General features: G+C 34.7%; 8 protein-coding genes, 1 long non-coding RNA gene and 1 pseudogene across 13 annotated transcripts; 5 read left to right on the top strand and 5 right to left on the bottom strand.

Moving 5' to 3' along the window:
- Positions 1 to 5,809: 5,809 nt before the first annotated feature.
- LOC109003803 (E3 ubiquitin-protein ligase RNF149-like) lies at positions 5,810 to 6,693 on the top strand. Its single transcript, XM_018982103.2, has one exon. The coding sequence runs from the start codon at positions 5,912 to 5,914 to the stop codon at positions 6,437 to 6,439; it is 528 nt and encodes a 175-aa protein (XP_018837648.2). The 5' UTR covers positions 5,810 to 5,911; the 3' UTR covers positions 6,440 to 6,693.
- Positions 6,694 to 12,024: 5,331 nt separating this feature from the next.
- On the top strand, positions 12,025 to 12,862 carry LOC108981879 (RING-H2 finger protein ATL30-like). The gene has a single exon (XM_018953125.2). It carries the CDS (start codon positions 12,218 to 12,220, stop codon positions 12,767 to 12,769), a length of 552 nt encoding a protein of 183 aa, XP_018808670.2. The 5' UTR covers positions 12,025 to 12,217; the 3' UTR covers positions 12,770 to 12,862.
- A 3,169-nt stretch (positions 12,863 to 16,031) lies between these two features.
- On the top strand, positions 16,032 to 17,308 carry LOC109003805. Its single transcript, XR_001998187.1, has 3 exons — positions 16,032 to 16,119; positions 16,570 to 16,654; positions 16,730 to 17,308. It is a non-coding gene; the product is annotated as an uncharacterized LOC109003805 (long non-coding RNA).
- A 20,836-nt stretch (positions 17,309 to 38,144) lies between these two features.
- LOC109003813 lies at positions 38,145 to 39,667 on the bottom strand. Its single transcript, XM_018982116.2, has 2 exons — positions 39,651 to 39,667; positions 38,145 to 39,509 (listed from the first exon to the last, which is right to left on the bottom strand). The coding sequence occupies exon 2, from the start codon at positions 39,493 to 39,495 to the stop codon at positions 38,338 to 38,340; it is 1,158 nt and encodes a 385-aa protein (XP_018837661.1). The 5' UTR covers positions 39,496 to 39,509; positions 39,651 to 39,667; the 3' UTR covers positions 38,145 to 38,337.
- Positions 39,668 to 46,831: 7,164 nt separating this feature from the next.
- On the bottom strand, positions 46,832 to 56,600 carry LOC109003812 (choline/ethanolaminephosphotransferase 1-like). 2 transcript variants are annotated; one of them, XM_018982113.2, is made up of 20 exons: positions 56,494 to 56,600; positions 56,082 to 56,286; positions 55,049 to 55,058; positions 54,890 to 54,940; positions 54,477 to 54,554; positions 53,563 to 53,638; positions 53,438 to 53,460; positions 53,259 to 53,359; positions 52,729 to 52,823; positions 52,510 to 52,578; positions 51,160 to 51,229; positions 50,569 to 50,632; positions 50,441 to 50,481; positions 50,267 to 50,351; positions 48,747 to 48,809; positions 48,009 to 48,067; positions 47,852 to 47,904; positions 47,502 to 47,574; positions 47,209 to 47,267; positions 46,832 to 47,088 (listed from the first exon to the last, which is right to left on the bottom strand). In XM_018982113.2, the coding sequence occupies exons 2-19, from the start codon at positions 56,216 to 56,218 to the stop codon at positions 47,246 to 47,248; spliced, it is 1,170 nt and encodes a 389-aa protein (XP_018837658.1). In that variant the 5' UTR covers positions 56,219 to 56,286; positions 56,494 to 56,600; the 3' UTR covers positions 46,832 to 47,088; positions 47,209 to 47,245. The 2 variants fall into 2 exon arrangements, with proteins under 2 accessions (XP_018837658.1, XP_018837659.1); XM_018982114.2 differs by having other exon boundaries at positions 56,444 to 56,574.
- Positions 56,601 to 62,287: 5,687 nt separating this feature from the next.
- On the bottom strand, positions 62,288 to 67,455 carry LOC109003811 (protein STRICTOSIDINE SYNTHASE-LIKE 10-like). Its single transcript, XM_018982112.2, has 3 exons — positions 66,981 to 67,455; positions 64,040 to 64,309; positions 62,288 to 62,961 (listed from the first exon to the last, which is right to left on the bottom strand). The coding sequence occupies exons 1-3, from the start codon at positions 67,298 to 67,300 to the stop codon at positions 62,448 to 62,450; spliced, it is 1,104 nt and encodes a 367-aa protein (XP_018837657.2). The 5' UTR covers positions 67,301 to 67,455; the 3' UTR covers positions 62,288 to 62,447.
- A 28,683-nt stretch (positions 67,456 to 96,138) lies between these two features.
- LOC109003809 lies at positions 96,139 to 98,511 on the top strand (annotated as a pseudogene).
- A 7,113-nt stretch (positions 98,512 to 105,624) lies between these two features.
- Positions 105,625 to 109,107, top strand: LOC109003807 (protein NSP-INTERACTING KINASE 2-like). Its single transcript, XM_018982108.2, has 11 exons — positions 105,625 to 106,003; positions 106,112 to 106,244; positions 106,386 to 106,457; positions 106,533 to 106,676; positions 106,768 to 106,839; positions 106,951 to 107,010; positions 107,108 to 107,205; positions 107,319 to 107,468; positions 107,559 to 107,900; positions 108,089 to 108,468; positions 108,575 to 109,107. Exons 1-11 carry the CDS (start codon positions 105,904 to 105,906, stop codon positions 108,893 to 108,895), a joined length of 1,872 nt encoding a protein of 623 aa, XP_018837653.1. The 5' UTR covers positions 105,625 to 105,903; the 3' UTR covers positions 108,896 to 109,107.
- A 1,606-nt stretch (positions 109,108 to 110,713) lies between these two features.
- On the bottom strand, positions 110,714 to 113,199 carry LOC109003808 (F-box/FBD/LRR-repeat protein At1g13570-like). 2 transcript variants are annotated; one of them, XM_035686694.1, is made up of 4 exons: positions 113,061 to 113,182; positions 112,114 to 112,284; positions 111,478 to 112,017; positions 110,714 to 111,389 (listed from the first exon to the last, which is right to left on the bottom strand). In XM_035686694.1, exons 2-4 carry the CDS (start codon positions 112,273 to 112,275, stop codon positions 110,919 to 110,921), a joined length of 1,173 nt encoding a protein of 390 aa, XP_035542587.1. In that variant the 5' UTR covers positions 112,276 to 112,284; positions 113,061 to 113,182; the 3' UTR covers positions 110,714 to 110,918. The 2 variants fall into 2 exon arrangements, with proteins under 2 accessions (XP_035542587.1, XP_018837654.1); XM_018982109.2 differs by having other exon boundaries at positions 111,478 to 112,284; positions 113,061 to 113,199.
- Positions 113,200 to 115,529: 2,330 nt separating this feature from the next.
- LOC109003806 (inorganic pyrophosphatase TTM2-like) lies at positions 115,530 to 132,890 on the bottom strand. Of its 3 annotated transcripts, none has more exons than XM_035686290.1 (12): positions 132,679 to 132,890; positions 130,738 to 131,094; positions 127,587 to 127,701; positions 126,799 to 126,994; positions 126,612 to 126,725; positions 125,789 to 125,962; positions 122,988 to 123,182; positions 122,480 to 122,617; positions 122,278 to 122,399; positions 117,824 to 117,947; positions 117,420 to 117,692; positions 115,530 to 115,962 (listed from the first exon to the last, which is right to left on the bottom strand). In XM_035686290.1, the coding sequence occupies exons 2-12, from the start codon at positions 131,072 to 131,074 to the stop codon at positions 115,744 to 115,746; spliced, it is 2,007 nt and encodes a 668-aa protein (XP_035542183.1). In that variant the 5' UTR covers positions 131,075 to 131,094; positions 132,679 to 132,890; the 3' UTR covers positions 115,530 to 115,743. The 3 variants fall into 3 exon arrangements, with proteins under 3 accessions (XP_035542183.1, XP_035542185.1, XP_035542184.1); XM_035686292.1 differs by having other exon boundaries at positions 122,480 to 122,602; XM_035686291.1 differs by having other exon boundaries at positions 115,561 to 115,962; positions 132,615 to 132,890.
- Between the last annotated feature and the right edge of the window lie 11,289 nt (positions 132,891 to 144,179).

Raw genomic sequence — 144,179 nt, 5'->3', positions numbered from 1 at the left:
GTTCACATGAAAGGGTAAGTTCTCTTACAATTACATATACTAGTTTAATGTCTGGATTTGAGATTTGCATTTGTCTAAAAACTGAACAAGTAATTCCATTTCACCAGTATTCTCCTCTTACAGGTTGGAGCAAGTATTTTGATTAGTTTTTTGATATCATGGAATGCAAAGCAGGATGTTGGTGGAGATGCAGAGCAGGTTCAGATAAACAAACATATTCACTGGGGCTGTATTTATTCTGTTGCATGTAAGAATTAATACTTGCAGCTGTTTTTTTCCAAGTCATGTATGCATAATTCCAGTTCTAACTATATATCACACACACCCCCAATTGGAGCTCAATAAGCTTCAGGTTTTAAATTCCAATTCTAGCATTTTGGTTAGTTTATATGGTAAGATAACCTCCTAACTAAGTAGCACAAATATGTTAAACTGGACTAAAATAGTTAGGATATATGGAAATCAGAAAACTCCTCATGGTGGCTGGTTTGGGACAATTGTGATTTTATTAATACTTATATACATAAACTTAGAGTTGGTTGCAAATAATGAACACAGTTTATTCTCTGACAACATCGTCCCATTGCTATGATAGATGGGATTAGACAAGTAGAGTATCAACAATTAATTTTCTCTGCACCATGTTTGGTTTCATGAATTCAGATGGGATCTTGGTTTTTAGGGATATATTAGTCCTCATTCTGCAAAATAGCATGGATGAGGCTATTGCAAACTCTATTATGAATAAATATGCAACTGTTGTACTTGAGATGGTATAAAATTAATTCATGTAGGTATTTCATTCTAATTCCACAGGGATATCACTCCCATTGATATAATGTCATTTTCGGAATTCATCTTTAGAGTTAGGATTTTTACTCAAACAATCCTAATATGGTATTATGGGCAAGAAGACATTAATAAAAATTAATGTACAAGGTATGGATGCACAATTCCTATAGCAGCTTACTCTATATATACTGTCATGTAATGCTCCAATTAAGTATCTTAGTTTGACACAGTGCTTGTTGAAAATTTCAGGAACCATGTTAGCACCGATTGTAATTTGTGGAGCAAGATTGGTAAATCTAAATGTCTGGAGAACAAGATGGGGGGGGGGGGGCATCTATGCCCTTAGTACTCTGTCTATATATCAAAAGCACTTCTCATAGATGCTGTTGGAGGAAGAATTTATAATTCCCTAGCTTATGTACTGCCATACACAGTTGCAACTCTTATGTTTGTAAATGGCCTTGAACTATTTGGTTTCAATGAATATTAGCATATTTGTCTATATGATGGTGTAACAACAATGTTGGCAGGTTTGTATATAGCTATGATGGTGATTATATATGTACATTGACAGGTTATTATTCAATTGCTATTTCGTTTGTTTGCTGCATGTTGAGTTGAGGTCTAATGGAAGTTCCTATTTGTTGGATTGTTTGGCTGACTGATGATGTAGTTTAAAAGCTTGAATTCCTGCTAGTTGTCATTGGTCATAAAGACACCTGTGAATCTGTGTCCAGATGGTTGAGGAAATAGATTTGGACATTAATTTATAAATTACTATCTAGTAATTTATCTAGTGGTTTCGTGGGAAAACAACAACTACCCATGTACTAAGGATTAGTGGGGAAATGCAGTTTTGGACGGAATGAGCTGCATGGACTCCAAAAAAACTATAGCCGATGGCAACTTGTAATGGGAAAAAATGTGTTCCCACAAAAGGTTGTCGTGGGTATATATTTTTTTGCTTGTGGGAGTTTTTTTTCTTTTTTCCCCCACGGACACCAATGATGTTAAATGCAATGGTTGCAATGATCTAAGTTCATTGAGAATAATAGTTTCCCACCAATAAACATCATGGGACTGACTAATTTCCACCACCATTTACATCAAAATAAAGTCTACTTGCATTTAGGCAATTACTTTTTTCACGAACATATGACATGGATAACAAATTTTTGCTAGTATCTCGTGGCACGGGAAATACATATACTCCAAAATATGTCGTCATGGGTAGTAAGTAGTCCTTTCCGGATGTGTACGTTAGTATTGTACAATTGTGTTCCAAAAGTGTCGTCCAAAAATCAACTATAGTGACAGACTAGTGGATGGGAAGAAACTTCATGCCACTACTCTTTCCACATAAACAATCATGGATAAAGAGTTTTTCCAAGCAGGGCTTCCATGGATAGGTGAATATTTGTCACCAAAGTAGTCTGGTGGGCAACCCAATTTCCCACGGGCAAAACATGGATTTGCCGCAATTTCTGGTCGTGGGAAAAAAATCACCTTTTGCCATGATTTCAGCTGTTGGTGGGTAATGTATTTTTCTCCATGAATTATATTCCACGAGCCAGCCACCAGAACTATTAGTGAGAAAAGTTTTTTCCTGGCTGATCCATAACTTATTCCCACCGCTGTCCTCCTTGGCAAAAACTGATGTTTGTTGTAGTGACATTTTCACTTAGTCTCTTTCTTCTCACGTCCTTTCTTCTCACTTCTTCAGGATGAGAATAATAAATCAGCTCTATTCTCCATCTTGCCCGGTGAGGGGGGGAGGGGGTATTGGAGCATGTTAATCAATCGCAGACTAAGGCCGCTGATTCTGCCTTGGTGCTCCTTGCTGACACAATCAATGGTGATGATGCTATGTGTGGAGGAAGCTCATGTGTTTGCAAAGGAGCCAAGCTGAAACGAGGGAAATGATGATGAATCAGCCTGTTATGGGCATTTTTGTATTTTTAGCTTTGTTGAGTTGTATAGGCAAGATTGGTTAATCCTCTGGCAATTGTATATTCTCTCTTTGATCTCCTCCCTTTCTGTTAGGTCGTTACACAGGTGAGTGCTATTTAGGTAGTGATCAGAATTCCCTTGTAGTGGTCGAATTGGTTGAATAAGCTACATTCTCCAAAACATTCTCTCGAATTTTGCAACCTCTTTTCTCTTCTCTGAATTTTGCTTTGTTACAAGTTATGTTCGACTCGTACAAACTTGAATAAACTCGAATAAGTTCATATTGATTTTTTTTAATAGTATTATCTAATCACTATGAGTATGATTTTAATATTATAAGATATGAGAGAAAATCGTATTTCTAATACTAAACATGTCACTTTGAATTCTTATAAATATTATTATTGGTTATGCATGTATATATAAATTTCATAAAAACATAGATAAAAAGTCAAATTTTTTTTTTGTCAAAATTCACAAATAAGGCTATAAATGTAATATAAACAATTTATTTTAATAAAATAAAATAATTTGTGAATAAATTTAAATACGAAAGTTCAGAAACTCATATTTGAATAAAGGTTTAACAAATATAGAAACAGTTTTATCTCATCTCATCTCACCATTATAATTTTTTTAAATTTCTATATAAAATTTTCTCATTTCATTTTATATCACTACTATTAAAATGGGACCTCACACTTGATCCATCTATATGCAGTAACACTGGCCACACACACACACACACACATATATATATATATATATATATATATATATTCTCGAGGATCGTGACCCCACGGCTAGCTAGAGATCAGCATGTTTCGAAAATCATGAACTGAATGATCAATAATACTCGAGTTAGGCGGCTGGTCTATTATTAGAAATGAATGTCATGTGGACGTGGGTTGTTAATTTAAGGTTCATATAATCTAGTAATTTCAACGATGTGAAATATGTGGATCTTGTTAATTTGTCGGTCATTCATAGCTAGCAGCCTAGCATGAAACATGCTGCATGCATCTTAGAATTAATAATATACCTATATAGTTCGCCCGTATGTGGTCCATGACTACCTAATTAACTCTTAACCATTTAAATTTGTGATATACTGCATGGCTTAATTAATTATTTAGCCACACACACGATCACAATTTATGTCTTAATTACGTATATAAATTTATAAATTGACATGATTAATTCATATGATACATTAGATTTATTTTATAATAAAAATAATATACTATACATATATATTGATTAATTATATTTAAAAAAAAATAAACTTGAAGGACATGTTAGAGGACATCTATTATATCCTGTTATTACAAGAAAACAGCTTATTTGTAATTAATTAATTCTAGCAAAATGACTATTTACAGTTAAACTGAATATGTTTTTGTCACAAATAGTCTTTTCATCGTAAACAAATAGTCACAAAAGTCTATTTTTCTTGTTGGAGAAATAATTTGAAGGTGCATAAAATTCTTGTTATAAATAAATGATATGAATCCTAGAATTAATTTCATGTAAGAATAATATATTAATTGTGATTTTGTATAAACACGAGAAAAGGAGCAAGGAGCCGTCTCACAATAGCTAGTACACCTGGAATTAATTTAAAAGTAGTACACAATAATAAATCAACTAGCTAAATTAGTGTTTAGGTAAGTAATTGTAATTATACCACAATTAATTAATAAAGCCGAAAAATATAATGAAAATCAGAAATTTGCTTACATACTGAAGAAGTTGTTAGGCACCAATCATCCGTTCAATGCAACTCCAATAATCCTGACGAACTTTATATATTAACAGGCAACAGTCAAGCAATCCGGTCACATAAGTGGTAAAAGAAGATTTTATAAAAATAAATTTTTAAATTTACGTGTGATTTGATATGATTAATTATATATTAAATTATAAAATTAATTTTATTATAAAGAAGATCTAACATATATATTATACAAGATTATATGAATTTATAAATTTATTGTTATAAAATCTTTCCTTTTAATATATATAGCTAATTTCTCTGCTAAAAAAATTATCACAAAGATGAGGTCTATGTACAAGGAGAAAAAACTGTACGGTTAGGATCAGGTAATCAACCATGACACAAGATCACTTTCTTTCTCAAAAATATCTCAAATAAAAATTAAAAGACTTTTAGAATTTTAGAATTTTTAATTTGAGAACAAAGAAATTTAAACTTCCTACATGGGTTAGCTTACTCAAAATGGCAATCTTTCGCTTGGCCTCCGGTTGGGGTTTTATGGCTGATTTGGATAATTAGATTACTATCTCACATTTTGTAAATAATAGTAAAATAGTCTATAAATAATAATAGAATAATTAGAGTTAAAATATTTTATTACATTTTGGAAAAAGAAAGAGAAAACTGAATAAAAATATTATAAAATTTAAAAATTATTTAGTGTAAATAAAAAATTAAAAAATTTGAAATTGAAAAGTGTTTCGTACTTGAGTGATGTTTGAGATCAAAGAAATTCATGGGATAAGTTTGGAGAATTTGTCATTCCATCCCACCTCTATTGCCAAACAAGCCCGTCCTTCATGTTTTATTACAATTAGTTACAATTTTTATTAAAATTTTGTTTTTATTATCTTTTAATTAGTTACAATTTAAGTGGACCTGCATGTTTTGACACTGATCATGATCAATATATATGTTAACATAATATGTTTTACATTAAAGACAATATATATATATATATATATATATAATCATGCATGCAATAGTATTATATATTCCTACGAATTTTGCTATAGCTTATAGGTCATGAGTGCGTGTACGTAAATATTTAAGATAAGTTAGAAACCTTAATTGAGAAAGTCATTTTCAAAAGGGACCATATCGATGGACATAGAGAGCCTACCTGAACAACCAACTACTTGAACACATGAATCACGTTATAAGTGTCAAATGCATGCCACAGAAAGATCAAATTAAACAAGAGAACTAAACGAAGTACATTTTCGTGGCTGGCCTCGATCTATATATAGAGGTGACAAATCTTGCTTCATTTCCAGCTTCCAGCCTTCCTCCAACGTCTCGAGTACCGTACGTGTCTTTATTTAAAGCAACTCCTCGATCGATCTTCTTCTCCCTTTCGATCTCACAAATTATTATTGTGTTAAATTAAACATGATGAGCTTTCTGCAGCTAGCTACTCTGATCTCAGTACTCTTTTGCCTTCTTGTTTCCAAGGTCAGTTCCTTGTCAGCCATGTCGATTAATTACATATATTCGATTGCTACCAATTTGAAATGGGCATTCAACTTCTTGCTTTACCATGCTTTCTCCAAGTCCTACGCCTTTGACCACGTGGTTCCAGAATTTGGTCATGATGATCATGAAGAACTTATCATAGAACGATACCAGCACAAGCCAGCTGGTAGTAGAACTGATCATGCAGAAGTGCAATGTGCTGTGTGTCTGTGTAAGATGGAAGATGGAGACGAGTTTAGAGCGCTGAGATGTGAGCATCTGTTTCATAGAGTTTGCTTAGACAGATGGATTGGACGACACAAGGTTAATAATAATCAAACCTGCCCCTTATGCCGAGGTTTCTTAGCTCCGGCGAGAATGATTACAGAGCTGGGAGTGGAAGTTCTGTCGTTTAAATTTTACACGTTCAGATCCGATGCCCGCGAGACATGGTGGCTTCGGTAAACATTATTCACGATGGGGCCGGCGAATTGATTAGCTGATGATGCTGCACAGTCTTGTACTAGTCCTTTATTTTGCATGCAGCCCTTTTCCCCAAAAAAATAAAAAATAAAAAAAAAATCAAGGAAATTGTTCTTCCGTTTTTCATAGTACTGTAGTTTGAGGTTTATTCTCTGCATTGTAGCTATTAGCAGGTAATTACGAGGAGGAATGTTATGTATTTTATTTTCATATTTTATGTTTATATAGGTTTTTTATAAAGTGTGTAAGTGTTTTTCATAAAATATGATGTATAGGATGATAATTGTATGAACATGATCACTTTGTGCTACTTACAGCCAATTGTATGTTCTTTCAAGAAATAACTATATATTAATACAAAAACCCACATAAATATATAATATTATATATTGTCACTAAGTTTAGAAAAGTCAACATGACAGACTGATTTGAATTTTCCCGTAGCCTGATTTGACTTTGAATGTTCATCTCAACATCATGTTTTGTTTTTTATATAATTGTAAAAAAAATTGTGTATATATTATTATTCCGACAAATAATAACATTAACACGGATTAAATTAACAAAATAAGCTATAAACAGATTTTATAAAAATAAATCTATAAAATTATTATGTGATTTGATGTGATAAATCGAATAATAAATTTATTTTTATTATAAAATAAATCTAATATATCACATAAACGTTAGTTTATTAAATTTTTTTTTATAAAATCTCTTCGTAAATTTCTGAATTTGCCAAGCTCAGTACTACGTGAGCGTGCTTTGTCATCATGTGGTCGGATTCCTTGGTCCCCGGCCTGTGGTTATGGCTTGTGGCGTCATGCAAAGTTTCTCATACATGCAACCGATGATCAGGGAATTCAAAATTACGGTGGGTTGAGTCCAAGGTGGTATGTGTTGGGCTGATATTCAAAAACAACCAGCGCTAGCCCAGTTTAATAATAACGGTGAATAATTAAGGAAATGAAGCCCACAATATCGATGTGTTAGATGTTAAAGATATAACAAAAGAGTAATTCTACATACAATCGTGAAGTGCGTAACCACCGCGTAATCGCTTTGAAAAAGAGTGAGGTTCACTATTAAAAAATTAATTTTTTTCATGTGGGTTTCATGTTTTATTCATTTTTTTCAAAGCAATTACGCGGCAGTTACGCAATTCACTGTTGTAAGTATATTTTCTCATAACAAAATTTGTCACTTTATATCGGTTTAAGCTTTTGATAAATCACCAGAATAATTTCTGAACTAACCTTAGCATTCAGAAACGATCTGCATCCATTTGAATTATTTCCGACAAGCTTTGGTGCTAATTGTCTGAAGAGTGTTACCAGACTCTTCTTTCTATTATCTAATTTTCTATTAGTACTAGGTATTCGGAAAAAACTCCCAACTAATTTGGTGATTCATATGATTCCCTCGTTAAGAGCTTCTTCAAGTTCACTTTTAGATAATTCAAGAAAATTACTCCAGTCATTAGACTCCGGTGAATGCAAAGTTTCAAATCCAAAACATCCAATTTGTGTACGTACGTTGTTCTCTGATCAACGAGAACAGATTACTTTCTATTAGCCGGAATAGCAATCGGGTAAGGCTATTTCTAGCTGTCACTACAACATATAAGGGTTTTTGGGATGATTAATTTTGTCCGAAAAAATTGGAATTTTGTCCCAAAATATTTACGGGAATGAAAAAAAAAGGTCCCCGGGTAGTTTCAATAACAATGTCCAAAAGGTATTTTGAGACGAAAATATCAATTTCGTCCCAAAAATATCTTTTGGGACGAAATTGAGCAGAACCGTTCAATCACGTTTGAGCGGAATATTTTTTTCAAGACGCTTGATTTTTGACATGTGAATCTGCTAGCTTGTGCTGTGCGTGTCTCTCGATCAGGAGTTGCTGAAAAACTGTAGATTTGTCTTTTTTGACTTTAAAAAAAGTAAAATAAAGCTAAGCAAAAGAAACCTTGATAGACAATGTGTGTAAATGGAGGAAGGAGGGAAGAAGAGGGAGGAGGAAGCCGATACCTTTGACCCTTCAAGTGAAAATCAAATCTAGAACTTTGATTTTTTACGAGAGAGAGAGAGTGGGAGAATGAGGTGCCTAGGTTTTTTCTTCCTTAAATTTTCCAATTTTCGAGTAACATATGTCAAACTTAAAGATATTCATGAATTATGTAATTTTATATTAATCATGATCAGTTAATTTATGTCTTGAACGAGCTAGAGGTTGTCGAACAATTTTATTTATTTACTAAGAAAGTGTATGAAATTTTGGGTGTTTTCTTTTTCTTGATCAAATAATATGAATGCCTTTTTTTGGGTTTCTCTCCTCAATGCATCTTCAAAAAATAAAAAATAAAAAATAAATAAACTTGAAACTTATAACTTCTTCTACAGTACTACTAGTTCTATACATGTTTTGTCATGTGGAGGGTTAGACAATTCTTATACCAAATCAAAAAGAAAAGCAAAACATTTTTACAATCACTTACCCTCCAAATTCACAACATATGACGTTAGTACGTTACTGACTTTGTTTCACTTTCAATGAACGTTACGTGCCCAACTTTATATTTACCCATTCTTCTTATACCCTCATACGTACATATATAGAACCAGCAAACAGCAACGCTAGCTTGGACATTTTCTTCCGGCGCCATCATGCATGTTTAATTTTTCTGATCTTTTCCATGATATATACTAACCATTTCAATCATGTTTTGGTTTTGAATTTAGATAATCAGGACCACCAATTTAATTGGGAATAGACTTACTTTGCATGTAATATTATATTCAATACGCGTGCATGGGGAGGAGAAAATTAAAAGAGAAGATTAGATACCATCATGTCTTTCTGATCGTTTACATACCAATCATTTCAATCATGTTTTGGTTTCGAATTTAGATAACCATGACCCCCAATTTAATTGGGAATAGACTTACTTTGCATGTAATATATTCAATACGTGCGGGCAGAAGAAAATTAAATGAGAAGATTAGATTATATAGAGAAATGATAGTTGTAGTCATGAATACCCAAGTGCCATGTAATCACTTTGAAAAAAATAAATAAATACGGGCTTCATGTGAAGAAAATTAATTTTTTAATAGTGAGTCCTAATTTTTTTCAAAGCGAGTGCATAACGTTTGTGCATTTCATGACTGTATGTAGTAATATTACTATTAGATATATTTATGGTGTTTATTTTTTATTATAATTTAGAATTTTCTAAACTAATATTCGATGGTCAAATAAAAAAAAAAGGAAACTTGCAAGAAATGAGTCTCGATGAGAAAGTTTCATATTTCTAATATATGATCATGTATGCACAAATATTCTTGGCAATATATATATATATATATACACACACACAGAAGTAATAGTCACAAAAATTACTGTTTGTTTGGACTAATGGTAAGAGCATGATATATTTTCAATTTTGTTTCTTTCAACGAAGTAAAAGGAACGATTCTTGTGGCTGATTTTTTTATTGACACGTCTATCTAGCATGCCTTTTTAGGCACGTTTTCTTTTCTTTTAATTTTAATTCGTGGAATTCATGATCTCATTGTTGCTATGAATTAATTGTATAAAAATATAAATTATTTAGGCACGTTAAGTGAGTTTTAAGATTATAGAAGATATTATTCTAAAACTTCTATACAATATACTGTTAATTACATAATCTAATTTGATTTAACAGATAAATTTTAAATTTTATAAATTAAATATTATCATTTAAATTTTAATCTGTAGAAGTTTTAGAATAAAATTACTCAAATTTATATATGGGCTGCTGTTTTATATAAATATCGGATAAAAATTTTAAATTATTTTCGGTTTTGAATACATGAAACAATACCCAAGAAACCATGTGCATATTAGGTAGTCGTCTATAACGGCCCAGGCATTCTCGCAAAAGAATCATTTTTCATATACAATGGGTCCAAAATATTTTTCAAGGTCAAGGTCCAAAATAATGAGTCAAAAACAGGGATTTTTGCTGAGGTTGAGCCTTGCTGTCGCTTATTCAGGTTTGATTGTGCAGCCCCTCTAGTTTTATTCAAAAATAGAAATAAAAGCAGCCTCTATTATTACCACAAAAAGTAATATTTAATTTATAATAATATTATAAGATATTTTTATTAATCAAATAATTATACGTGTACAACGTGTATCTTTCACATCAATAATTTATTGATAGAATTATTTATTGGACAATGCTATGACCACCGAAAATTATACTTTTTTTTTCGAATGTTTTTTTTAATTTCCTTTAAACATTTAAAAAAAAATCACAAACTCATTCAACAACGCTTCTTTAATTATTAAATAAAAAAATAAAAAATATAAAGAAACTTAACTATTTCGTATATATAGAAATACTAGTATACCACCTGAAGTTATTCTTTTATTTTTATTCGTTTATATATTTTATTTTATTTTTTTAATTTAATGATTAAGAAAGTAACTTTTAATATATTTATATTTTTTTTATTTTTTAAAAATATTTAAATATGTTAAAAAAATAAAATAAAAAAAGGATAAATTTATATTATGCAGAATTCATTATTTGACGGCAACCTAGTACAACTAATCTTGTCCTTAATTATAGGACTCGATTTTACATTTCTTTCTTTAAAAAAATGCTTTATGTTTTGTACCCAAAGTAGCTAGTCCTGTCGGCCACAGGAAATTCGTTGCTGTGATGTTGATCCCAATAACTCAAAATCCATGCATGAACAGCTTTATGAGAGAGCTGCTCTCGCTTTCCAGTTAGTAGTACTATAAGAGTGACTTTTCTTCATCTACTTCCTCGATCTCTTTTTATCTCCAAACTCACCTTAATTCCCCTCTCTCTCTCTCTCTCTCTCTCTCTCTTTTTTTCTTACACTAAATATTTTGTTGATGCTTTCAATTAATTATGATCAAAGTAACGTATTATATAAAATTATATTAATTTATAAATTTATTTTTATAAGATAATCTCTTTATGACTGTATTATTTCTCCTAAAAAAATCCGACTATATTTATTCAATACTTGTAGAATCTTTGTTAATTATATGTGTATTTGTCTCTATGTATTGAGATGTCTTTATAACAACATGACACTATTATTAATTCTGGCAATGAATAATATTAATCAAGCTGGATAGCTAGCCCGGCCGGCCACTTAATAAATAAATAAAAGAATTATCAAGCACGTCCCAGCCAGCATGTGCTATGGTAATTGCCTCGCCTATAGATTGCGGAATATTTCCACTCTCTATCTTTTTATTTTATATGCACTAAATTACGAATTAGGTAGTTCTTCCAAAAAGACTGCTACCAACTGTGGATTAATTTCCTTGATGATCTTGATGTAAGCATGACCCCTAAAGTCAAGTCTTGAACCCAAGCAGTGCACTTGTGCATGAACCAAAGACCATTATATATAACTAGCTCGACCCTCTTCTTCCCTCTCCACCGAATTCATCTTCATCTTCTCGATCGGCCTGCAATTCCATCCACTGCATGTTGCATGCATGCCATATTCGTGATTAACCCTAAAAAGAGTACAGAAAAAACCCATTTTCCTGGAAATCAACCCTAGCAGCTCGTTGCTAGATATCACTTATTCCTCAAAAATCACAGCCTTTGTGCGTTACGTAGTACTGATCGATCACTTTGTTTCAATTCCAGCTAACCCTATCGATCGGCCTCCTACCTCCTTTAATTCTTCCCTCATCGATTCAGCAGCTAGTCGATCATCCATGAACTCTTTGTCCATTTCGTCAATTTTCTCACTCCTTTTCCTTCTGGTTTCCATCATGTTTTGTTTCCGTAAGCAGTTTTACAAGCTAAATCGTTTGTCCATCGTTTGGAAAAATGTCGTCTTGGTTGCTTCACGTCTTACAAAGTTGCTCGATCTCTTGCTTTATCATTCCTTCTCCAAGGGGTGGTACGACCATGATCACCATCATGACATGCCACAATATAGCAGCTGCGACCAAGAACCTCGACCAACAAACGGTGTTTACGAGTGGAAGCCGGCCGCCGGGTCTGATGAAGAAGATCAAGTAGAATGTGCGGTGTGTCTGTCCAAGATTGAGGAAGGCGAAGAGATTAGAGAGTTGAGATGTGACCATATTTTTCATAGAATTTGCTTAGACAGATGGCTTGGATACAATCGCGTAACCTGTCCTCTTTGTCGTGATTCGCTGTTCATGCGTAGGAATGTCACCGAACTTGGAGTGGAATTGCTGCATTTCAAATATTGTTGTCTCAACTCCGGTGACCGGCGCCAAACATGGTGGCTGCGCTGAATCTATCTATCTATCTATATACATATATATCTATCTATCTATATACATATATATATATATATATATATGAGAACATATGTAGCAAAAAAACTAAGTCCCTGTAATGCTACTTTCATTTCCTGCTACCTACCTACATCTTCTAGTTTTTTTTGTTTGAAATAACACCTTATAGTTAGTTATATATTTACACTAATGTGTTCTTTGTTTGTTTGTTTTTTTTCTTTTTTGCTATTTTATGTATATTATTCGACGGGCTTGCATGTGTGGTTTAATTTGATACAGCACAAGCTCTATTTACACTAATTAATATGATTCGCAAATTATATCCACAGCAATTGGTTGGGCTAAGAATATAATACAAATAATTAAATCTATATCTTTTCATCAGTTTAAAATTTTGGAACAAGTAGTGATTTTATATGATATCAGAGCAGAGTTTATGAGTTTGAATCATGACTCTACACTCTACCTCATTTAATTAAATATTTCATGTGTTGGGTCATCCATTGAGGAGGGTTTGTCTCATAATAATACAAATAATTAAATCTATGGATGACCCATCAGTTTTGAAATATATAATCGTCCTCAATGGATGACCCATCAGTTTTGAAATATATTCTTAACACTGATGGGCGTGTTAAGAATATAATACAAATAATTAAATCTATGATATCTTCCCATCAGTTTAAACTTTTGAAATAAGTAATGATTTTACAAATTGCAATTACCCGATCTTAAATAGTTAATCGCCTCCATGCATGCATCTTTTTATATATAAAATTGTGACCAATATGCATGGCAAGCACATAAGAATTAATTAATAGTGATAGTTATATATATATATATATATATATATATATATATATATATAGGGTAGTGATAGGGTTACTACCCATCTACTACCCACCTACTACCCAAACACATTTCAAATTTTTTTTAAGTATTTTTTTACCATATTTAATCATTAAGAAAAAATTAAAAAAATATATAATTTTATTAATATTCACTTCCTTAATCATTCAGTAAAATAAAAAATTAAAAAAAATCAAATACAATTTGAGTAGTAAATGGGTAGTAATAAGGTAGTAACCCTATCATTATTCATATAGATATATATGAGAAGAGTCGCGCTTCAGGCCAGATGGGTTTGAAACCCATTTTCACACCCATCACTGAAACAATCACATGTAGGCATTCCATAGAAATTTCTATTACAGCCGCATATAACCCAAAACGTTTCCCCCTCCTTCTTTCTCTCCTCTCCTCCTCCATCTGCAAGATGCACGAAGTCCTAAAGCCCAAAAAAAAAAAACAAAAAAAACAAAAACAAACAAACGCATGCCAGTCTCAGTTCATATATTACCGTTCCAATTTAATTTTGAAGCTTAGCTTATACTCTGCCAAAACTTGTTTAAGGAAGTTTTACACCTTCAAGCAAAGGCCAAATCTCAAAAGAAAGCTGAGGCAAAGGCTCATCACTGAAGGGAATAGGCATCCAGTAACAATGGAATTAAGGAATGTTTGTTGTTGGGAATAGAAATAATGCATGATAATGGATTGAACCATTTTTTCATCTTTTCTTAGAAACATTCTGGATTATGAGAGCATTGGCATTGGATTAGCTAAATACATTTTCATATTCAAATTTAGCAAATATCATCTATATTTGCTCCACATTGAATTAACTAAATTGTTTTCATCCAAACTATAAGTTACAGTAAATCTATTTTTCTTTTCAAATATGAAAAGAACTATAGCAAGTCTAAAATTATTTTTTGAGATTATTATATTATAGATATGAGATTTTTATTCATATGAGATTTTACCATCTATATACATATGAGATTATTATATTATAGATTGTTAGATTGTGAAAATAAAAATAAATATGATTTGTTGGAGGTTATTGAAGATTATGAAAATAAAATAAAAATTAATTAAAAAATAAAAATATTTTATTATTATAGAGAGTGTGATGACTAATCCAATGTAGACTTCTAGTTTTGAATGATTAGCTAAAGATGAAAAAGCTACATATTAGTCAAAATTTGAAAAATAGGATGACCAATCCAATACTAATACTCTGACACATAGATTATGGCTGCTTGAGTTTTTTTATGAGCCATTCTTAACTTTAGTTCTCTGATATCTCTTAATATAGTCACATTGGCAATCTTCATGATGGCGCTTCAGTTTCTATTGCTTTGTGAAGCGCACCCTAGGGAAATTAATACTCAGATGATTACATGCATCTTCCCTATATATGTTTGAATAATTGTCATATTTTGCTCTGTATGGTTCTGGTAGCGTTCGATATTATTCCCTATTCTCTCTTCATATATAGTTTGAGGTGTACGAGGCTGTAATGAGAATTTTCATGGAATGCTTACGTGTCATTGTTCTATTGATGGGTGTGAGGCGTAAAGCTTTTTCCATATGAGAAGGGTCGAATTAAGACTAATATTGACTTATGTCAATAGAAGTGTACATATATACGTACGTGTTTAATTTGGGTACCAATTAATGATGTAGTTCACATTATTCAATCTTTTGGAATATTGAGGACGTTGTTAATGTTGGTGGGGCCCTATGGGTGATGTTGTTTGTTACCACGAGTCTCTGATATATATATAACTTTGATCAGATACAAGACTTTTACTCCGTCCACTTCTTTCTCGTCCAATTCACGTGCTCTTTGATTCTTCACGCGCGGCCGGCAAAAAACAAAACAAAAATATCGTTTTGCAGACTAATTTCAACATTGACGTCGTAATTAATTAAGGAACTTTGAATTCAACTCGATACGTGACAGAAGCGTTTTTACTCCGAAGATCTGGACATTGACAGTCCTCAAGGTAATTTAATTTCTTTGTTTTTAAGATATTAAATGATATTTATAGATTTAATTAATTCTTTTAAAATAAATTAGATAAATTTAAAATTTATATATATTTTTAATCACTGACCACACTATTTTTAAAATAGATGCGTCATGCGTGAAAGTTATATATTCTAAGACTTATATAATGTTACGAGTCTCTTAAGATAACTTAATGTTAAGGACAAAGAGAAAAACTCGAGTTAAGATAACAGTCCCCATTGGTGGCCTGCGTGCGCACGAAATAGGAAAGGTGTTTTTGTCGTTTTCCCTACAAGTTTGGTCAAATGTCAAAATTGCCCCTCACTTTACCTTCCCTCCCTTAAGCGATTCGACAAAACTTTCTACCATTTGATTCTTATCTCTCTTCCTGGGACACATGCCCAAAGTGAAACTCCAATGCTGTCGGCCAGTTTTCGAGCTCCGTCCGTCACAGTCGACGTCATTTTCTCCTCCACCGGCCACCGGCCACGTAAAACATCTACCTCTGAACGAACCTTCTTTTTTTTGTTAATTTTTTTTTTTTTAGATTTCTTTTATTTGACATATTTATTTACATCTATCGGCTTTGTGTAAATTTAATTGGCAGCTTCAAATTCTGTATCGTGTAAATTCATCACAGAGCTCACCATTAATCATGATGATATTAGGTGCATGCTTGCAAATTCAAAGTCATTGGGTTTGCATAACGACATAACAAGTGCTTTTAAAAAATTTCAAATCTCAAAGCAAGGAAATAAGGTCTTTGGTCATGCATTTTTTTTATTTTCAAATTGACAAATTGCTGAACTTGACAAATGATTGGGCTCCAAAATAATTGCATATTATTACTTTTATGTTTAGTTTTTAATTTCAATGTGTTGGTATATATATATATATATATATATTTTTTTTTTTCATTTATGGATTTGCTTCTTATTAGATCGTCGATTGCATGACATGGGTAAAGATGAAGAAGGGAAAGGAGGTCTGCCAATGTAACATCCTTAGGAACAAACTTAATTGAGGTAAGGAATATGATTGTTAAGGAGTTTTTACATCCATATAAGGCTGATGAATCTTTATTTGTTCAATGTCTGCAGATGGTTCGAAAGACTGATGCAAGTTGTTGCAACTTTCGACTGCTATCTGAAAAATGGAAGTGCAATTATTATTGCTTTTTCTCTTGCTCTGATTTTGCTTACTGCCTTTACCTAAATGTAGCAAACCACTTTCAAGTTAATATAAAAAATTGATGCGTGGGAGATTTGTTGGAATTTTAGTGAATTCTAGAAGCCAAGATCACACCTCAAATCATTGTTAAAAAAAAAAAAAAAAAAAGTTTTGGCAACTATGCAATGTATGATTTATGAGCTTTGTAGGTATGCTAAATAGAAAAAAACCGCTACACTTGTTCTTAGGTTGAAGGAGGACAAGAACTTGTAAACCAAGCAAAGATGGATGCCATTTCCCATAGCTAATAATTGGCTCTAATTCTTAGTGCACAAACATTAGGAGATGCAAGCTTGCTCAGTTGATGATTTGGAGTCCTGTTGTTTATAGTTTTGGATTTCGAGTTTGCTCGAGTTGATGTATTATGTATTCGATCTTGTTGAATTGATGATTCGAGTTTTTATGATGTAATCTCAGACTTGTTATAGATTTGGATTTCGAGTTTTTAATGAAGAATTGAAGTGCAATTTCTACTATTGGCAGTTTTTGAATTTGATTCTTAAGTTATATTCTTGAGTGATGTCTATTTTTACCATTTACAGTTTTTATTTTGCTGCTGCTGAAAAGTACACTGTTGTTTTTATTTCACAGATGCAACACTATGTAAATAAAACCACAAAAGTAGACAATTTGTGGAAAACTCCAGTTACTTATTGTAACATCATAAGTTTGCTATAGTGTAGCACATAAAGTAACATCACAACAACTTTACGAGTGACCCATCTGACTACAACGCTTACAAACTTAACCAATTAGCTAAGTCCCCAACAGGGCCAACACAACATTAACAACATTAATTTTCCTCTCCTTTAGAGTTTTTCCTCTCTTTGTTGGATTTCTACCTTTCTTTGCTGGAGATCTCTTTTTCTGGCAACTAGACTTTCATTGTATTCTTCATGAAGGTTCTAGGATGTGCTTGTAGTTCTGAGGATTAAGATATGTCACATTTTTGCCATGAAAAAATGGGCAAAATGAGAAAAGAGAAGTTAATGGTTACTGAAGCTACAATAGTAAGAGAAGGAACTTACAAGATTTGATTGTTATATATGTCTTGCAATCCATTGACAGGGGAATGGACTATACTTTGTATATTATTTCTCTCACATAGCCAAAGATATACAGTCATTCCACCACTGCAAGGACAACTACATGTACAAGTAGTTAAGCTGCAAGGTGTATATTTTTTTAATATATAAGTAAAGTGGCAAGGTGTATATAATGACAAACGATCACAATTATTCAATCTCCCAAAGAAATTTCTCATGCAGGGGTAGATGGAAACATATTCTATAATACTGGATATATACTGTAAAGCCATAGAATGACCAGGGTGTAATAAAGTAAATCAAACATCACACTATTCCTAACCATCTCTTCCTCCTGCATAAACCAGATTGAAGAGGGCACACTTGAGCATTCAAAGCATAAAAAATAAAATGCCAACTTTATTAGGCTTTTCATTGATGGTAATGGCCCTAATAACCAAATAAGTTATATCCATCCACAGTGCTTGAAACTACAGGAGATGAACCTAATTACAAGCTAAGTGCTGCCCGATTTAGCAAAATGAATTCATTGATTTATGCATTTGGAGGAAATTAAAGATGCTTATTAGCAAGAGTCAATCAACTAGTTTACCATGAAACAATCCATAAAAAACAATATATTTTAGAACCAAATACAAATAAACCCCTATTGCAGACTGCCAAAGTTCCTTCAAGCTTTTTTGTTGCAGTAAGCAACTTCTTCTCATCAATGAATGACAATTTGACAACACCCTGTTTTTTTGGTCATCAATTTTCTGTATTTTTCTAGCAAAGCACTTAAACTGTAACATGAAAGTAACAAGCTTACCCACCACCACAAGCAGCAGAAAGAAAAATAACTCAATAGATTAATCCCCAAAAAAAGAAAGGAAAAAAAAAACCTTGTTGCTGGCATTGTTCCCATGAGCTGATCAAAGGGTTTAAAAGGCTCCCCTAAGAAAAAAGTAATTTCTAAATCAATAAGATCTTTGAGATCAAAAGCGAAAGGAGCAGAGTGGTAGGGATAACACTTAAGAGAGGTAGTAGATAGATGCAAATTCGAAGCTTAATGGTCGTGAATCAAATTTACACGAAGTCGAACCTTAATGGGTCATTAATCAAGAATGGGTTTCACAGATTCAGGGCTTCAAAAGAGGGAGGGATGGTCGTGAATCAAGGTATGAATTTCGAAACTTAATCGGTTCAATAATGAGCTTCGAAGAATCGGGGCTTCAAAAGAGGGAGGGAGAAGGTTTAGGGTTTCGAAGGGAGGGAGGAAAGGGTTCAGGGGGAGGGGGGAGGGGGAAGTTCAGGGTTTCGGGGCTTATAATCCAGAGGGTTTCGTCTCTCTGGAAATGAAACGATTGGTTTCATCCTAGATGAAACAAATCATTTCACTTCGTGCTCACGCAGTGCCTATTCTGGGACTGCATCCATAATTTCTCTTTGAAAAAGTCTTGGTAGTATCCACTATTTGCTGCATCCAAATTGCACACATGATGTGTCAAAATTGGAGCAGTCACTTTTTGACACATTTTGAATTTTCATTTCATCCATTTCGCTCCTCCCCCAACCCCTCGAGTTTCTTTCTTCCTCCCTCCCTGTTTCTTTCTTCCTCCCTCCCTGGTTGGGTGGGCGCTTGTGGGCTCCTTGATATGCCTTTCCATGGAAATTCTTTATCTTGGTGTAATGGTCATTCTGGTAGTTCCAAGCATTAGGCGCATTTTGATCGTTGTTTTTTTAATACAGCGGCCCTTGATACTTTCCCTGATGCTACTATGGAATACTTGGCACGTACCTCTTCGGATCATGCGCCAATGACGGTCTTGTTGGAGAATCAGTTTGTTCGGTATGGTTATCCTTCCTTTAAATTTCAACAAATGTGGGTTTCTCATGATCAGTTTTTTGATTGTGTTTTGCACTCTTAGAATAATAATGTTATTGGGGGGTCTCGTTTGTATATGCTTGTTACTAAACTTAAAAGACTAAGAACTGTTTTGAGAATTTGGAACAAGAAAGTTTTTGGTAGAACAGATACTCACATAGCGGCTCTTGAGGATCGGATAAAGGGCTTGGAGGCCAGTTTGCAATCTGAGTATACCGAAGACGTGGAGGACGACCTTGTTGTCTCCCAGTTAGAGCTATCAGTTTGGATGGATAGGGAAGAAAAACGTTTAGCCCAACAGGCTAAACAAGGTTGGATTCAGAAGGGCTAAGCCAGTTCTAATTTCTTTCGTGCTATCAGTCGTCGTAATCATAAAGAGGTGAAAGAGATGAAATTAGAAGATGGTTCTATTCTTTCCTCTCCAGAGCAGATCCACGAAGGGGCTATCTCTTATTTTTCTCAATTCTTGGAGGCTGGCATTGTCCGTGTAGAGCCGTGCCTGGGAGATTTAGTTCAACCAATTATCTCGCAGTGTGACAATGATTTTATTTCTCATGTTCCTTCATCTCGGGAAGTCTATGATGCTCTTTGCTCCATTCCGGAAGATAGTAGACCGGGTCCTGATGGATTTGGGTCGGGCTTCTATCAATCTTGTTGGCATATTGTGGGTTCTGATGTTGTTAATGCTGTGGCAGAATTTTTTCGAGGTATAGCCCTTCCACGTTTTTTTAATGCAACTTTTTTTATTTTAATTCCTAAAGTGGATAATCCGACGAGTTTTGATAAGTTTAGGCCTATTAGTCTTTGTAGTGTGTTCTACAAAATTTGCACTAAAATTATGGTTAACCGTATCTCCCATTTGCTTGCTAAAATTATTTCTCCTAAACAAGGAGCCTTCCTTCTGGGTCGTAGCATTTTTGAAAATATTAGTGTCACTCAAGAGATGATTCACTCTATTAATAAACCTGCTCATGGTGGGAATGTTGTTTTGAAAATTGACATGGCTAAGGCTTATGATAGTGTAGATTGGTCTTTTATTTTGCATGTTCTTAAAGCTTTTGGATTCTCTGAATTTTTTTGTATGTTGATTCATCATTGCATCACTAATCCTTGGTTCTCAGTGGTTATGAATGGTGTTCCCAAAGGTTTTTTTAAAGGTGGGCGTGGGTTGCGTCAAGGTGACCCCATCTCTCATTATTTATTCATTCTTGTGGAGGAAATTTTTTCGAGGATGATAAAAAATCAGGTTCAAATGGGTAAGATCACTCCGTTTGTTCATCCGAGAGGTACCCCTATTATTTCTCACTTGCTTTATGCAGATGATGTGGTGATTTTTTGCAATGGGGGCAAGGCTTCTCTGAAAGCCATTACTGATGTGTTGAAGACTTATGAACTGTGGTCGGGGCAAGCAGTGAGCAAACACAAGTCCTCTATTATTTTCTCTTCTCAGGTTTCTGTATCTAGACGTCGGGCTCTTCTTCGCTTCACTGGTTTTACGGAAGGAAGTTTTCCTTTCAAATATTTGGGAGTTCCTATTATTTCAGGACGTCTTAAGGTTTCTCATTTTGATGACTTGATTGCCAAAGTTCAGTCCAGATTGGAGGGATGGCAAACCAGATTGCTATCCAGTGTTGTGCGATTGATCCTTATTAAACATGTGCTTCAAAGTATTCCTGTGCATAGCCTTTCTATTCTTAAGACGCCAAAAGCTGTGATTGAGAAACTTCAGAGAATCATCAGTACCTTCTTTTGGGGCTTTAAAGATGATAAAGCTAAGAAAAAATGGCATTCTTGGGGGGATATTTGTAAGCCTGTCACGGAAGGTGGGCTGGGAATTCGTAGCCTGCTAGACGTGCAGTCTTCTCTTCACATGAAGTTAGCTTGGAACCTTTTGCAAGGTACTTCTCTTTGGTCCCAGTTTTTCTTTGCTAAATATATTGGTGACAAACATATTTCTATGGTGGATCCAAAGAAATGGTCTATTTTTTGGAAGATGATTTTGAGCAACATCCCCTTAGTGCAAGCTAATTCTAAATGGATAGTTCGGGAGGGTAAACTCTTTTTTTGGCATGATAATTGGGCGGATGATGGCCCTCTTTGCGCTAACACTACGATTTCTGATAAGCCTAATCTAAAATTGAAAGGTTGTAAAATTGGATTGGATTGGAATATGGAGTATCTTTCTCAGTTGGTTGGACATCATAAAGCTGAGGAGCTCATTTTGAAGCTGGGTTGGGTTAAAAGTGGGAAGGATATGTTGATTTGGCTCCCTAATGCCGACGGGCACTTCTCTACTAAAAGTGCATGGAATTGTATTCGTATGAGGGGTCCAGAGTTCCCTTGGGCAAAATGGGTATGGCATCCTGTTCTTCCCAAAAAAATTTCAATAACTATGTGGAAGGTCATACATGATTGTCTTCCTGTTGATGATAGAATTTGCAGAATTGGTATTTCTATTGTTTCAAGATGTGATTGTTGTTCCAATCCTAATTATGAAGATGCTAATCATTGTCTTGCGAGAGGGGAATTTGCTAAAAAAATTTGGCGTCTATGTTCGGTGGTTCTTGGAGACAGATGGTGGAGTGTTGGTATAGGCGAGCTAAAAATTCTAATCGCCCTGGTCAATTGCTGGGTCTTCTTCCGGCTATCATTACTTGGAGATTATGGGGACGTCATTGTAAGGCTAGGATGGAAGGCTTGATGGAATCAGTCCAACAGGTTTGGTGCTCCATTAAATATTGGGTTTCTTGGATTGCTTTAAAACTCAAGGATGTCAATTTGCTTTCTCGGCGTGATGAAGGTATTCTACATTGTTTCAATATGCCATTAAATGTCATGCGTAAGGAATTTATTTTCTCAGTCAAATGGAAGCCACCTAAGCAAGGTTGGGTTAAACTAAACGTAGATGGTTGTTCTCTTGGTAACCCGGGTCCTTCGGGTGCGGGAGGTATCATTCGGGATGATAAAGGTGATTTGCTGTGTGGGTTTGCTGAAGCCACTGGGCATAATTCTAATAATTATGCAGAATTGATGGGTTTACTTCATGGGCTTCGTCACATTGGTTTGTTGGGTATTTCTTTTGTGGAGATTGAACTAGATTCCATGTTAGTGCTTAACTGGTTGAGAAATCAGAGATGTGGTCTGTGGTACATGGAAGATTATTGGGATGAAATCCAAAGCCGTATAGCTGGGCTTAATGTTTCTCTTGTTCATTGCTATAGAGAATGTAACTCGGTTGCTGATGGGTTTGCTAAAATGGGTGCCAAGGGTCATTCTGGCTCTTGGTTTTCTTTATCTGCGCTACCTGCTCTCATTAGAGGTAATATCCGGCTGGACAAAGAGGGTCTTCCCTATATTTGGAAAGCTCAAAGACGTTGCTAGTGGGTTATGGGCACTGGTTTACCTACAGGTATGGTTTTTTTTCGTTGCGCTCAGTTAATTTTTCTTACTCTTTGTTGGTGCAGGTTTTTTTTTCTTGCAGGTTTTTGGTTTTGAATTATTTAGCTTCTTTCTGGCTTTTTGGGTACCAACTGTATTGTGTTTGAGTTTATGGTTTTATTTTTTTTGAGCCCTGGGTTTTGGTTTATTTTATATTTGTAGCTCCCAGGCCTCGGGATGTAACCACGGTATTCCTCCGCCACAAGTGAGGGTTTATTAATAAAATTGGGATGGGGCTGCTATGTGGGTGGCTTCAGGCTCTTTTAAAAAAAAAAAAAAAAGAAATACCCCACCAAAACCTTCAAAATGAAGCATCCATTTGCTTAGTGATTGAATTAGGCAACTATATAGTGGACATGAAGTAGGATGGAATTGAACCTGCTATAGATCTTATTAGGATGGTTCTACCAGCTTGGGATAAGATTTTTTATTTCCATCCTTGCAATCTATTTTGGATCTTTTCTTGAACTTCTTTGAAAATATTTTTCTTTGAAGCACCAATAAAGAAAGGAAGATCCAGGTATCTAAGCTTAGGAGGGGACACTTTAAAGTTTAAAAAATCTCTAATCTCTCTTTTGTTGCTTGTGGGAGTGTTGTTGATGAAATGTATCGAAAGATTTTCCAAGATTAATTATTTTGGCCTGACCATGAAGTATATGTGTCTAAACAATGTGCAAAAGCTTGTGCTGTTTGAGATGATGTTGTTCCAAAAAGAATGAGATCATCTGCCAAAAGGATATGAGAAAGAGATGGTCCCCTTTTAGAAATACAGATTCCTTCTATGTTGTGTTGAATTTCTTCTCTGAGAATCAGTCTGGAAAGAACATCACTTCCTAGGATAAAAAGAAATGGAGAGATGGGGTCTCCTTGTCTTATGTCTCGAGATGGATGGAAAAAACCAGTCGATGTTCCATTGATTATGATGGAATAAGACACAGTTTTAATGCACTCTTGAATCCAATTAATCCAGGTTTGGTTGAAACCAAGATTTTAAAAAATGGAAAGAAGGAATGGTCATTCCATGAAGTCAAAAGTTTTTTTCATATCAATTTTTATAGCCATAATACCTTTCTTACCCCTCTTTTTTTCAGACGATGAAAGATTTCTTGTGCCATAATTGTATTTTCTTTATTAATCTACCTGGCACAAATGTTGTTTGGTAAGGGGAGATGAGGTTAGGAAGGATAGTCTTAAGTCTGTTATCTAATATTTTTTCAATGATTTTATAACAAACACTTGAGAAACTGATTGGGTGAAAATAATGAACTGCGTTGGGAGATTCAATCTTGGGAACAAGAGCTATATTAGTATGATTCATCTCTTTAAGCAGTTTTCCATGAGTGAAGAAACTATTAATGGCTACTAGGAGATCTACTTTGATCTACTTTGATTAAGTCCCAATAGAGTTTATAGAATAGACCAGTAAATCCATCGGGACCAGGGGCTTTTGTAGAAGGAATTTGGCAAATTGTGCTCAAGACTTCCTCGTCTGAAGGGATTTTACAAAGGAGCTCATCATCAGAGATTTAAATTTTATTAATAAAAAGATTCTCCAAATTTTCTGGGGTTTCAGGATTCAAAGATTTGTAAAGTTTTTGGAAATGTTCCAAAAACTTAGACTTAATGACTAAAAGGTCAGAAGTCCATTGCCTAGTCTCTATTTTAAGACTATCAATGTTATTCTTTCTACGCCTTATGGAATTGGAAGTGTGGAAGAATTTTATGTTGCAATCAAAAGTTGTTAACCAAGTGATCCTAGATTTCTGACGCTAGAGGAATTCCTCCCTTCTAAGTTGCTCATTGAGATTTTCTCTAAGATTTTTTGCCAATATGATAGAATTGGGGGTAGGCAACCGAGGCTGAATATCATTGAGGGTGATGTTAAGTCTTGTGATGGTGAATTGTATATGACCAAAGCAAATGACATTTCAGTGCTTCAAAGCTTTTTTTGTGGCTTTCAATTTTCTGGTTCGAATAAAAGCAGGAATCCTAGTGAAATGAGAATTCCAAACCCTTTTTACTACATCAAAGCTAGAGAATGATCTGAGGACACTCTTGGAAGATTTTTTATAGAGGCATCTGGAAAAATGGTGATCCATTGAAGGTTTGCAACCCCTCTATCTATCCTTTCTCTAATGTTATTGAGACCATGTCTATTGTTTGACTAAGTGAATTTGGGGCCCGAATAACGAATTTGGGGCCCGAATAACCCAAGTCTATCAGACTATTTTGTTCCATGTAAAGATGAAGACCATTTGGTGTGGAAGAAGTGGCAAAAGGTCTACCTTCTATTTTGTTAGATTGTTGAAGGGCAGAATTAAAGTCTCCTATTGCTAGCATTGGTCTAGGGTAAGCTTCAATGAGTGAGTTTAGGAAATCCCAAAATTGAGGTTTTTGCACATTTTGGGCTAGGCAGTAGACTAGATTCAGAAGCCAAGGATTGTGAAGAGGATCAAGTACACTAGCATACCAATAATATTACTAGAGATATTAACAAGTTCTACATCCAAACTAGGATGCCACATAAGCAAAAGACCTACCCACTTCCCAGATGGAGAAACATGTACATAATGGAAAAAACCTAGCCTCTTCACTACATAAGCAGTTTTTACATTCAGCAAAAGAGTTTTTGTAAGGAAAATAGTTTCAAGATTATGAGTCCTGATATTAGCCCTAAGATTTATAATTGCACGGGGATGGGCTATTCCCCGAAAATTCCATGTCAAGAGCTTCATGGATGATTTGGTGACAGTTTTGGCCCTACCACATCAGTCATTAGATTAAAGGGAAAAGATTCATTAGTTGGGTCTGAGACTTTTTACTCGAATGTTCTGCCTCTGCCTGCTTGTATGAAGAGAAATGATTCTTCTTTGAGAGACACATTGGAGATCCCTTCCTTTTACTAGAAGTCTTGACTAATTAAGCGATCGTTACCTCCTCCTGGTGTTCTTCTTTTTGCTCACTTTTCATGATTTTAGCTGGATGAATGTTGCTTGAAGTTTCATCTTCCTCGTTGGGAGCCACTGAAATTATTGAACTAAGATAACATTTTTTCATAGGTTATGATTGGGCTCTAATCTCATATGAGTGATTCTTCCTCTTTTTCAAGGTTTGTGCTTCGGTTGGGTGTTCTTCCCAGAGGAAAGGTTCTTTTATGGGTTCAGAGATTTTTGTTTGGTTTATTGGGCTTTCATACAGGTTTATGTTTTGTTTTCGAAGATGGGTTGGAAATTTGTTCGTTTGGTATGTTTTGGAATTGGGCTATTACCTGTTTGAAGACAGATGGCTCTGGACTTAATAGTGGGGGCTCTTCAGGTATTTTGCTTCGGCTCAAAAAACTGATGGAGGGAATTAAATGTGTTGTTGCAGATTGAGGAATAGGCTGTGGTGGCACAATGTATGGATTTGTTGCGTGGGTTTCTGTAGAGGCCACGTGCTTGGCAAAAGGAGTTTTGTCTACTCTGTTGGTTGGTTGAGTTGAGGCATCATTTGTTTTCACGGATAAAATAAGTTAAGTTGAAATAAAATTTTAAAATTAAATAAAATATTATTAAAATATATTTTTTAATATTATTTTTATTTTGAGATTTAAAAAAATTAAATTATTTATTTTATTTTATGTAAAAATTTTAATAATTAAATAAGATGAACTGAGAAATATTGTGAAAACAAATAAGGCAATATGGATAGTGTCTCTTATGACTGGTAGCTAACAGACTCTGGGTTGGTCCCTCATTTTTACGGCTTTCATTAAATTCATTTGAATGAATAGTCTAATACTTGGATTGGTGCCACGTGGTTGGGACGATCTGTGTGGGGTTTGAGAGGATTTGCATGGCTGATTTCCAGGATGAAGAAGTGCAGGATCATACTCTGCTATTGCACTGCTACTGCCTTTGGAATTGATGGGTTTTTTAGGCTTGAAATGTTGACTATCCTCTTCTTCATTTGGCTCAAGGATCAATTTTCCTTTCCCTTTGTATGTCAGTTGATGCATTAGTTGTTTCCCAGCAGAGTGGTTCATTTCTGGGGAATTTTTTTGGATTATAGGTTCTTTGAATCTAATAGGAGGAAGGGATGGAGGCCTTTCAAATATTTGGGGCCCCGGTATAACTGGTTCCATCGCAAGCTCTTCTGCTCTAACATTTATTCTTAGCTCTTGCCCTTCAAGTCGCATCCATTGACCATATGGGGGTTCACTAGCATTACAATGATTAGTTGGACAAGATTGGTGTACATGACCTAAACGGCCACAACTATAACAAAACTCAGCAAGTCTTCATACTTAAAAGTTACTTTTGTAGGGGTTCTATTGAAGCGTGGAAGACAAAAGCCATTTGGGAGTGGCTTTGAGATATCAATTTCAACTATGATCCTTAAGAACCTTCTGATGAGTAGGTTGGAGACTATGCTATTGTCAACTTCCAACAGATTTCCCATCACTTTTCCTATCTTTTCTGCATTCTTTAATGTCATCCTTTCCAAAGGTAGTCCGTGTATTTGAACCCAAAATGTCAAGTGCCTGAGATTAATTTTTTGCACACTTTGTCCTAGTTGCCATTCTTTAAGGATCATGTGGAAACCTTTACAATTCTAGGATCTTTGGTTGAAAACTCGATCTTTTTCTTGTGATGTAAGGAATATGTACAGGAAACTGTTGACGCCAAGATCCTCTATGTTGAGACCAATGATGAAGCTCCATATTGCTTTGATGGTGGTGTGGAATGTGTGTTTGTTTGAGGGCTTTGATGAGATTAGTTTTCCAATGAGAGCATGGTTAGAGATTATTTCAGCTGGTTCTATGGCTGGTTCTAGGATAATATCATCCCAGGAAAGTGCTTCTGTTTCGAACATGAGAAGGTCTATATCAGGTGGTGCTTGTTTCATGGCTGGATATTGATGTTGCAGAAGAGATTTGACTGTGAGTTTTGTGAGAGTTAGGTAAGTAGTGACCAGATCTGGGAAAATTGTATTAGTTGAGGAAAAAAGTTTTGGGATAGGCTACAAAGAGAGGAAAGATGCTCATCTGGAGAGAGAGGGGACAGTAGATCCCTATTCAAAAAAAAAAGAAACAGCATTTTTAAATACCCATTATCTAGAATGAGCTTCAGAAGCCTAGCTTCTCCATCTTGCTATCCCCCTATCAAGTACCATATGCTCCCCTTTCCTTAAGTCAAGGACCATATCCTCAATTAAAATCCTGGGCGATTGTGGGCTTTTTTTGTCTCTGACTCTATCCATATTCCTCTCAGCCTCTCTTTGCCTACATGCATTTTGTCATTTCTCTTGCCTGCCTGCAACCTCAAGCTCTTATCTTTTCTTTTGGTGAATGGTAGGAAATTAAGCGCTGCTCAATTCTTTGGGCAAAGATAATTAAGCCCTTAAGAGTAGTGATACTATGTCACCCAAGTTTGCCTTGGTGTGTCCCTTAATGCAAATTACATTTTTTTTTCCTTTTTCTTTTAAATATCTTTAAGCTTTTTCTAAAAAAATAATATTACACTAATAGTCACTTTCTTAACAATTAAGTAACAAAAATTAAAAAATAAAACAAAATACATAAGCAGTCAAATTGAGGGGATAAACTTAGGCGGCATAGTATCATTTTCCTCTGACAAATACCCCACTAAAAGCATTAGTTGTGGCCTAGCCCTTCATAAACTAAAATTTGATTAGAAAATTCACTTTTTGTAATTTAGCTAGTCACTTTTCAACAACATTAGAGCCCTCCAATAGATACTCTATAATACATTTTTCCTTAAAATATAAAGAAATTCTCTTAAAAGTGCCATCCAATAGATCTTGTATTTAATCATTCAATTTACATTCTGCTACAGTAGCATGTTAGATATGAAGGGAACTATTCATCAATGTAAACATTTTAAATTAGTTTCTCTCTCTTGCTATTTGATTTTCTCAATTTCTTCAAAAGTCATTTATTTTCATTTCAGATCATCTCTCTCATTCCCACACTTCTTTGTTGGGCACCAAAGACAAAATCTGAAGCTGAATTAATCTCTTCCTTTCACTATATAATCTCTTCTTTTTATTCTTTGAATTAATTTATATTTTGGTTTAGTTTATAAATTTGAATTAATTTAAAATAGAATATAATTATATGACATTATATATAAAGAGATATTGCAAATATCAAAAGATTTGAGGATATTATTGATAGTTAAAGAAAATATTTGAAATGAATAAAAAAATATTAAAAAGTATAATATTTAAATGATATGAAGAAAAAATAAATAAGCAGATGCATGGTATATTGTAAAAATCAGTATGTAAAATAAAAAAAAGTAGATTTTAATGATATATTTTAAAGGATAAGATGAATAATCTATTGGGAGTATTTTTATTAACAAACTCTCTAAATCTATCATTATTCTATTTAAATATCTATTTATAATTTTCTTATATACAAATAGATAACAAATTCAACCCAACCCCAGGGGTTATCCTAGTTAATAAATTTAAACAATCCCAAATTGGAAACTATAAGCTCATAGTTTTTAGTTTTATGTGAGTATTAACATTCGATTCCAAATTGAAAAGCATGACTGCTACCCACTTGAATATTTACCAATAAGTCACAAACTTAGTTTTGTTGAGTTTGTTTTGGGATGGAAAGTCAAATTTTGGCTATATTTTATCTGTAGTGTTCACAAGTTTTGCCATATATCTTGACCAACATTAAAAGGATAATGGCACAAGCTTTAAAAGAAACAAATGATGTTAAAACTTGTCATAGATCACGAAACAAAGCTTGAATTTGGGCCTTTGAGACCAAGGCTTACCCAAAGATAGAAGGTGAGCATCAATTCTTTGAGTGCATATATTCATCTTTCAAACAGTTAGATGTCTCGATATTTGATATTGTATTTATCTCTTTCTAAGTTAAGTCATCTAATTTGTTAAGAATATAATACAAATAATTAAATCTAATTATTAACTTAAACTTTTAGAATAAGTGGTAATTTTACATAGTATTTATTTTTGTAAAGAGATGCTTTATTGCTCATAAAAAGCTTACAACATCTCATCGAGTACAATTGAACGAATATAGCTAAGAATCTCTTCTAAGTCATACAAGTCTTCAATAAGATTAAGAGCATCTTTAGCTAGTTTATGAGCTGCCATGTTAGCTTCTCTCTTGGTATTGAGAACATTCCAATCTACTAAGGAATTCAACACATGTCTTGCATCTTCAATCAACAAACCTCCTTGACTCCAGTCTGATTTTGGCTTCTTCAGATTCTTCACCACCTGCAGAGCATCTCCCTCAAGAGTAAATTTAGTAACACCCATTTCTATACAAAATATACCAGCTAAGAGCATTAGTAGTAGCCTAGCCAAAATTTAATTCTACTAAAGAATTCACTTTTAACAAATTTAGTTACCTACTTTTCACCAATACCAAATAACAGACTCTTCAAATCTATCGTTATTCTATTAAAATATTGATTTTGACATTTTCATTTATTTTAATTCTATTGTAATTCTAATTAAAAAAGTACACATTAATTTTCTAACGTTCATATTATTCCTAACGAATATGATTTTCTAACGGTCTTTTTTTACAACAGTCATATTCTTTCAACGGTCATGTCTTCGCAACGAGTAAATGTTTTCCTTCATCTTTTTCTTCTTGCGTGGGAGAAATAGCAGGCGAGAAGAGGAATTTTTTATAGTCAAAATAATATTTGGTCAACAACTTGGGCTGACTAGATTTGGCCAGTGAACAAACCTTAGGCTAAAAATATAGTAGATTAATTGAGTCTATTGTAGTGGTATTTTGTAGAACTTAGCTAAACTTTGGCCAAAATTTTGCTAAGTTGATTCCACTACTAGTGCTCTAACATCATGGCATAGGCTTTAGCAATAAAGGAGTTAGTTTTTAAACTTCTTCTGGCTCTGAGTGTCCCAATAACCAGGCCTTTATAGTCTCTTAAGATAGCATCAATACCGATTTTTCCCTCTGCATCGTCTATAGCTACATCCCAATTAAGTTTGTAGCTTCCTTCAGTAGGTCTCAATCATAGAGTAATACTAGCAGAGTTACCGTCTGAGTTTGGTAATTGAGTTCATTTTGTGCTCTTATAAGTTTGCAAGTCCTCTCTAGCTCTATTGATGATTGAGTTTGGATGACTAAAGCCTTTCCCATGTAAGAGTTCATTCCCTCTAGTCCAGATAAGTCGTGCAATCATAGCAGCTTCCTCAAGTTCATCTTACTGCACATTTTTAACTAGTTGGCCCCATATGCCCAAAAAAGTCATACTGTGGAAGGACATCTTATGTAATTTTTTGCAACCCCTTGGCCCCATACATCTTTTGCAGCTTCACAACCCCATAAAACATGGCTTGATGTTTGTGCCAGTCTTACAAACATGACATATACTTTCCTCCACCACTTTTATCTTCTACAAGTTGGAAAGAGTAGGTAAAGCTTCACTACATGCTCTCCAAATAAACATTCCCATAGCATTCAGACTTGAAGTTTCTAGATGGTTTCCCAAACCTCAGCTTTTAGTCTTCCTGATGAGGGACGTCCTTCATTTCTGGTCATTATTTCCCTATGTAAATGATAAGCACTCTTTACTGAAAACACCCCATTGTTTGTGCAACTCCAAACCAGCTTATCTTCTCTACCTCCAAGGCTAATTGGGATAGTTTTGATAAGCTCTACTTCATGGGGAGAAAATAGATTTTGCAATAGATGATCCTTCCACTATCTCAAGTCAGGATTTATGAGATCAACCACCAACTCATAAGCTTCGGACTCATTCCTTCTTGATTGAACTCTAAAAGAATGAGGGCTTGGGATCCCTTTGTCGTCTCATATTCTAACATTTTTACCATTGCCACTTCTCCACAGCAAGCCTTCCTTTAATAATTGCATAACTGCTATAATGCTTCTCCATGCAAAGGAGGGTCTGTATCCAAGTTTGGCATCCATGAGATCAATCGTTGGGAAATATTTTTGCTTGAGAATCTGAGCAGTGAAGGTGTCTAGATTCTGAAGCATACACCAATTTTGTTTTGAGAGTACATCAATGTTGAAGCTTCTAAAGTCTCTGAACCCCAACCCACCCTTATCCTTAGATTGGCTCAACTTACCACTTAATCCACTGAATTTTAGAATGATCTTCATTGCAACCCCACCAAAACTTCTTCAGTAACTGATTGAGCCTTTAAGTTATTGACTAAGGAAGGAGAAAAATCCCCATAGTGTAGGTGAAGATTGCTTGAAGGATAGCCTTAAGAAGAACTTCTTTTCTAGCAACTGAGAGACATTGTGTTTTCCAATTGGTAATTCGAGCCCTTGTTCTATCAATGAGGGAGTGAAATGCAACAATCTTAGCTCTACCCACCACAGCAAGTAAGCCCAAATACTTCTCAAAAGATCCTGTTGACTTTACCCCAGCTATTTTCAAGATGGTACTTTGAATATCAGAAGGAGTGTTTTTGCTAAAGAAAATAGAAGTATTTTCCTTGTTGAGCACCTAACCAAAAGCTTGCTCATAGACCTCCAATATCTGAATTATTCTACTTCATTCCAAAGAATTTGCTTTGTAGAATAGAAGGCTACCATCTGCAAAGAAAATGTGACTAATACACATGGGGCCCGTACCAATAGGCAAGTCAATGCTTCTGCACACAGAATAAATAGGTACAGGGGGAGGGGATCTCCCTGCCTGAGGCCTCTACTAGGTGTGAAAGAAGCTTAGGGCTCTCCTTTCAGAATGATTGAATAAGAAACAGAGATAATGCAATTCATGATTAATGAAGTCCAGCTTTGGTCAAACCCCAGTCTGCACATAGCTGAATTCAGAAAGCTCCACTCTACTCAATCATAAGCTTTACTCATATCAAGTTTGAGTGCCATGTAGCCAGATTGACCCTGAATTCAAAAGTTCATAGAGTGAAGAGTTTCATATACAACAAGAATATTGTCAATAATAAGCATCCCTACAATAAATGAGGAAATTATATCAGGAAGGATTATTTTAAATCTTTTGGACAGCACCTTTGCAACAATCTTGTAAATGACATTACACAAGCTTATTGGTCTAAAGTCATAAACTCTTTTTGGCTCCTTAATCTTGGGTATAAGAGTGATAAAGGTGTCATTGACACCCTTCAAAAAGCCTCCCTGATTGAGAATATCGAGAACAAACTTACATAAATCATTCCCAATGGTATCCCAGTTAACTTGGTAAAAGTGAGCTGGGAAACCATCAGGGCCTGGGGAACCTAGAGAGTTCATTTGAAACACAGCATCTTTGACTTCCATTTCTGAAAATTTTAGCAACAATCTGGAATTCATATCAGCAGTAACTTTCTGAACCATTCCTTGAAGACAATCATTAATACCAGAAGGATTAGCTGTAGAGAATAAACCAGAAAAATAATTTGTGAAGACATCAGTTATAAGCTCCTGCTCAGTAACCACACTACGATGCTGATCAGTAATTTGAGTAATAGTGTTTGTTTTTCTTCTTTGGTTACATGCAGATAGGTGCAACCAATGTTGTTTTGCTCGTTGCTTCCATTTCAATTCCTCTTCAGCCAAAGATTGTTCCACTTCCTCTTAGAGCTGTAGAACAGTGCTCAAATGGTCCCCTCTCCCAAATTCTTGTAGTGCTGCAATCTGATCCAACTTCCTTCTTATATTAGAGGGAGCTTTCTTGTTTCTTTCAGAGTTCTATTTCTTTAGAGCCATTTTACAATTGATAAGCTTATTGCTGATGGATGTGGAAGCATCATCCCCTCCTGAGATTTTGTTCCAAGTTTTTTAATAGTATTAGAGCAGTCTTCCCTCAAGGCCCAAGCTGCTTCATATCTGAAGATGAACTGTTTTATTTTGTTGTTTATGATAGAAATGGCCAGATTAATATGGAGAGGAGAATGATCAAATTTTAGAGTAGGCAGAACATAGCAAAAAGTATTAGGAAACAGATGCTTCCAATATGAAATGCTTCCAATTTGAATTAGCCAAAGCTCTATCAATTCTTTCCTTAGTAAAACCCTTGCCTCTTCTATTGTTAGACCACGTGAACTTTTGACCTTTTGTAGTTAATACAATGAAAAAGCAGAACTCAATTACTTCTCTAAATGACTCCATTTGTTGTAAGGTCTAGATGTTGCCCCCACCTTCTCATTTTGACTGGTAATTTCATTGAAATCACCCATACAAATCCATCGCATAGGAGAACATGCCTTCAAAAACTTAAGTAGCTTCCAACTGTTATCTTTCTTTGAAGTTTCAGGATAGTCATAAAAGCCAGCGAGCATCCATGGTGTGCCACTTCTCCTTTCTTTAATAATGCACCAATATGCCATCTTGAGAAGTTATAAATCTCCACTTCAATATTATTCCTCAACATCATAGCCAAACCCTCACAAGTACCTCTATTATCAACAGCTAGACAACTATCAAATTTTAACTGCTTTCCAACTTCTATTCGAGCCTTAGAACACTTGGTTTCCATAAGGAAAACCAAACTGGGGCACCTTTCCTTTGTCAAAAGATTAAGAATTCTGATTGTCCAAGGGTTCTCAAGCCCTCGACAGTTCCAACTGAGCAAACTCATTGGAATTGGTGGGGTCGGTGACCAGCCTCTGGCAATACATCATATTATAGGACCTCTTTAAACAAAGTAACCTTACCTCTTTTCATAACAGCCCTATCTTTAGTAATGAATCTTTTCTCAACATTCCCACTGAAATTGCTTGGTTATAGTGATCTTTCTGGGCTCCACTCCTAGTGTTTATATTCTCATATGTATAGGGTTGTTTGGTTCTAGCCCTTTTTTTCCATTTAGTGCTCTGATGAGTGTACGAAAGTGCACTCTAAATACCCTATTATTGGACTAAAATGCTAAAATGTTAATAGAAATAATTAGAATTAATGTGTATTCTTGAATTGAGTTTCTATTTACTTGGGGATACTCCTGAACAGATTTTTATGTTTAATTTCAGAATCTATAAAAGAGCAAGTCCAAACCCATTCAAATTCAAAAGACTTTCAAGTGGGCAAGACGTTGGAACAACCTAAGAACTTTCAACGAATGTAGGACTTTTCAAATAAGTATAATGATAGGGTTTGAGAGTAATTCGGATCAGAGTCCAAAATGAGCTAGGAGACAGAATGGACACACTTTAGTATTTTAATCATAACTTTCCGCTCAAATATCGGATTGATGCAATTCTTGATGCATTGGAAAACTATCTTAAAGGGATACAAAGTTATCTACAATACGGATTTCCAAATTCGAACTCCTGAAGTGCATACGTGGCTGCCAAATTTAGTCCTAAAATTTAGACGATTTTGTATGCGGAAATATGAAGACATTAGAGTTTCTTTCCTACCCTATTTAAGCATATCATTAGTACAAAATTTGGGAGTTGAGAAGAGGGAGACGGCTCAGTTTGAATGAGGAAGATCTGAAATTAATTTTCATGGCCGCCATTTGCTCTATTTTTCTCTTGAGATTTTTGTTGTCCATTATATTTATGGGTAACTAAATTCTCAAGTAGGGTTAAGGATGAACTTGCACATTAGATGATATTTTTAATTTATTTTTTATTTATGTATTTGATTTTCAATTACTAAAACTCTTTTGTTTTATCATTCTCAATTCATTGTTGATGTTTTCTTCTCCGAATAATCATATAATTTATTCTGTTTATGGATTCAATCATACTTTTTCTATTGAATGGATTAGCTCTTTGATTATGTTTAGATCAATTATTTATCTATATTGATTTAATTCTTTGTTGCAATATCACTTCCTGAGTATATTGTTGTCGTTGGATTTTCTCAATAGGGATAATAATTTACGTATTTTAAAAGTGGTGAATGATTTTTCAAAGAATTACATTTGGTTTAATCTTGGTTTATAAATCTATACTTTCTGATTTGGAATATTAGGAATTGAGTTCCCAATTGAGTTATTCAATGAATTAAGAATAATTAAAATATCATATTTGTGCAAGGGATTCTCGACGCTTTACTGTTTGTCAAACTTGAGTACTTTTTTCGTTAGTCACTTTACTTCACTTTAATTTGTATTTAAAATTAATCTTTGTTCTCCATTAATCATTTAATATCTTTCTTTAGTTTCTTTGTTCTTTCTACAATTCTTTTAATTTGTCTCTCTGTGAAATCGACACCTCAAAGTTGTGATACAACTATCACATTATTCTTTAGGCATAATCAAATTTTGCTTGGTGATAGTGATCTTTTTGGGCTCCACTCCTAGTGTTGATATTCTCATCTGTATAGGGTTGTTTGGTTCTAGCCCTTCTTTTCCATTTAGTGCTCTGAGTGGATTTTGAAGCTGCATTGCCTTCCTCAATCTTATACTCTTAACTCCAGTAAAAAAATGCATTAGATAAACCATCAGTGTTCAAATGGACTTCTCTCAACTGCCAGCTATCAGAGCCCAAGTCAATTTGTAAAGAGGGCCTTACTACTAGGTTCTCCATAATGTCAACAGCTTGATCAAGAGTAGATAAGTCGTGTAACTCTGTAACATTATTAGTTTCTTTACTACCAGTTGTTTCTAACATAATCTCCTCTGAATGATTTCCATAACACAGATTGTGATTCTCCAACTCCTTTGATAGTGCCTCAATAGGACTTATTTCCATATCTGATCTTTGACCCATAATATCCACAATCTTTCACGAAACGAAAACTTCTTGATTTACTTTTGGAATATTGGGATTTCCCCAAGAATCAACCACCTCTTCTGATTTACTTGATTGCTTTTCTTTCAGGGCCTTTGACCCCTCCACGTCATCATCTTCAAGCTTGTGTGCTGAGTAATGACAACTCGAACCTTCCCTTCCTAGATTACCATTTTGAATAACCTTTTCCCATCTCTCTCTGTCTGGTTTGATGCACCGAGTCATGCACCATACTGTGACTCGTTACTACCATGCAAGGATCTCATAACTAATTCCATTGAACATCCTGTTGCACCATGCTTAATAATAAATAACACATCTAAAACAGAAGGTTGGAAGTCTTTCATATAAAAAAGAAATCCAAACTTTGCTCCCATTCATAGTAAGAAGTGGTTTAGTAATGTTTACAGCAACTTGGACTCGTAAGTAGGGCCCCCAACCAATTCCTTCATTAACATCAACTTCCACCACCTCACCAATCATCCTTCCTATCTTTTCACCAATGCCACTGGTCATTCCACTAAGAGGGATATTGTGAAGCTGGATCCACATGTACTCTTTATCGAAGATAAAATCCATCAAGCGTGTTAAGACATAACAGGTTACGATCAAACGTCCACGACCTTCCTCTTTTCACCTTCTGCATATCTTAATCCTTCTGGAACTCGATCAAGAAAAGATTGTCACCAACTCCCTTGAAATGCACTCCTCCCTTTGGTTTCCAAACCTTCATCATCGTGGCCTTGAACGCTTCACTATTAATGAGTTTTTCAGGAACACTGAGACCTATATATCAGACAAAGTTTTCTCCACCTGGTTATTGCTTCATCTGCTGTGACATCAATCTGAGTCTCTTTTTGTTCTGCCTCAGTCAGTCTGAGGTTACCCACTTCTCAATGATCTCTTCTGACATTTTAGCATCCACTTCTCTCAGATACTCTGTGACTAAAAACTCCTCCCAAGTTCTAAAAACTAGGAGACAAACCTTGCCCACAGTAAGAATTCCTCCTCAGCGCAAGCTAGGAGACCCTATTCTAAGAGAGTATTTGCAAAGAATAAATTTTTATCACATTTGAACCAGATTCTACATTTTATCAATTTAGTTAAATATTCTATGTGGCGGTAATTTCACACAATTTAAAAATGTGGAAAAGGAAATCTCTGTCAGTTCAATAAAGATGACTAAATTAGTAATGGCATCAAAGTAAGTTTGAGCTAGCTAATAGTTTTTGACATTTTCTGAATTAAAATAAAGTACAAAGGGGAAAGGACACTAGCTTATAATTTTTTTTTTTTTTCCTGACTCCTCTTTTGATTTTAGGGGCCGAGTGACTAGAAATGGGAAAACATAAAAAACAGAATAACAATTTTGAGATTTATCTGCACAAAAAGAGAAAAGACACTCTCCTATTTCTATGTAGTTCAACATATATCAGCTTTTGAACATAAGATCTTCGTCCTTCTTCCTTGCATGGTGCTTGAAAATCCAGCGCCATCCTTTAATACTTTTCCTGCCCTTCCTCATCTCTCTCTCATTCACTGTAATCCTACAAGAACCCCCATTTCTGAAACTCTCGTCCCCTCTGAAATTCTCCAAACTACAACCTCCACATTCATGTGCCACAAAACTACAACCTCTCATGCTGCCAAAACCAGAGTCATGACCTGATAACACAGCCATTTTTGCAGCAGAGAAATCTGCCTTTGATTCTGATGAGTAATCAAGCTTCAAGTCGATAAAGCCCGAATCATCCATACAACTGAAGTCACTCTCTTTGAGTGAGAAAACACGTCTATTTGCTCCATTAAAACCAGCGTCAGGCTCCAAAACACCACCCCGCTTCACGCTCTTGAAATCAGCACCTTTTTCAAGCTCCAAAAGAACGTCTTTCTTTTCCCCATCAAATCCACTTTTTCTTGGCTCTGCTTCACTAAATCCGCTTCTTCTTGCAGAATCTAAAAGCAGACCCCCGTTGACACCAGAACTCCTGGCCGCAGAAATGGAACTCCTAGCAGCTGAGACAACCAAATCCCCACCATCCTCTGAACCAAACCACCCACCACCCCTGAAACTGCAAAGAGACCTTGATCTAGACACACCCATGTAATCAACCAACCACAAATCAGTTTTCTCATCACACCCACCAACACTCGATCTATCGCAAGTTTTTCCTCTTTTCTTCCTAAACAGCCTCCCAATTTTCCAGAACCCACCTCTTTTAATCTCAACACAGCTGCTGCTGCTCCTTTTGAGCATCACAACTTCCCCAGAATTCTCTTGGTCTCTGGGCTTCGAATGTGACTGTGAAATTTCACCTTTTTCATTCTCTATCAGGAATGAGACTCGACCAACACTACCTACCTCGACAGAGCATGAATTGCGAACTGAAGACATGTCGGAGCAAGAGCAAGAAGAGAGGCGCTGCTCTCCACAGTCAGAGCAGACCAGCTTGATGAGCCGATCCTTGAGACAGTAAGCACATATCCCAACTGAGGATGAATAAGGGTGCTTCTTGCATGGAAGATCCGATGAACAGTAGTATTCAACGTCGCTGTTGAATGCATCCACAGCTTTGCCTCTTTCTTTCATTGCTTCTCCGATTCCTGTAAATGCAGCTTCAAACAATACTGAAATAAGCAAAGACTCGAAAAAGTAACAAGACTTTTATTTATGAGGTAGTAGGAAGATAATCAAATGCTTGGTATATTTAAAAATGGCGAGGCTATCAATCAGAGGAAACAAACTGTGATATTTCGGATTTCAAGAATCAAGATGCTGTGACATATGGATGGAGCGATAGGAAAGGACAGAGGCGTCAACTTTACGTTTTCTTTCCAGGAAACAGTGCTAGGTAGGAAAAAAAGAGTGACGCGAGAAAGCACAAAAAAAGGCATTATTGTGTAGGGAAGTGAATGCCACAGCAAATGGAGTAAATCAGTGAACAAAACTCCCTCATAAATTCCAGGCCTGCATGCATTTGTACCATCAATGCTACTCTCTCTCTCTCCCTCCCTACAAACACCCACTTTAATTTTCCTTTACTAAAACTTACCAGAAAATTAAAAAAATAAAAAATAAAATGAAAAGAGTTTGAAGTCCCACCACAAATGCAATTCACAGTCTCTAAAATGACATGAATGGTCTCATTTTGTCAAAATTTCCACATTTTCTATCTTTTTGTTTGTCTCTTTCGTTTGACTTTGTCCACAAAATGACATGAATTCCCCTTCTGAATCCTTTTATCATGAAAGAAAAAGAAAAAAAGTGTCTCCATTCTCACTCCCCAATTGCAATGTATCTGATTTTTCTTGGATTAGTGGGATGTGAAAGTAACACATCAAACTAACATGAGTCAAGCACACGTATAAAATTGTCCACTTCCCTTTTTAAATCGTATAATCATGCAGCAAGACAGTCTAATAACATGTCGTTTTCCCATTGATCTGGAGCACGTGTTGCCACCCAACCAATACTTTTGTTGCAGACTGAACGATCGCCAAGGCCAAACCTTTCCTCTTTAACCCAGAACTTTTCTTGGGAGGAAAAAGAACGGTTCTGATTTGAGCAAGAGCAGGTACAATCATGCAGATGCGAGGCTATGTAGAAGCAGCCTAAAAGGAGGGGTCTGAAGCATGCTCTGCCACAGACAAAATTAGGGATGATGGAGGACAGATGTCACGTTAAAAAGCAAAGCAGATTGGACTTTGACGTGCCGTGGGGTACTCGTAAACTGGCTATATACTCTGTAGATTTGTTCTCCTTCAAGACTTTTCCATATATACGCAAAGAAATCGTGGGACCTTTCTACTGACTGCATGCGTGCCCACTTCTATCTCAATCACCGAACGCTTCTTGGCATTACCGCGATTGGACTAATCTCTACCAAGGCCTTGAGTCTTTGAGATTTTTTTTTTTTTTTTTTCAGATTTTTCATTTTTTTTATCTCCATTTCATCCAAATTATCTTAAAATGGTGATTAGCAAGTTCACACAATAATGGGATTGAAGCTGGGACTGAGCCTGGGGAGTCAATGCCTCGGCGGGAGGGAGAGACTGAAAAAGAAGACGAAAAGGGGTACAGCCAGACACGTCTACCTTGAGACATCATGGCTGAGTAGCACGCAACACGCATGCAAGATCTCTATGCATCATTGGGGGACATGAACAATGGTTAGGCGGAATGTATTGTATTTTTTTTTTCTTCTGAAAGTATGGTGATAATCATGATGTTGGTCTGCGTTCACTAATAATCATGTTGCTTTGTCATTCATTGAAGGAAGTCTTTTTGGGGATCACAAGGTTGAGCTGTGTAAGTGTCGGAGTCTGGACTGAAGACATTGTTAATTTGAAGCATATAGATTTTAGTGCTCTGTTTCTTTTGAAATGAAATTGTTCAATGATTAACTACAAACCTACTCACTGATTTATTAACAATGTTTGTTGTCTGACATGCACCTCCTTGGGACCCTTTTCCAGAGTCTGCAGTCAAATGGCAACATTATTAATCTTGTCAATAAATGTATTTTGTGGTAACTCAAAAGAGATTTTACATTCTGCTGGGCTTGGGTCTTGTCATTTGCCCTGAAAGTGGTTGGGCCCCCTTATCAAATTTGTTTAGTTTTGGGCTTGAAAAACATTTACAGCCATATATAAAAATCCTCGGAGCTTAGTAAAAGAAGAAAAAGGAAAATCCGAAAGGTACCCCCATCTCCCTCTCTCCCTGTTTCCTCTGTTTCAGTGTTTCCCACTCTACTTGTTAAGTTGAACACAGAATTGATAAATGTAAAAATGCAATAATTCTAGTTATCTGAGGACTAGAACTTTCCACACACACTCATTTGGATGAATTCGAGAATTTTCATTGATTCAAATTGTAAACAGGGACTTCTACTTGTCTAGACTCTACAACAAAAATAATAACTCATTAACTCATTAACTAAACGTGGCCCAACATGGCCTCTTAACTAAACGGATAAGAAATTGACCAAGTCTGGATTAACTTCCCCAGCCCATGACTCATGCAAGAATTGACTAAATACCCATAAGAAATTAAATAAAGACCCAACATATATATAACGCCTAAGAAACCCTAAAGACCCTTCAGACCATCTTCCTTCTTCTGCGCATCACGTAACAATGCTCCATTCTCAAAGGATTTTGCCTACAAAATTGGGGAACCTTCTTCGCATCCCCTCCAAATCTTCCTAGGTAGCATCCTCCGTTGTTGTCCCTTTCGATTGTACCAGGACCTCGACTCTGGCACGATGCCCTCGTTTCACAAGTCACCGCTGCAACACTTGCTCTAGTTTAAGAGCTAGGGTTCCGTCGCAATTGACTTGGGGAAGTTGGGGTATTGGCTGGACATGGGCTCCAAGCTTCCTTTTGAGGCACGATACATGAAAGGTTGGAAATATTTGTGATTCCCAGGGCAAATCCAATATGTACACAACTTTTCCCACCTTCTGGAGAATCTTGAAGGGGCCGTAATACCTTAGCGAGATCTTCAGATTTCTCCCCATCGCCATCATCATCTGTCTGTATGACCTTAATCTCATGTAAACTCACTCTCCCTCTTTAAGTTCTCTGTCAGTTCTAAGTTTATCAGCATATTGTATCATCTTGTTTTGTGACTCGTGCAGATTCTCACAGACTAGTTGTGCTATGAAATCACGACTCCTCAACTCCTCCTCGACTAATTGAACATGAGTTGACCATGGCTCGTAAGGTAGTAGTCGTGGTGGGGGTTGTCCATAGACAACCTCATATGGTGAGATCTGTGTTGAACTGTATCTTGAAGTGTTGTAAACATATTCTGCTAGTGGTAACCATTGTGTCCAATCTTTGGGCCTATCAATAGAAAAACACCATAAATAGCATTCAAGTGTCTTGTTTGTTACCTCTGTTTGGCCATCCGTTTAAGGATGATAGGTTGAACTCATGAGCAGATCTGTCCCACATATCCTAAACAGCTCCTTCCAAAATTGGCTTGTAAATTTAAGATCTCTGTCACTTACAATTGTATGCGGATCCCATGTAGCTTGAATATATTTTCCATAAAGAGTCTAGCTATTGTGAACGCTGTGTATGGATGTGTAAGTGACAAGAAATGTGCATACTTACTTGACCTGTCAACCACCACCATGATAATAGTTTTCCCTCCTGAGGGTGGCAACCCTTCTATGAAATCCATGTTAATGTCCCTCCCAATTCTTTCTAGTATAGGAAGAGGTTGAAGTAACCCTGCAAGGTGGATGGTTCTAGCCTTATTCTTCTGGCATACATCACATTCTCTAATGAAGGCTCAGATATCACTATGCTGACCAGGCCAGAAAAATTCTTTTTTTACTCTTGCATTTGTTTTATGCACTCTCGTGCGACCCCCTAATGGGTTGCTATGGAATTGCTGCAGGATTTATTGCTGGAAGGGCACGAGAGTTCCCAAATGCAATCTTCCCTTATAAAAGAGAAGATCATTTCAGAATTGGTATAAAGTTGGATCCAGGGTCCCTTTATGGTAGAGGCTGTAAGCTTCTACAACAATGGATCTTCGTGGTAAGATCACTTCAATTCCTCTAACCACTTAGTTTGCATCATATTAATTGCTTGGATTGTTATGGTCTGGTTTTGGTTGTGATTGGTGTTTGGAGGGTGGTTTGTGTGTTTGTGGTTGGCTAGGTTGAGGGTTGGATCTGGATTTGTTGGAGAATCTGTGGTTTTGGGCTCGATGTTTGGGTTCTCTGAGTAAGGTAGTCTTGATAATGCATCTACCACTGCATTGGTTTTTCCACTGCTGATAATTTAGGGGGTTTAAACATAGTCACAGAAGTTCTAAGGTCATCTCTCAACCCACTTAAAAAGGTACTTATACAAAACTCCTCAATTATCTTCTTTATCTTATTAGATAACTCTTCAAATTGGGTTTGATATTCTTCAAATGAGCTGGTCTGTTTTAATTTAGTAAACTGTCTCATCAAATCCTCATAGGCTAAGAGTCCAAACCTTAACCTTAGTGCAGTCACAAACTCATCCCAAGTAGAAATTGGGCTTGAGATCATGAGCCAAGAATACCATGAGAGGGCTTTACCCATGTGAAAGAAGGCTATTTGAAGCCTTTGGTCCTCTAGGGTGCTATAATAGGAGAAAAATTGGTTTGCCTTTAAGATCCACTCAGCTAGATTAGCACCACCAAACTTAGGGAATTTCAATCTAAGAGACCTCATATGTATCCCCTCATTTCCCTCAAATAAAGGTTTGTTACTAACCTTTGGGTTCTTATTAGAAGATCCTTCACCTGAGTTGCGCATCACGGCTAGTTGCTCATATGTGGAAGCCAGATTGTTTAATTGGTCTAATAATGCTTCTAGCATCCCTCTTTGTCTCTCATGTTCTTCTCGCGTGTGTGTATTCTCTCCCTTTAAAGCTGAATTTGCTTCCACAAGCTGGGATTGCCTAGTCCCCTTCGCCATGTCGCAGGAACGCGGCTTTGAGACCACTGTTAAGTGGAACACAAAATTGATAAATGTAAAAATGCAATAATTATGGTTATCTAAGGATTAGAACCTCCACACACTCGTTTGGGTGAATTCGAGAATTTTCATTGATTCAAATTGTAAACAGGGACTTCTACTTGTAGTGGACTCTACAACAAAATGAATAACTGACTGACACATTAACTAAATGTGGCCCAACATGGCCTCTTAACTAAACGGATAAGAAATTGACTAAGTCTGGAGTAACTGCCCCAGCCCATGACTCATGCGAGAATTGACTAAAATACTCATAAGAAATTAAATAAAGACCCAACATATATATAACGCCTAAGAAACCCTAAAGACCCTTCAGACCATCTTCATTCTTTTTTTTTTTTTATGTCGGGGAACCTCTCCAAGGCAGGGCCCTTTGGACCCATTCCTGCAGAGTAAACCCCGATCCCATGCACCGCACCCTCGGACATCTTCATTCTTTTACGCCGCACATAACACTGCCCCTTGTACTATCGGGAGACAAGTCTTCGACTTCTGGTGAAAACTTTATGCAGCCTCCCTCTGTTGCCAAAAATCGAGGCTTCAGCTTTCGGAACCCAATGAAAGGAAAGGGGATGGGTTGGAGGAAAATTGTGGGTTTGTGAAGGAGTTGATGGGAGGGGAGGGGCAAAGTGGGAAACACTGAAACAGAGGAAAATATTGGCATTGGTAGAGTGCTCCATCCATGTTCAAGGCACTCAGAGGCTTGGTCTACCTCTTGAGTTATTCTCTCACATTTGAGGTTTGTTGGTATAAATTTCAAAATGGGTCTTTTTCAATTTGGCTAAAGAAATTGAATTTTAGTTTCAATAGTCCCGTTAATTTTCATACTGTTTATTGTAAATGAAAGTCATAGGATGGATATAAGATTTTGTAGCGTTGTTTGTCTTGATCGTTACGCCAATTCCTACACGTCTTCCCTATATTGGCTATTTTATTATTCAGTCCCTCTTCTGGACAGTTACGATGTTCTCAGTCCTTCGACGACAACAAATAACAAATGGACACGTCAGCAATCCACATCTAAATCCCATGAACCCCATTACAAGGGATTGCAAAATCAAATACGTTAGAAAAATAGAGAACATATTCACTTTAGTGAAATCCCTTGCACTCCGCCGCACCTCACTTACACTCCACAATGCCGCACCTCCCCAGTCCATCGCAACCCGGCAAACCTCCCCAGCTCGTCGCAGCCAATGCAACATACACAAAGGCTTGGCCCGGTATGGTAGACCATATGGATCTAAAAGGACTTGATTGATGATAAATTGAGATATAACCACCATGGTTGGAGCTCCAAAGAATCTAGAAGTCCTCCCCGATCGAGAAGATTTGGCATGAAGGCACTCTTTGAGAACTGAAAAACAGAGTTCCTCGGATGGAAGGTAAGCCTGTTGGGGTTGATGGGAAAGGGTTATCAAGGTGTTTGTGGTGCTTTTTGGTGATTTAAAGGGCTGCCATGTTGAGATCAATGAGAAAGCTGACCCGTGCAATCTTATTTATATCTTCTAAATCTGAAATTTTTTTATGTAAAATCATTTTCTTGATGTTCGTAACAATTTGCTTTCGAGGGATAGATGGGCTTCGAATTTGCCTACTAACTCAGCTGTCCTCATTTACTGAGTATCATTTTCCTTTATCTTATGATGTTAGATGTGTTCTATTGCAGTTAAGCCCCCCGTCAATTCTAATATTTTTCTTTTGTCTACCACCCAAATTCCCACTTTCCCTTACAAACGTCTTATTACTTGATGGAATGGGTTCGCCTGCGGGAGAGAAAGAGTACAAAGAGAGAGATGGGAGGGAGACAGGGATGGGGCTATGGCTCAATAGGAGGGTAGGATGGAGGGAGTGGTGGGGCTCGGGCTTGACAAGACTTTCAAGAGTGGGTGGGGCTAGGGCTCGAGGGAGGCAGTGGTTCTAGAGGGAGAGAGAGAGAGAGAGAGAGAGAGATGAAAAAGGGAGAGTTTATCTGGAATGCGGCCACAAGGTTCAAAAAATAGTGTCTTCGTAGCACATTCTCATTGGATGCCCTTTTTTAGGGGAGAGAGGTTACACGAAGGTTTTCTCTTCATTATTTAGGCTTCGGTGGTTTTCCTTTTGGTTTTACATTGGTCGTTCTATGTATGTATTCTTCTCTTTCCCAGGTTGCATTTTGAAGGGCTATTGGTTTCTGAGTCCTGGACAGTGATTTGCTATTGTGCATGACTTGTCCCTCTTCAGTTTTCACTTTTCCCTTTGGGTAATTGCTATTGAATAATTCCAAATTAAAAACAAGTGTTCTGGATGGACATAGAAGATGAAACAAGCATGACTCTACCTAGCAAAGTTTCTAGAGTACAAAATTATTCTATCATATCGTATTTTTTTTTAATGATGGGACCAGATTTTCAGTGGGAGTTTTTAAGAGAGAAGCTACGCTGGGGAATCCTTGTAAATATAGAAAGAAAATCTAACGCTTGTACTACGCTAAACAAGTTTACACATCTAAACTGGCCTAACTCTATTTGGAAGACGAATAAATCTACTACAAAGGTAAAGATATGATTAAATTGAGCCTAAGTACAAAAACCCAGAGACAGAAATGTCATCAATGTTTTATAAGTAAAATAAATAACCAAAACCTCAACGGAGCAGCGTCATTCTTGACTTAATACCTGGAAGGCAAAAAGAGTTCAAAAAAAAAAAATCAGAAACGACCAAAACCACTTATCATAGCATAGACATTTCTCGGGAAAAAAAAAAAAGTAGAAAATTCTTGAGAAAGATGGGTGAACCTGGGAAGGCATATCCAAAAGAAAATACCGGCAAAATTCAAGCTTCCTTCCTAGTTATCCTGTGATTGACAAAAAATATAACTGAGAATGAAGGCTATATATTCTAAAGATACTACAGGGACAATATCACAGTTAAATGCTAATTATGATAACAGTGTGTAAAGACATTTATTTTTTTTCAACACTGCTGGATAGGACATGGGTTTCGATAACCCAAAAAAAAAGGAATGAATATATGGGGGTGGGGGGGGAGATACAAAAGTCAGATTCTAGAGTTGTGGCAGACTTCTAACCTGAAGCAACAAATTCCCAACGCAGCTGTGATTTCATGAATAACCGATGTGGCGAAGTGCAAATAAAGTGCAGCTGAGTTCAGAAACAAGAAGATTTTCAGATGCAGAACAGAAAGAATTTTTCTCACAAAAATCACGATATTAATTTATAACTGATAGTAAAAGTTAAACCAACACATTCCCAATAAGGCATTGTAGCAACAAATGCCTAATCATGCTTCTCAAAACATAAGCTCAACAAGGAGAGAACTTTGGTATTAATTGGAAATAAGAGTTGTAACGTACAAAGAGAGAAGTAATTTATAATTAAGTGGCAATATGCATAAGAAAAAGGGTGGAAGTCACCATACTTGAGAATAGACAGTAAAGAAGAAGAACCAAACTCTCATCAACTAAAGGAGCCCTGCCACAAAAGATGAACATAGGTTCAACAATGAAAAAGAAACTCAATAATGAATACAATGACAAGTCTGTTGTTCAGCTTACAAAAATCAAATTACAACATACCCATCATTCAGTCTCGCTGTGAGTGCATTTGCAATGGCAAGAGGGAGATACAGTAGTGACTGCACAGAGTAAAAGATAAAGTGAATCACAACCTTTTTGGGGGGAATTTGACATGACGACCTCACCCACAGTCAACCAATGTTGTGGATTAACAACGAACAGTATTATCCTCCCCCCCAAAAAAAAAAAAGAACACTTGTAATTTCATTACCAAAAATCCTAATAGAAAACCGGCTACAAAACAGACTAAGGTACAGTACAATTGTATGTTTTCTTAACTATAACTCAAGGCACGAAGGTATCATAAAACTTTATTCATCCAAAATTAAAGAAGACAGAAATCTAAACAATTAACCACCGACTGACAATGCTCAAAAATTGTTTACATGCATGCACATACTGGGTCACTAAGGATCAGTGGACTTTAAAAGAATACAATAGTTTTGAAAACGTTTGCTACATATTCTTTCTCGAGTGACAAGACTCATTACTTTGGGATTTTTGTTTTGAGTTATCATTTTTCAGCCTCGATTTAAATATCCAGTAGTTCTCAATATCTTCCAACACCAGTTATGGTGGAAAGAGACTGGCGGACTACATTCGGCCAAAGCAATGCAACAAGAGGGGAAACCCTCATGAAATTGATGGAATTTTACTTGACAAAAAAGAAAAAGAAAATTAACCGAATTTCAAATTACTAGCAAATTTTAGTAGGTTTGGCATGAGAATGCAACATACCACACACATGTTAGTTTTCAACCCCTTTGGTTCATCACACAAATGAGCCAGGACCATCCTTCCCTGCCAAAACAGACGGTAATTCAGGAAAAAAAAAAAAAAAGATTCATTGATAGAGGCTTTATTGCCTATATAACTGGTTCTTGGGAAAAATAAAATAAAATAAAATTTTACACAGCAAAAAGTAGCTATAAGAAATAGCAAACTAACACCAAAGCTGCCAAGTGGACATACCAGAGAAAATTAATGGTGTATGAACTTTTTATTTCCTTGTATATTTCAAAATATCAATCGCATGCTAGGGTTTTCAGAGGAAAACATACTGGCCATCGCCAAATACCAGTCATTCATGCCTCTTAACCAGTTAGAATACAGCAAGCCATAAAAATACCCTCAATCTTTACACTGCAAATCCTCATAATACCTTGCAAGGAGATCTATCCACCATAAGGGTTCTACTGACCATTAGAGAATATCATAACTCATTCGAGGGATGGGCATTCAAAACTTCAAAGTACCCGTTGGAACGAAAAACCAACTAAACTGGCCGGTTTTTCACGGTCCAGTCCAATTCTTGGATTGGTAGGTTTTGATCCAATCACTAGGGGATTTTGGCCCAGTATCAGTGGGGTTTCTCCATCCAAACCAACCCAAATATAAATATGGTTTTTTTTAATTTTGTATATAATATATTATACATATTATAAACCAGTTTTTATGTAATAATGTAAATTGAAACCAAGTAATTTATGTGATTTTTTGTAACCCTATTATTTATGCTTATATATTAATATAATCCTTATTATTTAATTACTTAAGTAATTAAAGTATATATTGCTAAAGTTTTTTTAATATGTAAAATATAACCAAGTAAACTTAAAGCTTATTTTTTTAATATACTTGATTAGAATACTTAATTAGAATACTTACTTAATATACTTGATGAAAATACACTTATTAAAAAACTTTAAGTATAGTGGTCCAGTTTCAGTCCAATCTGAAACACGTGTTAAGACCGACAGGATCAATATAAATCGGTTTAGTCTGGTTTTAAGGCCTTGCGGTCAGTCTTAAGGTCTAATAGTGGTGGTCCGGTGCAAAAAACACCTCCAAAACTGACCGGACTAGACCAATACACCCATGGCCAAGGACTTTAATCTCACAGTACTTGGCAGAGTGACATTATCATGCTAAGAACCTTTCTCATTGTGAAATTCAAATGCATCTGGAACCCACAGCTTACAACAAAATATAACCACATGGCAAATGCATCTACCAGGAAAAGCCTTAATCACTATCTGGATGCAAGGTTCTAATTTCTATTACTTCCAGCCAACCTTCAAACTGGGAACAATAGATCAATTGATATAATAATGACCACAGAAATTGAAACCCAATGACAATAATAACAAAGCCATCCAATTCAAAGAAAATCAATAGAAACTATAGCTGAATGTGTAGTCACACTGAAATGCTATCTATTGTTTTTAATAGATAAACACCAAAACACAACATCTTACCACAAGGAAACCAAAAGCAAGTCCAGTTCCCAATACAACTAAATGCGGATAGTCCCCCATTATGTCATATGGAGACAGATAGTCCCTGCATAGAGAAATAATGCCACCAAGTAAAGCACAATGCATGTGAAAAAGAAAAACACGTATAAAACATACAACATATATCAGTCATACCATACAAGAACTCCTCCCAAGAGTGCAGCAAAAGGGCAAAGCTAAAAAGAGCCAACAACAAAACAACATTACATCTCATATAAGCGACTGGAAGCAAGAGACATGTATCCAATAGATTGTAGTAATACCATTGCTAGTGCCAGCAGCATGCTTCCTTTTCTTCCCTGAACTACCCTATAAACATTGTGTATGCTGCAAATAAATGTAAAACAAGGGAGATCTAAGCTGAACTTTATTGAACAACAATATTATGTCATAAATATGAGCTCCAATGGGAATAGGCAAGTCCTTTGGAGTTCAAACCATGTAACATCCACCATAATACACGTAAAATTAGATTTATTAAAAATAATATTTTTAATAGGGTAAATTCACTCTTAGTTTCTAGCTCTAGAGGAGACAGATAAAACACATGTATAGGCACCCCAAAAGCCCAGCAGCAACAACAATTGATATTTTGAATATGTCATTCCAATATCCGTGGGTCAACACAGTTGGGTCAGCAGGAGGGAAAACAAGTGTGCTTAAACTCCAATCTATTTAAGCTTGTCATAAAAGGAATGAACTTGATGGGTGCCTATTAAACAGTCAATCTAGAGTTGTTAAAGTCATAACAAATGTACTGCAAGTCAGAAAAACATGTCAGATATGAGTTTTTACGCATGAAAAAAAGAAAAGGCATTAAACTTCAATAATTTAGGATAAGGAGAAGTACGTACTTGTAAGTGACTGTTGGTATGACACCAAAAACTGACATCAGAAACAGCACAACTCTGTTTGTGGGAATTTCTGGTCAAAATAAACAAAAAATGCAAACACATAACATTCAAACTAATGCAAAATAAAGACAGGATTTTAATGACAATCGGGTAAGGAAGAGGAAGTAAAGGTGAAAATGATAAGGTGAAAAACAGTTAATCAGGAAATACAAAATGTCAATTTTAAGTAAAGGCTTCATTTAACTGCCTGCAAAAGAGGGAAAAAGGATGGTGTGGCAGAAATAGTACAAGTACAACTTAAGAAGTTCTGGCATCTTAAACACAGAAATGAACATGGACAACCCAACAAATAGAGTTGCTACGAAAGGAATGTATGAAAATAACTTCAGTGGTGCAGATCAATGTCCCCTAGTGCTTAGTAATTATTAGGTGTATTTTGTGTACACTTTCTGTGTACTTGGGCTATGCCTTATACTATCAATAAAGTTTTACTTTTACTTACAAAAAAAAATGTATGATAAGATGGCAATGATAGAATTAGGCCTCCTTTGTTTTCACAACCATTCTCATCTCATCTCATCTCATCATTACAACTTTCTCAAATTCCCACACAAAATAAAATAAACAATTCAACTTTTTCAAATCTCAAAACAAAAATAATATTAAAAAATATATTCTAATAATATTTTAATCAACTTTCAACTTTTATCTCAACTCATCTCATCTCATCTGCGAAAACAAACGAGGCTTGCTCAACTGGGGAGGACACACAGAAAGGAATTAAATGAAGTACATATCGAATTCATACATACATGCCAATAAAAGATCACACTTCAACTTGCAGAACAAATTCCAAGAAAAGAGGCAAACATATCATACAATTGCATTATAGTTTCCAGCAAAGCCTGCAACAAATAATTGTTAGGATTTATATCCTAAAAACTATATCCTTTAGCCAGGAAAACATCTAAATGACGTTACTTTCCATGCCATAACCAATTATAAATACTTCAAATGTTATTCTACATCACATTCTGCCATGACCTTGACAATAAAAATCTCACCAAAAGAAGCTTAAGATAAAGCTATAATCTAAAACTTCTGAAGCATTAACACCTTCAATTCAGAGTCCATGAAAGTGAGAAACCGTTAGCAATCAAATACAAAAGAAACTTCAGATAAAGAAACCCCAAATAACTCATCTCATAATAAAAGATTCCGGCACATCCGAATCTAGCTAAAACATCATGGTATATTATGTAAGATTTTCAAAACAGGTTCCATACCTCTTTTTTCAGCTCCAAAAAATAAGGAGTAATAAGGCCGTCAGCTTTCTGAAGAAATACTTACCATGAATAAATGGCAGCCCAATTACAAAGGGAATAGACTTTCCAAATTGTTGAGCCCACCACTCAGCACCTAAGAACCAAGTAACAATTAAGTGTAATTAGCCTAAAACAAAAGAAATCCACAAAGAAAATTATGACTTAAAATAAATAATGTTATAGAACATTTATTTGTATGCACATAAAGCACATTACTTAGGGGTTAAAAAACACAGAAGCATACCTACAATAGCTGTGAAAAAATGACTCAAATAAATCAGCATGAGGCCCTCTGTTGGTCCATTGATAGCCGGAAGAACAAGGGTATTGGTGAAATAGCTAGATCAAGAAAATCAAACATCAATACCGCTAACATCCAACAGTCAGTATAATCTACAGATATCATCAATGACAAACTTAATCTGGAAAGCCGATAAACAATAATCCCAATAGAACATTTCACATAGCAAGAATACAGGCAGCATAAAAGTCATAAAAAGCAAGCAGATACAATAATCATCATTCAGAGTCAAAGAGTGAATAAGCACTGGTATTTTTAAAAGAATCCCTCCCATTCAATCCCTGGGCTTTGGACCCTGGGAGGCAGGAGTGAGGAAGAAAATTTATTACTTCATGCCAAATATATGCAGAAATCGTTTTTTTCCTTAGAGGTGGAATACATAGAAATCATTTAGTGCAATATTCAAACATAAAAGCAGGAAATAACTAAATGATTAACATTAATAAATGATGAGGCTGTAACAAAAAACTTACTGTTCCCATGTTGCACAGTAAAATGGAACGGCTGAAATTACCCAGAACCAGAAAGTATATTTTCCACACATAGCAGTGCTCCCAAAAGCCAATGCTTCAAACTATTTAAGGGAAAAAGATGAAAAAGGTGATGTATATCTAAATGCTATACAATGTCAACCAAAGATTATGATATATACCGCACAAGCAAGGGCATCACATCCTGCAATTGGGGGGGGTAGGGGAAAGAACATTATTCATCAGTATTAATGCTTGTCCCACCAAAAAAAAAAAAAAAAAGACAATCTACGTGACAGTAACTCACCATGATCGAAAAGCTCCCCTAATGGACTTGATGAATTAGTTCGTCTTGCTTGCTTCCCATCAACAGCATCAAAGGTCTAACATGGAATAGAAACAGGTTAAAGAAAACAGTGATAAAGGAGAAGGGGATGGATATGCTTATATGAATCTCTATTAGAGGACCATATTTTATAACTTAAATGTAATTTTATTCAATCTCAAAAGGTCGGGACATCCAACTACACAGATTATACAATAGATGCTTTAGAAGAAAATCATGATATTGAAGATTAGTATCACAATAGCGAGTGACCATCCAAAGAAAAAGGGTTTTAATGAAAAAAAAAAACTTTGAGCTCATCCACTGATTTGTTGCAGTCTTCAAAGTACAGATCATTTCATTCTCTCCACAGACACCACGTTAGCTGGACAAACAGGTTAATAAACGATCTGTAACATAAAAGACACCTAAAATGGCAGGACAAAATGGCTACCTAGTAATCACTAATCAGGACATAAGATTTAGAATATTTACAGAGATGAAGTTGTGGTAAGAATTTCATTTTGCAGAAAATAGTCTTAGATAGTCACAAAACCTAAAAAGACCTCTACAGAAGTTGAGCAGCAGCAGTTTTTCACAAGTCCCAACTTTTAACTGTTTAAAATCCAGAAGCTAATTCTCTTGGCTTCAACCAAAGAAATAAGAACATGATAACACAAAAGTCAAGCAAGCAAAACAGCTCCATGAAAGTCAAACTAAAATAATGCGTGAAAGCAAAATAAATAATCTAAAGGAAATATTGCATGAATGACTATCTTAGTATTATAACCCTATTCAGCTGTATGTAAGGAGAAGAAGCACGCCTAATGAATATAAATTATGACAATAAGAAGAAACAACACGACTTTCACAGCTTGAATTAATTCTAATCAGACCTGATAGAGAAAAAGTAGCAATCCGTGTGCAACATGAACCCATCTTGGAGGAGGTGAGTCCAAGCGAGGTGAATAAATCTGAAACAAAAGTATGTATCAATAATTCAGAGGTTAGAGGGTTACTAAAAAAACACTTCTTTTCACAACTTCTTTGCAACTGATCAACGAATCCTAAACCAGGTTTTATTTCGAAACAACAGTTGGCCAATTGGGCATTAAAAATGCTTTAAATAAAAACTATTCCAACAAAAATTTAGTAGCAAGTAACACGGAGATTCAATTCTCACATAACAGATACACAAGTGCATGCATTAGGGAAACAGAACACACAAGGGTCAATTGTTAGGAGGATTTTGTATAATCTAACAAATGATTGAAACTAAAAACATGAGAAGAGATCAACTCCAACTCACATAGCCAAGCAGCATAGAGATGACTAAGAACATGGATCCCGTAAGTGTTATCTGACAAAATACAGTGTATTCTGTCAGTGAAGAGGCATGAGTGCACTATATCTAAGTAGAAGTAACAAGTTGATGAATGATATAAAGAGGGAGGAAAGATTATTATACCATGTTTGGACTTGCAAATTTCCGAAATGAAACACAAAAAGCCCAGAGAAAAAGAGAAAAGTCAGCTCATCTTAGTAAGAAGGTAAATGTATTAACACTTGCACGCAGAAAATTTATGAACGACAGAAGTTTGGAAGTATGCAATACTTTGAAAATCTTAAAAGCCACGGATGTTATATAAAACTGGTAATAATAACAAGATAGCAGACTCAGCCAAAAAATTTAAAATTGGGGATCAGGTACAAGTCCAATAAAAGCATACCATAAGAAATTGTATGCATCATCATTCATGAAATCCTAGATTTTCATACCAGTGCTTAAATTCTATGTTATCAAACCAAATTCTCAAGTTAACTCCACCGTATACAGGTTCTCGAGTTACAAATGAAGCATTAAGAAAAAAACAAGCTTCAGTGCAAAATTGGACCTTCCCATATGTCAGAAGAAGAAAAAAAAAAAAAAACCTTTGTACTAAGGTTGGGAAAATCGCAAATTCTGAATTCTGACCAGAATTTAGGAAACAGAAACAACATAAAGATTGTAGCTTGCATTCTGACATTCCAGCTTAGTGCTTTTCCCTCCTTTTTGACAAGTAATTCTCCATTAGCAATTGCCAAACTTCGACATCGACACCCAAAAAACACTAGCCCAAATTTAAAAAACAACAAAGAGTTGGAAAGATTGTCACAACTCAACATCACAAACTAGAGGCACATATTAGAACATTGGCCATATAGTCTTTTGGTTCTAGAATTTTGCTTGCACCCTTTACTAGGATTGTCATACCATCAGATGAGATGGCTTAAAAATCATTAAAAATACAAAGTCCAATACAAGTTGCTTATGTGCAAACTTTTCAACAACCGGAGTAAAATTTTGAGAGTGAAAGGACTTTTTTCTTTTTTTGATAAGTAAACGATATTATTAATAAAGATAGGCATAGCCCAAGTACACAAGATGAATACAAGAGACAAGGCCTTTCTAGAACGAAGTATTGGAAACAAGGAAATCATTAAATAGTGAAAGGACTTACGGCATCCAAAGGGGGAAGAAATTAACGACGCGACTCCAAAAGGGTTGGAGCACATATTTGGCGACGTAGGAATGATCCACGCCGCTGTACTTATGCCTATGCAGCGCAGCCACACCATGCGCACCAATGTACCCCATTCTTCCAAAATTCTTCCCGGATTCTAGTCTCCGAACCACCCGCCAAACCACCAACACAGGGCCAAATGCTACAGTCGTTCGAAGCAAATTGGAAGATAACGGTTATGTTAAAGCAATCAAAATACACAAACAAACGATCGCAAACCAAAATTAAACAAAACACAAGGCATTTTCGATCCATGGAATTTACGTTGAGAAAAGATCAAAGGAAAAGTAGAGAACAACCGGAAATTGATAAGCAGAGGAGATCAGCAAACGAAGAAGATGAACATTACCACTTGGAACCAGAGTGTATCGAGCTAGGCTGCGAGAAAGAGAGTGAGAGAAGAGGGTTTAGTGGAGCGTAAAGAGGTAAGCATGGCTGATTATTATTTTATTTTGCTTCTTCTAATCGAAAAAGGTGCTTTCAAAAATAATAATAATAATAATTGAAAAGGTCAACAAAATGAAGTTTTTCTTTTTTATGAAAAATAATAAATATAAAACATTTTCACAATATTTTACGTAATAATATTTTAGATAGAAATTATTTTCATCAATTGTTATTCATTACTCTACATTCTACGTCTTATGAAAAATATTCTAATATATTATAAAAAACACCCTCACACTTATAAAAAAAAATTATAAATATGAGATGTGGAAGTAAATAGTGACTGATGTATATCATTCTTTTATTTTAAAATGAGTAATATTTTTGTAAACTATATTGTAAAAGTAACATCATTTTATAAAAATACTCATATTTTATAACATATATTATGAAATATATTACAAAATGTATTATTTGGATATCATTTTTTTTTTATATCTTCTGCCAAAATGGGAAACAAAAACAAAAATAAAATTACTTGTTAATAAAAATTGTTATTATCAAATTGATTACTTTTTTATAAAAAATAATAAAACTAAAATTGTAACAATCCATAAAGAAGGGAGTAAAAAGCTAAATTACTCTATCAAGAAAAATGCTTAGTCCATAAGTAGATCTTGCAAATTAATGATACCTTAAATTATATAACAATGTTTGCTGTAAAGTACTATATTTGCAGTCTACATTAGTGTGACATATCACGATTTATGGTTTAGATAAGTCTTTTATATTTTTAAACTATAAATTATTTTTAATTTTTATTAATTTCAATTGTGAAATAGTAATATTAAGATCCACTTATTTTTTTTTTATTGGAGAATGGATTAAAAATACACAAGGCAAGAAATGAATAATTAAAAACACTCAGCTGTTTTATGCTGGTTGAAGTGAGGGCTGCTTTTTTGCCGCACTGTTAGCTTAGGCATCTTCTGAGCTGAGACTTTTGGGTTGTATTTGAATGTTGAATTGAGTTGAGTTGAGTTGAGTTGAGATGATAAAATATTGTTAGAATATTATTTTTTAATATTATTATTATTTTAAAATTTGAAAAAATTAAATTTTTTATTATATTTTATATTGAGATTTGAAAAAATTGTAATGATGAGTTGAAATGAGTTGAGAGTATTTGAGTAACCAAACTTAAGTTATGGGCAATGCTTTACATAATATATTTTTTAAAATTTTTAAATTTTTTAATATTTATTTTAAATTTATTTTTTAAAATTAATTCAATTCTTTCTTTCATTATTCATATATTAAACATTTAGAAAAAATCTACACAACTTCTACACACCACACTTTTTTTAATTTTTATTATTATTTTCTTTTATCAAATATTTAATATATGAATAATAAATAAATAAAATTAAATTAGTTTAAAAAGAATAAACTCAAAAAAATTAATAAATATTAAAAAATTTAAAAAAAATGTAGTGTGTATTGTATAGAGGTTAGAAAAATTGTGTAGCATTACTAATTTAATTAATATGTAATTTATCTTTTTTATCTTTTTATTTAAATACACGTATTTAAGTATTAATATATAGTAATAAAAATGATATATTAATTATGTAAAGATGTATAGTGTATGACTTTTATATAGAATTTTCAATATGACTCTTTTGTTAATTGAGGTCTTAAACAGACCCAATGTCATGAATATAAGTATTCCTTTTATATATATTCTTAAGCTAGTGTATACATAATTTAAATAATAAAATTTAATTTATAACATTTAAAATTAAAATTTTATATTTTAATTAAATCATACTAGTTTGTACTCATAAATATAATTTTTATTTATTTTTATTCAAATATGTTTTAAAATCTCAACATTTTAAATACAATAAAATATGATTAAAAAAGAAATTGTCAGAAATCTGATAGGAGGCGGACATGCAAAATGGCAATCTACGCTACTTTCTATATATATTCGAACGCAACCGATGATGCTTCGGAATTGATGTTCCAACTTTCCTCCGCCCACTCGGCCATGCGCCTCGTTGATTGGACGACGTGCCCAATGGGTTTCGTAGGTGGTCCCTAGTCGAGCCGGCCTCGCTCCATGAAAGTCGTGAACGCGTTTATTTGCAGGGCTCACCTATGTCGGAGACTTCGTGACAGATGACTACTGGCTCGTACAATCTCATATTTGACAACTGGGTGACTACAACCGCGTGAGTCAGAGACCTTCAAGTACCTTAGGTTAGGCGGTGGTAATGAGATATAAAATTTTTATTTTATTTTATTTTATTATTATATATTTTTTAAATTTTTATATAAAATATTATAAATAATTTAATTTTTTAAAAATTTTAATTTAATTTTTTTAAATTTTAATATAATAATAATATTAAAATATAATATTTTAAACTTTTAAATAAAATATATAATTTTTATTTTATTCCAAACCTGTCCTTTGTGAGAGAGATATTTTTCGTAATTTCTTTCCCACGTCATCAAGTGTGCAAGATGTGTTAAATATAGGAGTTGCTGTGTAACACATTTCTATTTGAAAACTGTAATACAAACTTAGATAATTTTATCTTTAATTTTTTTAAAAATTATAAAATTATTCTTCTTGGAATGATATTATTTTTATTTAATGAAGAACTTGTACATGCAATCCTTAAGTGGAGATTGCAAATAGAATTTCTTTTTAAATTTAAGATTTCATCTATTTTATTTAATTATTATAATTTTTAAAATTTTTTATATAAAATATAATGAATAATTTAAAATTTTCAAATCTTAAAATAATAATAATATTTTATTCAATTTTTAACTTTAACTTTAATTTCAATTCATTTCATCTCAATTCACTATCTAAATGTCACCTGAACATACCATTATCGGCCAAAGAAATGTCTTTCCTGTGACCTTCGGTTGATGATCATTTTCAGATTTTTTCTTCTTCCCATAGATCCATCGGCACCGATTTTCGAATTTTTTTAGTGCATTTTCGAATGGCATTTTTTATTCGAACATATATTTGGGATGGGTCGAAATTACTACTGGTTGCACGAGGAAGAGTCGATTTCGCAGACAGGATTTAAAATCTTAAGACAAAGGAACAATGTTCACCACAAGCAACTACAAAGAACACTCAGACTGATGATGTGAAAAGAGTGAAGCTTTTCGGCACTCAGATATTTAACTCAACAATGCTTCTACGTATAGTTGCTTGATGCAAGTGGTCGGGAGTCGCTGACACCACGTCAACCCAAAAAGATAAAAAAAAAATAAAAAGACCAAAGGTGCGAAAGAAGAAAGAAGAAAAGAAAAACAACTTTCAAATTTCATCTAGCTTTCTTCTAAGTGTTCGATCATATGTACCCCTTCGACCCATGCAACCCTACTTTCCTCCTTTACATCTCAGCCAAATCTACTTAACTTGCATCAAACCTTTTGAGATTCCAGATTCCATGGTTCTCCATCGCCGTTACAGTTCCTCATAATAGCCATAGGAAGAAGCAAAGACAAAAAAAACATGTACATATCGAATCTTAAAGCTTTTGACTTTACTTTCATTGATTAGCCAAACAAATAGTGAAGCTTAAAAGCAAGCTAGAGAGCAAAGATCCTCCTAAAAGCAAAAGTTGTAGAGACTAAACAAGAGAGGTAGAAAAATGGGGTTCACCATGAATTTGAATCTGCAACTTCACGTAGCCATGGTGGCCACCAACATTCTCTCCCTCTACCATCTCTCCTCCACAATTCAAACATCTAGGAAACCCCCAGCTCCGCTTCCTATCCCTGACCGACTTCTTCACCAACTCAACACCATACGCGCCACCATCAACCGCCTCACCCGCCTCCAACCCACTCCCAATCCAGCCACCAAAGCTGCTGCCGCTGCCGCTGCCACCACCATACCATCGGATCTCCTCCTCTACTCCCTCCTCTCTCCCATCGCCACCTCCTGCCACTACCACCCATACCTCTTCCACCGATTTATGAATTATACCCCATTCTCTCTCTTTCCTCAGGACTCCGACGGGGTGACCAAGTCCCTCATCCTGCGTGGCTGCTATCCACTCCCTTGTCACCGATGCTTCTCCAAAACCCACCTCGTCTCTTTCCCACCAAACTGCCTCACTGTGCCGTTGAGGTTTCTTCGGCGCTTCAACGGGATGGACTCGCCGTCTTCAACGGGATGTGCTCTGTGGAAGGATCGAGAGAAGAAGTTCTTGAGGAGGGGGAATAAGGAAGAGAGGAAACACAAAGAGGGAGGGGGACTGAAGGAAATGCAGAGAGGGAGGGGGACTAAATGAAACGCAGAGAGGGGGACTGAGGAAGAGAGGAAACGGTGTGTTTTGTTTTTTCCACATAAGCACCGTTTACACACTGACTGTATGGGTCGACTATATTTAACATTTTTCTTAACTCAATCACTTCCTGATATTCCAAAATGTCTTTTTAGACTATATTTGAACGTTGAACTGTGTTTAGTTAAGTTGAATTTTTTATGAATAGTAGTTAGTTAAGTAGTAAAGAAAATTATGCGGGATCCAATCTAAACTGAGTTTGAAATGTGTTTGGATGTTAAGATGAGTTTAATACTTTTTATGAAAAATTGAAAAAAAATTGTGAATCTTACGTATTAAGATGTTTTAATTTGAAAAAAGTTATGGATCTCATTTATAAGAAGGTTTTTAGTTAGAATGAGTTTAGTAATTTAAAAGTTTAAATATTACACTCAATTTAAAATTAGACTAAGCTTAACTTGAACTCAACTGAGTTAAGTAACTAAACGAATACACTCTCCACTAATAATTAAACATCATGAGTGGGTTGCACACGAACAAGATTGCATTCTAGAACTGCACACTGGGAGAAGGAGACGTTGGAGGGAGGAGAACGTACGTGAAGGAGAGACTTCGGGCCGGAAGAAGAAGCTAGAGGCCGGGCCGGGGGGGAGAACATGAAGGGAACTTGAAGGAGCTGGAAGAGGAAGGAGACGCTGAAGGGAGGAAACGATACGTGGAAGTAGGAGAATAAGAGTATAATAATAAGAGTACAAGAATAAGAGTACAATATGTATAAATTATACATTTACACTTCCATTAATGTATTTATTTCAGACTATATATATATATATATAAAGAGATTAACTTCAAATAGGATTAGGTGAATAAAGGAATTTTACACCCTCCAATCAAAAATTTACACGTGAGCATTTTAAGAGAAGAAAAATAGAACCACTCACAGGCAAATCCCACTCTCTTTCTCCCCCCCACCCCCTCGTTCTCTCTCTTTCTTTCTCTCTCTCTCTCCTCCCTTTCTCTGTTTTTTTCTATGGCGACTGATTTTTTTTGGCATCTGCATCCAAATTTTTGTGCTTTTCTTTATGAATTTGAAAACGTTTATGGATAGACAACAAAAACCCAAAAATATTGAAGCACCAACAAATGCCCAAACCCATCGTCACGGAATTAACCATCTTCTTTTTCTTCTTCAAAGAAGCTATATATAAAGTTGCTATGTTCTACTCCCAGTAAGAAGAGAAAAAAAAAAAAACAAGAATTCGCACTGCTATAAGTGTTCTATTCCCAGCAATAAGAGAAAAAAAATTAACAAATTTGCACTGCTGTGTTCTTCTCGCAGCCCTCAGAGCAAAAAAAAAAAAAAAACCTTAGCAATGGCAGAGCGAGGAGAGAGAGCGCACTAGAAAGAAGAGAGAGAGACGAGGAAAGGGAGAAAAAGGAAAAGGAGATTTACTTACATGTTTGTAGTTCTATTATCGTTCACTTGAAAATACTTACGTGTCAAAATTCTATTAGATGGTGTAAAAGTCCATAACTCACCCGTCCGTCCCCTAGTCTCTCCCATATATAAAAGCTTAGAACTAATTAATTAGAGTCTGATATAGCCAAGATAAGGTTTCACTGCAGATCCCATCCACAATATCCCATTATGTTCTTCAACTTCACTAACGGAGTCAAGTGCCTTTCCACCCTTTCCATCCAAAAGATGAGCAAACTTTCCCTCTTCATCCATTTCTGCAGCCACTGGATCTTTTGCCCACAATAATGAGGTCTTATGATCTGAATCTGGGTAACCCATGAATCCTTCTATATCTCTCCCACTATTCAATGCCACCCAGAATATTCCCTTGCTGTTCCTCTTGATGTTGTCTGGGGATCTCTCCAGCTGAGAAAATACTTCTGAGGTATGATTCTTGAGCCAAAGCCTTAGGATTCTGTATGTGCCACTCTCTGCCAGTAGAAGAAAGGAATTGTCTTTGCTTAGAGCCACACCATTTGGAAATGCTAATCCTTCAAGCAAAACTGTCACTTTCTTGGTTCGTGTGTCGTACTTCATCAGTCTCCCTGTTCTGTCTCCGTTTATCAGTATCTGTACCCATTCCCTACGATACATGGGGAGAAGTAGAACAGAGCAGACTAATTAAAGAGATGCATTTGGAGAGTACTACTGAATATATATATATATATATATATATGTAGATACATACATAGATATATCATGTTCTTGAAAAATGGGTACCTATATAGTTGAATAAAGAATAATTTAAATGTAAATAAAGTAACTAAATGTTTAGATATTAAGATCACGCATTAGCGTTTTTCACAAAATTTTTACTAATAGGAATAATCATATTTGAATGCTTTCATATCATGATCACACACCATCATTTCTCATATATATATATATATACATACATATATATATACACCTAGAGCGTGTAAAGTCCACGCACTCTCTTTGAAACCAAATTAATCAACTCCGGAGACAACTAAAATAGAGTTTATGATATTTTATCTGTATATTTTCCACTGAAATATCTCAAATATTACCAGAAATTTTCACCTCAATAGTTATTATATATTGAAGTAAATTTCTTGATTCTTGCGATATTCTTATTAATTAACATCTTATATATATCTAATCTAGTTTTCCAAGGAAAAAAAATTGCATCTTATTTAGTTATATTTTTAATTACAAAAACTGATCCCTCTAACTTAAAAAGAACAATAGAAATTCAATTAACCTTTGAATATAAAAATTTTCTATAGCATAATCTTTAATCTAATTACTACTCCTCTCTCCATTAATTGGGAATAATTTTGCTTGTCCGGTAATTGCAGAATTATTATTATTTTTTTTTAAAAAATAATCTGTATAAATCCCAATAATTATTAAAAAGTGCCAATACTCCCCGAGTGGTGGCATTCATGAGAAGCATATCATTGGAAAGGGTAAATCGTTAATTATTACGTATGCAGGCTAGCTGCCCAAAAGGGCCCAAAACGTACGTATGGCTTTAACTCCAACTGCAGGGTCAGGTTAAGTTGAAGCTTGGGAAACATGCTTGGAAGCTTCATCACCATGATCTCCCTTAATAACGCATGAAAAAGGAATGGAACAGACATCCTAATAAAGTAAATAGAACAAAAACAACGTAACCAATTAACTAATTTACGTACCTTCTTTGGAATAAAACGCTGCTGTCTGTAAAATAAACCACACCAGCTTTGCTGTCGATGTCCAGAGCATTTGTGAATGCAAAGGGGACACCTTCGGCAGAAGTGGCAAGTGGTTCGGCGGCGCCGCCTTGGGGTCCTACCATGAGGAGGCCAAAGTAGGCATCCGCAATATAAAGATCACAAGTTGCAGTGCTGAATTTGAGGCCCAGGGGCCTCCCACATATTGGTTCAGTGTTGGGGTTGGTTGAGCCATCACATATCTGCCTATTCCTGCAAATTATCAGATATAAATTTATAACTAACTAGGGATTTGTTTCAATGTTTTGAATATCGTACTAGATGTTATATTGGTCAAGACATTAGAACGAAATATTTCGATACTGGTACCGTTTCGGAATAACATTTCAGAATACTTGATATATAAATAAATTATATTTCAAAATTATATTTCAAAATAATAGTCTATATATAAATAAATTATATATAAATACATATATATATAAATTATAAATAGTCTAGTCTAAATTATAGGTTAAAAAATAAGATTGTAATTTGAAAAAATGAAAAAAAAAAAAGACCGAAATATCGGCCGGTACATCCGGTACCAGCTAGTATGAAATAGATATAGTACCTGTACCGGCCAAACGGCCAGTACGAAAAATTTCGGGAAACTATGGTTTGTTTGGGTAACAAAGTATTTTCAGATATTTTTTTTGGATAGGTTTGGTCAGTATTGGGATGAAATACAAAATTCTTATATCATCTCATCTCATTATTATAACTTTTAAGGAGTGGTTTGGATTCAGAGATGAGTTGAGATGATTTGTGAATAGTAAAATAAAAGTTAAATTATTTATTATATTTTGTGTGAGAATTTGGAAAAATTATTTTGAAATTTGAAAAAGTTGAATTGTTTATTATATTTTGTGTGGAAACTTGATAAAGTTATAATGATGAGATGAGATGAATTGAGGTAGGTTTTGAATGTAAACAACTCCTAAATTCTCACACAAAATATAATAAATAATTCAAAATTTTCAAATCTCAAAGAGTAATGTTATACGCCACACTTTTATCCTATTTTAATCATACTAAGTAGTATGTAGCACATTCATCACCATTAGATAATAAAAAAGTATTCAATAAATGATCATTTAATAGTGATAAATGTGTTACATATTACTTAATCGGATGAAGTGTGATGATAGTATGGTGTATATAATGTTCCTACTTTTTAATATAGGGTCAAATACAACATTCTCAAATATTACTCAAATACAACTAAAAATTATGATCATAATTTCATTTTCAAATATAACTCAAATACAAAATATTTTTTAATTTCAAATTTTCAAAATTTTCATCTAATCATTTACCTAATCATTATCCAAACACATAACTCAATACAACTTTCCCAAAATTTCAAACTAAACACAAAAAACAATACAACTTTTTTAAATTTCAAATTTACAAAAATAATATTAAAATAAAATTTTAATTTTATAATATTTCTATTTAACTTTTTCTCCGGCCATCGTTTCCAAAATTCAATAAAAAATCTAATTAAAATTATTTTATTACTATTCACAAATTATTTCACTACTATTCAAAAAATTTTGAAATATTTTAAACCCTAAGTTAATCGTTAACCCAGGTCGCAAAAAGTCACTAGCTAGTGCATTAATACTCATGTATATTAATTTTGGTTAAGCCATGTATATCCAAATAAATGATGCAAAACTAGGCTTGTCCGGATCATCTGATGTATATATAAAAATCTCTCACAAGAAATAACTAACATCATGAGTAGTAGTAATCCGAGACCCAAGTTAATTAATTATGCAAGCTCGTCATCTTATAATATATGTGCATATATAAATGTATATCCAATTAAGATATTAGAAATTAATAGTTACGAAAATATTTCTGATTTAATTTGACTGCATGCAATATGCTACATACAATCGTGAAGTGCGTAACTGCCGCGTAATCGCTTTGAAAAATAGTGGGGTCTACTATTAAAAAATTAATTTTTTTCATGTGGATCCCATGTTTTATTCATTTTTTTCAAAGCGATTACGCAATTTACGGTTGTAAGTATCTTTTCTCCATTTTGTAATATGAATTTTAAACTGTCAACAAATTTATAAATTATTTACTGAAACTTATATTTCATATGAGGAGATAATTATTAGGTGGGAATTTTAATTTGATACACATATAGTTTAGAAGTCACATGGAAAAATAGGTGGTCGACTATTATATCAAACAAAATCTCGTTTTCCCTACAAGTACTTACCTTCTGCCATATAATATATTTGCCGTAAGTTAGCCTTGTATGAATATTGCATACTGCTGTCGTTTGACAAAATAAATTTACAAAAATAAATTTATTATGTATTTTCTTATCATCTCATAATATAATATTAAATAATAAATTTATAAATAAAATATAATAAATAATTTTTAATTATAATTTTAATATCATATAATGAGATGATGATACTAAAATAATAAAAATTGAGATGATGACCAATAGCATTACTAAAAAAATTTATACAGTCTAAGGATGAGCATGTCATTTTTTATAGTTTAAAAAAAATTGTATTTTTCCTGTTAATTAATGTATGATTTTGATGATTGATCAAGTGGTTAATTTTCTAACGTTTCTAGCCAACGGAAATGCATGTCGTTTTGGGAGTACTAGTACTAGCAGTACGTAATTATGCTTGATCACCTAGAACCTCTCTCTCTCTCTCTCTCTCTCTCTCTCTCTCTATATATATATATGTAGATGGAAACATGCATATACAGGAAGGCTTGATGTCCTTAATCTCCTTCAATTCAATTTAATGTTAGAAAACATATATATCATGCATGATCGAACTCGAAGAATATATATCAGTACTGTTAAATATTAATCAACTGATCTTAAGCTTGCCTCTTTGCAGAGCTGATGGCAAACTCAGTCCACCCGAACTGGGCTCCTTGCCACTTGAAGACTCTACCATCTGAGACCCCGACATACGGTCCTCTTCCCTGGCAATCAAATGCAATACTTTCAGGGCCAACAACCCCACTAGGGAGAAGAACTTGGTTGTAGTTTTCGAGGTGATGATCACCAATTTTTGTAGAAGAAATACTAGGGAATTCACGAGACGGGATAATATTCATGAATCTGCAGGGAGCTATAAAGTTTAGGAGGAGGAGGAGGAAGAACAAAAGGGAAGAAGAGGCTGGGAAAAGTACCAGAGACTTCATGATGACAGATCTAAAACAAAACCAAGATCGAGGTTCAAAATCGATGAGTACTACTTGTGGCTGCGGTGAGCGATCGGAGGGGGGAATATTATATATAGTTGGTGACCATAGCTATCTAGCTAGCTAATTAAGGTTGTGGGAAACAGTAGTGCTACTACTTGTTTATAGCCCAACTACTTCGCCATTATTCGGAAGAAGATAATAATACGTACTGTTGTATTTATGGCGATTGCAGTGGTTCATGATCAAGTTGATTAGAAAAAAATAAAAAAAATAAAAAAAATAAAAAGTTGATTCGTATAGTCGTCTGTCCCTTAATTTCAGGAGGAACGACACAGAATGAATGATAGTAACTAGTCGGAAATATTTCTCTCTCTCTCTCCCCGTCAAACAAAAGACTGGAGGACTTCACCAACATAATTACTTTCAAAGATAAGAGCAACGCCCAGCTAACCTAGCTGCATGCTGCACTCTCTCTCTCTCTCTCACTCTCGAACAAAAGCCGGGAGGACTTTACCAACATAATTTTTTTTTTTTAACTAAGTTAGTTTCATTAAATAAAAAAAAAGATATATAAAAAAGGAGTGAGATTCCCAACAATCACCTCAAAACAATAAAAAATAATATTGAATACATGGAAATGAGGTGAGGTTTATTTGAGACTAATATTTTAGTCCTTACCCCTGTCTTACAAGAGGACGCCATTTTATATAAAGACGAAAAAATATTTGCAAAAAAGTGAATAATAGAACTACCGTCAGTTCCTCCGCTGGAAGCGGTGGTGGCAGCGGATGCATTGTCACATATTGTCTAGAGTGGATTTTTGGAGAGGTCCACTATCCCTCTTAAAAGATTACTGATTAGGAAAAACAGTAACATAGAACAGTCGGATAGGATGAGAGTGTGGTATATAGCATTACTCTTTTTTTATTTAATAATCGATTTCCATACATGGGTGCGTGTGTCTTTCTTATTGATTAGTTTGTTTTAAAACGTATTTAAGCGAGCCATAAATACATGTGAGGGTTCAATATACCTCTTAAAAGGAATTAAAAAAGGAATTAAGGAAGGTTGCGGAAGTCAGATGCAGACACCCTCATCTACAGGCCAATCTGTCACCCTACAGTCCGGTCATCTCAAGTTTCCTTTCCCAAGTGAATTCATAAATTTTGCTAGCCACGTGGCCTCATCTGATTCACAAATAGAACCAACATACACAGTCAACCCGCCGGCAAATTCTGAACCAAAGCCTGCAGACAAATAACCCACCTAACCCAGAACCTTCAGTTTTTCAGCAGGTAATTGCTCAATTTCAAAACACACAAAGCCTGCATGTAAATCAAGCCCAAAGCCCAAAAATATCACTGATGCTTAGTCCCTCAGGCCGTCCATGTCTTGCCTTTAGCCCACAACAAGCCGACCCAAATTCCTTTACAATCCAACCTCTCCGACGAAATAATAGCTCCACAACAAACCAACGTTTTACCCCAATGACCCAATACACCTTCAATAGCCCAACAGTTTTTCCATCAGATCAATAATGGTCAAGTGGAAACAGCCTTGATAACAAAACCAAAACAACCCAACGATCATTCACGGAATTCCTAGAACTCACAAACGAAAAAACCCTAGCCAACCCTCACCTCACCAAGGAAAAAGCTCCAAAGAAGAGGAAGGAAACTCCATCGGGTAGCAGAGCACGTTCTCTTCCATCCAAATGAAATAGCACTCAATTGATCGCTCGAGCAGACACCATCGGAGAAGATGAATTCTTAAGTAACAACCAAACTCTCGAAAGATCTGGAAATCAGCTACTGGATGATGACACTGAATCCCCCTTGGTTCAGCCAAGCAAGAAGACTGGTGCAAACATGTGGGTATTCCGGAAAGTCCCAAAGAAACACAGATTCTCACTTTACAAGCTAGATGACGTGGAATAGTAGGGTAACTCCTTCAACTCTCCAGCCATGAATCTCTTCCCTTTAAATCCAATGACCGAAGAGGTAGGGTCAAAACTGCCCTTAGAATAAACATGAAGATCCTCACTTGGAATTGCAGGGGTATTGGTCGACCCCGTGCAATTAGAAATCTGAAGGCCAATATCAGGACTCATAATCCTGATGCAATATTTTTGTCTGAAACCCTTTTGCATGATGTAAATACTGCTGCTCTTGTCAATAGATTAGGATTTTCCCATTTTTTTTATAATCCCCCCACTGGGAAATGGGGTGAGCTTTTGTTTATATGGTGTGATGGTGTAGATGTTGAAACTGTTTTCATTTCCAATAATGTAATAGCTATGTTTGTCTACTTTGACCCTGCTCATACTCCATGGTACTAACTTTAGTTTACTGCCCAGCTCAGAAAAAGCATAAACCTAACTTCTGGAACATCTTGAATACTCTCTCTGAAAACTATCCTGGACCCTTGCTTTCCATTGGTATTTTAACTCAATCCTCAAATAATTTGAAAAATCTGGAGTAAGGCCTTTTGCAACAACTTCGTCTCTAAATGATTTGGCTTTATATATGGAGCAACAAGGCATGGTTGACTTAGGTTACACTAGTCCCCTTTACACTTGGACTAATAACAGACATGACCTTAATAACATTAGAGAAAGACTTGATCGTGATGTTGCTAATATTCAATGGAACAACCTCTTTCTTGATGCAAACATCAAAACCCTTCCTATACTTTCCTATGATCATTCTCCCATTTTACTGGACACATCAAACAACCACAAAGGGAAAAAATCTTTCAAATTTGAAGAGTTTTGGATTAGAGACAATTCCAGTTTTAAAGTGGTAAAATCAGCTTGGTCAACACATGTGACTAGTTCTCCTGCTTTCATTCTTACCAAAAAACTCAAAGCCACTAAACTTGCATTGAAAAATTGGAACATTAATTGTTTTGGTCACATCCAAACTGCCATCAAGAGTCTCACCTAAAACTTAATGACCTTCAAAATCGGCAACAACTCTTGATAATATCATCATGGAAGAGATCACCAAAGAGAACCTTAATGAGCAACTTAAAAGAGAAGAATCCCTTTGGCGCCAAAAATCGAGAAACACTTGGTTAACAACTTCTGACCTTAACACAAAGTATTTCCAAAATTCCACTATCATTCGGCGAAGAAATAATAACATCAATTTTTTGAAACTAGAAGACAACCATTGGACCTCGGATCCCTCCATTATTAGGAAAAAATTTTGCAATCATTTTCAAGGAATCTACAGCCCCACTAATCCTGATGTTTCATATGACCTTGAAACTCTCATCCCCAGCAAAATTTCTGAAACTGAAAACGAATTTCTTTGCAAAATACCAACTGAAGAGGAAATTTTCAACACAATCAAACAAATCCCTTCGACAAAGGCCCTTGGTCCCGATGGTTTCACTGGTCTCTTTTATAAGCACTATTGGACCATTATAAAGGATGATCTTAATGAAGCCATCAAGAACTTCTTCATTCATGGAAAAATTCTAAAAGAAATGAACCACACGAATATTGCTTTTGTTTCCAAAATTGATAATCCGAATGCGGTTCATCACTTCCGTCCCATCAGTCTTTCTAATGTTAGCTATAAGATGATTGCAAAAATACTAACAAATAGGCTAAAGACCATTCTTCCTAGTCACATTTCTCCTTATCAAATGGCCTTTGTCCATGGTAGGCTTATTAAGGAAAATATCATTCTAGCTCGAGATCTTCCACCATTTGAAAAAAAAACAAAAGAGGCAAAATGGGTAATATGGCAATAAAGATTGATATGGAAAAAGTTTTTGACTTTATGGAGTGGTCTTTCATACTCTCTATTTTTAAAGCTCTAGGATTTGGTCAAACTTGGATCATGTGGATTAAGGAGTGCATATCTACAGTTTCTTACTCAATCATCCTCAATGGTACTCCAACTGGTTTAATTCATCCTGGTAGAGGTCTTAGGCAAGGAGATCCCCTCTCTCCCTTTCTATTTATCTTAGGCAGTGAAGTGCTCTCAAGATTGATTCTTAGGGAAGAAAACAAATAAAACTTGAAAGGGATCAGTATTTCAAGTAGAGGTCCCACCCTCTCTCATCTCCTTTTTGCTGATGACCTAATACTTTTTGGTGATACAACTGTTAATTCTGCTCAAGCATTTGCAAGATGTCTTGAAATCTACTCTTCTTGGTCTGGTAAAAAAATCAATTTTGGAAAATCATCTATCCATTTCAGTATCAACACTCACAATAGAATCAAATGAGAGATCAAAGAAATCCTAAGCTTCAAATCCTCTCCAACACAGTTGATATACCTTGGTCTTCCTCTTTTCATCCAAGCCTAAATTTTTTTTTTTTCAAAGATATCCAAGAAAAGGTCCAAAATAGACTGCAAGGTTGGAAAACAAAGATTTTGTCCCAAGCTGGTAGAACAACTCTCATTAGGACTGTTGCTAGTACTATTCCCTCATATTTCATGTCTACTATATGGGTTCCAAAATCTTCCACAAAAAAATGGATGCTTCCTTTAGAAGATTATGGTGGGGAACTGAGAATAAAAAGGCCTACACTCCCAAATCTTGGAAATCCATTTGTCAACCCAAATCTTTAGGAGGATTAGGCCTTAAAAATATCTATTTTTTCAATAGAGCCTTGATTTCAAAATTTGCTTGGAACCTTGTAAGCAATTCAAGTGGTCTCTGGAAAACTTTTTTGGTTAACAAATATATGAGAAATACTACTTTCTTTGAAGTGAACTCCAAACTTACTGATTCCTGGTTTTGGAAAGGGCTCCTAAAACAAAGAGACTTCATCAAATCAAATTGTTGCTTCCAGATTAATAATGGCATCACAGCCAGAGCCTGGTCTGACCTGTAGATCCCATCATTGCAAAATTTCTCACCAAGACCAAATCAAAACAATCCTCCAATTGACCCCACTCTGAAAGTCTCGGAATTAATGTTGGAATAATCAATGAGATGGAACACTATTTTCCTCCAAGCCCTTTTTACTGCTGACATTGTTAATGAAATTCAGAAAATCCTTCTATCTCAATACAATTACTCAGCTGTGGAGGACAAAATAAAATGGGTTCATCATTCCTCTGGAAACTTCTCAGTCAAATCAACCTATGTAGCTCTGATTAATAATTTCCATAATGATCATACTTCTCAACCTAATGAAATCTAGAAAAAACTTTGGAAGCTAAAAATGCAAGATTAGGCTAAAACTCTTTCTTTGGAAAATACTTCAGAACATCTTGCCTACTAGATCCCTTCTAAAAAGAATCATTTCTCTGGAAGATGAGCAAATTATCTGCCCTCTGTGCAATGTAAGGGAGGAAAGTCTCACACATCTCTTTCTTAGTTGCCTTTTCTCTAGGATTCTTTGGAGAAATTCAAAATGGCCCATAAACATTGCCTAGATTGCTTCATCTGAAATCTCTTGTTGGCTTAAAATAATTCTCAACCCAGAAATTGAACTAGCCATTCTAGAAAATGAAGTTCAAGAATTCTAACTCTTTGCTACTTTGGCAATGAACATCCTCTGGTTTACTAGGAACCAGGTCAATCATAACTCTTTTTTCCCAACCATCGACCAATATATTTCAAGAGTTTTCAAATCTTGTAAAGAACACAAGTAAGCATGGATTCTGAAACAGCATGAAGAAGAGACAATCTCTCTACATGAATGGCTTCCAGAAGGCTTCTTCTTGTTGTCTTTTGATGTTGCAGTCATAAGCTATGGTAGTGTTGCAGCAGCAATCTACCAATCTGAAACAGGAACCCCAGTTTTTGTAAACACAATTTTTTTGCACAGCACAAATCCAAATGTAGGTGAAGCTGCAGCAGCCCTATTAGCAATTCAAGGAGCACATGATAGAGATCTAAGGAAAATTTTAATTCAAGGAGACTCAAAGCAGGTTGTTTAAGGCACAAACAATGCAAAGCAACCTACAGATTGGAAAATGCAATCCATTATCAGGGACATCAAGCACCTTCTAAGCCGTTTTGAAGATTGGAAAATGAAAAAAATACATCGATCTCAAAATCGATTTGTGCGCATAACATTGCGCAATGGGTTGCTTCCAACTATCTATATGGAAGCATACCCATAATTTCTATTCCTCAATGTCTTTTAAGTTTTCATAGTGGAAAGGACCCTCATTCCTTATTTGTATAATTTCCTAAGAACTTTTTGTATTTCAGGTTATTATATTATTAATGAAGTATCTTGCTTAGAAAAAAAAATATATCTCTTAAAAAGAGATCATGTGCACAGAGAAACCCATGAAAAACCTAATTAATTTCTAATTCATTGTAGCCTTGATTGAGCGAGCGAGCGAGCGAGCTTGTGGTGAGGAAATTAACTTGGGTGTAGACTAGGGGTGCAACCAGTCCGGTTCGATTTTGAATAAAATTTAGGACCGAACCGATATGTATCGGTTTAGTATTTTTTTTAAACCGATTACGCACCGGTTACCCTCCTAAACCGGTACTTCCGGTCCGGTCCGATTTTTTGATTTTTTTTAAATGTAATAGTGATTATTAATACTAAAATATTAAGTTAACTATACTATTATACATATATTATGCTATAACTTTTATCATATATATTATATATAACACTGTGTATGACGGGTCGCTATCTTCTTATTATAAAGGAAAATGCTAATTATACTTGAGAAAAATTTATAAAAAACTTACTTCTCCACATGTCAGTTATTGATATGCTGAAAATCATGAAATTTAAAATTTAAAATTTAAATTTCAAAAGAAAACTAACAAAATAAGTCTTGTAAGTAAAAATATAAATATAAATATAAATACATGTAGCACTACACTATTATAAAATGGTCGAGCGAGCTGATGGTAGAATCCTTTGTAAATGCCATGCTTGTGTGTTTTGGTGATCCTCATGCGTTAATCTGTAATATGTGAGAAAGGCTAATTAATATTAGGACACCAAAATGAATTAAGGAAGTTAAGGGCAGACATGCATTAATAGTGATCAATCCCTACGTCTACAAGAAAATAGGCTTATTTTGGGGGATTTTAGACATTTTTTGGGACGAATTATGGCGCTGAGAATGATCTATTTTCTTATAATATATACGAATCAGATCGTATACATTAATAGTTAGTTAAATATATACGTACCCAACAGGTAGCTTATTTTATCCATTAATGATTGGAACAATCCGGCCCTACTAATTCCTTTGTTTATTTATTTGTGTTTTTTTTTAAACCCTTTATATATATGTACGTGTAAGAACTTGATTTTATAAATTTCCATTACTTTGTGCTTAAAGCTATGAGATCACCAGGCATTTGGCGATATATATTGGCCATGACATTTTTTTAATGATTTTGAATGTTCACACCTTATATATATATATATATATATATATATAATATGTATATGCATGTGTATGTATATACACACGTGTGAAATAATTACTTGTTCTAAAAATTTAAACTTATGGGAATAAGTAAATTTTATCATATGTATTATATCTTAACACACTCCTCATGCATGTGTGAGTACTTAGACTTTCTCTCAATAAGTGGGTTCAACATATAACATATTTAATTAATAGAGTGAAGTGTAGAATCAGTATTTGAACTTAAGACTAGTACTTATAAAATTAATACTTATAGTAAAATTAGCCAATATGTGAGTACGATCTCAACCCTTTCGCATCCCCTCTTGCACAGCTACCTTTGCACAGCTTGACCCCAAGATCTGCAACGGGCGGACGTCGACCCACAGAGTTGCGATGGACGGAACCCAAAAAACTCCCCAAATCTTCTCCTCGTGCCCTCACGAAACCCAGCATCCACCAGTCCACCGACGTTGACCCTTCTCCTCAAACCACAATCTGTCGAATGTATTTTATTTTAAGAAAATAATTTTTATTGTTGTTGTGAATAATTGAATCTTTTGAAATAAAAGCTTACAAAAGTGGATTGAACGAACCAAAGAAGTTTGGTATAAAAAAGGAAAAAAATAAAGAAACTTTAGTATAAAGGAAGAGAAAGGTCTTCGACTGTCGGATTTGGAACTGAATCGATGGTGGGAGCGTAGGCACTGGATCTCCATCACATGGGTTGAGTAAGGGAGTTTCTAGGGATGGGGCTTCGGTGGAAAAGGAAAGAAGAAAATGGGATGACGTACTGCATCGTGAGAAACGTCGCATCGTGAGAAACACACTCGAGGTCGAGTTTTTGCTGCACTGTGAAATCGAGCTCTGTTGTGGCTCTTGGTTGATCTCCATCGCACAGGTTGGGTAGGGAAATTTTTGGGGTTGGAGGTTTTGGTGGAAAAGAAAAGAATAATAGATGCAAGAAGGAACTTGTGTCTTGTAAATGATTTATTCTGTATAGTTAAGAATATTATTATTATGTAATTTCTAACGTGACAATAATTAATAGGAGCGTTACTCTACTCCATATAACAGTCCGACTGCTTAGAAGCAGTTCCGTTGACGAATATCATCTCTGATGTCAATTATGGCAACTGGCCAGAACTCAGATCTATAAAAGATGCATGTAGAGATCTGCATCGGTTGATCTCTCTTAACTCTGAATTAAACAAAAGTCACCGTGAGCAGGTGTATGAATTAAAGAGATCAGCGACTGCCAATCGATGGAGCTGACCTGAAATGACAGTTTGATGTCCAATGCATGCAGGCCAGTGGCTTAATTAACGTCCCAGTTCCGTGGCTTTGTTTCTAGAATGAGTAACTAGATCCGCCTCATTATAGAAAAGCCACTCATCATTTTTTTAGGCCTAATTTATTTTTGAATGTGGGATAAAATGAGATTAAAATTAAAAAATTAAATAAAATATTATTAAAATATATTTTTTAATATTATTTTTATTTTAAGATTTGAAAAAATTAAATTATTTATTTTATTTTATATTAAAAGTTGAAAAAATTGTAATAATTAGATAAAATAAGATGAGATAAGATGTTTTTTCAAAACAAACGAAGTAAAAAATAAGACGAGATGTTTTACTCTAATATTTTTTATATCTCATTTTCATCGATTTTGGTCAAATCTATTGCATTCCACCAGCCGACTATTGACACGTGTCCCACTATGTAACTCCTCAGTCGCAAATCTATCGAGACAAAGCGGAATCGCGGCTAAAATCTCAGTTGCACACACTCGCCTATACACCCCGCACGATTAGTTAGATTTACAATACTTCATTGGCTACCCACACCACACCAGTAGATTCACTGATTCAAGATCTTCCAAATTTACCCCACCAACCCATTCCATAATTATCGGCCATGGTCTTTACTAGGGCTGCAAATGGTCTGGTTCGATCCAGTCCAGTAATAGATCGAATCATTTTTTCGACCGATTCAATCGGTTCGGTCTAATTTTCTTTTTATTTTTTTAAATAATTAATTAAAAAAATTATTTCAAATACTAAATTAAATTAAGTGACTTATTAATATAGATTATGTAACAAACTAAATAAAAAAATATTTTATATGGTCAATAATAATAAATTAGATGAAAATTATATTATTAATTTATATAATTAACTAATTGATATTATATATTAATTAATTCATAGAATATTAACAAATGTTAATAACATATTTAAAATTTTATAGTGCTAATAGCGATAGGTTATATGAAGATATATATAAAATATTGTTAATTTATAGAATATTAACAAGTATTAATAATATATTTAAAAATTTATATTGTTAATTGTACAATTATTATATATAAAATATATAAAAAAATATATATATATTTTTTAATTTTTCATTTGGTCCGGTCTAGTCCGGTTCGGTCCCGAAAAACCTAGGACCGTAGACTGGACCGAAACTTTTCAATCCTCTAAAATGTGGACCTAACCGGACCAGTCTAAGTCTCGGTCCAGATTGGTCCGATAGGACCGTTTATCACCCCTAGTCTCCATGCGTCACCACAGGTGCATGTGAAGAAACTTGGCCCACCACAATCCAGCCCATCTGATGCTGATCTTTTTATATATTATATTTCTGTTTTTCCTAATCGATGATCATGAAGAAGAGAATATGAGTCTTTTCAAAAAATATCTCAAGACAATAAATCACAGTGTACTTTCAACTTCCACCGTCTCTAATGGTGGTTTCATAGTTTGCACAGATGTGCGAAATGTAAAAAATGGTCATTAAAAATGGTGTTCTCTTTGTAAAAAATGGGTGGAAACCAAGTGTTTGGTCTTAAAACTTTTTTCTTTTTTCACTTTTGCACTGGGCTGGATTGTTTAATGGGATGTTTGTTGGAAATCTCATCTCCTCCTCATCTATCTCGTTTTCATTATCAGAATGATATATTTGTTTGCTTCGAAAAAAGATAAAATAAAAGGAAGGGAAGCTGCAACTTGGCTAGCTGTGCATGCTTTGGTGAAACTTCATGTTGCTTCGGGGTGGGTAGTGGGGCCTTGCCCCCCGTTACCCGCCTCCAATTGCCCCGCCCTACATGGAATAACCCATGTGGGGGCGGGGGACGGGGGGCGGATTGACCCCTGCGGGGTCCTGTCCCGCCCCTCACCCCCTGCTCCGCATTCCTCTCATCTTTAATGTAAAAATCTATAATTTATAATATTTATATAAATATATTGTATATAAATATATATAATTTGTTAAAAACTTGACTTTAACTTCAAGTTAATGGATTACCTTGGCCTTCTATGCAGTAAGTCTCACATTGCTTAACTATCACTATTGTATTGTCTTGATCTCCTATATAATGATTGGCCTAAGAGGCCAAGACAATCTAAAATATAACTCTAATGAGGTTGTATTTTTTTTAATGTATAAATTTCAATTTATACTTTAAATTATATTATAATTTGAGTCTAAAAATATTTTTAGACTAAAAAATAAATTTTTAGATAATAGATTAAGCGGGGGGTGGGACGGGATATGAAACCCCTCCACCCTCATGGTGTGGGGTGGGGGGCGGCCCTCCATGCGGGTAGCATCCCTGATGTTGCTAGCTTGTAGTTACCAAACACACACGTATATATGTAGGTACGTATAAATTTCTAGCAAGATAAAAATTTATAGGGAATGTCGAACAGTAATAAGATATTACTAATTCCATCGACCCATTAACATCGTACGCTAGCTCATATATAATTAATTTCATCCTGTTAATTTATAAATTTATTTTAGTAAATTTGTTTAAATTTTGATTAAGATTAATTAAAATAAGAAAGATAAACGCATTAAAGATATATATAGATCTTACAATTATTAAGTAATTAATATGATTCAAAGACTCATATAAATTATATAAAATAAATATTACAAAACTCACGACTTTATATATATATATATATATAAATCTGAAATTCATACGGGCCCGTTGTCTATCTGTCACGAACAGTACTCATGTTGTTGTTATCCAAAAATAGTTTCCATTAAATTATTATTATTATTATTTTATTTTTTATCGATAAGCTAATTAAGGTTTCGAGTTATACGGTATGATCTAGTGATCTGTCTAGCTCGTGGCATAATTTGTTGGGTAGTGATACGCTTATAATTTATTTATTATTTATAATATATTTATTTTTAAGTATATTTTTAATATTTTTAATCATTAAAAAAATATATAATTTTATCAATAATCATTTTTTTAATTATTAAATAAAATAAAAAATTTTAAAAAAATTAAATATAAAAAAATAATAAATAAATAGTATAAAGGAGTAATTCCATTATTTTCCCAATTTAGTATGTCCAGTTTCTCTCTGATTATATATTTGTGGTTTAGGATTGTGACAGAAGTAAGTAGCTAGCTAGGTTGGCAAGTTGCTGGGTGGGCGTTGGCAGGTGGGAATATAGATACCTGGTGGAAAAATTAGGAGAGATGTCACATTCACCAAGGAAAATTTAATGTAAGAAAAAAAACAGCCCACTGCCACTGCCACGTCATGAGACATCCTTACATGCACATGTCTTTGACTGCACAGAGGAGCTGAGTTCACTTCACTTTTAGACTGCTTTGAACATCCAAACACATGTAGGTCGTCAAGTGAGAGCAGTTCAAGTTTGAACGTATTGGTTGGGCCCCACAACTGACAAACTCACTTTTACCTAAACCCATGAATTGTGAATAGCACCGGCAACTTAAACCAAAAGGAACTTTATGGGTTCCTTGCACCAGAACTGACAACTGAAATGGTTGGGCCCCACAAGTGAGTGCAGTTGAAGTTTACACGTATTGGTTGGGCCCCACAACTCAAACCCACGACTGACATTTGTCCCTTGGCCAGAACTTCGTGCAAGCTTGTAGAAACTTTTTTTTCTTTTGCAGGTTTGGCACGCTCGAAAGGAGATGACAATGTCAAGTGAACAGTAAAGATTCAAGGTGGGATCCAATTTCTTTTACAATTTCTCATAAATATATCTAAACTCATCTTAACATCTAAACACATTTTAAACTTATTTTAAGTGGATCCCACCAAACTCATTCAACAATCTCAACTCACTACTATTCATAAAAAATTCAACTCATCTCAACATCCAAACGCAACCTTATAAACCAATTATCCCAAGCAGCAGGTTTGAAATCAGATGATAATTTTATATTTTATTTAAAAGTTTAAAATATTATATTTTTATATTATTATTATTTTAAAATTTAAAAAAATTAAATTATTTATTATATTTTATATAAAAATTTAAAAAATATATAATAATAAGATGATATGGGATAAAAATTTGACGTCTAATCCCACCATAAACCTGTCCTTAAAACAATCCCATAAGTCTACTGATTCCTCTCTACTCTTTGTCAAGAACTTAATTCGACCTCGTTTGTATTCAAAATCTACCTCAATTTATTTTAATTTATCTCATTTCATCATTATAATTTTTTTAAATTTTTATATAAAATATAATAAATAATTTAATTTTTTTAAATCTAAAAATAATTTTCTTAAATTTATACATAAAATATAATAAATAATTTATTTTTTATTTTTTTATTCATAAACTATCTCAATTTATTTTTAAAACCAAATCACTTCAATTTTTTTTCCATGCTTTTCCATTCTTTTTTTAGGAAATTTTACACAAAGTTGAAAACATTGCAAGTATGATGTAGGGCCCGGGGGCCGGCATCCGGTTTGACATGCTCCATGTCGACATAAATTAAGCTGCCCCCAGGACTATGAGAGAGAGAGAGAGGTTGTCCTCTTCCTACGTACTTTCCTAGCTTTTTCTCAAAATGCAACTAGGGCCCGTTTGTTTTTCAAAAACATCTCATCTCATCTCATCTCATCATTACAATTTTTTCAAATCTCCACATAAAATAAAATAAAAAATCTAACTTTTTCAAATCTCAAAACAACAATAATATTAAAAAATATATTTTAACAATATTTTATTCAACTTTTTAACTTTAATTTCAACTCATCTCATCTCTGAAAACAAACGAGGCCCGTTTGTTTTCGGAGATGAGATGAGATGAGATTAAAGTTAAAAAGTTGAATAAAATATTGTTAGAGTATATTTTTTAATATTATTTTTGTTTTGAGATTTGAAAAAGTTGAATTGTTTATTTTATTTTGTATTGAAAGTTAGGAAAATTGTAATGATTAGATGAGATGAGATGAGATGAGATGAAAAGTTTTCCCAAAACAAACGAGGCAGTAATAGTACTTTGAATAATGTCTGAATCAATGTACGTGCATGATACTAGTGTATATTTAAACCAAGAATATTAATGTACAGAGGTTAGGAACTAGCTAGCTAGGAAGACAGAATATTAATGTACAGAGGTTAGGAACTAGCTAGCTAGGAAGACATGCATGAAGTATTTTTCTCAGTACAGACGTGTCTGAAAAGGTTTTTCAACCAAAACCACCTAATTTCTTAAAAGAGTAACGTTAGAGAAGTCACTATAACAGTACACATTTTATATTTATTGTATAATTATTTTTAGTTAATTATTTTTAATATTCACTTAGAGAGATATATAGTCTACATAATATCATATCATATATATAAAATAGATACTACTAATAATAACTTCTATTTATATTTATTATTTCTTAAAACCTGATCAGTATACGTAGCTACTTTTACGAATTCTGATAAAAAAAACTCATCTGAAAAGCTTTCTCAATAATTACTAAGTTTTAGAAAAATATTCAATCGAGACATAACCTGCACCTTATAACTTTAATTTTTTTAGATATTCATTTTGATAATGGGGGATGATCATCGATCCGTCAATTATATATAAAAGCATAATAATCATGAATTAGATCCATTTAAAATCAAACCTAAATTTGGTATCATTCTCGAATTTAATTAGTTATGTGCGCTATGTCAAAAATTGTATTATAAATACTTTAAAAAAAAAGTATGTTACGTGCGCTACAAGAAAAAGAAGTATTTATGACGAGTTATTTGCGATGATAATGACTATTTGTGACGATAATAAACTTATTTTATTAAAAAATATTCATTTTAATATGAAATAACTGACCATAAATAAATAGTATTACAACAAATACTGATTTTTCCAATAATGGATCTTAGTGAAAAAAACTATGAAATTGGTGGGAAATAGTATTTTCTGACATATTTCAATTGTGGGGGGCTCGCGAAATAAAGTGTTTTATCCCATGAGTTGGCCAACTCGTCGGAAATATATATTTTTTTTATGACAGTAATTGTGGGGAAAAAATTAGTGTCGGTGGTGATGAGTCCTAGCAACACCCTTACTCGATTTAGCAAGCTTGAGTGAAGGGGTGTCAAATCGTGTTAACGGGTCGTGTTCGTGTCGTGTCAAGGTATGTACATTACACTTAACGGGTCAACACGAACACGACCCGTTAAGGATTTCGTGTCAAAATTCCAAACTCAAACACGACACGATAAGATAACGGGTTGACACGACACGACCCGTTATGACCCGTTAATGAATAAGAAATAAATTGACACGACATAACACGACATGACCCGTTCCGTTTCAACCCGTTTACGTTAATGGGTTGGACATACACGATACGACACGACACGACACGACCCGTTTGACTTAATTGATTTTATATAAATATTTAAATATAAATAATATCTATAAAAAATAAAAAACTAACTACAAGTCTAAAATTACAATTTGTAATAATATTCATTATTAAAATTACATTCCAAATGTAATAGACAAAACATACAATGTATATATATTAATATTACAATCTCAAATATAATAAAAAATTAAAAACACAGATCTAAACAAATTTAGAACTTGAAGAAGGAAGTAAAGCGTCCTCCCTACCCTTTAGGTCTAAGGGTATAAAGGTAAATTTAATTTTCTTAACGGGTCATAACGGGTTGACCCGTTAGTGACCCGTTAAGCAATCGTGTCTTAACAAGTCAACCCGTTTTGACCCGAACCCGTTAAGGCTAAACCCTAACCCGCTTTTATCGTGTCGTGTTCGTGTTGGGTTAACGGGTCGTGTCACATATTGCCACCCCTACTTGAGTGGGACGTGTTGGTAGGTTTGTACCTCCCAGTCCCATAGGTTTGCGTCGAGCTTTCTGGCAGAGATTGATGCAGTGTTGTTGGGAAAGGTGACAAACCCTAATAGAGGAACCGGCTCTTGGTCACGCTCAAGTCAAAATCCCCCCCCACCCCCATTAGGGCAAAATCGTGAGTGAAGAAACAGACGAAAAGAGAGAAAATAGAGGGGGGAATGAGCTTATTACAATGGAGACCGGGTGGAGGAGAGGGTGGTTGACCTTGGGGTTGTGGCAACGCAACAGTGGCGGCAACCTAATAAAGGACAGAGAGAAAGAACGGGACCAAGAGAGAGAGAGATATATATACAAAAGAAGAGAGAGAAAGAGAGAGGCAAAGGATTAAGAGACTCACTGGCTTCTCTCAGTGGCAACGGCACGACAGCGGGCACCAATGTTTTAAATTTTGTTTCAGTAATAATTTCGGTTTAAGTACTGGAACAGAATATTTCAGTATCGGTACATTCTGATGTACCGTTTTAGGATTAACTATATATTATATATAAACTAACAACTAATAGAGTAAATACATATATATATATATATATGTGGAAGAATTGAAAATTTATAAAATGAATATACGTTGAAAAAATCACAAACTTGAGTTGAGACACGAAAACAAAGAAACAAAGAATAGAGAAATTATTAAAAATAATGATATTTAAAAAAAAGAGAGAATGAGAAGACATATTTAAAGTTACAAAAAAATTAAAATTATATAAATACATTTGATGTTATAGAATTAATTAAATATCATTTAGATTTAAAATTTACAAAAATGTCATAAAAAAGAAAAAGAAAATTACAAAAACAATCCAAAATGGAATAGGGTTCGGAATGTCAATTCCAGCCAAAATTTGATCGGATTGGCCGAAATGAATCGGAATGGGCCGGAATTTGGAACGAAATGGAATGAGGATGTATAGTGTACTGGATACTATATCGGAATAAAAAATTTCGATCGTTTCGACCAGAATGGAACGAAATTTAAAACTATGGCAGACACAATAGGGAAAACCTTGAGAGAATGAAGAGAGAGTATCGGGCAGGAGAAGAAAGAAAAAAAAACAAAAAAATCGAATTTTTATCTTCAAACTATTTACGGCGGTTCTTTCTTGCTGCAAAAACTAGCAAGTCACTGCAAAATATTGTTTTTACCGGCAAATTTTTGCTCATTGGATGTGATCTTGTTGTAAAGGTCCAATTGTTTTTCAACTTATGCGGTTTGTGTCATGAGCTAAGTATTTGCCACCGATGTAGATCTTAGAGAAAAAAAAAATCATGAAAAATGGGCAAATATGTTGTAGCGTAGTTTTCTTGTAACGGCGTGCGTAGTAATACAACATTTATAACAAGCTTGGCCATATAAATCAAGGCAGTGGCAAAAGCTATCTAATAACTCGAGTACTCCATGATAAATCATAATTTGAAAAATGGTAATGATATAATTATAACTCTATTTTAACTATTTTACAATTTATTTTAAATTAATCGATGTAATTATGACACTTTATTAAAAAATAATCTCAATTTTACTAAATTATCATTCATTTAAATAGAGTGACAAATTAGTTGAAGACTAATTATAAGTTTATTATTTTCTACATAGAAAACTCATGGGTCATCGCCCTCATGGCCTATGAGTACTCGACCCACCCTGTCGACTGCCGAGACCATGCATACACAAGTGGCTCAAGATCAGCTATTATTGTGGAGGTGGCTCGGCCAATCTCGAGATTGATGGCTCGTTGCCACCCTAGCAAGTGGGTCCAAACTTTCCGTGAAGGCGAAAGTGGTGGGCGAGGGTGCAAGGCTCTATTTATCATTGAAGTAGCCATCGGTCTGCCTGGCTAACCAACCCACAATTTTTTTTTTTTTTTTTAATTAGGTGATAATATTTTGAAAATCTTTAACAGAACTCTTATTATTTGATCGGTTAGACTATGATTTTTCATATTTTTCTTGGACAATTAATTAATTGGTAAAATATATGAGAAAATTAGACTCCGTTTGGATTCAAAGATGAGTTGAGATGATTTGTGAATAGAAGAATAAAATATTATTATAATATTATTTTTTAATATTATTATTATTTTAAGATTTAAAAAAATTAAATTATTTATTATATTTTATGTAAGAATTTAAAAAAATTGTAATAATGAGATAAAATGTATTGACATAAGTTTCCAATCCCAACATGATCCAAGTTTGGTCCGACACCATTTCTACATTTCAACATCACACTCTGATAACTCGACTTTAATACTTTTACATCCGCTTCTCTCTCTTATGATTGATAGCAGACGACCATAAAAATTTATTCTAGCAAAATTTATTGAAGAGAAATTTTATTTATAATTTAGTATGGAGGATATATTATCCACTTTTTTTACGTGTTAGATTAAATAATTAATAATTAAAACTTAAATTTATATTACAAATTAAATTTTATATGTCAATAATGTGATTGATATTTTCTATTTAGGTCCATACTTCGAGTTGTTTCGAGCAATAAATATACTAGAAAACATGACCACGAGGCCTTATTCCAGGCCCAATAAAGGGTGGAGGGCATTTTAGGGCTCGTTTGTTTTCAGAGATGAGATGAGTTGAGATTAAAGTTAAAAAGTTGAATAAAATATTATTAGAATATATTTTTTAATATTATTGTTGTTTTGGGATTTGAAACAGTTAAATTATTTATTTTATTTTGTATGGAGATTTAAAAAAGTTGTAATGATGAGGTGAGATGAAATGAGATGAAATGAGATGTTTTTGAAAAACAAACAAGGCCTTAGTCAAACGAGAAGGTGAGAATTTCACGGGATCGGGTCGAGCCAGCAACTTCTGCGCCTCCGATGTCCTATACTCTTGCTACCCATTCATTACTATAGTAGTGTATTGAAAGTTTTTTTTTTTTTTAAGTAAACGATAATAACCTTATCATTATCCAAATTTATTGAGTTAATCTTATAAGAGCATTCTTATTAGATTTTTCATAAAATTTTCTATTATTTAACTAAAAATCACATTCAATAAAATTTTTCTTAAATTTGATTCATATTTTAAAAATCTCGTACATCTCATTCCCAATCCTTATCTCTATTATATTAAATAATATTTCTCTATTATTTTTTTCTTAATTTTTTTTCTCTCACTTCCATTTACAATCTTAACTACTAACTCTTTTATCTTATTATCTTCTTTTCAAATATCACATTTTACTAAATATTTATACAATTTTGACTACTGGATATAGTATTATTTTTCAAATCAAAATCCGTATTATAAAAGTAATAATTTTTTTTTAGTATGTGCATTTACTAACGTGATGATAATTTTTAATATTTACTCTTTATCAGTTTCTTTAATGGTAATACCTAGCTACATATTGATGATAAAATTTTTTGTCATTTCTCTAACGGTAAGATTTTGAAGACTTTCTCCAACGGTAACATTTTGAACTCCTATTTCCAACGGTAACATTCTTTGTCTTTTATTCAACGGTAACTTTTTTTGTCTTCTTTTAAACGGTAACATTTTTTGTCCTGTATGTAACGGTAAATTTTTCCTCTATAAATACGCATTCTGCTTGCATTCACATTCACACAAACTCAAGTTTCATTTGATCTAAAGAACCAAAATTCAACAGTCTCCCTTGATCTTCCACTCCCTTCATCAAATGGCTCGTACATTCTTTTCCAAATTACTCACATACTTATCATTTGAAGATGAGTTATATGTTGTTCTTAATGACGAGGAAGATGGATAGTCATCGAGGCATCGTGACAATCGCCAACGCCGTAAGTTTATTTGGCATGATCATATTCAAGGACACGAGCGCCTATTTCTTGATTATTTCGCAGAAAATCCAGTATATCCATCGAATCTATTTCAAATGAGATTTCGGATGAGCTGTCTTATATTTCTCTGTATTCTAAATGAAATAGAATCTTACAAGCTGTACTTCGTCCAAAGATGAGATAATGCCGGAAGACTCAGTTTATCTTCTATGCAAAAGATAACCATATCACTTAGAATGCTGACGTATGTGGTTACTGGAAATTTTATGGATGAATACATATGTATTGGTGAAAGCACTACAATGGAGAGTCTTCAAAAATTCCCTGAGACAATAGTAAGTATTTTTTTAGAAGAATATTTGCGGTCTCCAAATGCCAATGATATTGGTCCATTGCTTGTGGTTGGTGGGAAGCATTGACTGCATGTATTGAAAGTGAAAAAATTGTCTTGCAGCCTGGAAATGTATGTACTCCGGCCACATTCGTGAACCAACTATTATTTTAGAAGCATTTGTTTCATATGATCTCTAGATAGCATGATTTTTTGGTATGCTCGGTTCACATAACGACATTAATGTGTTAGAGATATCTTCTATTTTCACGAAACTTGCCCAAAGGCGTGCTCCTCCAATCAATTACACAATCAGGGACAGCGACTACACTATATGGTATTACCTTGCGGATGATATTTATACCAAGTGGCAAACTTTTGTGAAGACGATTCCATCACCACAAGGGAATAAAAAGAAAATTTTTGTGAAAGTACAAGAATCCGCAAGAAAAGATGTCGAGCATGCATTCAAGGTACTTCAACAATGATTTGCAATCATTCGTGGACCTTCCTTAATGTTCAAAGTTAAGGAACTAACAAATATAATGAAATCATGTGTTATTCTACATAATATGATCATTGAAGACGAGCGTGATGATAGTGAGGATCCGAACATTGAGTATGATCAATTTGATGATGAAGTCCCGAAACTATCGCGCAATCATACAACTGAGCTTACGGACTTCATCCAGCGTCATCATCATATTAGAGACAGTTCGGCACATCATCAGCTCCAAGCAAATCTAATTGAACATCAATGGCTATTATATTCCCAACAGTAGACATGTCGCATAATTGATTAGTATTTCGTTTATGTTAGTAGTGACTATATTTGAGTTAATCAAATTTTCATTCGTATTTCCTTCATGTTAGTATAAACTATATTTGAGTTAATTAAATTTCCATTTGTATTTCCTTCATGTTAGTAGTGACTATATTTGAGGTAATTTGTAATAGTTTCTGAAATTGTAATGACCAATTTCTTGACTGATTTCAAAATATCAATTTACACAATTCAAATAAAAATTAAACTAACTTAGTATCTATAATATTGTCATCCATCATTGTCTGAAACAGAAAATAAAGAAATAAACTTTTTATAGAAAAATTTAAATCAATCCAAATGTGCTGCATCATTGCGTCTTGCCATGATTTCCCTCCATAGTTCTTGGAAATATAACTGCTGCAATCCTGGCATGACATTCACGTCCATCATCATAATGTGCTGATCTACTTCCTTTTTGGTGAACTCTAGTTTCTCCACCAACAACCTTAGTCTTTCGTCCTCTTGATGGATTTTATTTAACTTTTTTTCATTATTATTTTTCATCTTCTCGAGCTCCAACCTCAGTTTTTCTTCCTCAAGACTGATTTTATTTACTTCTTTTTTCTTGTCATATTCCATCTTCTCGGCCTTGAGACGAAAAAATTCTTTCTCTTAAGCACGTGACGCCTCCAAAAGCGTATATTGCAGCTTGATGAGCACAACAATCTCCTTTGAATGCTGGCCTTGGGCCTTTCGTTTTCATTTCTTAGCTTTCTTTCCCATTGGTCGGTCAAATTCGATCACATCATTATCCATCACATTATTTGCCTCGAGATCAAAAATTGAATCTATCGTAACGCCGTAACATTGAGTCGGGGTAGGGGACGGGGACGGGGACATTGTCTTCCTTTGCTTTGGATCCTCTTTTGTGGAACGCCAAATCAATTTTGGTTGGTCCTTCAATAGGTGCCAACAATACTCGAACTGGAAGAAACATTTCTCTAGCGATTGATATATAACCTTGGCCTTATCAAACTTGCATGTAAACAAAAAACTTTATGTTAAACCAATGTACAAAGAAATTAATTATTCGTAAAACAAGTAAGAGTATGAAAATTCTACCTTGTCTTGCTTGGTTATGCCACTTTAATTCAACCCTTTAACTGGGGCTAGTTCCGTACAAGATTTGTTTGTTGCCTTTTGAATAATCGACCATCGATGTATTAAAGACTTTATGGTCTGGTTATTTATGATTTATTTAAATTGCTAGAAGTATTCAAAAAAAAATTTCTAAAGTTAGAAGTATTTTTGGTTTGTACTCTGGACGACATCAATGCTACAATTAAGCTATGAGGAGATAAGAAACTTGTATTCTTCTGAGGTGAAGTTTGCACCCCTGACTGATTTCCTAACGCCGATATGATCGTTATGAGGTAGGGGTGGAGAGTCATCAACAGTCATAGGAGAGTTTCCATTTTGCCCACCGTAAGTGAGGTCTAGTTGAGGATCTTGACTTAGGAGGTTGGTAAAGTACATTTGTCCAGGGTCTTGTGAATCCATATCTAAAAATGAATTGAAATGTTAGACATGTAACTATGAAGTTTGAGATTTTTCCATCGCCGGCTTAGGAATCGAATATTGACATCTACGAAATTTGGCCATCCTTTCATGGCTGCAATAAGTGGTTGCCACTACTTGTTGGCCGTCCGGGTTATCTAGTCATCGAGAAAATGACCATAAATTTCCTGTATCCCCATTAGGCTTTGTCATCATCACAACCGATGGAGTTTAATTTACACATTACTTCTCTATTACAACATAACACAAAGCAATGACACAACAAAAAACAATGTAATAGAACTGACCAATTCACATATTCATATAAAACAACAACCAAACAGTATGCAAATCACAATAATACTAAATAAGAGCCATTCCATAATTACAAACTCTACCAAACTCTCATCAAAACCAAAAACCCAACGCACCAAATCCTCAAAATGCCACAATCGCAAGCCTCAATGAATGGATCGATCAAGAAAAATGATAAAACATGAGAGAGACAAACTTAAAAAAAAATCTATGTGAAAGCATCATCACTTTCTCGGCAACTAAACTAGAGAAAATATCCGAATTCCACTAGTACAACACTTTCAATCTCTCTACCAAACAATGATTCGCCCATTCCATAACCACAAACTCTACCAAATTTTCATCAAAACCAAAAATCCAAAGCACCAAATCATCAAAAAGCCACAATCGCAAGCCTCAATGAATGAATCGATCAAGAAAAACGATAAAACATGAGAGAGACAAACTTAAAAAAAAAAAATCTTGGTGAAAGCATCTCAACTTTCTCGACAGCCAAACAATCTCAGCGAGGATGAAAGAGTCAAAGAAAGTGAAAGTATAGATTAGTGGAAGAAATCCTAATCCGAAGAGATCGCCGACGTAGGGAGAGTTGTAGGCAAACATCTCATTCTATCTTGATCATGGCGTTGGGAGGAAGAAAAAGGGGAATAGAGAAATAGAGAATGAGAGAGATAGGAAAAGAAAAATAGACGAAAATGAGGGAAGAGAGAAACATACGATTTTGAAGAAACCAAGTTTCACTTACAAAAAATGCTGATGGAGAGGTTGCAATCGTTGGTGCTGCATTGCGAGGGAGGGGCCAACAGAGAGAGAAGAAGATACGGAATGAAGGGGAAACCGAATGGAGTTTGGGAACGATGGGGATGTACAGCCGTTCCCCAAATATGGGGAATTTCTGTATAGACCGTAAACACTAACAATAAAATGGGGATTGAGATGGGGAGGGGTTTTTGTTCAAAACCCTAAAATTTTTCCTAAATTATAGGGATAGAGGAGATATACAGACCCGAATGGGAATGCTCTAAGCGGTCAAACTATTTTTTCCCAACCAATAGCCCTCCAAAGGGTGACTTCTATGTAGCCAACTCACTTTAATTACCATGTGCCCCCATTAAATGGTATTACGCACGCTGCTCTTTCCATTCTCTCCCCACGGAACCAGAAACACAAACCCTCTCCATTCTCTCCCACAAAACCCAGATGACAACAACTCTCCATTCTCTTCCACAGAACCCAGACGACTGCCCTCTCCGCCACGACGACGGCCCCTCTCTTCGTGAACTTTGATTATGGCTGATATGCGTCGAAAATTAGAGATACCTAATCGAGACAAAGGTTGTTAGACCCCGTTGGAGCTTCTGACCCCAGCATTACACGAGTCCAACCCCACGACAACCACGCGGAGAGAGAGAGAGAGAGAGAGAGAGAGAGAGAGAGAGAGAGAGAGAGAGAGACTTCAACTTTTTTCTTTTTCTTTGCAGAATCAATGGCGTCTTGCATGAGAAACAATCGAGTCTCTCAAGCTTACTCTCCAAGAAAGCCACCAAGAGATCGCGGGCTAGCGAAAGCAATCGTAGGCAACCCAAAAATCTTGAACCTGTCAAGGCTCAGAAAATAGATCTCTTGAGCAAAAATGTAGTCAACCAGTTGTAGATTTCCTTGGCCAAACAAATTCTTCTGAAATAAAACCAAAGCCCAAGAATCTAAAATGTATGATTTTTCCCAAGAACATTCCGTAAGATTCAATGTTGAAGCAAAATCTAAAGAAACGGAATATCAAAGGACTAAAATTTCATTTACCCTCACCCTTTCTCTTTCTTCTTGTTCTGGAAAACTCGAGGAAGAAGAGCTAGAGGCATACGAGTTTTGCTTATGCGGAATTGATATTCATGCACCTCTTTTGGTTTCATGTGGAATATGTGATATGGCGAAATTCTATTGGAGTCTGTTAAGGCCTCAACAACAGCCCGACCGGTTCAAATTGGGATTGTAATTTATTTCCCGTTAAAGGTTTCATTCTTCCCAAACCAGACGCGCGACATAGAGAGAACTTGTCCCTAGCTTTTGCTTTGATCAAATTCTAGGGTTTTCTATGTGCTTCATCGAGTTTTTTTTTTTTAATTTTTTATATGCGTAAGCGTTTTCCTCTCATCCATCTTTCAATTCCTACTACGTTTTCTCTTCTCTGGATGTTTTCTTATTCGTACCTATTTGGTGTGTCTTTCTAGGGTTTTCATTTTGAAGAGAGGGCGCATTATGCAAATTTTTTGGTTTTCAGATACAGAAATCATAAGATTGAATCGTATCTGTAAGTACTAATATTCGTTTGGGGTTCTAGAATTAGATCTTGTTTGAATTCATTGTCATTTATTATTTTCCTATTTGCCTCCTTTGAATTATTTATTTGGGTTTTCATTTTCAATTTGAGAATTATATACTGTTAGTGTTATTTACAATCCTATGAATTATAGCCAATGTACACTAATATATAGCAACAGCCTGATGGTTTAAGATCCTTCTAGTCCTAAACCAGAATATAATTCATAGACAATATTAAAAGATTATGGGATGTTTCATTGAAAGGGCCTTGTGTTTCTCACTCCAAATGTAATAAATCATGAGATCTAAGTGTTTGAAGAAACTTTTACAAATTAGTTTTTTGTGATTTATTTTGTAGACCAAAGATTTCTCTTATTAAACATTTACAAATCATGCTTAGAAGAAACTTTTCTTTGAAGCTAGCTACAAAGCATCGAGTCTTGGTTTCTTTCAAATTCATATGGATTAGAAGCATAATTCATTTCATACTTTTTAAGTACTAGTTGTGCTTTGTGAAAGGAAGTTGGAAAAAGAAAAAAATACTCACAATATTTAACATCATGCTTGGCATGCATGGATTTCCTAGAGTATACCTTATATAACAATGTAGAAAAATTTAGTAATTTCAACTATTTCTAGAGACAGTGCATGTGAAATATCACTACAAAAATAATGCTTACATATAGTCAGTTATTTGTGATAAAAAGCAATCTGTTCTCGTCGTAAATAGTCATTTTCATTCTAAATAATTGTTATTCTTATAGTGAATATAGCATAAAAGTCGATCATGAGATGCATACATGATGAAGATCAGGTCCAACATAATTCATTCTTTTGTTAATATAATCATAAAAGTAGTTTCAAAAGTATAGTCCAACAACTTATAATCGCTTTTCAAGATTCTGGTTAAGTGATGGAAGTACCATATCTTCTTGCTATATATAAAAGCAAGAAAGACTCAAAAGTCGGGAAAAAAATTATTTGGAAAATGATGCACTGAAATGATTCGAAAGTCATGAGAAGCTACTTTTCCTTGCTGATCCTTTTTTTCCTTGAAAAAAAAAGAAAAAAAATTGATGGGAAACCATGGGGGAGCCGGCTGGTACGTACTGCAACTGCAATGCATATTTGCATGTAATTCATCATATATTGGCTAGTCAACATATATATATAAATATATATATATATTATATAACAACTGGGGAAAGTAAAGGGGGCTTTGCTCAAAGTATATATCTTAAATGGGCTACTTATATCATGTTCTAATAATGTGATTACAATCAAACTTCTACAAATTAATATTATAGAAAAGATATTGCAAAGGGTGCTCATGTCCTTTAATTGTTCTTTTTTTATCAACATCATGACTCTAATTTCTTTACTTGTATTTCATTTTTTAAGCACAAAGAAGTTGATAGATATGGATGCTACACCTAGTGGGACTCTACTAGGAGAGCCGGATGGCATAGTTCCTAGTCCTACACCGAGCTCTAGACCCCCTTCTAGAGCAGCTACTTCTTATACAAGTAATCGATTCACACTCTCAGTAGACATAGAAGATGAGGATGTTTTTAATGAGGAGGAGATGGATATTGGGGACGATCCGGATATACCACCTGCATCTGCAATGCCACAAGTAACACGACCTATTAAAAAAAGTCATGGATATGAGAACATTTTATTAAAATTCCTAGTGATTGTGAGAACCCGTAGGCGAGATGCCACTACTGTGGGCAACTTTGTGAATGTCATTCGAAGAAGTAAGATACTTCTGTATTGATCGCACATCTTAATAGTTGCCAGCGGTACAAGATACACAAGGGATTGGCGGCCACTGATAAGATCAAGCCTAGTTACGAAACTTCTACGGCCACTGATGGTACACAGGTTAAGAAATTGGCCATCACTCAATGCAGTGAGAAGATATTGAGGAAAATGCTTGTATAGATGATAATTATTAATGAGATGCCTTTTACCACAGTCGACAAAAGAGGCTTCCAAAAGTTTGTACAAACTATTGAGCCACGATTTCTCATTTCATCACTGTATATAGTGATGCGAGATTGTATGAAGAGACATGCGAAAGAGAAGACAAAGATGAAGAAGATGTTTATTACCATTGGCCAGAGAGTGTCATTTACGACTGACACACGGACGTCTATACAGAACGTTTGCTACATGTGTATCACAGTACACTAAATTGACAGTGAGTGGAATTTGCATAAACGAATTATTGGCTTCAAAGAAATTGTTGATCATAAGGGTGCATCAATTGGGACGGAAATGGATGATTGTATAAAAGATTGGAAAAATGTTGTCTATTACAGTTAACAATGCCAGTGCCAATGACACTGCAATTGATTGGTTCAAGAGGAATACGATAGTGAAAGATGATGTCATTCGTTAGCACGAGTTTATTCATGTTCAATGCTGTGCTCATATCATCAGCCTCATAGTTGTTGATAGGTTAAAAGAGGTTGATAATTTCATTACCAGAGTCCACAACATTATGCGATGTGTGAGAGATTCCTCCCAAAAGCTTGCCAAGTTTAAAGCAATAACATAACAACTTCAGATTGGACGTTCTGACTCGATGTAATTTTACATACATGATGTTGGATATGGCACAAAAGTACCAAAGAGCGTTCGAGTGGATGAAGGTTGAGGATGGGGACATGATGTATGTTTTGTTGGAGGCAACAGGAAGGGTTCGATGCACCGGACGCACATGATTGGACTCGTGTGAGGTACTTTGTTCAATTTTTTAAAATTTTTTATGACATAACTATGCGGATATTTGGATCCAAATATACGGCTGCAAACTTGTACTTCAGCGAGCTCTCAGGGCTTCACTTCCACTTGAAAAATAGTTGTGCTGATTCTAGGGGATAGTTATCTGTTATGGCTACGAGGATGAAGACTAAATATGATAAATATTGGGAGAATATTGAGAAGATAAATAGATTACTATTTGTGGCTGTGATCCTTGACTCTCGATATAAGTTGGCCGTTATAGAATTTTGGGTAAATTTCGTCCTCGAGGCAGTTAAGGCTGCACAATTTATTAGAGTGTTAAAAAGTGATATTGATAACTTATACAGTCACTACAACAATAGTGGTCAGCCTTCATCCGCAGCTAATAGCTCCTCACACTCGAGGCCGACGGGGTCGACATCTTTCTTAGATGATCATGAACCATCTGGAGAGGATACATGCCATTTTATTATGCATAAGTATCATCAACTCATTACAACGAGAAATATTATGCAGTGTACGTCTAAGGTTGAACGATATTTTATGGAAGCTGTCGAGGCACCTAGTGGCGTATTTCAGTTATTAACTTGGTGGAAGGTTAATTCTGCCAAGTATTCAGTCATTTCTCATATAGCCCGATATGTGCTAGTCATTCATGTCATTATGGTTGTCTTGGAGTCGGCGTTTAGCATTAAATGTCGCTTGTTGGATGCTTATCGGACTTCATTGTTACTGTCAACTGTGGAGGCTCTCGTTTGCACATAGAACTGGATAAGTGAAACGCCCATTGGACTAGATACCGTTGGTGTTGATGCCGAGAGCTATAGGCTTGAATCGGGTAACTTTATATGCTTTTAAATAATTATTTAATTATTTTAAATGTTTCATTTATTTAACTTCTATTTTTTATGATTTTATAGACCTAATTGTAAATCTTAACATAATTGTCAATGACTGAAAGTCTGAGATGGACGCCCCTTGAGAGTTGGGATGGAGTTGAGGGACTATGGACAATGGAGAACCCTTTTTATTGGTGGGAATCAAATTTTACTTTTACCGTGTTCAATTTTTTATTATCAATTTTTTTCCTTGTATTGATTGAGACTTTCTATCTTCATTTTAAGTATGACCATTGAGTAAAATCCTTATTGCACAAGTGCACATGTTAACTGTTTACAATGTTTAGTGTTTATGTAATTATCTTTAAGTCAGTGTTCAGTGTTGTAATAAATAAGACTGTTATAACTTATGGTTACATGTTATTTAATTTTTGAATTGTTATATTTAAGTTTTTTTATTATTTTTTCAGTATTTTTTTTATAGGTTTAGAATTGGGCTTTGGTGAGCCCAAAAGTCGAAAAAGGGCCTTGGTCGGCCCAATATTCATACTTTGGAAATAATTTCTCCACGTAAAGTGGTTCATTAATTGTTTTGCTGTTCTGTATACTTCTCCTTTATTCTTCAACTGAGTTCTGTCTCAAGCACTCTCTCTGTGATTGCAATCTCTCTGCAACTCTTGTCTATTTACGGCTGGGGTTGTCTTTCAACTGGAATCATCTGTCTTTCAATATGGCCTTAGCAGTATCCGCAATCGGTTTTGAAGGTTATGAAAAGAGGCTAGAAATATTATGAAAAGAGGCTAGAAATATCATTCTTTGAGCAGGGCATATTTGTCGATCCTGATGGAAAGGGCCTTCGATCTCTGTAGAAAGTTCAATTGGATGATATTCTTGGACCAGCTGAGTGTACTATAGTTGCTTCACTGTCAAATGATCATGTGGACTCATACGTTCTTTCGGAATCTAGCCTCTTTATTTATCCATACAAGATCATTATCAAAACCTGTGGGACAACCAAGTTACCACTCTCAATCCCACCCATTCTAAAATTTGCTGAGATGCTTTCCCTTGCTGTAAGATCTGTGAGGTACACTCGTGGAAGTTTTATCTTTCCTGGAGCTCAATCATATCCACATCGTACCTTCTCAGAAGAAGTTTCTGTACTGGATACCAATTTTGGGAAGCTTGGTTTGGGCAGCAAGGCTTATGTTATGGGTCTAAAAAACCACAGAAATGGCATGTGTATTCTGCGTCTGCTGAATTTGCAAGCTCATGCGACTCTGTTTACACACTAGAAATGTGCATGACTGGTTTGGACAGGGAAATGGCATCTGTATTCATTCTATAAAGCCCAATCAGACGCTGCAGCTGTGATGACCATCAATTCAGGTATAAGAAAAATTCTTCCAGATTCTGATATATGCGATTTCGAATTCGACCCGTGGTTATTCCATGAATGCTATTGAAGGAGATGCAATTTCTACCATTCATGTTACACCTGAAGATGGTTTCAGACTTCAGTTATGCGAGTGTTGAAACAGTTGGGTATGATTTGAATCTGAGGCTGTTGATTGAGAGGGCATTGGCTTGTTTCCATCCTAGCGAATTATCTACTGCGGTGCATGCTGATGTTGTGGGTAAATCATTTGAGCATAATTGTTCACTGAATGTCAAGGGATACTGTCGCAGAGAGAGGAGCCATGAAGAGCTTGGAATTGGCGGTTCCATTGTCTACCAGAGGTTCGTACTGTAGGCTCTGGTTCTCTCCCAAGTCAACTCTGAAATGCTGGCAAGAGGAAGAACAGGAAGAAGAATATTCGCAAATGTTTAATGAAAAAGCCTACTCCATTGTGGTCTGCATCTTTGAATTAAATAAAAGCATTTCTTGTCAGCCTTACTCTGATAAGGCATAGTCCTTTAGTTTTCTTCAATGGTGTGAAGCGATATGCCTAGTCATAGTCATCTCTTGCACTGCAGAAGCTCTCTTGTCTTTATGTTATCTTGTCTGGCATCTGTTGGGTCTCTCTCTCTCTCTCTCTCTCTCTCTAAATGAAATGTTGGGGTCTTATAATGAGATTCCAGAGTCATTACTGCAGTCTGTCAAGCCATTGGATTCATCTTGAAAATTGATTCTGTGTTTGCGGAAGTACTCTTCAATGATTGCTGAATTTCATTCCTAATGGACGTGCAATCCAATCCCTCTATACACCTCTCTCTATTATTATTTGTTTTTCAAGAGAGACCATACCCAATTTTGTTGATAAACCGTCTTTTTTTCTTCTCTTTTTTTTTTTTCGCAAGATGAATTTTTTTCTCAGCTAATAAACTATCGGTTCGCTCAAGACATGGAAGAACGCATCCTCCACACTCGTCTCGAGAATTTACAAATCAGTGGAAATGAGAGGAAGCAAGCAGACCGATCTCCCAAACGGACTCGTAACTGTGTGAGACAGATAGGTTACTGTCCCCCTTAACAAGCTTCCAAGTGTTCTGTTCATGTGTCCATTGCTGGGAAATTGTGGAGGTTTTTGCTATGAATATATTGAGAGAGAGAGAGAGAGAGTCAAATGAGGAGCGATAGTGAAGAAAGAAAACCCACAAAAATTCATATTTATTCTGTCAATATCTTCTCCATTGTATCCCTATACATTTTTAGTTTCATCTTGATACATATGAACCGTTGTGGATGCGTGCCAAAGTGGAGAAACTGTCTTTTTCATCGAGTCTTGTTTTCTTCCTTGAGAGGTATCCTTCATGACAGATTTTGCCTGCTGTAGCCTACTTCCGTTTGTTTTGTTGTTGAACAAAGCCCACCAAGCAAGAATACGCCAGGAGAAAGGGAGAAAAGAAGAAATTTGAAGACAGATTCCCTTCAAACTCCTATCTGATGCGTCTGAACTCACACTCCTCACTTTTTGAAGTGGATTACATAATTTTGCAGTAATTGTTTTTTCCTCTCTCACTAGGAAGAGCTATGAATATAATCTGTAGTAGTCTCATTGAATGTGCTTGTCCCTGTAGTACGGGGGACCAGGAAGCAGTGTGTTTTTTTCCCTTCGTTTTTACACGCAGGAAAGCAATTGATCAGCTTCTCTTCTCACTTTTGAAATGTTAAATATCAACTCAAGTTTTAACAGTAGCTTCTCAACAGTCTAGATAGCTGCTCTAAATATCAGACTTGTCTCCAAATATCAAGTTTGTTTCTAAATATTAAACTTATTTCTAAAATATCAAGTTTGTCTCTTACAGCCACTTTTATTATTTGTTTATCTCCTGAAACTTCTCCTATAAAAGAAGATCATATTGTAAATAAAATAGAGTCTGTGGGACATAGAAGAGGGCCATTTGTAGAGATAGATATAATCCTATTAGAGTTTGTATATTTTGTACAAACACTTTGAAATCTACTCTTTCCAATACAGTGGATATAGACAAATTACCGAACCACTTACATATTGTCCCTATCTTGTGTTTGGGTGTGATTTTGGGTGGTTTTGATACAACATGAAATGTTTTACTTTCCATGTTTTTGCGTGGTTAGAGTGAATGCAGGCTTTGAGCAGACCTGCTGTGCTGAAAAACAATTGAGCCTAAGACAAGATCACGAGTTTGTCAAAAGTAGTGTTTTTTTTTTTCCTTCCCTTTTTTGATCTTGGGAGTACTTCAAACTAACGCCTTGGTAAATGGTTTTTGACACCTTAAGATTTAGACAAAATGAAAAGGTAATAGTTTTATGCAGAATACAGAATTTTCTTGGTGCAGTCCATAAATGAATATATATATATATTCTATGGAAAGAAACCTCTTGAAATCTGTAGTCTGTTAAGTCCGATGAACTTCTAGGTAAAGAAGTTGCACTTGCCATAGGTGTGTTGACATGGTTTTGCAGACATTGTCATCAAGGAACAAACGCGTTTCAAGCCCTACCATTCAATATGAAAATGTTCTTGAAACAGCATCATGCATTGTGGATTTGTGGGCTTTCACTGTTTTTTCTATGGACACTGACTGGAATAAGAATGAAATTCCCATGCAGGAAAAGGAACTTTTGATCATTGGGGAGGAACGGTGCACGTCTACTAAATTATGGGATCCGCATATATTTTGAAGAGGATCCAATTCCTCAACATTTCCAAACAGTTTACTTCATTTATTTATTATGGGCTTAAAGCATAAATGGCGTGTCAGCTCTGTCTTAATGCTCAAGTACCATAAACATTACATGAATCATGGCGAATTTTTTACTCAAACAGGACCCATTAAATTTGAACTTAAACAGCATATTGAGTGTCGAATTTCTTGTTATTATTTTACTTTGCAACGAGAGCCGACTATCTTTGTCTTCTTGTTGATGCTCCCTTCCACTTACTTTTGTTTGTAATGGTTTTAAAAGATGCTTGATCATATGAAAAATATTTTAGCAATAAAATGATTATATAAAAGTAATTTCATAAATTAATGTGATTTGATGTAGTTTGTTAGATTATAAAATTATTTTTATTGTAAAGTAGATCTGACAGATCACATGAAACTTGTAAGATTATTTTTGTGTAATCTCTCTTGAATTATATTATTGAGACAAAATGCTGATTAGTCTAGAGAGAGAGAGAGAGAGAGATGGTAATAGTTGCTTTTACCTTTCCCTATTAGTGGGCATGGTGTTAAGAATGGGAGAGATTGCGAAGGTCGTGTATGCACTACAAAAAGAAAGAAAAGTAGGGCTGCGGGAGAGGTATCCTAAGCTATTGGAGATGGGAATTGGAATTTATTCTGGCTTCACCTTTTTATATATGCATAGACAACATATCACAAGAGTATTGGTGTTGGATTAGCCATCTCAATATTTAAAATTTGACTAAAATATAATTTTTTTATTTTTATCTAATTACTCAAAACTTAAAGTCTACATTAAATTAGTCATCACATTCTTTATAATAATAAAATATTATTATTTTTTATTATTTATATTTATTTAATTATTTTTAAATACTTTTTTATTTTTTATTTTCATAATCTCCAATAGCCTCCAATAGTCATATTCATTTTCATCAATTGAATCCAACAATCTATAAAATTAGCATCTCTACTTGACAATTTTTATAGATTTTAACAAAAAATATTATTACGTACATTCATAATCTCATATGCAGTCAACTAAAGAAACAGTTTTGGATGCACATTCATTTTTTATGCATCCAAAAAGTACTTGCCTGTTTTTGAACATTCACAATGCTAATGGTCACTGCCTGCCCATGTAATTTTATGCACATTCACAACCCCATATGCACAAACCACATGATCACACCCTATAACATCAGCATATAGGTTAGGTCACACCTGCGACAGAAACTCATTAGTTGACTCTGGTTCAGATGAAACATCAAGCTTTTTCATCGCAACAACTTTTTCATTATTGAGATTAATTCAGTTCAGTCTAATTTTAAACTGAATCTAATATCCAAATACTCAACTTTTAAATTACTAAACATCACTCAACTTAAAACTTCTTTACATATGAGACTCACAATCTTTTTCAACTTCTCATAAATACATTTAAACTCATCTTACCATCCAAACACATCTAAACTCATCTTAGGTGGACCCCATAAAACTCATTTCATTATCTCAACTCATTACTATTCATAAAGAACTCAACTCAGCTCAACATCCAAACGGGATCTTAAACTTGCATAATAGACTCTTCCATAGGATCCTTCACCAATCAAGGCCTTCGATCCAAAATTATCAGTATTTTCTTTCAAATTTAATAGGAGGTGACACCTTACCACCTCTTTGGGGCCCTAACATGCAAAAGAAAAAAAGAAAATAAATACAAGTAATGCTTAAGAATTCAAAAATGCAAAATCAATTGCTAAATTTTCAAAATAGAGAGCAGGTGTGCCAAAGACCATAAATCATCATTGATTACTAGATGCAATTATATCCGATAATCCCTATAATTCATAATAATGCATATCTACATTAAAGATAGAAGAATAAAAATAAGTCAGAAGTCAGATGAAAAAAAAAAAGACATTAAAATATACACATTGCTATAGGACGTAAACACCCATATGCAAAGATGGAGTGTACAAAATCAATGGGTTGAAACCCAAACAAACCGAGCAAAATGAACACAGAAAAATCAAGGCTAGGGTTTCGAATGTTATCTTGTTGCTAGTATATGATCTGGAGAGAAGTTCTGAGGAGCTGCTGGAAAGGAGCTGTGGGATTTTTTGTGGTAGATCTGGATTCAGTTGTCGCATGGGAGATGGGGAGGGAAGAATCTAGAAACATAGTCGCAGGAAGAAAAAGAGCCGTGAGATACACTAGCGGGAAGGAAAAGGGAAACGACTGTGAGAAAGGAAACAGTAAAATATTAGAATGAAGATGCTATAGTTCATGTCATATATGACTCTAGAGATGAATTTACTATAGCTAATCTTCCATATGAATTGTGTTTAGCTAATTCAATGTAGGCACAATTTATTGGACATTCTTCAAAATATGACTTTCACTGGCATTTGGCTAAACCAACGCCTTAGCCAGTGCTCTAACCCATACTCAACTCACCCACAACCCCAACCCAAAGGGACGTTGTCCCTTGTATTCGATACTTGCCTATAAAAGGAAATGAAAGACCCTTTACATTAGGCTGTTAAATTGCAATTAATGTATTTGTTAGTAGCTTTGGAAAAAAAAAATTACTCAAGTTATTATCTAATTTTGTCGGTGAGAGAGAGAAATATATGAAGTGGATACTCCAACAACTCACTTTTATCTTTCTTATTATACTTTAGACCTTCGAGTTCTTATATACCCGAACTTAAAAGAATCTTGATCCAGTTAGCTTTTGTATGAAAATCACAAAGAAGATGATCTTCAAAGCAACTATATCTGTGATTAACAGGCCCCCTAGTTTAATGAATCATTTCAAACTTCTCATGAATCAGGTTAAACTAGGTCGATATCAAGTTCTCTGTGTAAAGTATTTAGTAGAAAACTACAGTGGGAGGCAGGGAAGAAATAGAGAGGAAAACAAGAGTGCATGTGAATTGTTTCTTCTTCTTTTACCCAGTATGGGGAGTGGGGTAGGGTTCATCAACTATTTTGAAAGGCTTTTACAATCTTCAATCTTCAAAGGGACAGCGCCAAAGACAAAAACATGTAGGTATTACCAAATTGTTGAAGATAGAGAATCTCCTTCCAGGCTTTCCCCCCATTCAAACATACCAAGTGGGGGTAAAACAGAACAATTATTTCCTACTCATTTGATAACCCATCTCCCCAAGTGCAGAGGGCGTAGTTTCATTATTATGCTCAGCTTCTCTTAACCCCACTTGCTTTGGCTCTGCCTTTTTGACTCCCTCCACCACCTTGCTGGCAAATCTCCTTTGCTGATTGGTAATATTACGCGCCATTAATCAATTATGAGATTAAGAAGAGTTAAAGGGCCAAAAGTAGTGGTGATTAGTGCATGACAGGAACAACAAAAGGGAGTACTGAAAATGGACAGGAAACGACACCACATGTTCTATCTCATGGTTCTGAAAAGTAAAGAAATTAATCCAGTAGTACTAAGTGGAAGGCTTTTATTGGCTGTGTGGGTGTGAAGGGAAGGGAAGGGAAGGGACAAATTAGTGCAAATGTATTCCAAATTCTCCCCCTCCAAGTGCATTGGCTCCTAATGCATTGGACATTTTGTGATTAGTACCATCTTGTGTGTCTATTTCTGTTCTATTTGATACTCTCAAATTCAGTTGAAAACATGATAAAATTATTTTGATAAATTTACTACCAAATTGTAATTTATTCTAAGGGTTTGTATGTATATTAAATGTACGGAAGTGTTTTGCGGATCATATTTTTGTCTAGTGGTTTCCCTCTCTAAATCCCGTCATTCCTAGTCACTCGTACAATTAAAATGATGAAAATTAAGATGAAAAAGAAATATACACAAATATTTAGAATAGAATCTTTGTAGTAACAAAAATAAAAATGATTGGTCGAGATTTTACCAACTGATCGAGGTGATTGGTCTTTAGGTGTCTTGACTGTCTAAAAAACCAGTTCAGATGGACTCCCTAAACCACGGCGTGGGCACTAAAAGGCCAGTGTCCAAACACAGGCTAATTAAATTGCTTATAAAGATAATCCCTTTATTCAAAGCTAATCCAGCCTTAATTAACTTTGTCTGATCACAAATGACAACCATCGGATCGACTTTACCTTCACCGATGACATTAATGTAAAAGCAGCAGGCAATCAGTCCAAAGAAACGTTAGTTTGAGACACAAAGTCAACGACGCGCTGTGGGGCCGGGATTGCACGTGTACCCATGAACGATTACAATATATAGCTATGATCAGGGAGAGAAGGGTGGAGCCCAAATTATATGATATTTTGTATTGGTGGGGCAGTCCACCAAGAATAAAGGTTGGGGCCTCAAGCATTTTACAATACATATAAAGAGGCATGCTGATTGCTGACACTGCTTTCTAGGCTTCTAGCAAAGAGTGAGTATATTTACTACCGCCTCTTCTTTATCTCATGGGAACAAATGTGACATGCAGTTGCTTACCTGGTATTTAGGACCCCACAAAAATACATTGTACAAACATATACATGGTATTTACACAGACAGAGAGAGAGAGAGAGAGAGATTTTGCTTTTCAAAGTTTAATGCTTTTTGACTTGTTTTTGTTTGTTTTTCCAGAGCAGTTTGCTGCTTTTGATTGTTTATGAGACGTGCTGTCTGTTGAATGTGGAGACTGTGCTAGTGTTCATAGCATCAATAAAGAAAACCAAACTCAGATAATTGTAGGAATATATTTTAGAAAGAAAAAAAAAATTTAGAAAATATGCAAATATGTGAGAAATAATTAGGGACGCTACCCACATGATGTGGGGAGGGGTTTTCAACCTTGCCCCCTGCCCTCAGGCACCGATGCCAAGGGCGGGTTCAAAAATGCCATCCACCCCACCCCTCGCCTAAGCCAACTCATTGGGTTTAAAAAATTATTTTTAAATTTAAAAATATTTTTTAGATCCAAATTATAATATAATTTTAATTATAAATTAAAATTTATAAATATAAAAAGAATTTAAACTCATTAGAATTATATTTTAGATTGTCTTAGCCTCTTAGGCCAACTTTTATATAAGAAGCCAAGGCAATAGCTTGCCACTGGTTCAGCAGGCAAGGCGGATGGGAATTGGGTAGCGGGATACGGGCTCCCGCTGCCCACCCCTAAAAATAACCGGCCACAACTAAACTCCCATGAGTAGCCATTCCATCGTCGATCTCAACCTCAATACCTCGGGATTCTCTCATTTTTTTTCAAGAAAATAATTTGTACTATAACATAATGGCCAACCTCAATATTAAAAGCTTACTATGCACTTGATCTATTTTAGACACTTCCTCTGCACTCTTTATAGGGAAGTCACCAAATCTTTTTCCATGGCATATGATCTCACACTTTGCAGGGCTGTTTTTGGATCATCCAAGGGAGTTAGGGTGAGTTTGGATGTTGAAGTGAGTTGAGTGGAGATTATAAAATATTGTTAGAATATTATTTTTTAATATTATTATTATTTTGAGATTTGAAAAAGTTGAATTGTTTATTATATTTTGTATTTGGATTTGAAAAAATTGTAATGATGAGTTGGGATGAGTTAAGAGTAGTTAATGATCCAAAAGAAGTTTTAGTTATAGTCTATGAGACTCTTACAACTCGTACTCTTGATTTTTGATCTTGATATCACTTGTTGAATCATATGTTGTTGTCAATCCACTCAAAATTAATTAGTGTTAAAAAATTGATGGCATTTCGAATAAATTTATTTTTAAAATGATAAAAGGTAACAATATTGTGGACACACCCGACAAATACTTGGCGGTTGATACATTATTCTCTTTATGTTTTAAATTCAGGCACTGGGGAATGGAACGTCTCAACTCAAGCACCTTTTATTAATTAAAATTAAAAAAAGTGGGGTGATTGAAGGTATTTTCTTTTTGAAATCAACTTTTGCATTTATCAAGATTTGGCAAATGTGCCTCATTGCCTTTATATATTCTTTTCTTTGCTGAACCAGTGGCAAGCATTCTAGTTCTCTTTACTCTGTTTGCTACTGAACTTCTTTACTTTTGGTCTGAGAGAAGGTGTGGCTGTGTGGACTGCTGGTGTGGAAAGCGTATGGAATTGCTCTGGTTCGCTTCTTTTGTAAATATTACATTCAAAAAAAACAAAACCAGTTGAAGATTTCTTGTGTTCAAGTGTTCAAACCATTCCTAGCGGCTAGCAGCTCCTTCATAAAAAGGAAAAGCTGATTGTGGGTGGCATCTGGGCTCCTAGTTTTTTTTTAACTTTTCAGTTCAATGGAGAGGAGAGCGGATGGTGTTTTGTGTTTTGTGGCTTTCTTGTGCTTATGGACTTCAGCAACTGGTTTGCTTTCTCCCAAAGGTGTCAACTATGAAGGTAAATGGGGCTCTTTCTCATGTTTTGAATTACAGCTCTATAAAGATTGAATGGTCCTTCATAATTCTTATACATCCAACCTTTAAATTTCTTAAAAAAATCTTGTAGTTCTAGCTTTGATGGGCATCAAAGATTCTCTGGAGGATCCTCATAATCTTCTGGAAAATTGGGATGAGACTGCTGTGGATCCATGTAGCTGGACCATGGTCACTTGCTCTCCTGATGGTTTGGTCATTGGCCTGTAAGTACATACATATCAAAACCACGCAAGAAATTTGGAACTTGGAATAGGCGGGATAGGAACTCGGAAAATGAAAATCCTTCCTGCTATGAAACCTGAAGCCTATTGTTTTTTGAATTAGTTGAAATGGTTTTGATGCAGAGGAACTCCAAGCCAGAACTTGTCCGGTACCTTGTCACCTAACATTGGCAACTTGAAAAATCTCCAGTTTGTGTAAGTAAAACCCATTAATTAATAAAGTGTTCTAAATTCAGCATTGAGTATCTTATTCCAGGAGTTTTCTTGCAGGCTCCTGCAGAACAACAATATATCAGGACCAATCCCCTCTGAGATTGAGAAACTCCGAAAGCTTCGCACACTTGATCTTTCTAATAACAACTTCACCGGTCAACTTCCCAATAATCTATTCCTCCTGAAAAACCTTCAATACCTGTAAGTCAAATCATAAAACTGTTGTAATTAGACATAGCTTTAACTGCTCTTACTTCTATAAATCTGATGGTGGGATTTCAATTCCGATCAGGCGGCTAAACAATAACAGTCTCTCTGGAGTTTTTCCTCCAGCTTTGGCTAATATGACCCAGCTTTCTTTCGTGTAATTCTCTTCAAACCTTGTGTCTTTTCTCAACAATTATATTCCTGTCATGGAACTTGTATGATTATTATGTATCTGAATATGGTTTGCTTGGCTTGTTTAATGTTCTAGGGATCTGTCTTATAACAATTTGAGTGGTCCTGTACCCAAGTTGCATGTCAAGTCATTCAAGTAAGTCACTACTCAATCCAAAAATGTTCATTTTCCCTCTTCAAAACATTCCACTTTACCTATGTTTAACTATTTGTTTGTCTTTTGACTGGCACAGTGTTGTTGGAAACTCCTTGATATGTGCCACCGGAACTGAGAAGGATTGTTTTGGAACGACATCATTGCTACCTTCTTTCGCCTCGAATTATTCGTCAAGTAATTAGTTTCACCCTTTTTGCAGATTTCTTCAACTTGTTAAAAAAATTTACTGACTAATATAAAGACGTGTATCTCTGTTCATTATCGTTTGAAAAAATTTATTCATCCAGACTCTCAAAATCCCGGAACAACTAAGAGACAAAAAACTGCCTTAGCCTTTGGTTCAAGCTTAGGGTGCATCTGCCTGTTAATTCTTGGGTTTGGTTTCCTGCTTTGGTGGAGGCAACGGCACAACCAGCAAATAGTCTTTGATGTTTTTGGTTAGTAATAATATCTATAAATGGAATATAAATCAGTAGCAGAAAGCATCACATTAGTTTGTACTTAAATATTGAACTTTCAAATTTCAGAACAACATCATGAAGAACTTTGCCTTGGAAACTTAAGGAAATTTCAGCTCAGAGAACTACAGATTGCTACAAGCAACTTTAGCAGCAAGAACCTGATTGGAAAGGGTGGTTTCGGTAATGTCTATAAAGGGTGTCTTCAAGATGGTACAGTAGTAGCAGTGAAAAGGCTCAAAGATGGAAATGCCATTGGGGGTGAGGTCCAATTTCAAACGGAAATTGAGATGATCAGTCTAGCAGTGCACAGGCATCTTCTCCGGCTCTCTGGATTTTGTATGACTTCCACGGAGAGGCTTTTGGTTTACCCGTACATGTCGAATGGGAGTGTTGCTTCCCGTCTCAAAGGTGGGGTGCTTCCAACATTAGGCTTATACCATGCAATTTAGCTTGCAAGTAGAGCAAGATGTTAGGGTGTAATCAAGTAGCAAGTTTTGCACTAATATTTAAGCTTTTGTTTAAGATTGATATCTCCCCCTTCTATCTCCAACATGATGTCATGAACATAACATTTTTTTTCTCTTTCTCCATTGTAGTAAAACCAGCACTGGATTGGGGGACAAGGAAAAGAATTGCCTTGGGAGCTGCAAGGGGTTTGTTATACTTGCATGAGCAGTGTGATCCAAAGATAATTCACAGGGATGTGAAAGCTGCAAACATATTGCTTGACGACTTCTGCGAGGCTGTGGTAGGAGATTTTGGACTTGCAAAGTTGTTGGATCACCAGGATTCACATGTGACAACAGCCGTGAGAGGCACTGTGGGGCATATAGCTCCAGAGTATCTCTCCACAGGCCAGTCCTCTGAGAAAACAGATGTTTTTGGGTTTGGGATCCTTCTGCTTGAGTTAATATCTGGGCAAAGAGCTCTTGAGTTTGGGAAAACTGCAAACCAGAAAGGAGCCATCCTTGAATGGGTAAGACAAACACAAATTTCATTTTATGGTTTAAACATTTAAAAGTTTCAACTTGAAAACTCCATCCACCTTAGTAGAAATCTGATTCAAGAAACTTAAATTGTAGGTGAAGAAAATTCATCAGGAACAGAAGCTTGAAATGCTAGTTGACAAGGACTTGAAAAGCAACTATGATCCAATAGAGCTTGAAGAAACAGTTCGAGTTGCTTTGTTATGTACTCAATACCTTCCAAGTCACAGACCAAAGATGTCTGAAGTGGTACGAATGCTAGAAGGAGATGGTCTTGCGGAAAAATGGGAAGCTTCTCAGAGAGCTGAATCAACTAGATGCAGAGCCAATGAATTCTCCTCTTCGGAGCGATACTCTGATCTCACTGTTGACTCTTCTGTGCTTGGCCAAGCAATGGAGCTCTCTGGACCCAGGTGACATGTATGGTTGTGAAATGCAGAGAAAGTATGAAAGCAAGAGTCAATAGCACATTTATTTTCCATGAATTTGGGAGGGGAAAAAATAAAATCCCAGTGGAAATGAGTTGGTTGTATATTAGAATCATTGAAGCCTTGAAGAGTCGTGTTTATTTCTTACTGTACAGAATCTGATTTGGGAAACCGACGTCGAGAATTTGTTGGCAAGAATAATGATCTTGTATTGAATTTGTTTGTCTTATTAGCTATAGCTAACATGTTGAATCCCGAAAGAGATTCGTTACTGTCTGTCACCACGGAATTGAGGCATATTTTGTGGTTGGACTTTGGAGGGGATATTCACATCGCCTCTGGGTCGGGCCTGAATGAGATAGTAAAGTACATCGTGGCCCGAGTCGTGCACCTTTAGGTTGTATTTGGTTGTTGAATTAAACTCAATTAAACTCATCTCAAATCAATTATTGATATAATTTACTATTTTTTTAATTTTTTATAAAAAGTTAATATCATCTCAACCTACTTCATAGTTCATACATTTTAACTTAAAAAGTTAAATTTATTTTAATCTAAAAAAATTAAATTCATCTCAATGTGATCTACCAAATACTAATATTTATAACTCAATTCAACTCAACTCATCTCAACATCCAAACATAATTGGTCCATCAACACAACCATCTTACGAGCCGTACAAGACGCACCAACTCCAACACTCCTCTGCAAGAATATCTCGCATTTAAGGATTGTATCCGGCAAACGGAATGAGATTGCGTACAACACCCCTATCTTGGACGAAGTTAACGGAAAGTGACCACTTTGCCCACCTGCAATCAAAGCACAACCTAGGATGCCACATCACATTAAAGATTGTGGCCTGACATTTGTCCTCGAGATACTGACCCTTAACACAGGGTATGGAGTGTCCCTTGATATCTAGTATAAAAGTTGGACACTAGGTAACAATAGATTCTCTAGAGAAGAAATACTAACTTTGATATCAAAGGTTTTCCAAAGCAATCCCAAACCCACACCATTTTCTCTATATTGCATGTTATTAAACCCAATATCTAGTGTGTGAAACAAGTCATCAAATATAGTTTCCCAACCTTTGTCTTTTCAAGGGGTGACAAATCGTTTTTTCGAATCCGGTCGTGTCATTCTTTTTAATTCGTTTAATAATTAATTATAAATAAATTAATACAACACGACCCGTTTAAATCTATTTTATGTAAATGAATTGAATTAACACGCATAACTTATTTTACCTGATTAACAGAATTTCATATAAAAATTAAAATCTATATTTATTAATAACCACAATATCTCAAAAAATATATATCAATATTTTTCAAATTTTATCATATAATAAAATCAATATTATAAACCACACAATAACAAATATGACAAATATGAGCATAGATATAAAATTACAATCTTAATAATAAAAATATAAGCATACTAAAAAATATTAATATTACAACTTAACAACAACAAAATTTTAATTTTGAAATAAAATCTAAACAAGTTGATTTCGTGTTAAACGAGTTAATCTGTTAATAAATCGTGTCTAAACAGATTAACTCATTTTTACCCGAACCCATTAACATCAAACCCAAACTCGTTAATTTTGTGTCTTAAATTCATAGGTTGTTACATATTGCCACCCGTACTTCCCATACCCACAGAGAGAGAGAGAGATGAACTGAAAACAACAGAGAATTCTTCGCTCTTTGGACTTTGATATGGATATCAATTTCAAGTCAATTTGGTTCAAACCACAAGCAGAAGAGAGAATTGCTCCATTTAGACAAAACACATATGTAAACCCCATCCAGTAAGTGAGTTCTCAGTCGGTAAAACTGTACCCACAAACAAAAACGCGAGGAATAAAAGAAACTTGTTTTACCAAAACGTCATTCACAATTTTACAAAAGTCAGGACCCAAGTATATGGAACTTCTGTCAGCAGAATCGTCCACAACCTATGCACATCGTCATTGGGGCAAGTTTCCAGTCTTGACAAAGCTATGGCTTCTCATTTGGACCGAAGTAAATGATTTCTGCAGTTGATGATGCCCGTCGAAATCGTGTCACCTCTTTTAAGATCCGATATCCATTGTAAAAGTCACCATCACGCTGCCGAATATGCATTGTCTCAAGCAAGGGTGACTTGACTAACAGGAGCTTGACAAACTCCATTTCAGGCTTTGAGAAATCATTGATTTGCATCTCTACCTCTCGAAGTTTGTTCAAGGAGATATCTGAGAAGTCTTGGGACTCCACAAACTTATCAACAGTTTTTACATTATCTGCAGTATCGCTCTTTGTATACCCAACCCCGAGTCTAAGTTTTTGCAAATTGGGGGAGCTTCTGATCAAGCAAAGAGCACAAGAGAACTCTCTCAGAAACTCAAAACGTAAAGCAGGCAATTCAAGAGTTTTTAGGTATTTAAGATTCGCTGGAAGCCTATCTGGTACATTGCCTGCAGCCAAAAACTTAAAGGAAACAAACGAAAATGACATAAGAAATATGGTCTGCTAAAGTAATGTACAAAAAAAAAAAAAGGCCATGGAGTTGTCCTACCTGCCAACATTGGTATCCTACATTGAGAGACTCTATAACAGGTAGAGAACGAAAAAACCCAATTATAACTGAAGTTTCGCTATTTTTTAATGCCTTCCGATACGCATTCGATGGAAGAAATGTAGCATGCCATCTGGCGTGAATATACAGGAACTTAAGCTTGGGAGCATCAATGTCGAGGTTGCCAATATAGAAGCAGCCTTTTAATGTCAATCGTTCAAGTAAGGGGCATTTGCAGATAAAAGTTTTCAATATGTCCACTTCGAAGGGAACATCCTGAAACTCAATGCTGATGAGATTATCAAATCCTTCAAATGTAGGCGGAGGATCGAACAGGCAATAAGATAGATGCAAATGCCTAAGTTGTAAACAAGCAAAAATAGTCTCAAGCAATTTCGGGGATCCGCGGCTCCAGTCCGAGCTCGAGAAGCAAAGGGTTAAATCCTGGATATCATTCCTAGCTAGGAAAGATATCAGATGCTTAATCTCCGGACAGCACTTAAATCCAGGAAGAGACAAAGTGAATTTAAGTATCGGCCCCTGATGGAGTAGTAAAACTTGATAAATAGTCAACATAAGTTCTCTAGGAGGCTTGTTGCGGAAAGTATCATCAAATGCAAGATGTGGAAGGGTTACCCAGTTGCGCCTCCATTTTTTTGACAAGACACTTGTCTTCACTGCATCTCGCAGAGGCAAAAATATCAATATGTTCTCTATAACGTTGTCTGGCAGGTAACTGAGAATATCACAGGGAGAAGGCATATTGCGTTTCATTTCTGAACTACTATAAGACACCATGAAAATTACCTGAGAATCAATATCAGCAAAAGAAATTAAACCGGAGCATTGAATTCACCTCTTAATGGTAATTATATTATTATTCGATTTCCTGAAACAAACTCTATGAAGCACCCAGAAAAACAACGGCTTAGTACTCGTTTGTCTCAAAATATAAAAACTATCAACAAAACTCAGCAACCTTCAGAAATAAGAGAGAACGTTCACAGGTAGATAGATTCCCACAAGCATTCAACATCGCATCTTTCAGTTTATTTCTTTTTAGTTACTCGTATATAAGTTGAATTCTTTTTGTCGTAACACTGATTTAAATTTCCGAAAGCTCTCCCCTTTTAACATTATAAACATCCAGAAAACCCCGAAATACGTACTTTGTTCAAAGACATTCAAAAATACCTTTCCTTTTATGGATTATTCGGAAATGCAGAAAATAAGGAGAGCAAAAGAAATTTTCTGTTCAATTCACCAATAAAAAAAATGGTCCGTAACACATTGAGCTCAGTATTCTGTAGACCCTCTTGTTCTAAACATATGAAAGGCAGGGACTTTATTCACAAGCGAGCCTAAGGAAAAGATGTGAACTTTAACGAAAGTATCCAGACCTCTTAACTCTCAATCTTGTAAAGACCCGAGATCAAAACACATCCTAAATCCCCCCATATCATTAAGAATAGACACAAAACAATTACCCAAAAGTGTCGAGCACCAAAATCTCATTAAAACAAAAAAAAAACAGAACAAAGCCAAATCATTCAAGGAGACAAAGAAGGACGGAGAAGAGAGACCGGCGAGGAGTGGGGGCATGGGCGATGGCGTGTCTAGTACTGAATGCTGAGGGGCGGCCGGCGAAGTTGAGTTTGAGAGAGTGGAAGCTTATAAAAAGGGATGTGAGTTTAGTCGGACTGGTCTGGGCCGTCCCGAGATGGCTTGTCGTCGTTTTAATTTTTTTTATATTTATTTTACGATCAGAAGAAATTATAATCAATTATATTAAAGATTTATTATACATCAATTACTATTTATTATTACATATTATATTTATAATTTTTTTTATAAAATATAAAGATATTTTTCATAGAGTAAAAATATTTTTTATGAAATATAGAGTAATAAATAATAATTAATGAGAAGAATTTTTCATGATATTAAATTATATTAATTAATAAATTTTTTAAACAAATTAAGGGTAAGCTTAGATGTTTAGGCTTCGTTTGGTTTCATAAATTCTCTCAACTCATCATTACAACTTTTTCAAATTCTAACATAAAATATAATAAACAATTTAATTTTTTCAAATCTCAAAATAATAATAATATTAAAAAATAATATTCTAACAATATTTTATCATCTCAACTCAACTCAACTCACTTTAACATCTAAACACAATCTTGTGAATTGAGTTGAGATAATAAAATATTATTATTATTATTATTTTAAAATTAAAAAAAATTGAATTATTTATTATATTTTATATTAAAATTTAAAAAAATTATAATGATAAGTTGAAATGAATTGAGATGAACTTAATTTTTAAATGATGCCTAAATCTTTCTATTTAACTTTTATTAAGATTATAGAGTAAAAGGTTTATTAGAAAACTTGAAAGACTAATTTGATTTCGAGGCTATCCATAAATCATAAATGTGTATTCAACTCTAAAAAAAATAATTAATAATTTCCGATTTTCTCATAATCAACCGAAAAGAAAGAAGGGTTAAAAAAGAATACTAATATAATATCACCTTAATAAATTCTCATCATATCATGATTTTGAAATTAACGATACAGGATATTGATAGCACTAGGATTTAAGCAGGAGTACGGAGTACAGACAAATAAAAATGATTATCGAGGTCTGAAGAGAAGATACAGTAAGATCCGATCTTGATCATTTTCTATGCTCTGATAGAAACCGTACGTCATCTTTCTGCACTGCAGCTTTACGTAGTAGATATTTTTCTTGGGTTGCGAGCAAGCTCGCTGCCCGTTAAAGTATATATCTGCTGCCTGCTGGACAGAACAACACTGCTAACTTGATTTCTTTTCTTTCTTTTTTTTTTTCAAGACCACGCTTATCAAACACTCAAAGCAGAGAGTTACGTTTAGGTAGAGAATATATGAAAAATATTGAAAATATCTGTGAATAATTATGAGTAAATATTAAAATAAATTTATGAATTTTATTAAAAGTATTTTAAGTTGTTTAGATGTGTAAAATATATTAAATTGTTAATTTTTAAATATGTAATTAAAAAATATGTAGATCTCATAAATATTAAAATGATTTTATTATAATAATTTTTTAATATTAATAAATATTGTAATGATTTTATTTTATTTATATATATAATAATGATAAATATTATAATTATTTTATTTTTATATATATAATAGTGATAAATATTATAGTAATGTTATTTTTTATTTATATATTATAGTGATTTTATTTTTTATTTATATTTAATGATGATAAATATTATGAGTAATACTACATACAGTCGTGGAATGCGCAAACGCCGTACAATCATTTTGAAAAAAAGTGAAGTTCACTATTAAAAAATTAATTTCTTTTCATATGAGTCCCATGTTTATTTATTTTTTTCAAAACGACTGTATGACGCTTGTACACTCACGATTGCAAATATCATTTCTCATTGATATATTCATTTATAGGTTTCATTTTCTTGATATTTTTTTATTTGATATGTTATTTTGTTACGTTCGTTTCTTTTTTTATTTAAAGTATAGATAATTTTATTGTTTGTATTGCGTAGAAATTAGTGAAATTGTTTATTGATTGTTTATTAAAATTGAAAATTTTTATTGATTAAAATCTATATATTATTTTTAAAAAAATAATATTATTTTTTAAAATTAATTATTTTATTAAACTAGACAAACGTGCTTAGCACGTTGCTATGATAGCAACTAGTATATATATATAAAAGATCAGGCATGTATGCAAATGCAGTGAAAACCTAGCAAGACACATCTCATGATTCATCAACTTCACGGAAAATGCAGAGCCTGTAAATAGCACCCTAAACTTTGCAGAGGATTATTGATTCAAACGTAAATTCAGGATTTAAGTAACTCTGAAATCTGATAACAAGCAAAGAAACCATTGTCAACATGAGTATGGACTATGGAGGCAGTTAAAATTGGCTTTAGTAGTTCTTAAAACCCCTTAAAACAGATCCTTGAAAGCTTCTATAGCTCTTCAGTATCACTAACCACTTCCCTTTTGAGAGAGAGAGAGAGAGAGGACAAGAACCCCTAATTTTATTACTGAAAGCCTCACTTATGGCAGAGGAATACCGTGATTTAATTACTATCAATCATTGATAACTCAACTGCTGTCTTTCCCATACAGAAGGGTATTGCAAGAAGGGAAAACAAGAAAAATGGAAAAATAAAATATAAAGTGAACCAATACAGTAAATTATAAAACCCTACTCGGTTAAGGAATCAGTTTCGAGTTAAAAATCCCTTGAACAAGACGATTCCTATACTACCAATTGCTAGGGATAACATAATAGGAACTGCCACCGGTTCAAAATCAACCACAATTCCTTTCTGGTTTGTTCTTACATGGCGAGACCTCTCTCCCAAAATCTCACGGAGAATATTGCTAAGATTGTCCAACTGATGCATGAGTTGACGTTGTCCCCGGGCAATACCTGATATCTGATTCCAAAGTAGGCACCATGAATAAAATGATAGCCAACAAACAATCATTTCTGAAAAATGACTTCTGGGTGACTAGACACCAAAGTATAGGACACCATAAACCTCTTATTTCAAAACAGAAGGCATTCAATTACCATAACCTAATAGGAACAATCATCATCTAATGAAATAATTTTAGCTTCTTCTGATCAAGAAATTATTAGAACATGAAAGGGCAATCACCTCCCATCACAAGCTGTTCTTTCAGTGTTTTGAGAATGCTGACTCTTCAATTACTCAGCAAATATGGCTAATCAATTCTCAGTTTTGGTGGGTTTTGATATATATAATATACATTAAATTTGTGCATGTATAGTCCTAGGCATTCTCCAACATATCGCAGTATTCTCCAAGTAATCTCCTATTTCTCACAACGATCAGCTACTAACTAGTCATATGACAGCTGTACATTAATAAATCAGAACAACAGAGATTTAGATCAATGCTAGAAGGTATGGTGCCATTGGCATTGTCTTAGAGACGTGGGTCCAAAACTCGTGCACATGCAAATCCACTAATATCTAATCATTATCGCCATAAAAAGGCAATGAAAAAGTAACTAATTGAACAAGAGTTGATTAAGAAGATAATATTATCTCAACGGATAAAGTTTTGCACCTTCCAAAATTTCCACCCATCACTTCCTCCCTAAACTTTTAAATAGTGGTACACTTGTGTCAATGTCCTCCCTTGCTGGTTCATCACCTCCTTATAAAAGTTAGTTCCCTAAACTACAATTTTTCAGCCAAACTCGTGTAATTATCCACTTCTTTGTTTTTGTTTCTTTCATTCATTTTTTCCATTTTTTTCATAGCAGGGTGGGATGCAACTAGAGGAACATCTACCAATCTGGGCGAAAATTTAATTTTAAAGAAAGAAATCATTGAAAACTTTCTAAGTTATATGTATTATGCTCCAGGGGAAATGATATGTACAATTATAGAGTGTGCAAGTTACGCGCACTCTCATTGAACTTTGAAAAAAGTGAGCAAATCTAAAACCCACATGAAAAGCCCTATTTTTTAAAGGTGGGCCCCATTTTTTCAAAGAGAGTGCATAGGGCTCACATCCTAGGACTGTATCTAGCATTACTCTCTACTCCAAATAGTAAAGATATTGCAAGGTGTTCAACATCTCAAATTCATCTTTTCCTTTTCTTTCTTTCCCTTTTTTTTCGGTTACAGCAGGGTGGGAGTGCAAATAAAGGAACATCAACAAATCTAACTGAAACTGAATTATAAATTTATACATAAAAATCATTGGCAACTTTCTAAGTTATATACAAATATTAAACTCTGAACAGTAAAAATATTGCAAGTTGTTCAGCATCTCCCATTCAACAATTATTAACTTATAGTGCTATAAAAGCATAGAATAAAAACATTTAGAAGGATATAAGAAGACAAGATTAATACCTCTTCCATCAAAGGAGACTCTTTAGACAACTGGGATGAGGATGACAAATTGGGCATTATGGACCCAGTCAACGAACCATTGCCTAAACTAGAGAAGAAGTAAGAAGTGGGAGCAGAGACATTGCAGGAATCAGCTTGAACAGACATTTTTTGTTGACTGGGAGAATTTTTCTTGATGGTTAACTTGGAATTCAGCTCTTCAATACAATTTGTAAATTCATCCATTCTATCATTCAGAGAGGAAATTTGTTCTGAAAGCTGAGTAACGGTGCCCTGCCAAAACAAATAAATAAAGCAAAAAGAAAAAGCAGATTGACGATCAAAAATTTTCAATTGCTAATATCCTTTCAAAAGCACTATCAAAATCACTATGACTAACATAGAAGATACATGAATTATTCTACCTGGCTTGCAAGAGTTGTGGGGGATTCTGAGTTTCCGTCATCAAACCGTCTACTTTTGGCAGCGTATCCAGTAAGCTTGGCCAAAATCTTGTCACTTTGGGTTGAATATGAATGAGACATACCACTGTTTAAAATCACATCATCAATCAAAGGTATCCAGTTTTCTTTTTTTGACAAGTCAAACATATTGAAAGTTTAACAGAAAAAGAACGAACCAAAAAAAAAAAGAGACCATATTTGGGAAAATGATAATGGATCATTTAAAATCCAGAGGGGGAGAAGCATTGTGCATATTGTCTCAAGAACTTCTTAATTTTTTTTAAATACTTCTAGGAAACCAACTTTCAAAAGTTTTCTCAGTACCATCGACGACATAAATTTACAACTCAAATAGTTCTCCACTGAGCATGCTAATTTATCAAATGGAAAATGTAGCAACAGACTGGCAGAAATAATCTACTTTCACAACATAGAATATAAATTAACGGACCATGATGGAGAATCTGTATGACCAGAAAAGTTTCGGAAACTACTTTGCATTCTTATCAGGCTGTTTTCTTTTTCCAGTTTCAAGGCTATGCTCCTAGAAAATTACCGATGATGAGCAGCTGGCACCACTTAGGTTTAAAGTTTGATTGAGGCTTGTGTGAGGTTATGTGTGATACCCCATCATTACGATATGTTTAATTCCGACGCTTCTCGCCAGAATTAATCCTGTTCTTTTCTCCCTCTACAGTGCACCAAATTCTTTCATAGAGTTGCCAACTCTCATCGAAGGAATAATGGCATTGAGGTGCTTCACTCGGAAGGTAGTGTCCTTTCTGATTGTCAGGATATTAAGGATCAGATTGTTCATTTTTATGAAAAGCTCCTTACGGAGCAATATTCATGGCATCCTACAGTTGATGGGCTGGATTTTGACTCGACTGACCAGCCTAGTGCAGTTTGGTTGGAGAGAATGTTCGAAGATGAGGAGATGCTCAACGTGATTAGAGGAATGGACAAAGATAAAGCTCTGGGACCAGATGGCTTTTCCATGGCATGTTTCCAGGCATGTTGGGGACATTGTTAGGGAGGACATCATGAAGGTTTTTCTTGGGTCTGTGGAGGTGAAGAATTTTCATCCCATCAGTCTTGTCAGTGGTGTGTACAAGATCATCTCGAAGGTGCTTGCTAACCGTTTGAGTGTGGTTTGGGGAAGATCATCACGAAGTCCCAAAATGCCTTTGTCAAGGGAAGGCAAATTCTTGATTCTATTCTCATAGCTAATGAATGCTTGGAAAGTAGAATGAGAAGTGGCGTTTCAAGCATTCTTTGTAAACTAGATATGGAGAAGGCCTTCGATCACGTCAATTGGGATTTTTTGGTATATATTCTTGATAGGTATGATTTTGGGGAGAGGTGGTGTAAGTGGATGAAGCACTGCATCTCTACTGTTAGATTTTCGGTCTTGGTTAATGGCACTCTAGCTAGCTCTTTTAACAACTTCCGGAGATTGAGACTAGTGGATCCTTTGTCCCTTTTCCTTTTTGTTTTGGTAATGGATGTGTTGACCAGAATGTTGAAGGTGGCAGTAGATAGGGGTCTCATCTCAGGTTTCTCGGTGGGTAGTTCTTCGCAAGGCAGCATTAATGTTTCCCATTTACTCTTTGTGGATGACACTTTGATCCTTTGTGAGCCAAATTCTGATCAGATTTGTTCATTACGGGCACTCTTGTTATGTTTTGAAGTGTATCTGGCTTAAAGGTGAACTTGTCAAAGTTTGAAATTGTTCCCGTAGGTTTGGTCAATAATTTAGGGGATTTGGCTGATATTTTGGGTTGCAATGTCTCCATTTTGCCTATGAAGTATCTTGGTCTTCCTTCGGGGGCTCCTTATAAATCTAAGGCAATTTGGGACGGGATTATAGAGAAGATTGAAGGTAGATTGGCTGGTTGGAAAAGGATCTATTTGTCCAAAGGGGTAAGAATCACTTTAATCTAGAGTACTTTATCTAATATCCCAACCTACTTCCTTTCTTTATTTCCTTTGCCTCTAGGAGTGGCTAATAAAATGAAAAGGATCTTTCGTGCTTTCTTGTGAGGTGGTTTGGAGGATGAGAAGAAATTCCACTTGCTTAAGTGTGAGAAGATTTGCACTCCTTTATCTTTGGGGGATTTGGGGATTAGAAAGCTGAAAATTTTCAACAAGGCTCTCTTAGGGAAATGGTTGTGGTGGTACCATCAAGAAGGGGATGCTCTTTGGAGAATAGTTATTGATGCCAAATATGGAAGTATTTGGAGAGGTTGGTGCTCAAACGAAGTAAGAGGGGGCATACGGTGTGGGAGAGTGGAAATTCATTCATAATGGTTGAGGGGAGTTCTCCAGAAATTTCAGATTTGAAGTGGATAGGGGTAACCGGATCAGATTTTGGTATGATTTATGGTGTGGGGATGAGGCCTTGAAGAATGCTTTCCCTTCCCTCTATAGAAATGCCTCAAACAAAGATGCTTCTGTGGCTGATTATATGGATAATATTTCTGGTCTCACTCAGTGGTCAGTAAGTTTTATTAGAGATGTCCGGGATTGGGTGGTGGGGGACATCACTGATTTTTACAGCTTGCTTTATGCTCTGAATATAAAATCTGGAGGGGTTAATAGATGACTTTGGAACCAGCCTGGTAATAAGAAATTCTAGGTTAGATCTTTGTACAAGGTTTTGGCGTCTCATTCTTCTACTGATTTTTTTCCTTGGAAAAATATTTGGAGATGCAAAGTGCGTCTCAAGGTGGCTTTCTTCAGTTGGTTGGCTTCTCATGGGAAAATACTTACTATCGATAAGTTAAGAAAGTGTAGCATCATTGCAATGGATTGGTGTTTCATGTGCAAAAGGTGTGGTGAATCGGCAGATCGCCTTCTTCTCCACTGTGATGCATCAAAGGCTTTGTGGGATAAGGTTTTTGCTAAGCTGGGCATTGCTTGGCTGATCCCCAAGAGTAGGGCTGCAAACGGGCCGGTCCGGTCCGGTCCGGTCCGGTCCGGCGATGGACCGAAAATTTTCGGTCCATTATTTTTCCGGACCGGACCGGACCGAACACCCAAAGGGACCGGACCGGACCGATAGCTATCGGTCCGGTCCGGTCCGGTCCGGTCCAGTCGGTCCGCCCTCTTTTTTTTTTTTTTTTAATAATTAATAAAAAAATTTATTTAAAATACTAAATTAAACTAAGTGACTTATTAATGTGGATTATGTAACAAACTCAATAAAAAAATATTTTATATGGTCAATGATAATAAATTAGATGAAAATTATATTATTAATTTATATAATTACTATATAATTAACTAATTGATATTATATATTTATTAATTCATAGAATATTAACAAGTGTTAATAGTATATTTAAAATTTTATATTATTAATAGTGATAGGTTAAATGAAGATATATATAAAATATTGTTAATTTATAGAATATTAACAAGTATTAATAATATATTTAAAAATTTATATTGTTAATTGTACAATTATTATATATAAAATATATATAAAAAATATATATTTTTTTTTTAATTTTTCATTCGGTCCGGTCCGGTCCGGTCCGAAAAAACTGTGGACCGTGGACCGGACCGAATGATTTCGGTCCTCTAAAATATGGACCGGACCGGACCGGTCTAAGTCTCGGTCCGGTCCGGTCCGGACCGAAACGGTCGGTCCGGTCGGTCCGTTCGGTCCGACCGGACCGTTAATCACCCCTACCCAAGAGGGTGGCGAATCTTTTGGTCTGTTGGAGAGGGATTCAAGGCAATCGCCAAATTGTGGTCGTTTGGAAGATGGTGCCTCTTTGTCTTATGTGGTGTAATTGGAATGAGAGGAATGGGCGCTGTTTTGAAAATAGAGAATGCTTGGTGGGAGGGATTAGACTTTTTTTTTCAATGTTGCTTTGGGCTTCGATTATTGTAATGGATGGGTCTAGTCTAAATGACTTCTTTGCTGTTTTTCAGCTTTAGTTTGTAATTAGGTGTTTTTCTCTTATATAGTCCTTGTGTACTTGGGCTATGCCTAATTACATGGTTTAATAAATTTCTTACTCAAAAAAAAAAAGAGCTATGCTCCTAACTTAAAGTTGACCAAAGGTTTAAAGAAGATAAAGGACCATTACGTTCTTGCTGACATAACACAGTGCATGACTCATGGAGTAACGAAGGCATGAAACTCCATAAAAGACACTGGCTTCCTCGTCAATCTTGAAATCCATGCAATTCTTGGCTTTTAACATGCAAAAATTTAAAGTGAACTTCAAGCAACAAACTCAAATAACTGAAAGCAATCATAACATGTATAGATTAATACAGTTCGGAAATTGGTAGATCTACAACATATTGACCCTACCACCTTTGGTTGTCTCGACACTTGTTAGAACGCCATATCAGCAGTTATATATTGAATACCAATAGAGAAAATCAGAAAAGTGCACCTCTTAAGATGCTTATTTCTCATGGTCACTCTATCAGCAGAGGCTCTAGAAAGAGCCTCGTTGGGGCTTGAAATCAGATCCTCATCTAAGCTGAGCTTCATCTTTAAGTCTTCTGGCAGAGCCTGTAGCATGATTAGATTATTACTACCAATGCAACTACCACTGCATGGAGAGGCATAACAAGGTTTAGAAGTGGTCATACCACGACTTCATTTACAAGCTTTTCCAGTTGAATTTGTTCAATATAGGTCCGAGGAATATATGAACCTTCCAGTCCCAGCTGGTCAGAAACACATTTTACAACTAACCGATCCTTTCCTTGTACCTTTTCATAAAAAAGCTAGAAATTTAGATTAGAGTGGCTCGAATACTAGGCTACAATGAGGGTTCTAAAAAACATTAAAGATGAACAACTCTCTTAGTTGTACACTTTACCCAATAAGAACCACTAAACGTGAGCCAGGCCAGGCTGGGTCTAGCCCATACTGTTTCCCACACTACCAGGCACTCAGGCCAGACGGGGGTCTTGGGATGCACAATGAATGTTCTTGGTGCAGGACTGGACCAAACTGGCCCAGGCCAGCCCATAGAAAACCATATAAAGGATAAATGAAGGATATGCCCATGCAAAGGTTTTCTAGAACCATAGTTTATAACATATTCAGGATCATATGAGAGTAAAAACTAGGTGTAGATATATACAGCAGTACCTGAACATAATGGCGATTTAGTTGCTCCAACCAATCAATTTTTACAGAGACCCTGTCATCAGAGAATACATGGCTGCTTCTTTTAAGGATAGCTGCCATCGTGTATCCCAAGGCCATTAGGCCACCAAGAAGACGCACGCTAACCCCAAAAGTTATTCTTGGTGATATGACAAATGGATTATCTGTCACCCATTCCTACCAAACATGAACAAAACACATTAAGTTAGTAACAAAATACCAGTACAGTTTCCACTTCCATGTGTGAACCTAATTTTTAGCAAGTATGGAGAGCCATAGAAAGGTGAGACATCAAGAATACTGGAGATTTACAAATTATTTTGTGAACATACAAAATTTCACAACGTCAACAAAGTTGTTAAACAGAGATACAGAAAAGGATTGGAGGGGTTTTCCAAATCAGATTTGAGGATGTTAAGATCCTAAAACCCAACAAAAAAGAAAGAAAGAAGAAGCAATTGCTAATGGTCATGTTGAAAAATCATTAAAATCAAATTTAGAAGTATAAAATTCAATTAGTAACACCCTATACTACACATCTCTACATACCTAAAAATTACATCTAAATTTTTTGAGTTGGTCCTTATAATTGCAGCAATGTTGACCTCCAATTTTTATCATTATTTCCATTTTTCCTCTTCCTTCCAAATATATTAAAATGGCATTAACAAAGGTAGTCACTTGATTCAAATTGCAAACTGGCTTTCTTAGCTGGACATACATTGTTAAAAAAAATCTCTCCCTCCCCCCTCCTATTCCCTATCATCAAGAACAATCTTTTAAAATACCCAAAAACTCAAGAATCAAGGGGGATAAAACAAGAGCTTGGGGAGAGGAAACAGGTGTGGAATGGCTGCATAGGCAAATTGGAGAAAGGTATGTAAAAATTTGTATAGCACCAAATCCATTATAAATAACAGAAAGTGATAGTATAGAAAATGAGAATGTACACGACTGTTAATGAGAAGTTAATATGGGGGAACAAAAACTTGTCATTTCCTCCCTTAGATTCAGCTGCACTGCTCTATACATGCACTTGTGCGAAACTACTTGCCTCTGTTTTGGATTGGATGCACCCATGTGAAAATAGAACTTTGATTATTTGGATTCATTTCCAATTAAAGTATGTAAAGCAAGCAAATTATAAAATATAAAATATATAAAATATATAAACCATGACATATCCTCCTTTTAAGAAAAAGATACAGAATGAGGTTATGGGTTCAAACCCTACCAGGTGCGCATGCATATTACCAATATAAAAAAATCTGTCAACAATCCCCACTCAGTTTTTTATAATAAGGAACCTAGAAAACAGTAAAAAAAATAAAAAAAAAGCAACTTGTCTTTTACCCAGTTAAACCCTGAACCACTGTAAAGTGCCCACATCACACAGATCAGACCAATCATCGGCTTTTCACCAATGTAATGCGGCTCCTATAAATTGTTTGGACCCAAGCTTCGAACCTTAGACCTAGTATAGCATACCCTCAAGACTGAGGCCCTAACCACTTGAGCCAACCCCTACAGTCCCCTCTCATTTGTCCTATTGATATGACAAAAAGAAAATAAATTTTCTTGGTTTATGTAGCTGTATATTATGCATGATGTTTGCACTTTCTAGGACTTGCTTAATAAATTTCATTTCACTAAAGCCAACATAACTACATAGATTTGGCCATTCAATGGATCAATTGAAGATATCCTTAGCATGATATGCATGCTGTTTGTGAAAGCGCCAAACACACTCAAGTGTAAATGCCGACTAGATCCTAGAACCCTAGACGCAAAGTGCAAAGTGCAAAATGCAAAGTGCAAAGCGCAATCGCGCACCTGATTTAAGTGATGCACACATTATTTGAAAAATAATGTATAATCACAAAATAGAATAAAAAGGTTTAAAAAAGAAAGATAATATTATATAAAGCCTATTGACTCAATTTGTGAGGATATTAGGCAACACAAAAACTCAAGTGATCTTAATTACATACAATTTAAATATCACATTTTATATAATTATCTTGTGATTCACAAAATATACATAGTCATGATATTTGATAGCCATAATCAAAATACAGTACATGATTGAATCAAAATATACAAAATCTATGCAATCCTAAAGAAGAAAGCCATCCTCATCATTAAGCATAGGACCAACATCATTGTCATCAAAAGATTTGTAGTCATCAACATCTTTCTTATTTACTTTGTCTTCTACACGGTCTAGACAAAAAGTGAGTTAGAACTGAACTATAATTTTTTTCTAGAAGATACAAAAGCAAGCTTCTTGTAAGCTCACTCAATATTATGTGTTTAGTGGGCCCTTTTGCAAATACGCATCACTTTTGTTAAGTGATGCACTTCGGCCTTGGCACTTTGCACATAAGCGCATTTTTATGGATGCTGGATATGCACTCTATACTCACACAAAGCCTTAATCTCAAGTACTTGCGACCTGCAAGATCCATCTTTTTCATTATCCAGCTATATCCGGTATCATGGCCCACTATGCCCTTGCCAATCATAACCCAATTCCTCTAAAGACTAGACTGTCTATTACCAAACAACTAGAGTCAGAAGTCTGCTACATAAATTTTTTTTCTATGAAGATTTTCTAGGGCAATATCTTAGTACATCATCATGTCTGAATGCATAAAATGATGATTTCCAATTTCTTACTTCACAAATATGCCGTACGTTAAATATATTGCAGGCATTATATTCTGGATGAGTAACAATGCACAATTATTAAAACAACAAAAACCAAACTTTAAGAGGCAAACCTCAAACATGAGACTGTATCTTCCATCTTTATTCCGCATCCTTAAATATGATTGGCAAGATTCGGGATCTTCACCAGGTGGTAAAAGATATATGTCATAAGTCTGCTCCATTGTTTCTGTATGATATTCAGTGAAAATAGCCTTGACTTGTTCTACCGTCACTTTCCTTGCTGACTACAATAAAAGCAGCACTCATTTAATGATGTGGACAAATTCCTAGTACCTCATCTATCACGTGATATTTTCGACTATTCTATTTGGAGATGTTGGGACAAACACAGACTTTTTCAAACTACCACCAAATTTGCAATAACCGCCATGCTACAAAAAATTGCAATGTACCTCCTTTTCCTTTAGAAAGACAAAATTACTAACAAAAATTAAAAAAACAAAATACCCTTATTAAATTCAAATGAAATAAATTTTTGAACAAGAATTTACTTTTTACCAAAAAAAAGTAAAAGAATGATATGTTTTCACTTTTTATACATTGTTAAATTATTTTGAACATTTTTTTCAAGTTTTAATTTCTTTTATCAAGGGTTTTATGTCAAATGTTTATGGAGGTGTTACATTGCAACTTTTTGGTAATTTGATGGGGTATTGCCAAATCCCTCATTCTCGGGTATAGGCTATAGCTGTTCCTGAAACATGGCATTGGTAATTAGAGAACAGTGATTTGAAAAGCCGAGAACTTTTTGAAACATTGCATTAAACAATCCCCCTTTAAAAACCTGCTTTTCTAGGGTATACAAAACTAAACTAAAAGACTTCTGGTAAGCACAGCCTAAAGATAAGCAAAATGTGTAACTTTATGAATAACCTTTAGAATATAAGTAGGAGTCTGAAATCCATTAAATGGATTGAACTTGTTGGTGATTCTTATATGGGCAGTTTGGAGATCTGGCTCGATAAAGGCCTTGTACATTGGATAAACCTGTGGAGAAGAATCCAGTTGAGAACTTCAAAGAACACAATTTCTTCTCAGAAAAACAAACAAACAAACAAACCGTTTCAGAAATTTGCTGAATTATTTCTTCGGGTTGTTGGCCAGCACGGTGTATGTCCCGCAAAACCCGTTTGACAAGGTCAAAGTGAACTCCACCTGTTACAGACACACGAAGGTCCAGTAGAGGTCTTAATTTTTCACTTAAAGCATAGATGCCCTCAATGATCACAATGCGGGAGCTTGGCACTTCAAGTGTCCTGCCACCAGTACATGCAATTTAAACACAGACCAGGTGGATATGTAAGAGTCGTGGAGCCATGCATTAATTAAAAAATAAAAACAACTTCAGGATAATTCAATAAATTGACTCTGTGCATTAATAGAACTAGAAAAGGGACCAATACATGGCTTTAGATTTCAAGATATAAAAAGTACAAGACTCAAACAGTTGCATTTCTCTTCCTCCATGACCTTCGATGTGGAGGGGGTTTTGAATACAAATATAGATCTCTTCGATCATGAAAGAAATTGCACAAGCAGTTCAGTCACTTCACTTGAATGTGAAATAGCAGTTTCAATAACCATAACATCATCTAAATATATGAAACAGCAGAATTCAACTACTGTTTGCTTAGATTGATTGGGACATCATTTTACATATAATTCCCAACAACAAAAAAATGTTAACATTGGCTTGATTAATTGGGACTTTTACATCGCAAATCTAAGATCTCTGTATGTTATTCTTGAGCTAACATGACATAATATAATTTCAACCATTGTACTCAAAGAATGATGACACCCAACCATGCTAAAGCTATGAAAAAATACTGGATGGAAAGCAAATACCTGTATCCTGTGCGGGAGCTAGACTTGAAATCGTAAATTGGAACCTGGACCTGCTTATCTGCCTTTAAATCATGGACATTCCGGAGCAAGGTGTCATAGTCTGTCAATCGTGGATCTGTTTCAGAAAGATAACAGAACCAATATAATCATGCCTGATGTATTTCCCCACTTGAAAGCTGTCATACTGATTCAGGGATTGCACCAAGGGCCAAGACACCCAAAGTTTATAAAACACACATAAGAACCGAGCCATGGCTCCATCATTAAATCAGACTACACATATGACTGAAGACATTCCAAGATTTCACTGACGTTTTTGCCCAACAAAACTCATTAAAAATATAATTAGATCAAAATGGATCTTTTGCTCCTCTCTTGTAGTGGAGAATAAACCATCCAGTGATATGGAAAAGAACAAATAGGGAGAAATAAATATTCAACAGGTGTTATGAAAGAAAGGAAGAAAAAGAAAACTATATAGGTCAATGGAGACTGTAAACAACTAATGGAGAATCAATGGAGTATGGTCCTATATAGGTCATAAAGCCCTATACTCAACATAATTATAAATCTGCACAATCAATACAAGTAAATGTTGCGATAATCTAGCAGAAAAAATCCTAAGTAAGTTTTGCATAACGGAGTCATGGGAATGAGGTGGTTATATAAGGCACATAATGTGGTGATCATATGGCAACAATTGCAGTAGTATGTAAGGTGTACCTATCTGTCTAGTGTTGTCTATTTGGAGGAAAATGAATGATAAAAATTTTGAGGATTGTGAGCAAACAATGCTAGAGCTTAAAATTTATTTCTCCAATACCGAGTTTCTTTAGGCAGCCGCTATAGATTTTAGTGCACTGTGTTTCCATGACTTCCTTATTTATTTTCTATATTTCTAATTAGGTGTTTCTCACTTCTCTTGTGTACATCCTGTGTAAGGCTGTGCCTTTTGTACATTCAATAAAATCCACACTTATTTGAACAAAAAAAAAAAAAAAAGAATATAGTAATAGCCTGATGCAGAGGAAAGTATGCATAGCACAATTAACCGAAGGAAATTTTACCTTTTTTTCTTAAATAAAATTTCAACACATAGGAGGTGAATGGTAGATATAAGAAAGACAAACAGGCTAGATTCACAGATCCTTCCATGTGCTCCTCCATGAATTAAAAATGCAATGGCTCTGTGAACTGAATGGGTATGCTGCTGGAAGCACACTATCAATACTTTAAATGTGCTTTCTTGATTTATCAAATTTTTTTTATCATTTACTATAAAAAATCAAACACGAACGTTTAAAGATGAAAGTTTCCTATTGCCAAAGTGGCAGAAGCTAGATGGAAATTGTATCAAGCTAAAAGGTTTATATTAATCATTTTCATTTAGGAGATTTTTTTATTGGTCATTTTCATGTAGGAGATTATTATCCATCTGTCATGGTTATTCAATCAAATTGGTATTACATTCCGGGTAACATTGCACATGCTATGGGGTGATGATAAATGTCACCAGGCTTTAAGAATGTCACATGAAAGGAAATAACACAGTAAATAGCCTTGCAAACATGGCAAGTACGAGTATGGCAGAGTAGCTATCAAAAGTTTAAGATCCCCTAAAAGATTGCAGACAATGACTAGCCAATCCACTTAAAACTCTCAGACAATATTCTTTACAAGGTGAAACACGAAACAAAAAAGTAAATGGAACAGCAAATAGAATGTGGATTTTGTGACTTGTTAAATATTTTTCCAAGTCTCAAGGCTTACGCTCAAAGAAACCTCAAGACAAACTAATCGATTCACTGTACAGAGGTTGAGTAATCCACATCATGAAGCAATCAAGAGAAAAACAATGTAGAAGACACAAGGCCATCAGATAGCCTCCCCACAATCCACATTCTAAATTAACACTTTGAGGAGCTCACTCCTCAACTCAAATGTGTACGCACATAACATGCTAAATTTCTAGGCAATGAATCTTATAGCAGGAATTATAAGAGTTGAAGCAGCACAAGGGATCAAAACCTCATGGAACGCAAGTATAAAATTATGTATATGATTGGCTGAACAAAGGCAATGAGATGATGCAAACAAGAGACAATGATGGTGAACCAGACACACACACACAAACACAGAAGAGGCTGCAACAGAGTTCAATAAAATTTCATTATTTCAGTCCCCACATATGGCTCATGAGGCTTAGGAACTCTCAAAGGGATAGGCGTAACCACATTAATTAACTCACCAACAGTGAAACATTATCCTACCAGTGAAAGCACTTCATGGATATTTTCTCCATCCCATTTGAAAATATATAGAGTTGTTTAAACAGCAAGAATTTCAAAGGAATTTATAGATGATACAGCACCAGCACGGGAAATGATATGGCACCAGCGCATGAAATGAGTTATAGATCATTTTAACTAATTGACAAGCACTATAATTCTAAGAAGCATAAAAGGAATATAAATCCCAACACCTATGCAAATGCTTCTGTGCATCTCCTTCTTACGCAAGGGTTCATTTGGAAACACAACTGTTCTCAAGTATTCTCAGATATTTCATTCGCAAATATCACTCAAACACAAAACATTTTTCAATCTCAAATCTTTAACTTTTTCATCTAATAATTACATAATCATTACAACTTTTCCAAAATCCCAAACAAAACACAAAAAACAATACTACTTTTTTCAATTTCAAAACAAAAATTATATTAAAAAATTATATTCAAACCATTTTTTAACTTTATAATATTTTTACTCAACTTTTTCTCTCTCATTTCCCAAAACCTAATAAAACATCTTAACTGAAACCATTTCACTACTATTCACATATATATTGAGATATTCTAAGTATCCAAGTGGGCCCTAAGTCTCTCAACTTACTAGATACCTCAAGAGTTTTGATGTTGATACACATCTGGCAAAGTCCAGGTACATAGAGAATGTCAATGCCCTCACCATATGAAGGTAAAGATTTTCTAACAAACTTCCAAATGAGATCATATGTCAATTTTTGCAGATTTTATCCAATAAGAAACACCTGGGCAAGAACATTTCCGATATTACACTTAATTCTAGAGAATAGCTAACCTGTACACATGCGAAATACTCATAAATGACAAAAAATGATCAAGATTATTTACCGTCAAAGTTTCCATCAACAATTCGACTAGAATCATTGTAGTTGTCCATTGAAATAACAGCAACACTGGGCATAAAATTGAGTATCTTTTCTGTTAACACAGTCTTTCCAGCCCCAGAAGGACCAGCCAAGCCTACCAATATTATTCCATCATTCTTTAGTGCTAACAATTGGCATGCACGGATTACTATAAAGAAGCCCTTCTCAAATGACAAAGGATCTTGAATGGGATCAATCTCATATCGATCACAGTCCTTTCTCTTAACCAAACAAACTTGTTCTTTTAACCGGACTGGCTGACTCTGATGTGAATCACCACTAGAAGTATCTTGAACCATTGCAAATATGTCGCCTCCCTCTGATTATGAGAAACAGATAATGAAACAAGTCGAACATACTTGAAAGCATATAATGTGACAGCTAAAGAATTAAAGTCGCTGAGAAAGAATAAAAGGTAAAAATCCATACTTAAATAACAGTCAACATATGTCACAATTTAGGTGCATAAGAGAGGCAAAATCTCCAAGAATTCACCACTATGAAATCTGGAGCTTTGACTAGATTAATATTTACAACATCCAATGAACAAAAGAAAATTTGTGGAACTTTCCTTCAGAAATTGAGAACATAAAAGTCATTGATAAACGCATCAAAGGAGAAAGGTAAAACAGAGTACAATTTTAATATATTCACCAAAAGTCCTAGAAAAACTGCTCAAAAGTGTAGAGGAAAACAGAAGTTGATTTCAATGTTATGAACAATGACATTGCTTCATCTCTATATCCTATTCTTAAAACAGAAGAATTATTTAATTCTCGAGAGATTAAAACACTTCTGCAGTATTTTAATGAAAACGTCCATCGCAAACTAAATTTAAATCCATCTTTCTCGAGTAATAATCTAGTTACTTTGTAGCTTCGGTCAAGTAAAGACAAAAAGACCTTGCAATTAGTCGAACCAACAAAAACCAGGCGCCAGATTAAAAACAAGAAAAAAAAGTTTTGATTACCCCATGAAAATATTTTAGTTGAGTGTTTTATAGGAGTTCCAAAGTGGATGATGCTTCTAGGAAAACCCTGTTGCCCATAATCGGCTAGATGACTGAAGCCCTTCATCGACAACATAAATGATGCTCATTTTTCATATGAAGTGTGAATGCACTGCGCTCAGCTGATGCAATAGCACTGATTCAAGTCCTTTCTTAAGCTAGCAACACCTCTATGTCCATCTAACCAGGGATGTGATACACACATCATGCCCACTCAATGAGCAATTATACCAACAACTGGAGTTGATATCTCATGCTGTTATATATCGCTTATATAAAGGTCAGGGATAGAGCTTATTTGAGAATATCTACAATATTTAAGAATCGTTAACGTATTCAACTCCAATGATCATATATCATAATTTAGTCCTTAACCTATGATTAAACAATACATATGATACTTGTCATAAAACTTTTCCCAGGACGTGCTTTAGAGAATCACATGAAATTAAACACAACACAAACTACTAAACTATGATTTTAAAGATCAAAACAAACAAATGTTGCACTCATCTTAAAATAACAATACAAATATTGAATGCTACAACATCCTCTATTATATTAAAAAAAAAAAAACATAAATTAACGATCATCCGGTCAATAGTGTCACAGTAACAACAAACCCAGAAAACAAAACCATAAAAAACATATACACACAAAAGAAAAACTAAAAAACAAGGTTGAGTCTCCTCTACTATCTAACTCCACGTGCCCCCCAAGTAAACCGCTTAAACAAAGCACAGAGTAAAATGGGAAAAATAACGATTACGCTTGCCTAATAATTGCACAACAAATAAAAGTCCATAAACCAAAATGGATCGAAACAAAACCAATGTGCAATATTGGTGACGACGGAAGCAGTGAGCGAGTCGCAGAGAGAGTTGTTTCTTATACCGCAACGAGTCACGATGAATTCATGAAGGAAAAAAAAAAAATCCAAGAAAGGCAGGCCAGTCTACAAGGTCGTTGTCTCCTTCCTATATATATATATATTACCGCTCCTTGTCGTTATATTTCTGGGTCTAGAAAGGAATGTGATTTTCCGGGATACTTCAGGAAGCGGGAATTCTATAGAATCTGCTTCAGCACTCCCAACAGAGAGAGGAAGCCGGGGCACCATGAGAGAGAGAGTATTTAATGGCGCAGTTTTTTCCCAATTTATTATTTTAATGCTATTTTTCTTAAGGAAAGTCCACGTCGGACAAGCCAATTTACTTGATATTTAAATTCAAAAAAATATTATCTTATAATGAATTTGAATTTGAATTTTTTTGTAACTTTATCACTTCTCATATTTAAATATCATATGACAAATTTTATCTAAAAATTATAAAATTTGAATTTTTTAGAAAAAATATTATTTAATTTTAAGGAATGAAATAATGAGAATTGGTAGACATAATTTTTTTTTTTTTTTTAGCAATGTTACCCAACCTCTCACACACCATATTTTTTTAAAATTTTTAAAATTTTTTTAAATTTTTTTTGAGTTTATTCTTTTTAAATTAATTCAATTCGTATATTCATTATTTATATATTAAATATTTGATAAAATAAAAAAATAATAAAAATTAAAAAAAGTATGGTGTGTGTAGGTTGTGTGAATAATAAGAAATTGTGTAGATTTTTTTTTTCTTTTGAATAATGAATAAATATAGATAGAAGTCACTATTGGGAACATTCATTTTGTACACATAATGTGGCATTATATAGACTATTCATCTCTCCAAATGAGTGTTGGGAACAATCAACCAGAAGCAGTCACGCAGTGAGTGCAAAATATGCACTGCTATAGTGACTTCTCTCTAGCATTACTTTTGAATAATTATTCTCACCAGTCACTATTCATTACCACACACCCCAAATCTTATGAAAATCACCCTATACTCTATGAAAAAAAATGTCAGATATGAGATGTGAAAATAAATAGTGACTGATGTATAGTAAATTTTTTTTTTAAATAGAAACAAATCTCTTATAATTATTTTATAACTTCACAATAAAATCTTAATTTTTTTCAAACTCAAATACACCAAAGTCAAACTAATAATTAACAAATTTATTTTAAAAAAGTAATATTTTATCATATAGTTGTTATTTTTTAAATGGTTGTTATTTTTGCAAATAGTAATACTCTCGCTAAATCTGTTTAATTTAAAACATGGAAAATTTCTTTGATCTCTTATCAACAATATAACAAATCTTGCGTGAACTGCAACACGTGGCACATATTTTCGGATTATAAAAGACGCCATAATATTTTTTAAAAAATAAAAATTCATCAATTCAAATAAGAAATGTAATAAAGTTAAAAAAAAAAAAACGGTCCAAATAAATTAAAGTTTTTGGGGCCGAAATTAATGATTTATGTGTAGTCTAACACGACATAGCCGTACATATAAAAAGTGGCAAGTCAAGAACATGAAAAGGATATGTGCTATAAATATAATATAAATGGGAAAAAAATTATTGAAAGCATTTAAAAATAGAAAAGAAAAGAAAAAGAGTGGTCAAACCAACAATAAATTGACTAATTTCCTATAATTATATTATATATAGTTATCGAATCTTTAATTGAATCAGATTATCCGGTTTGGATTGAGAGATGAACGGAGATCATCTCACTATTATTTATTATTATTTATAAATTTTAATTCACGAATTTCACTACTATTTATAAATCATCTTATCTCATCTTTCAATTTAAACATGAGTGAGCGGGTCAGATCAGTTAATTAGGTTAGAATAATATTAGATATAATTACAGATTATATATTTTTATAAAAAAAAAGAAAAGAGTAAACTCTATTATTAACAAATTAATTTTATTTCTTATTATATATACTTCCAATTGCTCCTTCTAGATCTCTCTTTGCGTGACCCATTCAAAAACTTGAAACAATTAATTTTTTTATAAATCCTTTTATTTTTTAAACTGGAATTGGGGTAGGTAAAACCAGCCATGAGTCATGACCAGTTCAATTGTTTAGTAGATATATTTTCGTTTTTGTCGGTCGAGAGGTTTGAATTTATCGATCGAATTGAGGGTTAATATTATAATTAAAAAATTGATTTATAAAAATCTTAAATAAATAAATCTTATATAAATCTTTATAAAAAAAATAGATCTCACCTAAAAAATTGTAAAAAAAATTATTATTTATTAGTGAATTTTATTTTTTTTTATAAATAGCTTGTATGTGGTTTGTTTATTACTCATATATTTATTTTTCAAATATATTATAAAAACACATTCTATTTAAAATAGAGTTATAAAATAATAAAAATTGTATCTTTATCTTTTTTCATGTGTAATATTAGGCTACATCCGGATGTTGAGGTGATTTCAAACTATCTAAATTGATTGATAAATAGTAGTATTTTACGAGTCTCATTAATATGTATTTAAATATATAAAATAGGTTGAGATAAATTTAACTATTTATAAAAAATTTGAAAAATAGTAAATTTAATTAATAATTAGTTTGAGATATGTTTGATACCCAAACGGCAACCGTAGCCATGTTGAGGGATAAAGATTCTTTATAAAAAAATAAAATAAAATTCTATTATAAATTGGTGTGGATAACAGACATAGTAAAGTATTTATATAACATAATTTGATTTAGAAGATAAATGTTAAAACTTAAATTTTACAAATCAAATTTTATTTTATAATTTTAGGATGTGCAAATCTCGCGTATTCCTTTTGAAGAAAGTAAATAAATATGAGACCAACATGAAAAAAAATATTTTTTTAATGATAAACCAAACTTTTTTTTAAAGAGAATGCATATATTTATACACCCTAAAACTGTATATAGTATTACTATTATATTTCACAATGCCGCAAGTTTCATAACGTGTATAATGAACCGATCTAAGGTCATCATCACACCAACTGAGTTTCATTTATGCAAATAGTCATACCTATTTGCCTCTGACTTATAAAACTTTTTCTTTGCAGATGAAATGTAATTCATTCTTCTTTACATCTCCATATACATAGATCTTTACATTTCTTTGGGTTGACTTTGAACTCTTCATTAGGTTTGACTTCTTAACCGGTTTATTCAAAATGACCCACGAGTACTTTACTCACTCTTCATGTCTCTAATTCTGATCAATTACCTCATCAACTTGAATTCATTGAACTCGAAGATTTGATTAAGGAGAAAAGAGTTTATTCAATTGTCCTGCAATTGATCTTTGTACAGCCACTCTTCATATGCAAAGTTTTATAAAACGATTAGTTTTTTAAAGAGTAATGATAGACGCACAATCGTTTTTACAATAATTTTTAAAATGAAAATATTTATGTAAAGCGATATTTTTTTTATAAGTTATTTCACAAAAATGTCTATTATTTACAACGTAATTATATAAAGAGTTATAATCAGAGATTTAGAGTTGCATGTCTATCATTTAAAAAAAAAAAAAAAAGAGTAATGTTAAATGCAATAATGGATTGTACAAACGTTGTGCACCCATTTTGAAAAAAAAAAAGTATAGTTTACTATTAAAAAATTAATTTTTTTATATGGATCTTATTCACTTTTTTTAAAAGAAATGTGTAGTGCTTATACACTTTATAACTGTAAATATAATTTCTCATATAAATTATAGATAGTTGTGGCTTAACTTTTTCTTGAACGCTTCACATCATTATCCTCGATAGATCTTGCGAGATAGGTGTGATATGTTATTAGTCTAGCCAAAATTCTTTTTTGATATAAGGGGTGTGGGGTTTCGAACTCAAATTTTTTTTATTTGAAGAACCGGATCATATGTTATCATACTATCAGACTCTTAAATATCTAGCCAAAATTCCAGCAACTTTGCTAGACCTCTCAGAAGACATTTATAGATTTTTTCACGAGTTCATGTCTCAACTAGTGTGCCCAATAAGAAAAGGTTGGATCAATTGTCCTCCCCAATAGATCTTATGGGCAATCCAAATCTTAGCCCAACATAATCAAAGGGGGCCCTGCTGTGACCATTCATGCGGCCTGCATAATCAGACCTTTAATTGCTCTCATCAATACAATAAATAAAAATATTACTTATCGTTCATTTATTTACCATCATTTAATCATATATCATCATTATTTTATAAATTTTTTTTATATGACTTTAAATGATTGATACACAAGCGAGAAACATAACATGCTTTCAACATAAAAAGTTTCATTCGTTCAGCTATAACGAGAATATAACAGCTACTAAAAGAAAGAAAATAAAGAAATAAACAAAAAATTCAAGATTAGATTAGATGCACTCTCTTCTTCCTCCAGTGATGATTTAAGTGGGTAGCCTAGACCCCTTTACTAGTAAGGCCGGGAGCTTTATTCATCTTGTCCCACTGAGGAGGCATCTCCTTCTAGCCAATGCGGTGCTCTTGCTGGTATAGGGATATATATTTAGTATTGGTTGCATTAAAATTCAAAGAAATCTGTTAAGAAACAAGAGGGAGATGTATTTGCTCAATATTTTGATATATGTGTATTCAAGTTTTTATAAATAAATAGATGTACAAAAGTCTAAGTATAGAAAGTTATACATAAGGTAAGTAGACTAAATGGATTTCGTCTTAAAATTAAGGTAATCTCTGATTTTGTGCAAGGAAATTATTTTCTGTCAATAAAATTTCCACTACTTGCCTTATTTTCTGTCACATAATTATATGTGTGACAATAATCATGTTCTTTAATGATCTCATCCTATAAAACCTTAACCACATCACAATGGAGAAGAAGATCTGTGTGGTTCACGATTCTCCATTCCTTTTGCACATAAATAAGACTTGCCGGTATTAATGCTTAGATGATGTCTAGGAGGGTGATGAATATTTTGGTTTGTTAGAGATCAGAAATTTAGGCCAATCGACAAATTGCGACTGTTTGGAAGATGCACCATTATATCTTATGTGGTGCATTTGAAATGAGAGGAATGGTCCTTATTCTGACAATAGATCATAACGTTCGGTAGGAGGGATCCGAGATTTTTTCTTCCATACCTTGTTACTTGACTATTGTATTGGATATGACTAGATTAATGACATATTTATGCATATCTTTTTAACTCTTAGTTTTTAATTAAATGTTTTTCTCTTTCATATTTCCTGTGTATTTGGGCTATATGTGCATAATTATGCAGATTAATAAATTTTTATAAGAAAAAATATTCAAAGAACCTTTATTTTCTTAAAATCTACACAATTTCTTCAATAGTTGGACAGTGTTAGGATTGCATTACTGTTACCTTTAAGACTTACTCAACTAATCTATGACTCAAAAGGCCATAGACTAAAGACACATAAATAGCAGGTGATCATTGGATTGATGGAGCACACACTGGCATGACAAATAACATTAGCTAACTCGATCACATTGGAATATTGATTGAGCACATGACATAAAAAACACATTACTAAAATAAATTTTGCCATATTATGTAACTGATCGCAATAAACATGCATTATGTAATTTACAAATCAACTTGTAAGTAGTACAACTCTGTAACAATCCAACTTGATAGTCATGTACACTCTCAATTAATCTTGATCTCTATATATCCCATTCTGCAAAGTTGTGGATCGATGTAGGCTAGGCAGTCAATTGACACAACTGACCATATGTCACAAGGCTACAAGTTAATAAAACCCTTGATATATATAGTACTATAACTATGGACAAACTTCAGTATGTGTTGCATGGGTAGCATTTCCCTCACACTTATAAACTGACCACCAGCTTCTTCCACAACCGATGTGGAACAATCCCAACAATCTCCTACTCACATATCGGGGTCCTAGGTCGGAGTAACAACAACCCGTTTCTCCCGCGGACTATTGGTGAACTTGAACTCATACCAATGTTGGGTGGTCTTAGACCTCTCTCAATCTCAAAAACTAGCTCAAGAGGTGAAGTGTTTTCTCATACTTAATTATAAACTGACCACCAACTCCGATCCTTTTACAATCGATATAGGTCAACAGGTGATACTTCGTTCAATGAGTAATTGTCCCACTCAAAAATGATAAGATATGCAAATTAGTAGGCAAGTCTCAGGTGTCTCCATATGCATACAATAAAACCGATGCGCTCATCATGATTGCCTTCGAAGACCTTTAAAAGCTTTGCTTTAATGAGCTTGTGGCTTTGCTTTGCCATTAGCACTACTTCCCTCATCTTATGACATTAATTTTCAAAAGAGTTAGGGGACTCAAACTAATCAGGGCCCCATTTTTGGGTCTTATAGATGTCGAGATCAGGACAATTTATATTAATTAGACTGCATGTTCAGATCATAGGTAGCTAGCGTCTTGTGCTTATATATCATGTATATATAGGAGCTCACGAATTGAAGAGGAAAAGTATTTTGGGAAGAGAGAAAAAAGATCAGAAACCCCTGTCGTTCACTTCATAGAAACGGGAAAGGGCTTATTCCAGTTCTTTAAATTATATATATATAGCTAGCTAGGGATCATGCTACAAATCGATCGGACAACCCAAATAAGTATTAAAATCACTTATAAGAAAAACGAGCATTTCATGTGACGGATTATTTGTGACAATAATAACTATTTGCGATGAAAACAAACTCATTTTAATAAGAAATAACTGGCCACAAATTATTAGTTTTTTTGTAATGACTGCAAAATATTTATTAAAATTGTAAAAAATAAAAAATAAAAAACTTAAAAATGTACGTTCATGACTACGAGAGCGAGGAAATTAAATAGTACTAAATTTTGAGCCTTAAATTATAACATATGTTTTGAAGGAGGGATCAGGGATATATGTATGCTCTTCATGATGTGCCATTTTCAAGCAGTTAGGTTGAAAGTTGACGTTGATATAAACACAGCATGATCGATAATTATATCTTCCACATCACATATACATGCATGCATGATGCCTGCCGGTGTGGAGTCTATATATAATATGCTTACGTATTTGGCGCCATTAATTATATATATATATATTTATATGATGATGATGATCTAGGGTTTGGTGGGAATTAATAAAGCTAGCACAACAAAATCTCGTATTTTCCTGGGAATGATTGTGGTCGGAAAAAGTTTAGATTTCGTGGAAAATGACCTGTTTTCCACCAATTTATGTGGTGGGAGACTCGTGGCATAAAACTGGTGGGAAAAAATTCTTTTTCCACCAAACCACAAGTTCATGGGAAAAGCTTTCTTTTACCCATGAACTACTGTGGTAGTTAAAACTTTTTTTCTTCCTGGCAAATAAGGTTTCATTTAGTATGATGTGGTGAGAAATAACACCATTTTTCATGAAAAGAGGTTGAGGTAAAAAGTATTTACCCATGACATGGCTTCGTGGGAAAAAATTATTTGCCCATAAAATACTTTTTTTTTTAAAGAGAATGCATATATTTATACACCATAAAACTGTATATAGTATTAGTCTTATATTTCACAATGCCGCAAGTTTCATAACGTGTATAATGAACCGATCTAAGGTCATCATCACACCAACTGAGTTTCATTTATGCAAATAGTCATACCTATTTGCCTCTGACTTATAAAACTTTTTCTTTGCAGATGAAATGTAATTCATTCTTCTTTACATCTCCATATACATAGATCTTTACATTTCTTTGGGTTGACTTTGAACTCTTCATTAGGTTTGACTTCTTAACCGGTTTAATCCACGAGTACTTTACTCACTCTTTATGTCTCTAATTCTGATCAATTACCTCATCAACTTGAATTCATTGAACTCGAAGATTTGATTAAGGAGAAAAGAGTTTATTCAATTGTCCTGCAATTGATCTTTGTACAGCCACTCTTCATATGCAAAGTTTTATAAAATGATTAGTTTATTAAATAAAACTGATAGACGCACAATCGTTTTTACAATAATTTTTAAAATGAAAATATTTATGCAAAGCGATATTTTTTTTATAAATTAATTCACAAAAATGTCCATTATTTACAACGTAATTATATAAAGAGTTATAATTAGAGATTTATAGCTGCATGTCTGTCATTTTTTTTTTAAAAAAAAGAGTAATGTTAAATGCAATAATGGATTGTACAAATGTTGCAAACTCATTTTGAAAAAAAAAATATGGTTCACTATTAAAAAATTAATTTTTTATATAGATCTTACTCACTTTTTTTAAAAGAAATGTATAGTACTTGTGCATTTTATGACTGTAAATATCATTTCTCATATAAATTATAGATAGTTGTGGCTTAACTTTTTCTTGGACACCTCACATCATTAGATCCTCGATAGATCTTGCGAGATAGGTGTGACATGTTATTAGTCTAGCCAAAATTCTTTTTTGATATAAGGGGTGGGGGGTTTCGAACCCAAATTTTTTTATTTGAAGAACCGGATCATATGTCATTAGGCTATCAGACACTTAAACATCTAGCCAAAATTCCAGCAACTTTGCTAGACCTCTCATAAGACATTTATAGATTTTTCCACGAGTTCATGTCTTAGCTAGTGTGCCCAATAAGAAAAGGCTGGATCAATTGTCCCCCCCAACATATCTTATGGGCAATCCAAATATCAGCCCAACATAATCAAAGGGGGCCCTGCTGTGACCATTCATGCAGCCTGCATAATCAGACCTTTCAATGCTCTCATCAATGCAATAAATAAAAATATTACTCATCGTTCATTTATATACCATCATTTAATCATTTAATGATATATCATCATCATTTTATAAATTTTTATTATGTGACTTTAAATGATTGATACATAAGCGAAACATAACATGCTTTCAACAAAAAAAGTTTCATTCGTTCTGCAATAACGAGAATATAACAGCTACTAAAAGAAAGAAAGAAACAAACAAAAAATTCAAGATTGGATTAGATGCACTCTCTTCTTCCTCCAGTGATGACTTAAGTGGGTAGCCTGGACCCCTTTACTAGTAAGGGGAGCTTTATTCATCTTGTCCCACTGAGGAGGCATCTCTTTCTAGCCAATGCGGTGCTCTCGCTGGTATAGGGATATAAATAGTACTGGTTGCATTAAAATTCAAAGAAATTTGTTAAGAAACAAGAGGGAGATGTATTTGCTCAATAATTTGATATCTATGCATTCAACTTTTTACAAATAAATAGATGTACAAAAGTCTAAGTATAGAAAGTTATACATAAGGTAAGTAGACTAAATGGATTGAGTCCTAAAATTAAGGTAATCTCTGATTTTGTGCAAGGAAATTATTTTCTGTTAATACTCCCCCTCAAGTTGGCGCATAGAGATCCGTAATGCCCAACTTGTACGATGAAAAAGTTTTTTTCCTAAGGCTTTCGTGAAGATATCAGTGACTTGCTCATGTGAAGAAGTATGGACAGCTTTGAGGAGGCCCGAGTGAATTTTATCACTAATAATGTGACAATCAATCTCAATGTGTTTGGTACGCTCATGGAACACATGATTGTGTGCAATATAGAGTGCAGATTAATTGTTGCAATGAAGAGTGAAAGGCTCAGGATGAGAGATGCCAAGATCAGTGAGAAGCTGCTTCAACAATGCGAGTTCACAGGTGGTGATAGCCATAGCTCGATATTTGGCTTTGGCAGAAGATCGAGCAACGGTAGTCTGTTTCTTGGTATGCCATGAGATCGGACTACTGCTTAACTGAATGAAGTAACCTGTGGTAGAGCAGCGTGTGGTGGGGCAACTTGCCCAATCAGAATCAGTATAAGCTGTAACTTGAAGACTGCTAGAGGAGGGGACTTCTTTTGAGGTAGCAGAGAACACGAGCAGCGGCAATCATGTGAGGGACACGAGAAGCGAGCATGAACTGACTGAGAATGTTAATTGCATAGATAATGTCTGGGCGAGTGATGTCAGGTAGATGAGACGACCAACTAGGCGCCGATAAAGACAAGGATCAGGGAGGAGAGTGCATATTGAGTGTTGAGTTTCAAATGTTGTTCCATAGGAAAAGAGGTGGTTCGAGCACCAAGTTGCCCACTGTCAGAAAGTATGTCGAGGGCATATTTGCACTGATTGAGAAATATACTTTGTGAGAACGTGCCACTTCGAGTCCAAGAAAATAATTTAGAGAGCCAAGATCTTTTGTTTTAAAATGAGTAGAGAGAATTTGCTTGAAATTTTCGATTTGAGAAATGACCAAGATGTCATCAACATAGACAAGAACAAAAGTGATGTTGGTGTGGGTAACAAGAGTGAATAAAGAATGATCTGCCTGAGATTGATGAAAACCTGCATCAAGAAACACAATAGTTAGTTTAAAAAACCAGTTGCGGGAGGCTTGCTTGAGGCCATATAGGGATTTTCTAAGCCGACAGATACGAGTCTCCCCCTTAGTGTAGTATCCGGGTGGTGGATTCATGTAGATTTCTTCATAAAGATCGCCATGCAAAAAGGCATTGTTGACGTCGAGTTGATGAATAATCCAATTTTTGGTAGCATCAACTACCAACAAGCAGCGAACAATTGTCATTTTGACAACCGGAGCAAAAGTCTCATAATAATCAAGGCCTTCAATCTGAGTGTAACCTTTGGCAACCAGTCGAGCTTTGTACCTCTCAATAGATCCATCTGCCTTTAATTTGGTTTTGAAAACCCATTTACATCCAATGGGTTTCTTATCAGGGGGAAGAGGTTCAAGAGTCCATGTGGAATTATCCTCTAGGGCACGGATCTCAGCAGACATGGCCTCACGCCAATGAGAATGGCAAAGGGCATCATAATAGCAGGATGGGTCAATACAAGAGGTAAGAGCAGTTAAATAAGTAACATGTGAGGATTTTAAAATGAGAATATGAGAGAAAAATAGATAAAGGATGAGTAGTACCTGAAGCCGGTGTAGTAGGTGAAGATGCCGTGGACTCCGTGTGTAAGGTGGAGCATATGTAGTCATGGAGGTAGGCAGGCCAAACAATGTTGCGGCAAGGATGTGGAACAAGAGATGGTGAAGAAGTAGGTGAGGGTAAGGATGAAGGAGAATCAAGAGAGTCAGGGGGTGGAGAAGTAGGGACAACAGGTTCAAGAACGGGAAGAGGGATGATGGAAGAAGAGGAAGAGGAAGTGTCTGGGAGATCCTGAAAAGGAAATTGTTGTTCATAGAATGTGACGTCACAAGAATAGAAAATGGACTGGGTGTCAAGATTGTAGAGTTTGTATGCTTTATAAGTACTGCAATAGCCAAGAAATACACATGTAGTAGCACTAGGAAAAAAATTGTCACGATGAGCACTAAGAGTTTGTGCATAACAAAGACACCCAAACACATGAAGGTATTCTTAGTTGGGTTTTTTATCAAAAAAAAATTTCAAAAGGTGATTTATTTTGGAGAATGCGACTGAGAGTGCAATTGATGAGATATGTTGTAGTGAGAACAAAATCACCCCAAAAAGAGAGAGGTAA

Source organism: Juglans regia, chromosome 16, assembly GCF_001411555.2.
Source record: "Juglans regia cultivar Chandler chromosome 16, Walnut 2.0, whole genome shotgun sequence".
In the NCBI taxonomy this organism is placed as follows: Eukaryota; Viridiplantae; Streptophyta; class Magnoliopsida; order Fagales; family Juglandaceae; genus Juglans; species Juglans regia.
Note: the sequence above shows the minus strand (reverse complement) of the source record. Positions and strands in the feature narration are given on the sequence as shown.

Excerpts from the sequence above, each read along its gene's own strand:
- LOC109003803 (XM_018982103.2), top strand. The coding sequence starts at position 5,912 with ATGATGAGCTTTCTGCAGCTAGCTACTCTGATCTCAGTACTCTTTTGC.
- LOC108981879 (XM_018953125.2), top strand. The coding sequence starts at position 12,218 with ATGAACTCTTTGTCCATTTCGTCAATTTTCTCACTCCTTTTCCTTCTG.
- LOC109003813 (XM_018982116.2), bottom strand. The coding sequence starts at position 39,495 with ATGAAAGAAAGAGGCAAAGCTGTGGATGCATTCAACAGCGACGTTGAA.
- LOC109003812 (XM_018982113.2), bottom strand. The coding sequence starts at position 56,218 with ATGGGGTACATTGGTGCGCATGGTGTGGCTGCGCTGCATAGGCATAAG. Across the intron at positions 53,639-54,476 it reads TGCTACTTTTTCTCTATCAG|ACCTTTGATGCTGTTGATGG; the intron begins GTCTGATTAGAA and ends ATTCCATGTTAG. Across the intron at positions 51,230-52,509 it reads TGGGCTGCCATTTATTCATG|AAATTCCCACAAACAGAGTT; the intron begins GTAAGTATTTCT and ends TATTTTGACCAG.
- LOC109003811 (XM_018982112.2), bottom strand. The coding sequence starts at position 67,300 with ATGAAGTCTCTGGTACTTTTCCCAGCCTCTTCTTCCCTTTTGTTCTTC. Across the intron at positions 64,310-66,980 it reads GCCATCAGCTCTGCAAAGAG|GAATAGGCAGATATGTGATG; the intron begins GCAAGCTTAAGA and ends GATAATTTGCAG. Across the intron at positions 62,962-64,039 it reads AGCGTTTTATTCCAAAGAAG|GGAATGGGTACAGATACTGA; the intron begins GTACGTAAATTA and ends CATGTATCGTAG.
- LOC109003807 (XM_018982108.2), top strand. The coding sequence starts at position 105,904 with ATGGAGAGGAGAGCGGATGGTGTTTTGTGTTTTGTGGCTTTCTTGTGC. Across the intron at positions 106,840-106,950 it reads ATGACCCAGCTTTCTTTCGT|GGATCTGTCTTATAACAATT; the intron begins GTAATTCTCTTC and ends TTAATGTTCTAG. Across the intron at positions 107,901-108,088 it reads TGTTGCTTCCCGTCTCAAAG|TAAAACCAGCACTGGATTGG; the intron begins GTGGGGTGCTTC and ends TCTCCATTGTAG.
- LOC109003808 (XM_018982109.2), bottom strand. The coding sequence starts at position 112,275 with ATGGTGTCTTATAGTAGTTCAGAAATGAAACGCAATATGCCTTCTCCC. Across the intron at positions 111,390-111,477 it reads TAGGATACCAATGTTGGCAG|TTTTTGGCTGCAGGCAATGT; the intron begins GTAGGACAACTC and ends GTTTCCTTTAAG.
- LOC109003806 (XM_035686290.1), bottom strand. The coding sequence starts at position 131,074 with ATGGTTCAAGATACTTCTAGTGGTGATTCACATCAGAGTCAGCCAGTC. Across the intron at positions 117,948-122,277 it reads AGAAATAAGCATCTTAAGAG|TGGTATGTCTCATTCATATT; the intron begins GTGCACTTTTCT and ends GATTTTAAACAG. Across the intron at positions 117,693-117,823 it reads CCACAACTCTTGCAAGCCAG|GGCACCGTTACTCAGCTTTC; the intron begins GTAGAATAATTC and ends TTGTTTTGGCAG.